The sequence below is a fragment of the Pyrus communis genome, chromosome 1 (assembly GCF_963583255.1).
Source record: "Pyrus communis chromosome 1, drPyrComm1.1, whole genome shotgun sequence".
Classification (NCBI taxonomy): domain Eukaryota; kingdom Viridiplantae; phylum Streptophyta; class Magnoliopsida; order Rosales; family Rosaceae; genus Pyrus; species Pyrus communis.
The window spans coordinates 11,895,263-12,035,733 of record NC_084803.1 but is presented as its reverse complement, the minus strand read 5'-3'; the positions used below and the strand labels follow the sequence as shown (position 1 = coordinate 12,035,733).

The following is a 140,471-nucleotide window of genomic DNA, read 5'->3' as shown; positions in this document are numbered from 1 at the left end:
AAAAAAAAAAAAAAAAAGAAAAAAGGAAAACAATTGGACAAGGCAGAGGGGCGTGGGGCTGTAACGAGCAGCATCGGCATGCATGTCATTAGTTTTCAAAATTTGGATGGTGAATTGGTGATTATGAATTAATGATTATTTTGAATTGGTAATTTGGAGTTTTGTGAAATATGATTAGTGTTTTTTAATTGTAATTTTGTATTTCAAAGAGTATTGGTAATGTTTAAGATGATTAATCTGAATTTGTTAATTAATTGATATGCAAAAGTTTTTAGCTAAGAAACCGATTCTCATGAATGGTTTGACTAATCCACTTGCTTTGGTAACGAAACGATAATGCAATATTTTCATGAGATAAAAACCTGTTGAGAACAATTGTAATTTGGTACACCGTCTAATCAAAACATCTTTTTTTTTTTTTTTAATACAATAATTTTAGAGAAGTGAGACTCAGACTTAGGATGTAGGGTTATAATATTTTAAGCCAACTCAAGGATTTTGTAACATGTTGAAGTTGGTTACCTTGACGGGCCTGCATCGGCCGATGAACATGTTATTTTAATTTTTTGGTCAACATCAACATGCTATATGATAACGAATCCCACTTAAACTTTTCTTGTCAAACAAAGACCATGACTTGTAAAAGGAAATGAGTGAGCAATACGAATGGGTAAGATGTACAATGTGGGAAATGTCAAATATTCTGTCTAACTTTTTTAGAAAAATGTTATTGGCACTTCAAAAATTTCATTTTATACTCCTCACAAATGTTTTTTTTTTCGTAATATTGAAAATTTAAAATGAAGAATGAGATTTTTAGAATGTTAATATCAATTCCTCCTTTTTTTATTGCAAAAGTGAGTCAACAACAAGATGTAACTTTTGACAAGTAAAAGTCCTTATGGTACAATTTATTTATTAAAGAAAAGAAAGAAAGAGAGACGGATGTGAAAGGAGAGATTAATCCAACAGAAGCCTCTTTAGATTTTTTTGGTAAGGATTCTAATGATTCGTAAATCGTGTTCATTCATCGTACATTATACGGTTAGTTTTTGTTAAGTATTATTTGTATTTAATTTTAAATAAAAATATTTAAAATGATTTTTGACCACATGATGTACGATGAACGAATATAATTTATGGATCTCCAAAATCTTCACAAAGAGAATCCAACGAGGATCCCAATTCGAGATTGACGGCAATTGACGAATTACATTGCAAATTAAGTGACACGTAATATAGAAAGTATTTGTCATTCAACTTATCATGCACCAAAGAAATTTGTCTAAAGTGTTTTCTACCTCGAAAATGAAAGGTTAAAACTTCTAGGCCTTGTTTGGCAGTTTGGACTGTACTGATTATTTCTCTCGGATAGGATAAATAGCCACCGGATAATCAATTAGTCAGGCGTTTGGTGCAATATCAGATTAATAACCGTATTATTTATACTATGTTTGGTACTGAACCGGATAGGACAAGAGAAAAAAAAAAAATTTAACAAATCTTTCTTTGTTTGTTGAACTTTTCTCATATTTATACCTATTGAAAACCACATAAATTTTCAAATAACAAAGAAAAATGGTAAATTTCATACATCAAATTCAAAATATTTTCCAATAACATAAAAGAAGGTTCACAAAAAACAACTACAATCGTTACGATATATAATCCAACCACATATCCAAGTTCATAAAATATACAAATTCAAGGTGGTTTCAGTAAGAAATAGTTTGTCCAGATAGCCAAAATATATGCATGCTACTTTTAACAAAATATATGCATGCTACAGCTTTTAACAAAATATATTGTTGTTGGTTTGAAATGTCAATTGGGTTACTTTGTCCAAGTAACATGAGTATAAAGGCTTTTTTCATTGCACCATCCAAAGACCAGAATGTCCTCTCATTATGTGGTTTTTCAAAAAGGATATTTAGTGCCTTGATTTGATCATCAATAGACAAATCCATCTTTGACAATTCTGAAACAATCTCAGGTTTTTGATCCACTCCTTTCCCAAAAGCAACTTGTAAAACTTCACCCAACTCATCAACTAATTCAGAAAGCATTTCTTTAAATGCCACAGCAAGATCATTATCATTAGTAGCTCTCTTCCTTTTCCGGGTACTTGAACTACTAGACCGTCAAGCAACAGAGGGAGAACTAGTCTCCGCCTCATCTTCATCTTCATTAATGTGCTCAGGCTCATTCATCATCTCAGTAAGAGTTGCAGCTCCTACTCCGGTTGCTCGGTCTTTCCCAAAAATAACATTCAATCTGTCATACAATGGAAACGATTTTCCTAGCCAGCCTTCTGCTTCTTTGTTAACCTGCAATGCGAAAACAAATCACACTATCCATAAAATACAAACAATCTTATTTTGTTCCCTTCAACCTGTCTTGATATAATCAAGCATCCATTAATTTAATTAAGCTGTTATAATGAATGGGGCTAAAGGATATGGTTTGGTAGACACAATCATACTATTAAATTGTATGTAAAGGAACATGTTAAGTAATCAAATATGTAAAGTTAAATTCTAGTATTATGTTAGAGAATTACCTTTACATAGGATTGCCATACTTCAGTGTTATCAACCTCAATACACTTTCGTACATCATTCCATGCAAAACCAGTTTTATTAACCATGTCATAAACTATTGCATAATATTTTTTCCACCTCCTCATTTTGGACTCAATATGTGGAACTGCCTTTATATTGGCATTAGGACATTTCAAATTAATAGTTGTTTCAAACTGAGCCATTGTTCCAGGTTTGAAACAACCGTTATCACTTCGCAAATTCTTAACAACTGCCTCCTCAAGTATGGAGAGCAATGCATCTTCTTCATGTTGTTTCCAAACCCTTCTACTTCTTTTTGGTTGACTACTTTGTTCACTTTCCATTCCTACAATTACATACACAACATGTGGAACTGCCTTTATATTGGCATTAGGACATATAATCAATAATGCATATAATTAATAGTAAGTGATAAAAACCATAAGCAAATCATCACACTTTTTAAATAAATACATAACCAGGTCGCACTTTGTTCGAATAAAGTATCATAACCGAATACATAAGAAATCACTATTTGTTCAAATAACAAACCATAACCAAATCACAACATGCATATGTAAAAAAATTTAATCAAATCACACTTGTGCACGCCGCTCATTGTACATATTCATAGCCAAAGTGTTTCTCCATGCAGTCCATTCTTGTGTAGGTTGAACACTGTCAATCATATCTTCATCATCATCACTACTTTCAGATTCGTCCAAGTTTAGGATTTCATTTTCTATTGGATCAGCTGACATATGCCTTCTAATAAGATTATGTAATAGGCAGCAGGCTGTCATAATCCTAAATTGTGTTTTAATTGGGAAAAATGATGGACCTCTTAAGATGCTCCAACGCATCTTAAGTAGTACAAAACATCTCTCAATGACATTTCTAGCTTGAGCATGTTTCATATTGAAATACTCCTCATGATTAATCGGGAGTCTTCTATTTCTCCACTCCGAGAGATGGTAACGCACTCCCTTATACGGTGCAAGGTATCCTGGACCATTTGTGTACCCATCATCCACAAGGTAGTAACACCCTAACACACACAAAAATGTATATTACTATATATAAGAAAAATGAGGATTCAAATTACTAATATAAACAAATAATCTATTGTTACTTATCGCATCTCGGAGTACTCTAGAATCAGATGCCGACCTTTCCCAACCTGGGTACACAAATATAAAATTCATGTCCACATTACAAACTCCCAAAATATTGGTCGCAATCTCTCCCTTCCTTGATCGGTATCTTGGTTTATCTCGCTCAGGGACATGAACGTTAATGTAAGTCCCATCCAATGCCCCAAGCAATTCTAAAAAAAATCATTAACATTAGTATGCTCAATATATTTAATTACATTAATTTTAGAAGTAATTTTTATAAAATATGAAGAATGCCTCAAACCAACTCCATTTAGGATCTGGGTAGGCATTAGGAATGGGTTCTGGCACTTTCAAAAGTTTACCTTGTAGCCTTAACACTCCATGTAGAATGGAATTGAAATACCTACTTATGGTCTCCCTTGATCGACAAAACCTACTCCCAATTGTACGATTCTTGACATGATGTGCAAGTATATGCAAAAACATGCAAACTTGTTCTTCCATTGTCACTACACCATCCAATTTTACTTTACCGTGGTCACGAAGCATTTGACATAAATAATGGAACGTTCTTCTAACCATTCTAAATTGGTTCACACACTGAACATCATCATATCCTATTATGCTATCTAAATAGGTTGACCCTACCATTCTCCTAACAAATGTGCGATTTCTAAGTGCAAGTTGCCAATTTCGCCTTCTAGCTGAATTATGATTCTTGATGAACCACATCATCAACCAAGTCACAATATTCAAGTACCACACGTTAACAATGAAGCATGCCACAATCTTTCTTTTATCCATGTCTAGTGAAAATATAAAATAACATTATTAGATAGTGGCAAAAAATTAAGTAACTGGAGCATGAATGCATAATAACACTGAAAACGGAATGAAGCATGTTAATAAGTCGTACCAAAAAATGTCATAGGCAGATAATAAATCCTACAAACTGTTGCGGTGATCATAAGGAAAAATTACAATGAAATCAGAAAGATGTCTTGACATTCATCAGTCAAGGAAGCATGTTACAAATCGAATTCAAAAACACACACTCTAAGGTAATTACTTTACAAACAGGAATAAATGCCAATCAACAATTCAACAACCCTAGTTCGAAATTTTTCACACACACACACACACACACATGAATAAGGATTTCGTGCCCCACGGTATAATATCCGTGTCCAATCTAGCAAACCCAGGGAGCCCTAAGCAGCTTGCCTATTCTTTTCGCACACCTTTGAATGAAATAAGTTGCGCACACTGCCCTTGGTTTTCTCTTGCATTTCAAGCGCGCGCGCACACACACACACTCACAGACAGAGAGACAGAGTGAGAGAGAGAGAGAGAGAGAGACACACACACACACACACACATAGAGACACAGACACAGACACACACACAAATATATATATATATAAAGTAAATTTCACATAAAAATTTAAAAAATTTGGAACGAGATTTGTAGTTCAGGTGTGGTTAAGAGTTGTCACCGTCGTACCCAAGGTCAATTTTCCGTATGGTTGCGTTGCGGCTGCGAGACAATGAGTGAAACGGGAGGTGCTCCAGAGACAAAGTTTTGTTTAGGTAAGTGAACCTGCACACTCCCACTCTACCCAATCATTAAAATTGTAAGTTCAACACCAACAACAAACCCTAAATTCGACCCCAATAGCAAACCCTAAAATTCAAAAATTCTAATTAAAACACAAAATTACATAATCAATTGCATAATTAGAGAGAAAATAATAACTAGATTCAATCAATTGAAAGAAAATTGCAAGAAGGGGAAGAATAGAGGGAGGGGCAGAATCCTAGAAGAAGAAATCTGAAAAGACGAACTGTGATTCAAACGAAGAAGAAGAAGTTGAGAAGACGAACCTGGGATGAGAGGAAGAGAGAGCACCTGAAGAGGAAGAGAGAGCGCCTGGAGAGGAAGAGAGGGCGCGGAAGACTGGTCTTTCAGAGAGCCCGACTAAATTATACCGTGCATTTGCACGGTATTAGTAAGCGGGTAAGCGTTGTGTAAAAAAGGTGGGCCCAGATTATTTAATCCGGTGCCTATTTAATCCAAACGGTCACCAAACACAGTACACCGTATTATTAGTCCTATCCGGTGCCTTATACGGTGTGCCAAACAGGGCCATAATGTATGAAATGTAAAACCTTTGAGAAAAATTAAATGACTAAGAGGGCAATTTTGGTTTGAAGGGATATTAAAAAAAAAGTTTATTGCCACTTAGTATTACGTTCTAGTGGTAGTTCTCTTCACTTATAAGTGAGATGACTTAGGTTCGATTCTCGCCAAATGCGGATTTGAACCACATTATTGTTAGCCCATTGTGAGGCTAAACCAACCCTCTCTCCCCAATGTAGATAAAATTGTTTGTTAAAAAAAAAGTTCATTGCCTCCCCCTAGGGCGGCAATTATGTATGCTTCAATTAACTATGATAACTGTCATCAATGGCTAAGCTTAGTGAGGGTGATGAGTGGCAGCCGCCCCTCCCATCGTCAGAAAACACGATTAGGAGCGTTGGTTCAGCCCCTCCGCTAACGCTGAAAATGAGAATTCCCGCTTTGGTGATTTGGTTTCTGCAGCAGAGTTGGGTTTTTTTATTTTATTTTATTTTTTTAAGATTTTGGAGAACGAAATTGGAAAAATAAGAAGTTGTAAAGCGGCGGAACTTGCGAAGAGATGGCAGCTTATCAGGTTGATATTCCCTATACCAAGCGGTGACAACTGAAGAAAATTAAAGCCAACATAAAACTCGCTGCGCCGATTCATCTCCACCATAAATTTGATGCTCATCATATTTCATATCTTATGCAAACACACAATTTGATTCATGCATGTGCGATAGGCAATAACATCAATTGATATAGGATAAGAATGATTAAAACTATAAAATTAAAAAAAAATCCCAAATTATTGACCATGGACAAGTTGAGCAGTAGAATGAAGAGGTCGTCGGTGGTGGCTTGCTTTGACGGCAAGAGTTGGATGGATGCCTTTGCTTCTAGCGACGATGGTGGAGGTTATTGGCATTGGGGTCGCCAGAGAAGGAAGGAATTGGGTGGGGTGTAGTCAGGGGCGACAGAGAAAATGTGATATTTGAAGTGTTTGGTTGCTAGAATAGTAGATCTATTGTTGTTTGGTTAGAGAGTTAAGAATGACAGTTGTCGTAATTTTATTAGGCCACAAAATATAATGAGTAAAATTGGTTCTGAGGTATTGTCCTTTCCCCCGCCTCTTTTAAGACCCCACCATATTTATCTTAACCTCTCACATTATCTATAAACATTATATTACTTTTTTAAAAATAATGTAAATATTGTTTAATGCTTATTTTACGATAAAAGAAATTCATTCAAATCCATCTAGGCACCTAGTTATTAGGCCTCAGTCCTTTGTTTGACTAGTGCCTAACGTTTTTTAGAATCTAATCCTAGCCAATTTGAGCTTCTTATATTGGCTTTAATATTATCGCTTACAACCGCTTTGGTGGAGATACTATTTTCTGCTATGAATGTTGACTCAAAACTTTGCACTCTCTAATATGAAAGCAATCGCGTTGATTGAACTTTGCACTCTTATAAATTTTGTTCTTCCCCTCGACAAATTATGACTTCATCACTATCTGTCATCATGTTATTTTCTCAGTAGACATGCACTAATTCGTACTCGAGTACGTCTTTGCCTTGTAGAGTATAATATAACTAGCATTCCCGTCTGCCGTTCTTTAGTCATTGCACACGTCAATGTTCAACTTTAATGCCTGGACGTTTTGTCACTGTTGAACTTTAAGCCAAAAAAATCTTACGATCCAGTTTCCTTAACAAACCCAAAACCAATGAAAACCTCAACCGCATCGTTTGATTTTTTAGCAGATAAAAAGCGGCTAGTAGTACCTGGTGGTTGAATTAGTGCTGCTAAAATAGACGCATATTAGAGGGAAATGGAATGTCTGCATTTTAAATTTCTAAATTAAGACAACGGACAAAAGAGGGTAACACAATGCTTTTCTTTTTCTGCCTAACTTATGAGTTTGACAACATGTGGCACTGCACAATGAAACGACCCAAACGCGACATAAATACGGGATATAAATCGTACACGATTGAAATACAATTGACATTTTTTTATGAATAGTACGTGGTGGTTGTATCATGTTAGTTCATACCATTTGAGCAACTTCTATGACATTTTTCTTGATGTTGGCGGCTTGAGTTATAAGGTAAAGTTGGAGGTTTTGCGTGTGGTTGGAGATGATGGTCTGATGGGGGTAGTGGTGACCATTGGTGGAACCTATGTTCCATGACCTTATACTGATTTTGGAGAAAAGTAAGCCCTAATTAATTTAACAGATTTTTAACTAGGGTACTTCTTGGATACTTGTTAACAAATGAAACATTGTCAATAGGTTGGGTACATGTTGGAATGTTTAAAAACGTTGAGACCAACCACTTAGTACAACAATCTATTGGTATTCCTCTTCATTTTGAGTGAGATGTCTTAGGTTCGGTTCTTGCCAATGGCGAATTTGAACCACATTATTGCTAGCTCATTGTGAGGCTAAGTCCACCACCTCCCCGTTAATGTAGATAGTATCGTTTAAAAAAAAAGACACAAAAAAGGTTGAAGAGTTTTGAATACTCAATCCTTATTATTTTTATTTCATTTTATGTGTAGATAAATTTGTTAGTAACACGAAATAAATGAGTCAATCTAAATACGAGTCATTGCTACTATCCAAAAGTCAGCCTTCGTGCCTTACCATAGCCGGCGTCCTTGATCTTTTCCATTGATTTTATCATTCAAATTCGTTGTTGACTGAAATCATGTTACAAGACTTGAATCACAAAACAACAACCCACCATGAAAAGTTGTAGTAACATGAAAGATCAAACAAAGAAAACATAGTAGTTTATTTTAATTTAATTTGACAACCACCTCTACTCCGCTACTAGTCTAAAGGGAAGAGACAAACTAAGTAGATGCCAAGAAAGGCAGTAGACAAAACACCAATGGCAAATTTGCCATGGAGGGATTCATGGAGCATATCCTTCCTTACTAACAACAAGGATGATTTTATTTTATTTCTTTTTGTCCAAGATGGGAATTGATCAAATATTGTGGTCCATAAATCATTAATTTGGAAAAGAAATGGAAAATTATGGCACATAAATGAAAGCATTGTAGCACATTGTATTGGAGTAACAGTGACTGATGAGGAACGGTCGGTTATGTATGGTTCATTGTATTTTGTTTAACCTTTGATTTGGAATAGTTGAGAGAGGCAAAGTACACAAAACAATCCAACTCTCTAAAGTCTAGACTAACAGATGCAAGAGGAGCATTGTACGGTTAGGAGGGATTTGTCTCAAGATTACACACAACTATCATCTAACCTATGTTTGGCTTCTTGCTATTGCGGATACGAGGGAGGCTGGTATGCCGGTGGAGCAACATTCGAGTAATTATATGGGACGTAGTTGGTCTGGCCGCCACCATAAGCACCACTGCTTCCAAACCCGGCAGAACCCATGCTGTCCCCAGGGAGGGAGTAGTGTTGAGGAAGAGCAGCGGGGCTTTGAGCAGAGGGTGCACCATATGAGGATCCATACGATGGTGCCGTTGGACCATCGAACACACTTTGGCTCGGGTAACTGTAAGGACCAGAATATCTTGTTGCGGGGCTATGTTGTGGAAGAGGATTTGGGTTCCTCCTGGTAAAGGAGGGGTATGAATTGGAAAACTTGGCTGCTTTGGCAGGGCGGAATGAAGACTGTCCAACCCCTCGGCCGCCACCCCCACCCCCACCGTAGGCTCGCTTATTATTATGGGGCTTGCTGGAAGATGCTGAGCTCTTCTTCTTTTCTGTCTTGCCTTTCTCCAGATGAGTAGCCCGCTTTCTTAAGCTCTCAAGAGAAAACTCTGATTCAAGCTTGTGGTCTTCTACACATTTGATGATTGCTTTGATGGAATTCAACTCCATTGTGCTCGACTCCTCCTGTAAGATGGACTTCGATTAATAAATCTCCCTCAAGTGTGCAGATTACAGAGTGGAAAACAAAACTACATCGGGAAACTAAAGACAAAAGGAAAGTTACACATACAGTTGCAGCCACACTATTATTGCCGTTCTTCAATATGGTCGTAGCATTCTTTCTGGAGTTTCTGAGATACGATTTGAGCAGAGAAACAGGAGGAAAACTCTCAGTCAAACCAGACTCAGAAGCAAAATATACGGCCTCTATCTCCTTGCCATTCTTCACAAATTCATCAATGACATCTGTAAAAATCAGAATTTTTTTCACCAAATATACACAAGAAGGGAATACTGCCAAGTTGTGAATCTAGGAAATCAGATATTGATGCTGCACCGAAGAGAGAAAAGCCAATGAAAGAAGGATCCTCTCAAAATACACAAATGAGTGTAGCAAACACTTAACCAAGCCACAATCACATTCGTTTCAGAAAATGGGCAACTGACAGATGTACATTGGAATTAACATTTTCATGCCTCAAATGGAAACACAAACATATTTCTAGTATTTAACTTTAAGCAAATGTATGAAGGCTACCAAATTATAGTCGTGAAACTTAACACCTAATACACATCAAATATCTTCTACTGTGCAGCAATTTCTGAAAGATGTAAACTCTCCATAAAAATTTAGTATGTTAACTATCCCAGCTGCAGCTCAAATTCTAAACAAAATAACGTACAAGTGGTAAAAGTTTTTTGCTTTAACACATGCTAAGGATACCCTGATATTAAAATACTTCATAAAGGTTAAGAACCTAAATACCATTGATAACAAATACACAATACATTAGCCAAAAGAAGTGCTGATTTTCTAAATTACAATGCAAATTCAGATTTCATTTTGTGACAAAGCAACAGTGAGACTGAAATCAGTCCTACTGGCTTAATAAGTGTCTACATTAACTTGATTTTGGCTTTGCTAGGCTCAAAATTTTTTTAAAACCCGAAGCACATGCCCACTAAATCACTTATGGGATCTGGTTCGATTGGTTATGCCTCGTTATGCAGGCAGAAAGACCATTCGAAATACAAGTTTCTCAACAAGTGGTAGCATAAGTTTCTTTGGAACTGTCACAATGTATGTACCAGGGTTCTATCCCTATCATATATGTATATATTCGTGAGCAATTGAAAGTTCTATAACAAGAAGTTACCATAAAGAACATGGTTTGTAAAACCATTTGAGTTTTGATTAAACAAAACCATACCTCCCATTTTTTCTCCGAATTCTAAAGCCCCTGCGAGCTTTGCCATATCCCTCCTCGCTGCGTGCTCCATTACCAACTTCCGAAAGAACTCCTCACCGAACTTCTCTTTCAATCGAAACCCAACGAGCATTTGCACAAACATCACCGCCTCCGCAGCCCCCAACGTACAGCCACCACCGTTTGAATCTCCACCCATATGCGCCTTCCACGTATCTACAATCCCCGTCGCTCTCTCCAACATGCTCCTGGAAAACTCCGGCCCTTTTGGGCCGGCTTTACCCTCCGGAAACAGAGCTTGAACTAACAGCCCGCACGCCCACCGCTTATCGGTAACCCCCAATTTCTTGGCTTTAGAATCCAAAAACTCTTCCAATGCATCAAGCACCAATCTTGGCGGGTCCACCGCCTCCGCAATTGCCTGCACAATCTCCGCCCTGAGCGATATAGACTCCTTCCGCTTCGAAACGATGAACTTCACCAACCCCTGCGAGTCCATTTTCCTGCAAAACGATTTCAGGGTCTCCGGCAAATCCAAATCCCCGGATGCTTTCTTCTCCACCTCTGCCAAGGCCGCGGATTTCTGCTCCTCGATTCTGGCGGCGGCGGAGGACCCCCGCTCCGGGATGGAAGCCTCCCGGTGGTCGAGAGAGTGTGAGTTTTCGCGGGTACGGGATTCGAGGGATTGGATTTTGGATTCGAGGGAATGGGATTTCTCGGAGATGGATTTCTGGAGGGAATCGAAGTGGTCGGAGAGGGTTGTGAAAAGCTTGGTGGAGGTGGAGAGTATCGCCTTCTGCTCGTCTAGGTCGCCAAAGAACTTCTGGACTCTGTCCGTTGTGACCATCAGTTCGGTCCCCATTGGCGTGAATGTGGTGATGAAACGACGCTGTTTTGAAGTCACTGAATTGGGGATTTTCCGTAAACGAAAACCCTAAACCCTATTTTCAGAAGACGAAGAAGAAGAAAGATCAGTCTCTCTGTAATATTTTCCAGTTCTGTACCTTCTGCTGGTGAAAGCGGATTTTCTTTTATTCCAGTTTATGGGGAAAACGGTGCCGTTTACGTGAGGAACCCGTACTGAATGCGCAACTCTATCTGCGGAACCCCCATGCCCCTTTTGTTTCTCTTTTGGTCCAATACCAATATTTAGTTCCACAAGTGATTAATATAAATTATCAAATTTGATTTGTACACACTTAACCATAACACTAGTAGTTTATCATCTTATACACGTAACACAAGTTACGTGGTGCACTATTTCACGTGTTATAATTTAAATAGAATAATAACGTTACGTGACTGTGTTCTGAATACATCGAAAAACTGCTCACTTACTGCGTGTAAACTTATGATGTAAGTGTAGACAATAAGGCTTTTCACATATAAAACTTTAGCAAGTCACCCTTCATACTTTGCGATGGGAAAATGATTGTTGCAACTAAGAATCGTTTAAAACATAAAAAGCGAATAGTTAAGGGTTTTTTTTTTTTTTGTTTTTTTGTTTTTTTTTTTTCTGTTCTTCAATTGAGCCCTTGTAGTGTTTTTTCATTTTATAAATCTTATAATTGTTAGGGTGTTTTTTTCTCTAATTTACTATAGACGACACCAAAATAATGTAGGAACTTGGAGAAATCTTGTGCTAAGATACATCCAGACCTCATGAACTGATGAACATTACTGCATATGTGTACATGGCAACAAAGAACTACACAAACAAGTTCATTTCTACTCTTAAATCATCGATTCGTTCTTCGAAAAGATCTTCGAAGGATCTGCGAAACGCATGGAGAAGGAGCGAGATACGTCACCGGGTTCATCCCATTCTGCACATCCTCCGTGATCAAAATTCTGAGAGTACGTGTAAGGATCATATGACACCTGAACAGGTGATGGAGAGTCAAAAATCTTCCTCTTTTCTTTCTTCAACTTCACCCACAAAACTTTCCACCTCAACTTATTGCCGTTTGATCTGCTTGCAGTGTGATCATCGTCTTGTAATCTAGTGTGATCGATCTCGTCGTAGTACATCCGCCCGCCCAATCGGATGGTTCTGCTGCCTGAGCTGCACCAGTATTTTCTCACATCCATTGCAGCAACCTGCAATACAAGGTACCGTGTTTTGAAAGTTGACCTAATTGATGAGAGTGCATGTGCGCATATATATATATATATATATATATATATATAAAGCGGTAGTTGGCTGGCTATTTGCGACTCAAATGGTCCAACCTGGATGGCTAAGAGAAAAGCTCATAGCTCAGTTAGCTTAGAAGTACAGGACTAAAAGCTTCATCTAGAAGAATAATGTGATTAACATGTGTTTATTAAATTGTAATCCGGATTAGGTGATCCTAAACATCCTATTGTGTCACGTGATGCATGTGACGAAATTGAAGGGTGCATGCAAGTCTATTATACTTAAATAAAACTGGATCATACTATATAAATAAGGGGTGTTTTTGGGTTACGTGGAAAGGTACGAAATCCTGAACCTAGAATACCTTCACCGTTAGAAAAGGGGGTTAAGAGTTGCATCGGCCTGCGTCACGATATAAACTTATCTACAATGGCATACCACTACAATGGTCACCTAATTTGGATTACGTGGACCCTAATCATTTAATAAAAGTTTAAACATGATAGTGCGTGATTAGCTTAAAAGTCACCAATGACATCCTCTTTGCACGAAAGCCCCTTCTCGTATCAGTTTCTTTCTACAAATAAGTCTCTTTATAATAAATTTACCTCGCCAAACCTGAAGTTTTTGGTGCATATAAGTATTTTTGTTGGAACGTTGATATATAACTAATGGAATGCTTAGAGTAGCCCAATTTCCCAATAAAATGATCTTGTTAGTATCAGTATAAATGACCTCTCCCTCATGTTCAGCTATAGCAGTAACTCTAGAATCTAAAGCCACTTGGCGTTCCACTCTAGTTCCAACAATGTACTTTTTAGACCAAGAAAACGAAACCGCTTAACATTGCATATTAGGACTCATTAAAGCCCGATTCACATCATTATGCTCGATAAAAGGAATTAGGTAAGCTCCAATAGAAAAATATAGAAAATCCTTTCTTCGCAACATCGTCCACGCAAGGAAGATAACGTGGACTAATCTACACCCTACAGAGACGTATGAGAAGGTAGCGCACACGTTCAGTGAGGAATCAATGAAACATGCAGCCACATGAGGAATCCCACTGGAAATTGGTAAAACAAAATCTCAGGCAATGGATCAGTAAACTTTTTATTTTTTTTGTTTTATAATAAATATTACAATTAACAATACCGGTACAATTCCTTTACACACGATTACTATTGGGGGGGCGACTTTTTCTTAAACCTGAACTCTCCCCCAAGGGCTTATGTTTTCTTTTCTTCAAATTGGAGCATTGCATCCCTGCTACAACCAAAATACAACACACCAAGAGGACAAACTTCTCCGCGTTTGAACTACCTCCGATAAGCACGAATGCCGGTACATTTTAGTGCCCCTCTACTGATACGTTGTCAATGAAAGCACTTTTCCCTTCTCTACATAGTACAGAACCTTCTGTATCGTCGGGCAGGCTAGACAAAAGGTGCAGTCAACCGTCCGCCAAGAAGTACATAATGCCGCCTTAGTGCCACTGTAAAATGCCATTTTAAAAAAATGTTAAGAGCTTAAGGTTTAGGTATATTGTTTATTTAAATAATGCTTAATACTGGACGGAGGAGGCTTAAGTCCGAGGTTCAAGCACACTTCTTAGAAGTTTAACGAATCAAAGTCAAACTCTTAAAAATCCATATTATACCTGCATTTAACATCACGCTGCAGCTTTTTAACCGGACCTGATCCTCAAGACACTGTTCTCCCATAGCAGATAGATGCAATATAGAGATTCTTCAACCATTTTTCCTGCCATGGGCAAGATAAAACACTATAACTTATTGAATAATCAAGAAATCCACCAAACGTTGAATTTATCAAGCTAGTACCGGTGCATCTAAATTTTAATTCTATTGGTCTCCCTGATTAATGTTATCTCAGCAATCAAAATGTACCTTCACTTGGTATGTTGGAAAAATTGATGTCCGTAGAGTTTCTTGAGCAATATCTGGTGATTTCTTTTTGGGTACACTAAGTATGAATGCAGCTTGATCCTCTGTAGCAGCAGTTGAGGTAATCCGATATCCATCCTCCCATCTTCTATGGATGCCTTCACTAGGATATAGGAAATCAAGTTCAACAACCTAGCAAGACAAAACATACGACACGATCAATTTTCTGCAGTGTTCCACCTGAAACAGAACGTTACGGGGTTCTAGACTGGTCTACCTGACTAGAATAACCTGCATTGCGGGACATAACAATACCCCATCTGCTACCTGCAGTAGTCATGGAGGTAACAGAGAAACCTTCTTTCCACTTCTTATGAATCCATTTGAAGGGGAACACATCGCTGACTTTGTAGGATTGTTGAGTATAAGGTACACCTTCAATGACGAGAGCGGAAAAATTAGCTACTAGAAAAGAGTAGCTCAGCCAAGTCAGAATGATACTTTGATGAGATATATCCTGCTGATTAAAGCTGGAGGTTGAGGAAAAAGAAAAGTGACACCAGTGCAGAAACAAAGTCCCAAGTAGTCCTTATCTAATACTTATTAACTGTGACATTCATTACCATCAGGGACCAGACCCCTATGGCTACATCGCCACGGACAACAGGAAGCTGTAGCCAGACAACAGGAAGCTCTTTAAACTAGTATCACTTACCTTGGGACATTACCACCAGGGCACTGCCGTTGAATGCACCAGCAAGTGAAGTGATGTAGTAGTTCTTGTCCCACTGTTCCATTATCCATTCCTGGCAAATAATCAGAAATAATTAGCTTTCTGGCAGAAGATAATTAAATGCAAAAATGAAACTTGATGGGAAGTAATTTCAAGAATAGCTACCTTGTGCAAGAAAATAGATGACCGTTCATAAACCTGGGATGTGAAGCCAGTCCCTGCATCCATGACAATAGCCCACATATTTGCAGACGAAGCAACGCAACTAATAAACAAACCATCTTCCTTTCCTTTATCAATGTGCTGGTCCAGTCTTTGATCCAAAACATTGTAGTGATACCTGCAGAGAAGCCTTCTTGTTACTTGCTGATACAGGAACAAGAATGTAAAGCCAAGAATAGAGTAAAAACAAAACGAAATTTAGATTAAAGGTAAACCAGGGAAGGAGGATTTAGGACGGGTGATTGGTGAGACATTGTCAAGGCTTTTCTACCTTGCAGGTGTTAAATAAAGTAAGATAACCTAAAAGGGATTTTATGAACCCTTTAACAGAAGCTACCTTTGCTTCATTGATGATCTGGTATTATAGACCGAGATCCACTGAGTAGCTGGACTACCTTGGCGAACTTTTTTCTTAGGTTGCTCATCATCTACTGAGTCAACAGGCAATCTTCCCCTTTTTTGACCCGCCTATATTGCATAAAAACCAATAAATAATTGAACTGGCCAGAAACTTAAAATTTTTCAACAAATCAAAACACGAGCAACCACCTTTGCAGCTCCATCAGTTCTAATAGGTCGCAGAGAGGCAATTGCACCAATGCTACTATCAAAAAGGGAAATAAGCTTTAAGTAATTTGGTTCTTCATCGAATTTCATATTGGTCACCATCTCAAGAAACTGTTGAAAAGGGGGAGGGCATAAGCAGCATAGCGTCTCAGCAGAAGTTGCCATCTTCTTCTTACAAACAAGAAATCCTTTGTTCTCTCCCTGCTGCCCAAAATTCCAGCTTAGCATTTATAAACAGAAATAGGCCATCCAGGGTGGAATGGTAGTGCATGGTGAAATACCAAATGAACTTACATTGTAGCCTTGCCAGGGAAGTTTTCCTCTAAGGAGAAATATTAGGGTATAAGCTAACGATTCAAGGTCATCCCTTCGGCTCCCTGTCCTGCCTAAATGAGCATGTACACTTGCATAACGTACAGTTCCCCTTTTAAAGATATCAGATGTATTAGGTCACTTCAGATCATGAGTAAATTTCATGTAAGGAAAATTCTTCTAATGGACTTGTAATTTAATGATCAGATTGAACTAATGCTCGTTGCTACAATTAAGTGACACAAGAAATTGGTCAACTGAACTATTTTCTGAAATGCTATTAAAGCAGTTGTTTTTCCCATGATACTTAAAAGATAACAAATTTTTTTCTCTCCTCAATCCCTCGTAACCATCTTGTAACCTGACCATCGAACCCACACACCATAGCCAAGGTTGTAGTTACCTGAAAACATCGGGTTTTTGGTCATAAACAACATGACGTCCAGAAGACCCATCCCTCCATCTGGAAGCTGAGGAAGAAAAGAAAGGTCACAAGTTGTTTCAAAATTTCGAAGACATGAAAACACAGAAGCACATTCAACTGTGGTTTAAGAGTTTTCCCTTTCCGAATACTTGTCTAATAAAGAACACATACCCAAACCAAGATCAACAAGGTATAACTTCTTCTCATTAGATGTTCCAGGTAGACCAAGTAAAAAGTTTTCTGGCTTAACATCTCCATGCACAAAACTGCAGTGAAAATCAATAACCATGAACAACGTATGCGAAAGAAAAAATTAAAAGAAAAAGAAAGATGGAGAAATTAATTAATAGTAAGGTACCCTCTAGTGTGAAGCTGCTGCAGAATAGATATTGCCTCCACCGCTATACAAGCAACCATCTCTTCAGGCAGCCTTTCAAGAAAACAATAACAGAAGGACACAAGACCAAAGTATTTAATATAGCCATAAACTTGGAAGGGCAAAATTTTCAGAAGTATTGACTCTGAAACTTGGAGCATAAAATAAGAAGAGAACAATATAGTTTCTTACAACTGATTGCGAGAATTCCAAACATCCCATAAACTTGGGCCTAGCATATCCATGATCTGTATTCACATTGAGGAATAATTATTCAAGAATGGAAAGTATTAACAATATTTACAACATTTGGAAAACCTTCCAAGAAGACAAATAAGGTAGACAGGATACTCACTAGGATATAATACTCTCCCTGTTGACCTTTGTAATGGACGAGCGGAAGCCCATAGCATCCATTAAGAGTACTGTTTACCGTAAAACACAGGTCAGGATACACAGGTCGGAGTTTAACTAAAACAAGGATGAAACATTGCATTACCTGTATACTTGCCACTCATAAGGAGGGCCATGACTGCAACCCTTACCATTTTTACTTTCAAGCTTCAGAGCAACCTACAATGAACAGGAAACAACCATTAGTATCGCAATCAACTTCCTCTGAGAATTTATGCAGATATACTAGAGATGCACTGCAAATATGAAACCTCATAGGCATCAGCTCCAGAGCACCCTATGCCGCCAGTCATCCTTCTTCCCACAAAAACTTGTCCAAAACCCCCTTTCCCCAACTTTCTGTCTAGCTTGTACATGGGAGATTTGCCAACTTGTACCTGGAAATAAAAAAATTATAGAAATCATATACTATATTAAATGAACGCTTCAGTAAATAACCTACAGATAGCTAATAAAAAAGCTGATAAAAATTACTCTGTCCGGAAGTGGATTAGTGCTTCCTTCATCCTCCATAGCAGCGAATTTCTGTGCACCTTTCTGATCTACCAATTCGTCGTGAACCGGCACTAATTCCCTCTCTGGAAAACCCAAACCTCTATGCCCTTGGCCACCAACTCCAGCACCAAATAGCTTGGAATTCTTACCTTGATTCGGGGCTCTAGACCCTCTACCCCTACCTTTACCAGTCAGAACTGCACTTAAACAAACAAACCACAGTGTTAAACGGATTTCAGAAGATATCAAGGGTAGAATGTTGAAGCTATTACCTTTTCCAGCACCAGGCCGCACAGCTGGAACTAGAACAGCAGGATCTTCCTGAACATAATTGATCCTCTTTGAACGTCGAACCCCACTTCTTAAATCTGGCATTCTATATTCATGCAAATAATTGCTACTTTCCTTCTCCAGCCCCAAAAGAATGTTGAACAATTAAAGCCTTAGATTCAACCTAAAAAACAAAAAAATCAGATTTTCACTTGACTTCAGATACTCACCGTACAAAAATTAAATTGACACATAATCATATTAGTCACGTCATTCAACAACATACAAATGTATACAAGATCTATAACTCATAAATGCATAATGATTCCATTGACATATGAATTTTCATAGCAACCACACGTTTTAACTGAACCATTATATATCACATAATCACAGAAACAAAATTTGGTTTTAAAAGTGCTGCATTGCAAGTTGATGTCCATCAGAAACATAATAAACATTCGAAACTTTACTCAATACCTCTACAGTTACATTAGCATCCACGCACAACAACATTAATTTCCAAACGCTACAACATCATTGATCTTCATCCAGCCAAAATCCCGGCTATCCACGAGTTCAAAGTTCAACCAAACAGTCTTAAATCCCAAACATTAATTCAAACAGAATGACATATACATCTATCACCACAAAGTAAAATCATCACTGAAATCCAAAACATCTCATCCATAAACCACAAACATCACACAAAAGCCCAAACTTTTAACCCCAAAAACCCCCTACTGGGAATGATTTCAGCTCAAATAAATCAACCCATCTCAGTTTTTCCACCCATCAGTCAGATAAATCCAAAGACTTGTGCAAACATAGCAAGCACAAAAATCCCATAAAATAAAAATACAAAAACAAGAACACCCACATACAGATTCACACCAATCGATACACTGCAATCGCAAAAACATCAAAACAATCAGTATCAAAAACAAATTTACGGCATACCCAAATGGCAATACATTATAAAGTAATGAACTTTATCGAACAAACACGTAGCCTTCGATAAAAAGCTCATGAATTCGAGAACCCAATTGGATTCTTCCGCTGAATAATACAGAAAAATTGAAGAAAAATGGGGGATTTAACTAAATGGGGTTTGTTTCATGGAAGAGAGGCTACCAAAAAACTTGACGGTGGGTGACTTAGGTGGGTCTGAATGTGTAGAGAGAGAGGAGAGGTAGAGAGAGAGAGGTATCCGCATGGGAAAGAAGGGGTAAGCGAAGAGTTCTGGTGTGTACGATATCAGAACGGGTGACGTGGAGTGAACTTATTGGTGGAGCAGAGGCCTTATCGTGGACTTTGAGTATTGTATCGTAGCTTTCTTCAAAGTATAAAAGAAATATTTTATTGTGATGGAAACAGGATGTTATGTAAATGTTGTGAAATTTTATTTTTTAAATTATTAACTTTTTAACATACGTATTTCATCATTTATATAGTTATATGTGATATACTATCTCATGTGTTGATCACAATGAAAAGTCTCTCCAAGGTACACTGTGTTTCTAGATTTTGTCGCAGATGCCAGGTCAGCAAAAATGGAAATATAATGAACTCTTATTTCTTTTCTTTTTTGGCAAAAGTTATAATGAACTGTATATCATCTCGTTTTTTTTTTTTTCTTACATAATATTTTATGAAGGAGAAGAAAGATCGTGGTGAAGCACAACCTTATTATGTTCGCGTTGGATGTTGGAGTGAGTTTCGTAAAAGAACGATCCTCGATGAAGGTTATCTAGTTGTATTGGTTATTTGTTTGGACGAAAATACCCATAGGAGTTATATTTATGTTTTTCTCAAAGGTGCAGTGTTTATTTTTTTGAGGGGTTTTTTAGTCTTATTATTTTTGGTGAAGCCTTGAGACATCAAATGTAATTTTGGCATTCCATTAGTAGAGATAATGTTAGCACGAGAATTGTAATAAAGTAATAGAAATTACATCAAAATCCAACTTTTGAGGGAGTTCTCTTAACATTTATCATTTTCTTATAACAGTAAAGTGTGTAAAGTCATGATGATGTTAAACATCTTATTGATTGTTGCTAAATGAGTTTAGTTTAATCTATTTATAACAAACATCTCGAAATTTAAATAATTTAGAGATGACTAATAGTGTGTAAGCAAAAATACATCCAACAAAAATGAGCAATGATCACTCAGTATTAAGGTCTGACGGTATTTCTCTTCACTTGAAAATTAAAGGTTTTAGGTTCGAATTTCGTGAATGGTAAATTTATAACAAATTAAGTTACTAATTGTGTGTCTTAACCGAACTCTTTCTCTCATTAATGTAAAAATATATTGATATATTGATTACTAAAATATTTTTTGGGTTAAGCATATTTATTCGTAATTATCGGAAAGATTTTTTAATAGACTCCCAATTTTTAACTAGTTTATTTTAACAAACCAAAAAAAGTCATGCGGATTTCTCTTCGATAAATGGGATGTTTCTTCATCCTTGATTCTTTAATAGTCTCGTTTTGTTGAAAGATAACTCGGCTAGGGTTTAGAAATATGAAGTCTGGGAATTAACTTTGAATACTTTCTTATTAATTCACAGTTGAATACAAGACTTATATAATACAAGACTTATATAATACAAAGAAGTCTATTCTAGGAAGGAAACAAAGATGATTTACATTGATTCATACGGATCAATTCTACTCCTAATATCAAGGGGACGATATTGTCGTCCAATACTCCCCCTCAAGGTGGAGTGTGAATGTCAAGAACACCCATCTTGCCAAGTAGAGAACGGAATGCTGACTGTCCAAGTGGCTTGGTGAATATGTCGGCAAGCTGCTGTCCAGTAGGTACATAGGCTGTCGAAATAATCCCAGAACGCAGTCGTTCTCGAACAACATGGTAGTCGATCTCTATGTGTTTGGTGCGTTCGTGAAAAACGGGATTGGCAGCTATGTGAAGTGCAGCTTGGTTGTCACAGTGTAACCTTGTCGGACCCTTGTGATCAATTTGCAGATCAGCCAATAGGTACTTCATCCACGTGAGCTCACATGTAGCTGAACCCATGGCACGATACTCCGCTTCAGCTGAGGATCTCGAAACGGTAGATTGTTTCTTGGTTTTCCAAGAAACTAGTGCACCTCCAAGAAATATACAATAGCCTGTGACAGATCTTCTTGTAAGTGGACAGCGAGCCCAATCGGCGTCGCAATATCCTTTCAATGTCAAACTCCCATTTGAAGGAAAAAGAAGCCCTTGTCCAGGTGATCCCTTTAAGTATCGTAGAAGACGATGCACTGCATCTAGATGAGGCTTTCTTGGTTGTTGCATAAATTGGCTGAGTATATGGACTGAGTATGAAATCTCTGGCCTCGTGATTGTGAGATAAATAAGTTTCCCAACAAGCCTCCTGTATTGCGAGGCATTATGGAGAAGTTGCCCTTCCGTTGGAGATAATCTCAAGTTTTCTTCCATTGGGAACTTTGCAGGCTTTGCACCAAGTAAGCCGGCCTCATCAATAATGTCAAGTGTATATTTACGTTGTGAGATGGCGATTCCTTGAGAAGACCGAGCCACCTCCACACCGAGGAAATACTTTAAGTGTCCAAGGTCCTTAATGCGAAAATGGGATTGAAGAAATTGCTTGAGGTCACGGATGGCAGCCTCATCGTTGCCTGTGATAATCATGTCGTCAACATAAAGCAAGACGGCTGTAAACGAATCTCCACGCACCTTAGTGAATAGGGAGTAGTCAGCCATTGACTGCTGGTAGCCGGCTTGACTTATGGCAGTGGAAAATTTATGGAACCAGCTGCGAGAGGCTTGCTTAAGGCCATAAAGGGACTTGTTGAGTCGGCATACATTATTCTCCCCCTGCCGATGAAGTCCAGGAGGCAGCTGCATATAAACTTCCTCACAAAGGTCACCATGAAGGAAGGCATTATGGACATCCATTTGATGTAAGGACCAATGACGAACTGAAACAACGGCTAATAAACAACGGACGGTGATGAGTTTGGCAACAGGAGCAAAAGTTTCCTTGTAATCGATACCTTCGCGTTGAGTAAAACCTTTGGCCACAAGACGAGCTTTATAACGCTCGACGGTACCATCGGAGTGGTACTTGATTTTGTATACCCATTTGCAACCGATGGCGCGATGACCAGGAGGTAAGGTAGTGAGAGTCCATGTGTTGTTTTGTTCAAGGGCCAGAAGCTCAGAGTCCATGGCAGCACGCCATTGAGGATCACCGTTAGCCTGTGCAAATGTAGTGGGTTCGACAAGAGTCGAAATAGCACAAGCAAAAGAGCGATGCGATGGTGAAAGATGAGCATAAGATACATAGTGAGATAAAGGATAGCGAGTACCTGACATGGAGGAGGACGTGGCGCTTGGAGCAAGAGATTGCACATGATATAAATGGTATCCCTGAAGCCTGACGGAGGGCTTGAGGGCACGGCCAGATTGGCGAGGGGCAGGGGGGGCAGGTGGGGTAGGAAGTGGTGGAGAGACTAAGTGAGGGTCGGTTGGTGTGGGAAGAGAGGGTGATATGGGAGTGAGAGGAGCAGTTTCTGTCGGTGTGGGTAAAAGGATGTCGGTCGGTGTGGGTACAGGAGGTGCAGTCGGTGGCGGTGTGGGATTAGGATGAGATGGAGAGTCGGTGGGGATAGGTAGGATAGGTGTAGCAGGGTGATGGTCAAGTGGTTGAGAGGAAAAAGGGAACGTGGCTTCATGGAAGATCACGTCACGAGTGGAAAAAATTTTGTGTGTCTTAAGGTCATAAACACGATAGCCCTTCTGACCTAATGGATACCCAATAAAAATACATCTTTGAGCACGTTGGTCAAACTTATGGTGAGGATGGAGGTTGGTAGCATAACACAAACAACCGAAAACCCGAAGATGCGAAAAATCGGGAGTGTGACGATGCAAAAGCTCATAAGGAGTTTTATGACCAAGAAGAGGTGTAGGTAAACGATTAATTAAATAACATGCTGTTTGTATGCTTTCCCCCCAAAAATGTTGTGGTAAATTGGCTTGAAACCGTAGAGCTCGACCAACATTGAGGAGATGACGGTGTTTCTGTTCAACAACCCCATTTTGTTGGGGCGTGGACGGACAAGAAGTTTGGAATATGATACCCTTGTTATCAAAGAAAGGACGTAAAGAGGTAAATTCACCACCATTATCAGCCCTAAGTGTTTTAAGCATGCAATGAAATTGTGTTTGGACCCAAGCAATAAAGGAACGTAACAATCCTTGTGTTTCGGATTTAAAACGCATGAGATGTATCCAAGTATAGCGAGAATAATCATCAACAATCGTTAAAAAATACCGAGCCCCCGAATGGGAATTGACTCGGTGAGGTCCCCAAATATCACAATGTATCAAATCAAAAGGTGCTTTAGAAGAAATAAAACTGGACGGAAAAGATAACCGGGTTTGTTTAGCAAGAGGACAAATGTCACATGTATGACTGGAATCAAATACTATTGATGGAACTTGTTTGGTTAAAGTTTGCAGAGGACCGGTAGAAGGGTGCCCTAATCGTTGGTGCCAGAGGGTGAAGTTGCGGCTAATGTGATGAGCGAGGCGAAGGTTGTGTTCTGGCGCCAAGTAGTAAAGCCCATTATATCGCTTGCCCAGGCCAATCGTCCTCCTCGTATCCATGTCCTGTATCACACAGAAATCAGGGAAGAAAATCACTATGCATCGTAATGCTTCAGTAAGTTTGCTAACAGATAATAAGTGAACTCGGAAGTTGGGCACATGGAGCACTCCATCAAGTTTAATGTGTGGGGTAACTTGTATAGAACCAATCGAGTCTATTAAGGCATGTCCTCCATTCGGCAATTGAACAGAATCCAACATGGATAATGACTTCTTTTCTAGCAAATGAGGAGAAGGAGATACATGGTCTGTTGCCCCACTATCAATGATCCAATATAAAGTTTTCTCTGACAAGTCAGAAGAAGGTGTGATTGTACCTGTTGCATTTGCAAAATGCTGCGGATTACCATCAATGTTGCTCTTCTTGAGCATTGCCATAAGTTGATTATATTCTTCTGTGGTGAACTTTGGACCGTCACTGGACGTCGCCTTGTGTCGTGAGTCTACACCCTTGGTGGTCTCGGTCTCCACCGTGACTTGGTTCGCCGCAGGTTTTCTTTTATTTGGTGGCTTGACTGATTTGCCATGATACTTATGGCCAGGCGGGAAACCATACAGGTAAAAGCATCGATCCACGGTGTGGTATTTTTGATCACAATATGAGCATTGAATGGTGTTTCCTTTTGATGCAGCAGTTTCCCTGTTACGGGTTATATTCATAGCATGCATATTTATATTGTTACGATTTAGAGATACCTCTACTTGCTTCTCTTGTTGAAGAACAAGGGAATATGCCCTCCGAGTGTCTGGTAGTGGCTGCATCAATAGTATCTGTCCACGTACTGCTGCATAAGTGTCGTTTAAACCCATCAGGAACTGCATCACCTTTTCTTTCTCATCTCGATCATTCATCTTCTTCAATCCCCCACAGGTGCAAGTCGGAGTTTCATTGTAGGATGCCAGTTCATCCCACAACGCTTTCAGTTTCGTGTAGTAAACCTGGATCGATTGTTGTTCCTGTCTGTGTTCAACGATCTCTCTCCTGATTTGATAAATGCGTGAGTCGTTTCCTTGTGAGAAACGATCTCGCAGGTCTGCCCAAACATCGGCTGCTGTTGTGTAATAAGAAACGCTGCTCGCAATATCGTCGTGGACTGAGTTGAGAATCTAGGCAAGGACCATATCATTGCATCTTTGCCATGATGCAAATTGTTTGTCAGTCTCTGATGGAGGGTCAATGGTGCCATCAACCATGCCAAGTTTATTTTTCGCGCTCAAGCTGATTCGCATAGCACGACTCCAGGTATTGTAGTTGTCTCCTTGAAGTGTTTTGGAGACCAAGATATTCCCAGGTTGATCTGAGGGATGTATGATAAAAGGGTTCGAGACATCTGTGAATGTCTCCATAGGTTTTTGGGTGTCAATGGACGTCTTAGGTATTGGATCGCCCATGGTGGTTTAGGTGATGTTGTGTTTGTTAGGATTTGCGGAAGCTGTGTGAGTATTCAGAGTCACCAGAAACGGTGCTCTGATACCATGTTGAAAGATAACTCGGCTAGGGTTTAGAAATATGAAGTCTGGGAATTAACTTTGAATACTTTCTTATTAATTCACAGTTGAATACAAGACTTATATAATACAAAGAAGTCTATTCTAGGAAGGAAACAAAGATGATTTACATTGATTCATACGGATCAATTCTACTCCTAATATCAAGGGGACGATATTGTCGTCCAATACGTTTTTTGTTTGGAAGGTGATTTTATACGGATGAGATTCTCGCCGGATCAAGTCGGCGAGAATCCTGAAGATTATTTCATTATGTCTGTTCTTTGTACATCATGTAATTAGTTTTTGTCAGATATTATTTATGTTTACTTTAAAACAATATATTTTAAAATAATTTATAATCACACAATAGATGAAAAGATAAGATTAAAAAATCCTCAAAATCCTTACAAAGATAATCCAGAGAGGATTTTATCTGGATTTTATACTCCCTTATTAGGGCATCTTTATTTATATATTTGAAAATGTGTGATATAAAATAATAAAGAATTATATCTAAATAGTTCCTTTATAAGATAAATATATCCTACACTGTTAATGATATTTTTTTTTTTTTTTTGAACACCAGAACCCAATTCATTAAAGGCCTACACAGAGGCAAACACAACAACAACAAGAGAAGAGCCAAGGGAAGAAACACAAGGACCCCTCCACCTAGAAGAGGCGTCACCCCCAGCACCCCCACACCCACTTTAATGAGGACAAGGAAGTCCGTCATTATTCAACACAAAGACCAACGAAGATGGGGGCCTATCGACCCACACAACATCACACATCTCCGTGAAACCAAACGACGTTAATGATATTTTGTTAATATGGGATACACTTCTTTATTCGTTTATGATGAACACGACATTTTTATTCAATTGATTATGGTATGGTTCAATTCAAATCCTAACTTAGAGTTCGTGTCTCTTGTATAAAAAAAAAAATTAAAAAAAATAAAAAACGCACGTTTTCTAAGTGCAAAAAAAATTCTGAATGCAAGTGGATAGTCATTATAGTCTGGTGATATTTCTCTTTAATTAAAGGTGAGAGATCTTATGTTCGAATCTCGTGATGGCGAATTTAATATCAAATTGGGTTGCCCATTATGTATCTTAACCGAACTACCGCGTGAATCAATCCAATTTTTTTTTTTTTTTTTTTTTTTTTTTTTAACAAAAGGAAATGTCAATACCATTTTTGTTAGGGTATATAAAAAACAACGTTATTTTAAGATTTAGTGTATAAGATTTATATTAAAAAAACTACGAAACGAAAGTCCTAATGATGTTCGTATAAAACAAAAAGTTTTAGCACTTAATTTTATACTTTTTTCTGACAGAGTACGGTATACGGATAAAAGAAGAACAAGTGCATACCCGGTTTAATAAAAACTTTATCAGGATTTCAACTCGTTCTAAGAAAAAACGACATCCCGCACCATACAATTTACAAGTCTAAACTTTCTTCAAATATAAGATCAATGATAATATCAAAGATTCCCTCGAACTATTTGTCCATCCATAAAAAGACCCTACCGAGCCCAGCGGTGTGCCAACCCTGTTAGCCTCCCGTTTGGTGAAAAGACAGTCACGAGTGGGCGATTGAGTGCAGAAAATGTCTAGCATCCTCAAAATTAGATAGTGCGTTTTCAACTTTTCAATTGTAAATTAAAAAGTTGCACAGTTTCGTTATGATTTTGGTTTAATGTGGTTTGGGATTGTGCAAATGTTTGTTCAGTTTATCGTATTATTCGACCAACAATTGACATGTCGTTTTCTTTGTTACTGTTAATCAAATTAAGAGAATGAGGTTAAACCTGGAATTGGATCCGCTCAGGACCTTAATGTTCGGAGTCTAAGGATTAAATCATCTGGGCTGCCGATTGGTGTTTAAAAGAAATCAAAGCCATTGATTTTGTGTGGTGAGCGAAGAAAATAAGTTAATAGGGACTGTTGGATTCAATTTGTGCAGCCTAGATGAATTGATCCCTATACTCTGGACGTTAAGGTCCGGAGCGGATCCAATTCCGTTAAACCTTGACATGGGTTTGTCTTCACTTGTGAGTTTTTGACATGTGCACTTATTTGTAATTGCAATAAAAATAAAGATTTAAATCTTGATAACAGATTATTTTTGTGCTTACTAATCATTTGGGAATGAAACAAAAATAAGACGCAATATGTGTTAGTAAACGTAGAATATGTTGATAACGGATTCTTTTCCAAATATTATTGATAACGGGTTCTTTTCCAAATATTATGTGTTAGTAAACGTAGAATACATAAAAATGAGAATTAAACTCTAATTTGAAGTATCGTTCATTGTAAGTAAACATGAATAATTCAGATTTTGACTCCTCAATCCAACTCCCTTACCAAATTACGAATTAGTAACTAATGCCATTACATGAAGCAGGTCACCGATTTGCCTTCAGTTGGATTATTCCTTGCTCAATAACGGATTAGTAAACAATGCCACAAACAGAAGGAGGTCTCTAATCCGACTTACAAAAATACAAAAGCAGTACATGCATGCGATGAGTTATGTACCTAATTGTGGCTAGCTTATTATTAGCTTATGTTTGTTCAAAAAAAAAAAAAAAAAAAAAAAAACCACCGAGACCTGCAACAAAGGATGATGTGGCACAAAGAAGCCCACTTTATGTGATCAGCTTAATTTAAAAAAAGTAAAACTAATGAAAAGAGTTTGAAAATTTTAAATTTTAAACATAAAAACAAAATAAAAAATAAATTAAATTGTATCAAGAGTAACCTTTTAATGTTAAAATATAATTTTACGTTATAAACAGTAACAAAAACTTTTCGTCTTTTGAAAAATACATAAATTGACTGAGATAATGTGAAAGGGCAGGTTGGCAGCCGCAGGAATCTCTGCCTTTTTTTTTTTTTTTTTCTATTGCTTTATTTTACACTCTCTTATTATGTCTTTTTCTTACGATAAAAAATTAATATATGATGTTAACCTAAAAAAAAAAAAAAAAGGACAAAATCTTACTCCGATTCCCAAAACCTCCAAGCGAATGAGACATAATTCAGAAATATTGAGCTAATAATAATAAATTAATTTATATTAATATTTGAACTACAAAGCAAATTTCTCCATCTGAATAAGAGGAGAAAAATACACACAAAAAATTTATAAAAAAAATAGAATTTAATATATCACCAGATGTACAACAATAATGCTCAATGTGATTTCTGAATCGGTTTTTCTGCCCCAAGAAAATTTCAGAAAATCAATCTCTTAATGCATAAGGTACGTAATTGCAAGCGCCACCATCATAAGCGTGTAAGCGATTCCCTGATCGATCGCCATGCCTGCAACAATTCGAACCCAGAAAAATTAGACAAAATTATCAGAAAAAAACCCATAAAGTTATCAAAATTTTGGACCGACCCAACAAAATAAAAATTGAAAAATTGATTTTTTTTAGGAAGAAATTGATGGACTTACCGTCGCTGGTGGGAGCAGGAGCTGGCGCCTGCTGGCCGTAGCCGAGGCTGAGGAGCGCCATGAACATGAACCCGATGATTGGGAGAGCGCAGGATCTGATTGAGTTCATTTTTTGACCGCTAAATATGAATTAAGAGAAAATTAGGTGAAAATAAAGGGAAATTAAGAGGGATTAGGCAAAGATCTGTGAGAAGGTGGGGTGAGGTTTTGAGAGGGGAAGGAGGCTGCGGAAACAATTGGCGGTGCTATATTTATATGCGGGGGAAAGTAAGGAGGGGTGGGTTTTTCGGAACATGGGAACATGGGAACATGGTGGGCCGGCCAACATGTGCGGTTTCTCTGGAAAGCGGATGAAAAGGGAAAATGAGTGCAAATTGCACGTGTTTGTGCGAGACTTCTACTAATTAAGCTCTTAATTTTATGAAAATTGTTATTAACATTTCAAAATTTTTATTTTAAATTATTTACAAATGTTTTTTCTTTTTAAAATGTAAAAAGTTTAAAAGGTATAATGAAAATTTTAAAATACTAATAACAATTTTTAATTTTATCATCGAGATTTTTAGCTCCTAAATGTCAATTATTGAATTTAATGACTTCAAATTATACTGTATTCTGTGTATTAAATATACAACAAAGAGGGCCGTTTGAATTTCTTTTGTATACTGTATTTTTTGCTTGTAGAAGTGTTTCTGTAAAAAAGAACTTGATAAGTGTTTATCTAGAAAATACGTCTATGACCACAAACACTTTTAAATGTATGTGTCAGATGTCGTTAGAAGTACATTATTGTCCAAATATATTTTTAACCCTTCCAGTTACAATTTTAAACATATAAAGATTTACTAGCATATGGGCACACACAAAGTGTGTGAGAATTTTTTTTTATTTTTGTTTTTGAAATAGAAGGAGAGAGGAAGAGAGTGATAGCGAATGTGAGAGTGAGAAGTTTTATTTATTTATTTATTTATTTTACTTTAATTAGAGATATGTTAGGATTACATGTAGGTGAGGTTTTAAAAAAAAAAAGTAAAATTTGATTGTGTGAAATTACATTTCTGCCTCATATTTTTTATTCATGTTCTGTTTTAATTAGAGGGTTAAACTGATAATTTTATAGAATTTTGGTTGATAATGACTGTTATTAATTAGTAGAGATATGCATGCTGATATAATAGTGACGCACTAATACGTTATTATGTCATTGAATATGCCATGATGACATCTCATATAAATAATATGACGCCAACATTCATTCGGGCAAATAATATAATATTAGCTTTAATATCTGCACCAAGGTGTAAGAATCTCTGTGTTGTTGGTGTGCGAAAGGGATCATCTCCGGATCCCTTCCCCCTAATCTACCAAATCAGAAGATATGTGTCGTTGAAAATTGATCTAACGACTGAAGTTATTATAATTTATAAAATGAACCCCTATTTGTAACTGTTGGATCAAATTTCAACAGTCTGGATCCCTTAATTTGATGGATTAGAAGGAAGGGAAGGGATAAGAGAAGGGATCCCTTTCCGTTGGTGTGAGGTTTTGTTTTGGTTTGGAAGGAAAAAGTCATACTTTGACTCCGAGTTGGCGGCGTGTTGACTCGGACCCTCATCACTCCAAAATGCAGGTATCAAGAGAGAGAAGAAAATCCCGTTTCAAAGCAATGGATTTGCGTTTTTGGTCAGAAGCCTGTAGCCCGCCACACAAGGGTCCCATGCGTAGGAAACTCCAGAGCAAACGCATACAAGTCCAACGTGACCAAATTGGAAGGTCAGAGCCCAACAGAAGGATTCTATGAATTAGAAATTTGGAATAGTCTTAAAACAGATGTCAGCCACTAATTACAAGTTTTCTTCTAACACAATACAATTACGTATTTACGTGTCATGGAAAAGTTGTTCTTTGCGTTGAAACCATGGCTCCCACTCACACCAGCTGTACACTCGACTCAGATATACCCATCTGTGGCTGTAGGTAGAGTCCATTGGGACCCCTGAATTCTTTGAGTGAAGGAAAATCGTGCAAAATTGGGCAATATATCTACACTTCTAGGGTGCACAAATAAGATCCTTTTCTGTCAGGATTACATGCCCATTTGGAAATGCTTTTCTCGAAAGTACTTGATAAGTACTTTTTCGAGTTTCTGATATACGAAATCTCAGTCAAACCAGACTCAGAAGCAAAATATACAGCCTCTATCTCCTTTTCATTCTTCATTAACTCATCAATTACATGGGCACGAATCAGTAATTACCTGAATCAAATATACACAACCGAGGCAGTACTAACAAAAAGAAAATCTAGCAAGCGAGTAATGATGCGGAACAAAATAAGAGAGGAAGAAAAAGAAAGATCTTAAGATAAACAAATGAGTGGAACAAAAACCTAACCAAGAAATAATCAAATTTCTTTTCATGAATTGGGCGGGTGACAGATGCGCACTGGCATCAAATTGAAACACATTGTTATACCATGTAAAAGAAGAGGTGGGGGGAACAAGTCTCTTGGGTAAGATTAAATTTACTATCAGTCATTACCAGTTTTGAAGAGGGAGAGACAAAACTAAGGCACATATTTCTAATTTATTCAAGCAAATGTATGAAGGCAAAGAATTGCCTTCTAAATTTTATATTCTTCTAAGTTAATTGCTTTCTAAATTTAAAATTCTTCTAAGTTATATACCTGCTAAGTCTCAGAGCTGCATCGATATAAGCTGTGGCACCTATTTGCTTTCTCAAATCCTCTCCCATCTTCTCATTTTTTTTAATGGAGGGAAAGAATTGCTTTGATCAACTACTTCAGCTTATGCTTCTGTCTACATCTCCTTTTCATGGCTTACCACTCATTCTCTTTTCTTGCTTCTGCTGGGTCAAAACATACTAAGACTCTGCGAGCCAACTATCTGAATTTAATGTCTCCATTGCATCTCCAACTATGAAAGCATGCGCCTGGTCCCGAACCTGAACCCAACTGATAGCACAGTCCTTCTTCACTTTCCTTGATTTCATCAGTTCCCTCACCCTGTTTACCTCTTCCCATCTCCCAGCTTCTGCATACATGTTTGAAAGAAGTATATAGTACCCAGAATGATCGGGCTTCAACTCAAACAGATGCTCTGCTGCCCAACTCGCCAACTCTAAATTCCCATGGATTCGGCATGCCCCAAGCAAAGCTCCCCAAATGTTGGCATCGGGTACAATTGGCATGGCTTTAATAAGTTCTGCTGCTTCTTCCATAAGGCCAGCTCGCCCAAGGAGGTCAACCATGCAAGCATAGTGCTTTTCTGTTGGCTCAATATTTTGCGTGCACATCTCCTCAAAGTATTTTTTCCCTTTCTCAACTAGCCCTCCATGGCTACAAGATGATAAAACTGCAATGTATGAAACTGAATCGTATTCTACAACTTCTTCCCTCATTTTTTCAAAAAGATGGATTGCAATGTTAAGCTCACCTAGCATTCCATATCCCAAAATCATTGTATTCCATGAAGCTACATCCTTGCTTGGCATGCAGTTGAAGACCTTAGCAGCAAGATCAATTCGTCCACATTTGGTATAAAAATCCAAAAGCGAGTTAGCAACAAAGAGATGAGTATCTGAAATCTTTCTTACTAAAAATCCATGAATCTCTTTACCCTGCTTGATTGCAGTTAGATTTGCGCAAGCTGATATAACTCCCATAAAGGAAACAGCGTCATGCATCATTCCCTTAAGCTTCATTTCAGAAAACAAACTCAGAGATTCTAAGCAATCAGTAGTTTGAGAATAACCTACTATAAGTATATTATAAGAAATCTCATCTCTGACGGAGATGTTAAACACATTTCGAGCAAGACCTAGACAGCCACACTTTGCGTACATGTCTGTCAAAGCATTAGAGACAAACAAATCTGAGGCAGATCCCATGCGAACTGTCATTGCATGGATTTCTTTTCCAAGACGGCGGGAACCCAAACGAGCACAAGCTGGAAGAAGATTTGTGAAGGTTACAGAGTTGGGAATTTCATCATGAGCTTGCATTTGCTTCACAAGTCCAATGGCTTCCAACTCAAGCCTGTTTTGAGAAAAATTAGCAATCATGGCATTCCAAGAAACAATATTCCTTTTATCCATCTCTTGGAACACATTCGATGCCTCATTTGGACAGCCTGATTTTGCATACATATCAATTAATGAGTTGGCAATGAAGATATCTGTTTCAATACCTGTTCTGACACTGAAACCATGGAGTTCTTTGCCAACTCCAAAGAATTCTAGTTCAACTAACACTGGTAGCATGCTAGAAATGGTGACAGAGTTTGGTTTAACCCCTACATCAATCATCAACCTAAATGTATTTAAGGCTTCCAAATTATGCCCCATGTAAGAGAGACTGGTAATAGATGCATTCCATGAAACCTCATTCTTCTGAATTATCTCAGCAAAAATTTGTTTTGAAGCCTTCACATTCCCACATTTCCCATACACGTCAACCAATGCATTTCCAGTAGTCACCAAAAGATCCAAACCAACTTTCACAACATAGCTGTGAATCTGGATCGCCATCAACTCATCTTTGAGCTCTGCACAAACTGGCAGCACACTGATAACAGTAACAACATTTGGCTTAAACCCATTTGCCGAATTCATCTCTCTATAATAATCAAGTGCCTCCATGTAGCACTCATTGACCGAAAGCACCCCAATAACTGTATTCCATGAGACAACATCCCTTTCACGCATTTCACTAAATATCCTCTTTGCATCTCTCAGATCCCCACAATTACCATAAAACAACATAAGGGTATTTCCAACAAAAACGTCATAATCAAACCCCACTTTAAAAACAACCCCATGAACCTCCATCCCTTTTTTTACCTCCAAAAGGTCTGCACATGCCTTGAGAACAAAAGGAAAAGTATAGTCATCGGGTCCAACACCGCTCCGAACCATTTGATTATAAGTCTGAAAATTATCATTAACTTGAGCAATGGAGCAAGCCCGTATGAGGGTGTTCCACAAGAAAGCAGTGTGACAATGCTGGACGGTTTGTTGGAAGAGATGGTGAAAGGTTTCTGGGGATCTGAAAGTGGCGTATCTGAGCATGAGGGAGGCACATAGAGAGACACTGTGGGGCAGTACTCCACTGAGAAGAGCAGAGGCGTGAACTTGCTTGGTTTGGTAAAGGGTTTGGACATCGGAGCTGAGCGTGAGGAGATCAGAACGAGGGTAAGTTGGTGAGGCATGTGTACAAGGCGTTGTGGTGGTAGAGAGATACAAGGTTCGGGTGGGATTTGGTTTGTAATTATATTTGCGGCATGAGAGTAGCAGAGCCAAGTGAAACTGCCTTAATGCATGGTGAAGGTGGTTTAACATCGAAAGAAGAAAGGCGTTGATGTCTTCAAAGTACGATGTTATATGATTCCATAAGAAGAATTGTAGACTAAGTAGTTTCTCTATGATTTGGCAATGAGCAATCTTTCTCTCACTATTCTCCGTTACACTGAAATGTCAGATAACAATGTGTAAGCTACAAGCTTAGTAAGCAACTGCAGCTTCCAGTAAAGATAGGTTTACTTTTCATAAAAAAAATCAGAATCTGATGGGAGAAATTAAAGCCTAAGGTTCAACCTAACAAACAAAAGACAACAAACTTTAAAATTTATCATGTCATAACCATCTTAATTCAATTTTTTCAAATTGTCTTCAGATACTCACCGTACAAAAGTGAACTTGACGTAAAGTCATATTAGTCATGTCATTTGACTAGATACAAATGGAAACATGATATATTAATTATAAATGCACAAAGATTTCATGACAAGTGAATTATGATAGCAACCTCACATTCTTATTAACCACTATATATCACTGAATCAAAATCTGATCACACGTGCTGCATTGCAATTTCAAGTCCATTACAAACATGATAGACAAACAAAACTATACTCAATCGAACCGCAGCTATGCAAGCAACTATGCACAAACTGCATTAATTTCCCAAAGGTCCGACATTATTGATTATCATCAGTTGGACAGAATCCCAGTTACCCACATTACAACCGAATAGTCTTAAATCCAAATTATTGATTCGAACAGAATGACATAAACATAAATCACCACAAAATTTCATCACTGAAATCCAAAAAGTCATGAACATCACACAAAAAGTACAGATTTTCAACCTGAAAACCCACCTACTCCACAAAAAAAAAAAACCCACAAACAGATGCACTGCAATCGCATCCAAACATCGAAAGAAAAAGGAAATTTACGGGCATACTAAAATGGCAATATACAAGAAAGTGAGGAACTTTATCGAACAAACACGTACCCTTTGATGAAAATGCATATAATTCGAGAACCCATTTGGATTCATCAACCCATCAAAGGCGGCGGAGGGCTTCGATTTCTCGTAACGCCGACTGGTAGCCGCGGAACTCACGGTAAGGTTGACGAAGATTCGGAGGGCTCTGTACACGTCGTGAGTAGGATCCGGATCCGAACATACTGTAACTTCCGATGATTTTGGGTCGGATGTGGATGCTCCAGCTCTCTACCGGTGGAAGAAGAAGAAAGGCGCGCTAGGGTTTAGCGCGAAACGGTGTGGATTTCAGACACGTGCGAATTAAACCACAAGTGACTAAGTGAGGAAGAAAGAAACGATGAAATTGACAGTAATGCCCTTAATGAAGGCTTAGATGCTGCCACGTGTTACTCAGAGTTTTGATCACCTCCTTCGTCATCTTATTTAGAAATTCGAATCCTACCACCAACATGGACAGAACTAACTTCGGCTTAGAAGTATTTTGTATTCCTATCACCTAGGGTACTACTTTGTGTTTCGGTTATACTAAAAAAATTTCTTCTTAAATGGTTCTCTTTTACTTCTTTAACCAAAAATTATTTTGTGCAGTGTAAAAAGCATGCATGAAGCACATTCAGATTTATTCTTTTTCTGTTTCCTTTTAATACAACCTTTTTGCACTTCCTAACTTTCAATTGAATCGTCCTTCTGTAAAGTTTTCAACAGAGGCAAATGATCAATTTGTAGAAAATAAAATGATAAATTATGGAGGGATACACATGAACTGGATATTTAGAAAAAAAATGAGCAATATGGACATTAAACTAATTGATTGTGTCACACTTGGCGTTTCAGGTCAGATTCGACCCTAATAAAAAGAGTTAATAGCCTTCATGTACACGCTTACACGCGTGCAAAATGCATTTTTTGAATCACGGCGTGCTACAAGCGACTTACACGTTTTAAATACATTTATATGTGTAAATTGACAAAAGGAAAGTCAAATATTTGAAGTAAACGAATAATTTTAGATCATGATAGAATAAACCTCTCATAAACCAATTAAAACAGTTGAATTCACATAATAAAATCAGTTTCTATAGAATTTATATTAAGAATAGATAAAATAATATTTAATAAACAATTGATTGAATCACATTATTGCTAGCCCATTGTGAGGCTAAGTCACTAAGCTCACTCCCCTCCCCCTTAGTGTAGATAATATCGTTTGTTAAAAAAAAAATCATTTGACAATTAATTTAATCATATTATTATCCGCGTGCGAAATACCTTTTTTTATAAAGAAAATAATATTTGGGAATTGTTATTAGCACTCCAAAAATCTTATTTGGCACTCCAAACTTTCTATAATTAGAAAGAAAAATACACTTTTGAGGATTGTAGAATGAGATTTTTGGAGTGCTAATAATAGTTCCCTAATATTTAATAAACAACTGATTGTATCACATTATTGCTAGTCCATTTTGAAGCTAAGCCCACCCCCTTTTTCCTTAGTGTAGATAATATCGTTTGTTTAAAAAATAATAATAATTTAACAACTTATTTAATCACATTATTATCCGTGTGCGAAAAAACCTTTTTTATAACCGACATTATATGCTTCTTAAGATGTTTTGAACACAATATTCATGATTTTCTTTATTTTTCATTATATTTTTCTTTCTCCTTCACGTGAGCACCATCAACTTTCACTCATCCTTCAATTTTTTTAGGGTAAATTACACTTTCATACCTGATGTTTAGGGTCTATTTCAATTCCTTACAACATCTTTAAAACATTTCACTTTTATACCTTAAGTACTATTTTATTTCAAAATAATACCTCCGTTACATTTTTCATCCATTGATCCTTTAAATACTGACGTGGTTGCCACATATATGCCACGTGGCTGCCAAATGTCTGCCACGTGGCAAATAAAATAATTTTTAATAAAAAAAACCTGAATTTTTTCAAAAAAAAAAAAAAAAAAAAACAAAAAACAAGAGAAACTCGCAAGAAGAAGAGGGAGGAAGAGAGATGGGTCAGGGTGGGTAAGGGGACGGGAGGAGGGTCGCCGGGCGGGGGGTTGGGGGGGAGGCGGAAGGAGGGTCGCGGGGTGGGAGGTGGGTTATGGTAATTTGAAACCCATTTCTTTTTTTTCTTCTTCTTCTGGGTTGCCTGAGGGGAGGGGGTGGGGGATGGACAATTTTTTTTTTTTTTTTTTTTTGAGAAATTTAAAAAAAATTATTTTATTTGCCACATGGCAGACATTTGGCAGCCACGTCAGCATTTAACAGATCAATAGATGGAAAATGTAACGGAAGTATTATTTTGAAATAAAATAGTACTTAAGGTATTAAAGTGAAATGTTTTGAAGATGTTGTAAAGAATTGAAATATACCCCAAACCTGAGGTATGAAAGTGTAATTTACCCATTTTTTTATTCTTTTCTCTATTCCCACTTATATTTATATTATATTTTATGATGGAAAATTACCAAACTACCCCTGCATTATTTGATATATTATATTGGGCTGCTTTTGAATTTTTTTTGGTTCAGAGGCAATTTTGTCCTAATATTTTTGTCGAAGCTGTGTGTTGACCATAAAAACTACCAAGCCTACGTAGCGCACATGCTGAGTAATTAATAAGCTAACTACGTCATTCGGTTGTATGCGAGGCGTGCTAACTCATCGGCCGAGCTCGGTTGGGGAGTAAAATATGTTGACGTTGCGTTGAGCGTGCTGTTGACTTATTGATCTTGTGACTGTGGCCGAGGAAGGAACATATATCGGCCTTCGGATTCTAGAGCCTGAAGACAAGGCTACTAGTTCTGCGAAGTTCAGTATCAAATTCGGCTTTCAATGTGCCGAAAATAGTAACCTGTAACACCTCACTTCTCCGAAAAGGCTAAAGAGATGACCTCTACCAATAAGGACGAAAATCCTTCTCGACCGAGACTTAGATAGATAACCAGTCGACTAGTGATAATCCACGTGCATGGCAAGCATGTAGGTCTTTGGCTAATCCCAAAAGCCATTATGACAACATTACCATTTCAATTTCATCTTTATCCCATGCATAGATTAATTGCATGAAATTAATCTAGTGGTAGATGCATTGTCATATGCCGAATATCTCCAATTAATTTGAATTGTAGGTTAGAGATATTATTTGCATCACGTTTATCTAGAACAAGAGAAAAACCAAGATAATTCACTATTAAGAAATAATCATCATGATTAAAAATCATAATATTATCTCTTAACAATAAAATTATCTTAATTTCTTCATATGACAGTGTGAAGTTATGCTCATTCAACGACCTTGATTGCACAAGTCGATAATATAAATTTGGATCCAAACACTGTGATACTAAAAGTGGCCTCCGACTTTATATATATAGATAGAGATAATATCATTATATTAAATTTATGATTATAGAAAAATTTTGACAAGACAACTTAATCAACTGATTGATCACGTGGCATTCACAATTGACGGACCATACAGCTGAATTCTACTGTGTATAATAACGAATCTGTTCCTTGTTGAGAGCGTCTTACCATGTAAATATCAGGTTACTCGTACCCAAACGCCTAGCTCTAGATTGATCACGAAGAAAAACTTGGTGCCAAGAAAAGGACAAGTGTATCCCACGTGGCAGAATTCAAAAGGGAACGTAAGTACTAGTATCATCTAATCTATGTGGAAGTTGGAACGAGAATACTTTTCAGATTCTCTTTGAGGATTTCGAATATCTTTATATTATATTCGTTTATTATATATTGTGCGGTCAGAAATTATTATAAATTTTTTTATTTAAATTTAATATAAACAGTACATAATGAAAATTGATTGCACATACGATAAATGAACACGATTAGAAAATTTTAAGGATCCTCGCAAGCAAACAGGATCAAGAGAGGACACCATGTCTGTAGAAAAAGGTATGTAGGCTAAAAAATATATTTGTTATTGATACGTGAATGTGGAAAAATGGAAGAGAATGTTTTTTTCTCATTATGTTTCTCTACAAGATTACAAGGATATATATACATGATACAAATGTGTAGGTAGGACAAGGTAGGACGGCTGTAGGACGGCTTATTCTTCCAATAATAATATTATATACAATTACACAAGGACTCCAACCATATTCCTTATTTGTCTAACACTCCCCCTCAAGTTGGAGAGTGGATGTCAAGAACTCCCAACTTGCGTAACATACCCGAAAACTTTTCTTTCCCAAGAGGTTTGGTAAACAAGTCTGCCAACTGTTGTGCCGTACCCACATGCTTGGTCTCTATTGTGCCATCTACAATCTTATCTCGTATAAAGTGACAATCCATCTCAATGTGACGAGTTCGTTCATGAAAAACAGGATTGGCAACTATATGTAACACTGCTTGATTATCACAAAATAAAATGGAAGGACCATCCAAAGGAATGTTCAAATCCTTCAACAAAAAACGAAGCCAAACTATCTCGCAACAAGCACCTGCCATGACCCTATATTCCGCCTCTGCTGAAGAGAGCGAAACGGTTTTCTGTCGTTTCGTCCGCCAAGAAATCAAAGAACCGCCCAAGAATACACAATACCCAGTAGTCGAACGGCGAGTGATAGGGCAATCTGCTCAATCAGAATCACAAAACGCAGTTAACTTGGTCTGGTTGTCAGAACGAAATAATAAACCTTGACCTGGAGTAGCCTTCAAATAACGAACAATACGAAGCGCAGCATCCATATGAGATATCCTTGGCTCGTGCATAAAACGGCTTAGAACATGTACAGAATAGGTGATATCCGGGCGAGTGATAGTGAGATATATTAACCGACCTACTAATCGTCGATACTTTTCAGGATCCTTGAGAAGTTCTCCTTTATCAGATAATTTTGTGTCATCCATAGGAAAAGCAATGGGTCGTGCTCCCAAAAAACCATAGTCCTTGAGAATCTCTAATGCATACTTGCGTTGAGAAATATAAATCCCTTGTTTGGAACGAGAAACCTCAATACCCAAAAAATATTTTAAATCACCAAGGTCTTTTATCCGAAAATGATCACGGAGGAAAGACTTCAGAGAATTAATGGCACTAGCATCATTGCCTGTAATCACAATATCATCCACATAAATGAGCAAACTTGTGAAAGAAATACCAGACTTTTTAGTGAACAATGAATAGTCAGCTTTGGATTGTTGAAAACCGGCAGAAATGATGGCACTAGTGAATTTGGCAAACCATTGGCGAAAAGCCTGCTTAAGACCATAAAGTGACTTGTGAAGGCGACACACAAGATTCTCCCCCTGTCGCCGAAGACCAGGAGGAGGAGACATATAGATTTCTTCATGTAAGTCACCATGTAAGAAAGCATTATTAACATTAAGCTGATGAAGAGACCAAGACTGACTAGCAGCAAGAGCAAGAAGACAACGCACCGTAATCATCTTAGCAGTAGGAGAAAAAGTGTCATGATAATCAATACCTTCAGCCTGAGTGAAGCCTTTAGCAACCAAACGAGCTTTGTAGCGGTCAATAGAGCCGTCGGAATTGTGCTTGAGTTTGTACACCCACTTACAACCAATGAGAATTTTGCCAGGGGGCAAGGAAGTTAAAGTCCAAATACCATTAGCATGTAAAGCTTGAAGCTCCTCAGTCATAGCACGTTGCCAATTGGGGTCAGTGGCAGCCTCGGCAAAGGAGGAAGGCTCCACAGTCCGACTGACAGAGTTAATGTAAGAAAAATGCCTGGGAGAGTAACGGTGATAAGAGAGAAAATTACAAAGTGGATATCGCGTACCTTGTGTAGAACCGGGTTGCGAAGTCGAAGATGGGTGGGATGGCAGAATCACCTGCGAGCAAACGTAGTCTTTTAAATAGGATGGAGGTTTATGGGCACAGGAAGAGGTGCGGGGAAGGGGAGGATTGGTAGGTAGTGGGGGGGTAGGGATGTCCGTGGGTAAAAGGGTGAAAGGTAAGGAAGTAGGGGGGGGAAGGAGGGGATGCCGAGAGGGCAGGGGCATGGGGAGGAACGGGTAATGGGCAGCAAGGGAATCTGTGGGAGGCGTGGAAGGGGAAGAAGGTGGAGGAGGATGAGGCGTCGGGGCAGGAAGGGGTGGGTTATATGTAAAGTCCAGAGAGGGTGGGATGGGTAGGGTAGGCGAAGAGGATGGGATAGGAGGGTGAGAAACGGCATAAGGGAAAGTAGTTTCGTGAAAGATGACGTCTCGACTAGTGAAAATGCGGTGATTGTCGAGATCGTAAAGGGTATAGGCCTTTTGTCCCAGAGGATAACCGAGAAAAATGCAACGATGAGCCCGAGGGGAAAATTTGGTGGTGGGAGTGACAGAGGTGGCATATGCCAGACAACCAAAGACGTGGAAGTGGTCATAAGATGGGGTTTTCGAAAAGAGAACCTCAAATGGGGATTTATGATGGAGAAGACGGGTAGGGAAACGATTGATGAGATAAGTAGCGGTAAAAACACATTCCCCCCCAAAACTTGATAGGAAGATGGGATTGAAAACGAAGGGCGCGAGCGGTTTCAAGAAGATGACGATGTTTTCTTTCAACAATGCCATTTTGTTGGGGGGTATAAACACAAGAAGTTTGTAAAAGCACCCCATGATCAGAGAAAAAACTACGAAGAGATAAAAATTCACCACCATTGTCAGTACGAATGCATTGGATGGTAGTGCGGAATTGGGTAGTGACATAAGCAAAAAAATCCTTAATTAATTGTTGAGTGTCGGATTTATGTTTCATGAGGAAGACCCACGTAAAGCGAGAAAAATCATCCACAATGGTTAAGAAATAATGAGCACCAGAAAGAGAAGATTGACGATTCGGGCCCCAAATATCACAATGAATTAAAGCAAAAGGGAAAGTTGAGGAAATTGAACTCAAAAGAAAAGGTTGACGAGTTTGTTTTGCCAACGGACAAACATCACAAATATGACTAGAATCAAAAGTACAATTAAGAGAGCTAGATGCTAAAGCTTGCAAACGAGTGGAGGAGGGGTGACCAAGACGCCTATGCCAGAGGGAGGAGGGGATGGTAATGATGTTGCAGAGAGGTTGACGGGTGGGGAGATAAGAGGTAAGGGCCACAAGGTAATACAGATCGCCACGTCGCTTACCCACACCAATCGTCGCCTTCGAAACCAAATCCTGCAAAACACACCAAGAAGGAAAGAAGGTTATGGAACACGATAATCCATCTGTAAGTTTACCAACCGATAAAAGGTCCACTCGGAAATTAGGGACACATAAAACATCCTTCAAAGTAACTGATGAATTTAAAGGAAAAGTGCCGGTAAAAGTAATGGGAGCGGAAACACCACTAGGCAAAGAAACAGGCGGCAAATGTGAAGGAGAACGATTAACCAAACATGAAGCGGAAGAAGTAATATGATCCGTAGCACCACTGTCAAGAATCCATTGATCATGACGAGAGGTGACATGTAACAAACCTTGGGCAAAATCAGTAGTGAGCACGGCATTGGCCTGAGGAGGGGTGGTGGTGTCACGTAGAGCAGCTAGAACACGGGAGTGCTGCTCGGCAAAGAGGTCAGGCATCGCAAGCTGCAACTTCTTGGATACAAGGACAAGATTCGGGTGGTCGGAATGATGAAGGGAAAAAACACCATCGGAAGAAGAAGAGTCAGCCATGGGAACGGCAGAGAAAGCTGAACCTGCTCTGATACCATGTAGAAAAAGGTATGTAGGCTAAAAAATATATTTGTTATTGATACGTGAATGTGGAAAAATGGAAGAGAATGTTTTTTTCTCATTATGTTTCTCTACAAGATTACAAGGATATATACATGATACAAATGTGTAGGTAGGACAAGGTAGGACGGCTGTAGGACGGCTTATTCTTCCAATAATAATATTATATACAATTACACAAGGACTCCAACCATATTCCTTATTTGTCTAACAATGTCTCTCTCTGGTGGGCCAGTTGGAACATATAATATAAAAGTTGTTTCAGCCTTGGTGCATATCTATCGAAAACAATTTACACGTTATATACAAGTCTATCGATAACAGGCAACGACTCAAAGAGTGCAGCCGTGGCTTGCCTGGGCTCTGACACAACCTCTCATACCTTGACCATCACAAACTCCTCCTCAAGAATTAAAGCATCGTTTAAAAGCAAAAATTGTAGCTTTTTCTTTCACGGGAATCATATCGAAAATCTACCTTCTTTTCATGCCAAATTAACTTGGCTTAGCCATCTTCCCCTCTTATAAATATTTTCTTATTCCTCCGTATAATTCTGTAGTCCCTTCCCACATTCCTTTGCTCTCAATTTCTCAATCTGCTCTGAATTTTCAAAATTACCATTTTGTTTTGTAATTCAGTTTTCCGGAATTGGAGGCTAGAAATTATGTGTCACCCTTCAGGCGTGCCTAATTCGGTGAGACGGAGAGTGAGAGACTTGGCCGTGCTACAGCAGCATCGCAGGTGGCTTCTTCTGGAGGCGTATGTGGCGGTAGAGACGGCAGTGAACCTGCATGCGGCTGCAGCTGCGGCCAGAAGGGTTGGAGAGGCTGCTGCTGGAGGTGGCAGCGGTGGCGGCAATACAAGGCGGTGCTTGTGCTCGCCGACGCGGCATCCGGGGTCGTTCCGGTGTAGGCAACACCATGCTGAGTACGCCTGGGGCGGTGGTCGGAAGTTGAGAGGAAATATGTCGAGTAATTAATTAGTTCTATTATAGTAGTGCAAATCGTGTGTACAAATTAAGGAGAAAAGATTATCATATATATGGGTGATCTGTTTTTCTCTCAACTTATGCATCAAGTAATTTGTGCATAATAATAATTGTCTTTTTTATTTCCCATTTCTAACGGTTTATTTTTTATTGCATTCGATTGTCCTGCCATCGATGATAAAACAAATTTATATAGCGCCGATTTAAACTCAGGTGCATAAAAAAAAACTCTAATCGCCAATGTGACTACACTTCTATTATCAAATTGGATAGAGCAGTGTATCATTCTGTCTGCGAGTTTTAAATTCTCATCTCTCAAAAGAAAATTTATATTATAGTTTCGTAATACTTTGCATCGAGATTAAGCATTACCTAATCACCGAATTAGCGTTTTCCCCAAACCAATTTCTACCCCAACGTTGACAGTCTACATTATTGCATTTGTTGGTCCATACTCCACAGTGTGCATATGAAAATGACATTGATAATTCGAGATTTTATAGCATCCACCGACGTTGGATCCTTAGTTAAAATTGACACGTTTCGACCGCAAAGTTGATTGAGGAACCAAATGTTACAGAGTACAGTGAAACAAGTAAAAGCCTTCCCCACTGGGATTTTCATCTAATGATTTTGTTTTGCTATTCAAGCTTCGTTGATTGCATAATCAAGCACACCCTGTTCACATTCTACATGCTGTCCGTGATCAATTCGAACTCGATAAGTATGCACACGGACTGCAACTGTCGGTTTTCGCCTTTAGCATCCAATTTACAGGTTATACAGCAGTAAAACTCCATTGATTTCACTGCAAGAATCAAATAAGGTAGTTAATCACCAGTAAATTAAACACTCTCATGGCTATTACGACACAACATTTTCGGTTTAGAATTTTTTCTGTAGAAACAAGACCGGCTATTCAACTTCTTACTAGAGCCAAACTGTACGAGTTACACATCTTCTCAAACACGGGGTATCAAACCCCGCCAGGGATGTGTCTTGTCCGTTGATCGAGATGGTCATGCGGAAGACAATGTAACTCAAGGACATTGAGGCAGCAAAGTCTTGCAGGTGAAAATTCATGGACATTGAGGCAGAAAATTCTTGCATGTAAAAAATTCTCATATGCAGGTCAAGAACACATCCACAGACACTAATATTTGAAAACTTCTTTCGTTAAATAGTATAAAGCAACTTTAGCCACCAGACGGCACAACTCTATCGTTGAGTTGATTGAATTTAATTTCATTATTTTCTAAAGATGCACAAGGAATTTGGCACAAAATGTAAGAGGACTCTGGCCCAAAGAAAGCAAATTCATGTCAACGTATCACCGATTCTTTGTTGATAAGGAGGGTGAACCTCAAGACCAAAAGAAACGACACATTATTATGAGGAACTGGTGTAAACCCGGCTTCTAGATGAACTATGCCTCTAAACATATTGGGTAGAGCCAAAGGATAAGCCTCTTCAAGAAATTAAGACATTATTTGTGGGGGTAGTGCTATCCACACACCCATTTTTACTTTTCACACACCCTTCAATTTTCGGCCGTTGGATCATGAACTAAAGAATATCAATGGCCAAAACTTAACAAGGGTCTATGGGAGGTAAAAATGGGTGTGTGAATAGCACTTTCCTATTTGTGCTTACAGAGCAAGAAGAATGAATTTTATTAATCTGTCAGGACTAACTATAGCACAGGAGGACGGAGCTTCCAAATATATGAAATTGACGTGAAAATAGGAAATGAATATGTCACATGGACTATAGAGATTTTTGCAGAGTTTGAGATTAGTTAAAGAAAGCAAAGAAAATCCTAACCTTAGAGTAGCAGTCTTCACGAACAACTGTTTGATTGTTTGTACCAACATATACTTCACATGACGCTCTCGCCTGATTACCATTAAAGATCACAATTAGAATATTAGAATGAAAGATTTAACATCTAATATAACATGCACGATAGAGTGGTTAAATGTGAAGTGAAGCACAACAAAATCAATGTCCACCTCAACCATCTCACCCTTATTCAATTGCAGGATTTCACACGTATCTTTTCTAAAGTGATAAATCTGTTAGCAGATATCAATAGTCACTCTATCCTTATGTGCCTATTCTTTCACCTACCAAATCTCGGCTTCCTGCAACTCTACGGTTTGGATCAGAATCTTATTTCTACTAGCAGCGGCACTATATTACATACTATGCATCAATGAAAAGTACACACAATTGTTCCTCTTTCTTTTCCAACACAAAATAAATTGGGGGTAAACAAGTAGCCCTCTGCACCAATCATGAGTGCATATATGAGAACTTATCGGCACCTTTCCTCTCAACTCATTTCCTAAATGATTGATCAAACTAGACGTCAATCAAATTTCAACAATGCTGGATGTCTCGACCTGCTCTGACCTTGAAAATTTGATCCTATGTGTGAAGTACTAATTACATAAAGAAGAAAACTTTACGAACCTCAAGAACAGTAAAGGCGAAATCAGTAAATCAAATGAGAAGTGAAAACAGGCACATTATGTGAACTAGTTATAAAACTTCTTACACAATTTCCCAACTCTGATAGCAAAACTCAGCATACCGAATTTCTTATAAATACGAAAAATCGAAGACTACAGAAACGGAGTGTTTGCAACTTTCTTTAAAAATTTCCCAAATAGATACAGATTCTAATGCAAAATTTAATCTTTACCTCTCAATGTTTAAAACAAATATCAGACAGAACCAATTCCAGATAAAAGCTTCTACATTGAATCAGTTCGAAGTAATAGACTCTACATTGCATCAAGAGCAAGTTTACCTTGATCGGAATCTTGAAGAACAAAAGCCCCAAACTTCCATCCACCTCCGTATCAGTATCAAAGGGAATTACCCCCTTGGCCAAATCTTCAAGCAAGTAGAACACGTCGTGGAGGACCTGGAGCCCGTCGATCACGAGCGTGGCGTTCACGTACGACGATGCTCTGGCCCTCACTCGCCCTCCGTCGGAGCTCACAACCCCTAGCTCCCTCGCGCGGTACCCCACCGTAACTTTGAGCGAGTCGTAATTCAGAGAGAAGAAGTCACGATTTCGAACTCTGATGGTGAGAGAGAAGGAGAGGTCGAGAGTGGGCTTGGGGGCCGCGTTGATTCGGACGTGGTTGAGGTTAATTCGGGCGATTTGGAGGGTGGGGTCGGAGGGGTAGAGGAAGAAGACGGCGGCGGAGAGGAGGAGGAGGGAGGTGGTGATTGAGATGTAGAGGCGGAGAGAGCGTCGGCAGCAGTAGTCGGGAGCGGGGCGGTAATGAGTTAGAACGACGACGTTTTGCTGAGGTTGGGGGTTGTAGGGGCCTGACGGGATCGGCGCGTAGAAGACGTACTCGCTCTTGGAGGAGGCCATGTTTGCTGGAACAGCTTAAAGACGCGACGACGACTTAACAGAGTTTCTTTGGCTTTTTCCCCGTTTATTTTCTACGCAAAGTATTAGGTTGTTGATTTGGTGGGCCATAGATTACGTGGCACGATCGACGCCGTCAAAGTGGACCTTAACCAATCATGAACCCTGGACCCCTCAATATTAGGCCAATTTGCACATGCGGCCCAGGACATTTCTCACTTTGGTACAATTTCCCCTCGTATAGAGAAAAATGCTACACTGCCAATTTGCCATTTGAACTATCACTTAACTTTTGATTTTCCTTATGAACTTTTTAATTAGAAAATTAAGGATTTAAACTAATTTTATTGGCCAATTTCCCTTCTACCGTTAGTTTTTCATAAATTTCATCCAAATTAACGTTAACTCTTATCACATACACATCACATAACTTTCTTTTGTGGACACAAGCGTCACTTCGCTAAATTTTCAAACATAAAAGCTATAGAATCACACATATTTTCATATTTTGTATTTTAGAAATTTAAGATTTTCAATTATTTAAAAAAATGAAGCGACCGAACTACCCTAACATGTTGTGCACATGGTTCCATTTAACAGAAATTTGGATGGAATGAATGAAAAATTAACAACAAGGGGCAAATCAGCAAAAAAAATTAGTTTAAGCCCTTAATTTTTCAATTAAAAAGCTCAAAGGAAGAATCGAAAATTAAGTGATAATTCGGGAGACAAATCGTTAGTTTACGCTAGAGAAAGATAACAAATAACACAAACTTATTTATTTATTTTTTATTTTTTATCAAACACAAACTTATTTCTATGTGTAACTCCATTATGGTTTTTTTTTTTTTTTTTCCTATTGAAAGAGCAGAAATATTAAACAGAATAGCCTCTAGGCAACCCGTACATAAGTTATCGAGGTCTAGTGCATGCATTCGTTGTAGAATAAAATTCAACCAAATACAATCTTGAAAAATGAGGGGCCTAAACTAGCTAGATTATTGACATCAAAATTAATTTTTATAAACACAGGAAAAAGAAATACAATAAAACTACTGTGACAGGACTTTAATATCCTCCAATAAAACCCGCAATCACCAAGGAGCAAAGCATGCCCCTTTGATTAGAGATTTACACAAAAAATTGCAAGTATAATAAAAATGAAAAAATAAGACGAAACACTCTTATGGGAGAAGAAAGAGATAACATCTAATATCTGCAACTGAGTTGAAAATTGACGAAACCTGTTACGAAGGAGTGTGTCTTGGTATTCTTTTGTGTTTAAATTAACTTCAAAAATCAGCTCATATAAGTCACATAATGATATTAAATAGAATTTTTCCAATTGCTAAGTGTTACCTTATCGTTTTTTGTGATAATTTCTAGGCAAAAAAAAAAAAAAAAAAAAAAAAGAAGTTTAAGTGGTAAATGCACAAAAATGGAAAAACTGGGTGATATTTTTGCAATATTTCTAGAACTTATTTTAGATTGCAGGTCGTAAAGTAAGATGCGGCAATAGCGTATCCCTTACTAATACAAAAGGCCTAGAAAATCAGACTTCCAGAAGGCAAAACCAAACGGCGGTTGCCTGAAGAATTTGGCGGGTGAGAGTGAGAGAGTCGAGAGAGGGTTGGAGAAATCAATGGATAACTGAGAAGCAGATCAGAAATTGCCAGTTTTCAAGGACATAAGGCGATATTACTGTGAATTCTGCGGGATCTGCGGCTCCAAAAAGACTCTGATCGCTTCTCACATCCTCGATCACCACAAGGTTTCCAATCCCGTCTTTTTGATCAAATTATGAATTTTTCCGATTTGGTTTTTTGAATTCGAGGGATTTACTGTTGTGGGTCGATTTGGTTTTTGTATTTTCATCGAAATTTGAAGTTTTGGGTTTTATTCAGATTGATTGTGTTTATTTTTATTTAGTTTTTCTCTATTTTCTTATATGCTGTAGCAGATGGATATGGCAAAAGAGGCTGGTGGGGAAGGGGAAGGAGAGAAGGAAAAATGTAATACTTGCGAAGATTGTGGTGCTACTTTAAAAAAACCTGCACATTTGAAGCAACGCATGCAAAGCCACTCCCTTGAGGTATTTGATTGGTGTTGAATTCAAAGTTTCTTAGCTTTTACATGTTTTTGTATAGGAAAAGTATGTAATTGGCTTATTATATTTGCACTGAATCCAGTTGATGATGCTCACACAGCTTAGTTTGTGATAGTTTCATATGAGTTGATTGTGTCTGTAGCTTTCCGTACTTTTTCGATGAAGTTTACGTCATGTTTGCAACAATTGAAGATTGAAGTTTTGCAGGAATCGATATTTTTAAGAACTATCTTTTGGATAGCGTGAAGCATTGGATCCCACACAAAGCACTCCAAAATGCGAGAGGTTTTTGACTTGAATGGACCAGTATCAGGTGGGAGACCTCCTGTGAAGCTCCATCAAGCGAGCCTCAGTCACATACCTTTCAGTTTGAGGTTTGAATGCTTGAACACGTGTAGTTTGTTTGTGAATTCGCTTTAACTTATTCTCTTTACTTTTGTATGAAGTTTTCGTTATGTTTGCATCGGTTGAAGTTAGAAATTTTGCAGGAATCAACATTTTAATGAAGTATCCATTGGACAACGTGAAGCATTGGATCCCAATCAAGAACTCCAAAATGCGAGAGCGTTTGACTTGAATGGACCAGTAACAGGTGGGAGACCTCCTGTGAAGCTCCATCAAGAGAGCCTCAATCACGTAATATGTGATTTGAATTCGTGTTCATGTGGGTTTTGGAATTGTGTTTATTGGTTCATTATTTATGTTAGCTTATTCTGTACAGAGGCCATATGTTTGTTCGGTGGATGATTGCCGTTCCAGCTTCAGAAGAAAAGACCACTTAAATCGCCACCTTCTTCAGCACCAAGGGAAACTCTTTAAGTGTCCAATTGAGAACTGTAATCGTGGATTTGTTTGCCAAGGTAACATGAGCAGGCATGTTAAAGAACTTCATAGTGAGGATGGCACCTATGTTGGAAGAGGTCAGAAGCAGCATGTGTGCCAGGAAGTTGGTTGTGGAAAGGTGTTTTTATTTGCTTCAAAGTTGCAGAAGCATGAGAGTTCTCATGGTAGCTTTCATTTCTAAATCCTTATTTATGTTTTCAGCACTATGTTAATTGCAAACTAAAAACAATATCCTTCATTTCTGTAGTTCATATGGATTCAGTGGAGGCATTCTGCTCTGAAGCAGGTTGTATGAAATATTTTACCAATGGCCAATGCCTCAAGGACCATATCCTGTCCTGCCACCAACATGTTACGTGTGAGATATGTGGTTCCAAAAAGTTAAAAAGGAACATCAAAAGGCATCTACTCACCCATAAAGGAGGAGCGCCTTCAGTTGAGAGAATTAGATGCAGTTACAAGGGTTGTCTTCACACATTTTCAACTGTAAGTTGCGGCCTTGGATTGGTTGCATTATTTTGGTACAGAAAATTTATTGTTTGTTATTCTGTGTTGCCATGGTTATTTTTGACTCCTTTTCTGGTTTTGGCTGGACATTTGCAGAAATCAAATCTCACTCAACATGTCAAGGCTGTACACCTTGAAGATAAACCTTTTGCCTGTAGCTTTTCGGGGTGTGGCATGAGATTTGCATACAAGCATGTGAGAGATAACCATGAGAAGACTCGACGCCATGTTTATGCCTATGTGAGTTTTGTTCTTGGAGCATTCAATACCCTTTCTATGCATGGATTTTCAGATAAGCATCTTTCTGGGAAAATGCCACATTACAAATTCATATTTGGAACATTATTTTGATTTGCAGGGGGATTTCATAGAGGCTGACGAACAATTCCAGTCAAGGCCAAGGGGCGGCCTTAAGAGGAAGTGTCCGACCATAGAAATGCTCTTACGAAAACGGGTGACTCCACCGGATCAGTTGGGCCTAGAGCCTGAGTACCTCTCCTGGTTGCTCTTACAAGACGCGGAGGATGAGAATTGAGTCGTAGCGTTCTTGTTAAAATTACCGGACACGCATAGTAACCTATGAGAGTGAAAGCTTTAGGAATTAGGAATTTCTCAAACTGGATTTGGATGTTGGATGGTGTAATGAATCTCAACAATAAATATATATAGCATTTTTGTATTTAACAAAGTCTTTGGTAAACATTCATGGTGAGGATTGCACTACGTTTCGCACTTTTTAGATTATTCACCACTGCTGTTACTGTTTGAATTCGTTCGAACAAGCGATGTATCAGAGTAGAACCTCGACATCTGAGGTTCCCTCTCCAGGGCACCAATCACATCCTTTACAGATACACTACGTCGTGCCGCCCTTGGTTTGGGCGCGATAACTCGATCCTTTTTGTCGCCCCTTTTCTCTGCTTGTTGATTGTCCTCCATACTTCCTCCGGCTGTTGATGTAGGATTGCGGTTTACGTTGGCCGAATCATGTTGCGCATACATCAATAGATATCGTTATTTTTTGAAGCAATTTGATTGGTGTTATCAAGAGTATTTGTCGAGTGTTACCGACGCAACCAGTCAAGTAGTGTTGAGATATGTTTAGCAGTCATTACAACAAACACTAGGTGAGCACAAAAGAGACTACCAAACATTCGGAGGGTCCCCCGAGAACTTTCACATGCTTGTTTCCTGGTTTGCGGGTGATCCTGGTCCTAGGACCACCTTGGTCCCAATGTGCATCCGCCCTTATTTGCAAAGTTTTTCTTTCTTAATCACAAAAAAAAAAGGTTCAAAGTTGAGTTAGGATTATAATAGATGTTCGGTTCCTTTCAATGTAATGAAAATTTGATCCCATTACGTTTTTGACCTGTCTAACATAAAATGGTATAAAATTTGGAAAATATTATTCGCACTTCAAAAATCTCATTATACACTCATCACAAGTGTATTTTTCTTTCCAAATATAGAAAGTTTGGAGTATGGAATGAGATTTTTGGAGTGCCAATAACAACTCCCTCAAATTTGGCATCAACTATTAATGTTTAATATGTCACATTCAGTATTTAGTTGTGTAATTATAATTATGGTCGAGTGATTCTTGACCACCATTTAGATCAAAAGACCCCTTTAAAATATTATATTGTATTTACCTGGATATGATAATGAGAAGATCATCAAGGAGATTGACATAATTGTTTTTCACATTGTTTTTAAGATTTTCGAGTGAAATAATGTGTTATGCCAGCTAATATGAAATGACTGTTTTTATTACCATGTTCTATTCAAGTTTGAATTTTCTCTGTATGGAATGAGTGTTTTCATTACCACTCCTCTTGCTTCTACAGTAATTAGAAGAAAAAAAAAATGCATGGATTGGATTAAATTATTTTGGAACCTTGATAATCATGTGAATCCAAGAAAATTTGACAACGGAGCAAGGAGGATGTGACGGCACGCAACCATCCAATACCATGCGATAAGATATCGTATGAAAAATCAGTTCCCATTATTGCATATGAATCTATGATATACATAAACTGACTAAAATCACAGCCTTACAAAACTCATCTCAGTCAGATATCCATATCATGGTCTAGAAAAAAAGAATAAAAATGAAAGGCGGCAGTATACATGGAAAAATTTTCAATGCCTTAGGAACACGGTTAGGCACACTCAATGTCATAATACAAATTGTTGGAAATTTTTTTTTAAAGTATCTAACCACTTGTATTATAATATTTGATGTATCGAATCGTATTTCTGGCACTACCACATTGAATATTTTTTTCCATATAATAGCCAATACACTTCATATATAAAAAGAATAATTATTTGCAATGAACGATTACAATTTTGTGTGACACAAATATACACCTAAAATAAATTAAAAAAATCAAGAGCTTTGTACGGTGACACCACCTGCACATGTCAAGGCCAATCCTAACTATACGTATTTCTCAAGTAATTTTACCGTAGAGTACTTAGTACTATTTTGATGAAAAATTGGATACTTAGTAATCCTAAACCCTATATATATATATATATATATATATATATATATATATATATATATAACACACACACACATATATATATATATATATAATATGTGTGTGTGCTCTGATTGTTCAAGAAGAAGAGAAGTACTAATTAATAAAGATAAAAGTATAACACTTGTATATATCCATCATATATTCATATAAAAACATTTACACCTGAATTAAGCAAGCAGAGACAAGATTTTCATTATACCTATTTGTATATATACGTACAACTTCTATAAATAGTTGGATTAATGAAAAGGATGCAACACCAAACTGTTTTGCGGACTTGGTTAACTAAGTAGACTGATCAAGTACTGATGTGGGAGAGAAAGAAGCCGCTGAGTTACTATTGGTAGGCATGGACTTTGATCGCTTCATCCAAACCGAGGACGTGGACCGGTGAAACCGGCACCGGAATGAGCCTTGATGTGTCGTTGGTGAGCAGAGACATTGACCCTTTTGTGAAGTAATTGATGCAGCTTCTGCGTTGCCACCATTTTCTGGAGTTGTTGAGACTTTCAGGCCACCGCCATGTGAGGCCATGTTTTGATAGAGAATAGTGATACCAATTGAAGGAAAAGCTTTTATAAACTTATTGCCAGATTGCCTTTATATATAGGAGGAAAGTTAGAAGGGAAAAAAAAGGGATTTTATCCTCGAATAGTGTGAGGTCAGAAGTGATCAAGTAAGGCAATCAAGCTGTACCCTTGATTCCTACCCTCATTTGTCTCTTTAGTAACCAAATTATAAGAGATTTTTCAATGTGACCGTCATCCGAGATGGTACATCACGTATTACTATATAAATAGTGGGATATGTGTGTTAAAAGGTTAATAACTTAAAAATTAAAAATTTCCACCACTTACATAAAAATATTTGATGTGTATCATCCGTATTCCCGTCACAGCTAAAAATTTCTTCCAAATTAGGAATTTGTGGCAAAAGTGATTTTTGTACTATCATGTAATTCATTTATAATATTATATATCTATAAAGTGCAGTTAGTTTTTGTCATGTACAATTTATATTTAACTTTAAATTAAAAATTAACCATGATTTTTGACCGCATAATGTACGATAAACAGACATGATTGGAAGATTCACAGAGGATCCTCATTCATTATTATTATCAGATATGTGTATGGAATATTAGTTATATCATTCTTTATATTCCATTCCTATAATTAATAATATAACGTAACAGTGTAATTGTTTTACAAAAAAAATTATTCGTAGATAAGTTAATTTTGTTTTTTGTTTGTTGTTTCTAACCTACATCTGTGCTTTTCACGAAATTGATAGACTCTAAACCCTTGGTTTTATGCTAATCTGATCTAAAGGTTGAAAAGGGTGACTAAAAACAGATGAGGAGTCATTATCTCAACTTCTAAATAAATTAATCATTTTTACCAATAAATAAATAAAATAATCATGTGTTAGAGAAGAGAATAGGACAAGATCATGAAATGGATTCCATAATCCACCGACTTAAGAGTTTTGAGCTTATTCAAACTCCTCATATAATAACATTTAACCAGTATGAAAGGCAATACTGTTTTAAAAGAAAAAGTGAAAGGCAAATCATGAAATGTTTACTATTTTTGTTTGTAATGGGAATTAGAATATTTTGATTCTCGAATTTTTTTTATGTTTCTTAATACATAGTGACTAAAATTATTTTGATTTTTTTTCCCTTAATTGTACTAACACATGCGTAATAAAAAAGAAAACATAGATGACCCTCCCTACCTTGTAAATTGTAATGTACTTGAAAATTCAGGATTAAATTTAGTTATGGGGAAAATAATTGATCTTATCTCAACTCCTCCTCTTTCTTATTTCAAACTTGTCGATTCATGACTTCTGTCATTAGGAAAAAAAAAGTTGATTTGGAAGGAGACTTGAAGATAAAAAAAAGGTGATATGTTGAGGTCGGTAAGGTGAGTGGGTATAGCTGGTGGTTGCATGAAGATGAGGTTTCCCTGTGGGAGGGATTATTAAGTATACGCAATGTATGTGGCTGATTGTACACGTAGTATACATTCTGATTAATTTGCTATTTTACACCAGATCATGCATGGTCCGTATTTGTGCTCTCCCTACCCTAAGTAAAAAAGATTTGGCATCTCCCATTGTTGCTAAAGAGCAAGAGCTTTTATTGTCATCTTCCGACGACATCAAATTTTAACGATCTAAACTGTCTATTTTTCAAGTTGCTCTTCATAAATCACCTTGCAAAATATTAGCCAAATCAAAAATATTTGAGGCATTTAATTGAGTTCAAAAAAATTGACGAATACTTTGGTCTAAAGAAAACATTGAAATTTTATCGTGATAATTAAAAAGCAAATAGTTTCGGATTGAATTGATTTTTTGCAAAGATGATCTATAATATTGAGACTTACAAAGTAGACAGTTCGGATAATTGAAGTTCGATATGAAGTGGTCCTACAATTAATTCCCATTTTTGATAAAAAATGAAAATCTCTTCCTTTAAATGTCCTGTTTATATATATTGTCTTAGCCATGCATGATTTGAGCCCATATTGAAGATATGGGTTGTTCATGACTACTTGATATGTGTTCTTGTTGTTTCCGAATTAGCTAGGTTAACTTCCTCATCCATACAAATTACACGACTATTGCATCGTTTTTAATGTGTAGAAATTGAAATTGGCAATTTGTTTGTTGCGAGCTTGTTTGATTTTCACAAGCTAATGAAATTGGCAAATTTTTTTTTTCTTTTTGTTTTTAAAAGAAACGATGATAATGGATTAGGCAAGTCGAACTACTCATAAGGCTTGTTCATTAGTCTACCAAAATAATCTTATTCTCTAAACCCGCGCAAGACAGTCAGAAAGAACCAAGACTCTGGAATTAACCATCAATTACAAAGTAGACAAAATAAAAATGTGGTATAGTTTTTAAAGCAAAGAATGCTTGTAAGTAATAGTTTGGTTCTGCAAGACGATGAATGTTCATACAATTTATTTCTTCTTAGAAGAAACCATTTTTCTATGTACGTAATGTTAATTTCAAATACATCTTTGAAATCAAACACAAACATACCAGGCTATGCATGCGCTGTCTCATACTACAGCAATTTCAACTTGAATTACACGGTTATATATATCCTTGTATTATGTTATCTTATCTTTATAAATTATATCCTTGTAGGAATATGTATGAAATGATACCCCACCAACCTTTTTTAGTTTTTTTATTTTCTTTTGGCGTGGTGCCTAACACCTTCCCCAATCCAATCCCTTCAAGTTTCGTTTTCGTTCGATGATAGCGATGACCTTTTTAAGTTATCAAGATGGCATATATATATATATATATATATATTAAATTCAACAATGCAAGTCGGCTGGCTTGTTACGATTCTTCTTTTATCTATTGCTCATTACTCATCTGAACTTAATTTAAGCTCCAAGAATTGTACTTTGGTTTGATTAATCTACCTTGGGATGTATCCATTTATGTCTATATCACTTATCGTAAATCTATCTTGAACTGTGAATATGTCTTTGTACATCTAAACACACTCAACAAAATAGACACAAGTAAATGTACCACCAGTTTCATAACGGATTTTCTCGCCTACTGCACTCTAAATTGGCAATAAAATGACTTACTAATTGGTTATCCTTTAATAATACTAGCTCTTTTAAAAAATTGAGACTTTTTTTAGTGACTTGCAGTTCAAATGGTTAAGAGAACATTACTTCTCATTCGAGTTTTCCCTTAATAATGTTTGCATACATATATATAAAAGAATTGATTATTTGATTTCGGGTTTATATGTGAGAATCCAATGATCGAAAGATCCATTTGCTAACCATTTAATTTGTTTTTACATTTTCACTTTAATATAGCTTACACATATGGCAAACACAAAAAGTAAAAACTAAAAACAAAAGTTATTTTTTCGACAAAAAAAAAAAGTTATTTCTTTGACCAAAAAAAAAAGAAATTATTTATCTTAAAAAACGAAGTAGTTATTAACAGATCTAAATCGTAAAAACAGACCTAAATGCGATTATCGGTGTATGAACGCACGGCATGTCATACGGGGTAAGAAAAATTGGATAAGTTCAGAAAAATAAAATGTCAATGATGCCCGAGTGTTCCTTCTTCATCTGACCGGATCCACTATGCATTGAAAGTAACAAGCTAAATAAAAATGGAAAAGAAAAAAAAAATAATTAACAGACAAAAATACAAAAAAAGAAAATGAAAAAAAAAAGGCAGCTAGAAAACAACTACCAGTCAAGGAACAAACTACCAGTCAGTTTGATCTTTTGGTTTTCTTCTCTCTGTGGGGGCTCATAAGTGCCCTTGCTAAGTTATCACTTTCAAACGAAGAAATCTTGTCTCTGTTGTTCCTGAATTTCTGTGAATTTTCGAGAAAAAAGTTGGAAGTAATTTTAATCGAGAAAGATCCATGGCGAGACCTGGCAATAAGAATATACAAGCCAAGCTGGTGGGTATGTCTTCCTTTTTATTTTTACTTTTTTCTTTCATTCGCTTAATTCGTTGTATGCATGATCTATTGAGTTATTGCTAATTACTATTTTGCGAGGTTAATTGAGTTTTGATATGATTTTGATTAACTTGATGAGCACCATCCACGATGATATATGATATGACTTTTAGGCTTGATTATAGCGATGGTTCCTGAATTAGGATTCTCGCAGATTGCAATTAACTCAACGAGCAGTGTTTTATATATATATATATATATATATGAAGGAGTCAAATGCTTTTTCTATTCACTTAGCTGTTAGATTGTTAAAATTGTCACATTTTATCAATAAATATAATTTCGCATTGAAATTTTTGTAAATTGGTTAACTTCGTTATTATGATTGCTTCCAGGTACTTCTTGGGGACATGGGAACTGGGAAAACAAGTTTGGTATTGAGATTTGTGACTGGAAAATTTTTGGAGTACCAGGTTTCACTTTGGATCAAATTTTAATTTCTTTGTACAAAATGTAGAATGCTAGAATATTTGTTCATGGCTTTTAATTAATATGAGTAGTGTATAAATTGCAGGAGTCAACAATTGGAGCAGCTTTCTTCACTCAGGTTCTGTCACTAAATGAAGCTACTATCAAATTCGATATATGGGACACCGCCGGCCAGGAACGGTACCACAGCCTGGCTCCAATGTACTACCGCGGTGCTGCTGCAGCTGTTGTGGTGTACGATATCACAAGCATGGTATGGAGACTGGTCCAGAACGGTTTCTATCGTTACGTTTGTTGCTAGGTCTTCTCATGTTCATGTTTGTCACATAATGCCTTGAACATTTGTTGATAATCCAAAATGGCTGCAGCAGCTTAATATGCTCACTGATTGGCAACAGAAAGATTTCTATTAAGAAGCTTCAACCTCTAGAACTTCGGATAATACTTTTATGGCTCGCTTGGCACCTAGGATTGGATTGGATTGTTATTTGTCGAATGATTGAATAACGCTTTACTAATGATATTTCTTATGTTCAATATGTGGTGTGTTTTGCTGCAGGATTCATTCCTTCGGGCGAAAAAATGGGTTCTAGAAGTGCAACGACAAGGTGGAAGCATGCCAGTTTTTGTACTTAAAAGTTTCATTTTCAATTAGTTTTCGCATCAATTCGAATGAAGTTTGATATTTGTTCAAGATAACTGAAATTTGTTCAATATTTTTCATATCAGCAAATCCAACCTTAATAATGTTCTTGGCTGGTAACAAGGCTGATTTGGAAGATAAGAGAAAAGTAGGGTCTGAGGTATTCACTCTTCACCAGGACACATTTCGTACATGTAATTTATTGATTCTTCAAGTTTCTCTCATGAAATTTATTTTTGGCTGCAGGAAGGTGAGCAATATGCCAAGGAAAATGGTTTGGTTTTCATTGAAACATCTGCAAAAACTGCACAGAATGTAAATGAGCTCTTCTATGAAATAGGTACATACTTATCAGCCTTTCATAATGTTTTTCTTTTCTGATACCAGTGATATTCTACTTTAAACTAATCTAAATTGCGGGGAAGAGGATTCAAACTTGGGTGTATAGAGGGAGCATATCTCCTCTAATTGACTAATGTGGCTACGCCCATGTCTCCCACCCTATATAATGTTTGGAATAATATGTATTCCAAGTTTTCCGCTTGATCTGAAATATTTGGGCAGTATTCGAGTTGTATGATCCCATTCCATCAGTCCATCAGCAAATATTCTTGAAAAACGCTTATGAAAACAAGTCTTTTTTGCAGCAAAAAAACTGGCCAAAGCTAGCCCTTCTCGTCAAAGTGGGATAAAATTGCATAGCAGATCACCGCAAAACAGCAGGAGAATGTTCTGTTGCTCTTGAGTCTTGATGATTTCGGTATGCATTTTCTTTCGCTGTATCTTGCCTCGTTATCAATTTTGGTCACCGTGTCTTATTTTCTGTTAAATTCGACGATTACAAAGCTACTAAACTTCTTTTAACAGGATTGTGAACAATTTCAAGGACATGGTTCAACAAGATGGAGAAACTAACTAAAACTGCGGCTGTATCAGAAATGAATATCCATCTGCAAGCTCTGCCGACCTGCTACAAGATATGAATTTCCTTAGTTTATGTTGTACAAATTATAAGAATTATTTCATTATGTTAATTGATGTTAAAGAGTGATTGTGGAACATAATTATAATGAGAAGCAAAATTTCACTCATAAAAACGTGTCATGGCAGTGAGTAAAACAATCTACGCTTTCTTGGTGTAGCTTGAAAGATCAATAAAGTTTTGCCCGCAAAGGTTGAAAAATAACCTACCTATATATCCCCGTCCCATGAGATATACTCATGTGCGCTCGAGTAGTGGGGCAGTTGTTCCTAACACTCTCATCAACACATGAAGAGTGGTGTCGGAACAATTGTCCAAAAACTTGATTGCAGTATGTTTTTCTTTCTTGCGGAGGAGAGAGAGGTACACTACGACGGGGATGGGGAAGTTCCTCTTGTTAGCTTGTTCACCAGTGCACAACGGAAAGATATTATTGGTTGTAACCGTTCTACTATTTCGCTCTACACATCTCTCTCGTTACATGATTGGTCACGTGATAAAATAACCAAATACACACACTCTCTCATTCTTACCGAAGTGGACAAAAACCTCCAGCAGGTTTCAGTTGGATTGTTTATCTCAAATCGATGTCCCTAAAAAACAGACTTTTCTTTTATTTTTTTTTATTTTTAAATTTGTATCTTTTGTTTATTTGTTGAATTTTTGTTAGTCCACCATTTCCCGTTCACGTGCACACTCATCCAATTTCTCACGATCCCGAACGGAAAATAAACGTGTAATATGTAGAAAAATGAAATGAAACCGCTTCTCCATAAACTAGTACAAAAGCAGGTGAAAACAAGAAAAGTACTTCTGGCTCTCTGCTTCTGCAGTTTGGGAGGGAAGGAAAAGAGAGAGAAGCATGGCATGGCTTGGATGGACGAGCCATGGCCAACGCATGCAGTGAAATGCTGATCGGAGCACCGTCTTCCCATTTACCAAAAACTTACCATCATGGATATTACTGTGACGGTGTCTTATGTCAATCACAAATTATCACTCATTTCATTTGTCGCACTTAATATTGAGTGATTAGTTTGATATTCCGCCGTGATGAAAACAACCCTCAAAATGTCACAGAGACATTTGAAGCTAGTAACATAGTGCCATGTGTTATTAATGTTGCAAAAAGCATTGTATTATTAGTTAGGGATGCAAAAGTAACGTTCGAATGATGCATGTAAGTGTCTCAATACAGAAGAATAACTTACGTAAGAATATCGGCCACGTCATTTGTACATCTCAAAAATGAGGCCTCTAGAGAATTGCCCTAACAGGGCAACTCTATCAAAAATAGATCTATGCATTTGATCATACCTAACCCATGTGAACCTGGTCAATATGAGAATTGCTCCAGTAGGGCAACTCTATCAAAACATTGGCACCGTTTTAGGAAAGTCATTCTTTCCCACTGTAGATCACAAAAAACCCATTTGTGACAAGATAATATCCTAAACTACGAGGAGAATTACAAAGAGAGAGTTGAACTTGGATGCACAAAACCAGATACAAATATAATACATTAACCAACCTACCTAATTCGCATTTGCTACGAAAAAAAGAATATAACTAAAATTTAAAAAAAAAAATTGAAAAAACGAAGAAATACAAAAGCTCTAATTAATCACCATGAAGGAGAAGTGGAAGGAGAACCAGAGGAGGAGGAAGAGTGGCCATTGTTACTATTGGAATCACTACCCGAAGTGCCTAGAGACCTTGCATCCCTGAGAGAAACAGAGCAAGCCTCCGCAGGGTGCTTCTTCAACGGAGTCAAAGGAGGCGTGGTAATTGGGTTTGACGGACCTGAGGGGGTTGGTTGCGCAACCTCTTCGTCCCCGGAGCTTGAAGAAGAAGAACCCCCCATTTCCATCCTTGATGGCGACATGTCCGGCGTTTGGAAAGGAGTGTTTGTTCCGCTTGCCCTGCCGATCGTTTCGTTGTCGTAAATGGGGCTGGAAATGTACACAAAATGCTCTGCAGCTCCACCCCCGCAACCGCTGCTGCCGCCACCAGCTTTTTCGTTATAATTAGCACCGTGACTGGGACTAATTTTGTCATCTGGGGTTGGTTGCGGGGAAGTTACAAAAGAAATTGATGGGGGAGCGGATTGACATAATTATCCCTATATGGCAGGGAGATGTGTTTGTTAACATTTCTTGGTTTTGGACCGGGATGTCGAAAACTTGGAGGAGGCTGAGAGTGCTGCTTCTTCGTAACCGCACAGTATTCTTCACTGGAAGAAACCGGTAGGGAAAGGAAGCTTGTCGGAGCGCAAAGAATGCCTAAGAAGCTGCCGAGAGAAGGGCCGGTTAGGTGGTCTTGAGACTGCTGTGCTGAGGGCAGATGAGGAGCGGCTGCAGAGTCAGCGACGATGTTGGCGTAGCTGTTGGTTTTGTGCTGGCGTCGGCGGAGGAGGAGTGAGCAGTAGAGCTCGGCCAGCAGCACCAAGATCAAGCCTAAGACTATGGTGAGGGTCACCACCATCACCAGTGTGTCCCCCATTATCACCTTCGACGTGCCCTTCATTTCTTTCCCCCCCCCCCCCCCACTTTCTCTCTCTAGACTGTGGTGGACTGAGGGACGAGAAGAGTGTCCTGGTGTTATATTGGAGGCTGAGCACCGAGCAGATTTATTATTTTGGCGGGAAACAGTACGTTACCTATGACAAGGGAAGGGAACGTAGAGGGGCGAATGGTCCTGGGGAATGTGGAAGGGCAAATGGTCCTGGGGAATGTAAAGGCTTTCCATTCTGACAATCAAGGCCAAATTAGTCATTTGGCACTGACACTAAACCACAAATTTACCTCTCTATCCTTGATTGAAGACAAAATTTCCGAAAGTGTGTAGCCGTTATTTATGATGAACACCACTCAACAAGAAGCATTCTCAATTCTCAAACTCAATTATCCATTGAAACTCAAGACATTATAACAAATTCTACAATGATGACTCCAATGATTTGAAATTTCGGTAATATATGATTTATTAGACGCAGTGTGAGGTAAAAAAGACCAACCGTCGGAAGCCACTGTGCCACTCAACTACCGGAAACAATGGTCGCCATCGAGCTCATACAGTTAAGATTCTTGCTTTTACCCTTTACATTCCTCTTAGGGCTGCAAATTGGGCGGCCAAATCTTCGTAGTCTGGGAGCTTGGGATGCACATGCTTAGCTGGATTGGACCTGTAGGGTTGAAACGAAGCCGCACGAGCAAATACTTTGGGTGCCTCTGATGGACCGCTATGTTCATGAGGAAGGGAAACTGATCTTACTGCTGTTGGAACCATTTCCGACTCATCTCTGCTTGCGTGTCTTGGGGATTCACCAACACCAGTGCCTGCATGCTGTGCGTGATGACTTCTCGGCTTTCTTCTTGACAATTCTGAGTCCAAGTTAGATGGCTTTTTACTGTAATGAATCAGAAGCTCGTCCATTCTCCTCTCTTCTTCATCCTTCTTATAGTGCTCGTCATCAAACAACAGTTGTAGACCTCGTCGTGACTCATCCGTTCTCCTGCTTCTTGTTTTTCTGATTGCAACTTCTGTATCTTCACTGTTTCCAGCATCATTGTGAGAGGACCGTGATCTTGAGTGTCTCCTCCTAGAAGATCTTGGTTTTGGTATGTGGTTGCTAGATGCATCATCCCGATGAGCACGATCCTTCTCATGATCATGACTATTAACTTTTGTAGCAGCAGGCTTCTCATCCTCATCATCAGATCCTACGCTTACCCCTCTGAGTATATTGTCAACAAAGGCTATGTTATACGCTACAGGATCCTTAGTGATGCTCTTGCTGCCAGAACCATCCTTGACTTCATGTTTTCTATCTTTTGCTTTGGCATTTGGTTTCACATACGGAGGAGGGACCCCATAATTGTAGGGGGGCTTCAACTTAGGTGTCTCTTCTTCTTTAATTCCTAATTTTGAGTCATTTTGTTTGCCACCATAATTGTCACCAGCAAATAAGCCTTGACCGTTGCTTTTCACATGAGGTCCAGCAACACTTGGCTGTACACGAGGTAAAGCTTCATGGAAGTCTCTTTTAGGAACATTGTTCCCCCTCTCGTGATGCCTTTCCTGTCCTTTTCCTTGAGATGAACTGTCTGATCTAACTGACTTTGGGGGAGCATCCTCCCTTCTATTCCAAGCTTCATATTTGTGAGAAGCCAATTCTTGCCTTTCCCGGAACAAAATTCCATGGCCATCTTTTTCCATGACAGTATCTTCCCTGGCACCGAGAGACTTATGTTCTATCCCAAAGGGTCTATGCCTCGTTTGAGGAACGTGATCATCTTTTTTCAATACAGTACCGAGCTTCTCCTTGTGTAATTTCTGAGCATCATTAAGATCAAATCTCCTTTCTGTGGGTAAAAGATTATGTTCTTTTGGGACTGCAGATTTCCCAGTAGACAATTTGCTTTTATCGTCACTAACATGGGAAGGCCCGTAAGTTTTTGGCTTGTCCTGCAAGGTCCAGTCCACAAGTGACGTTTAATTTGAGAGAGCAATGCTTTTGACCATGAATTCCTCATTCTATCTGATATAGGTGTTATGGCAACAACAGAGTAGGACATACCTGTGTAAACGCAGGAGGAGGTTTTGCCATCCTCTGTTCAAAGGCCTTGGAGTCCCAATTTATTGAGAACTCTACTGCTATGTCTTTCAATAACTGAACCTTCTTCTCCAGTGTAGGAGGCTTTGAAGCTATGTTCTCAACAAACTATCAATTAATAATGCAGTAGGTTAGCTTAAAGCAGTTACGGATGCATAAAGTTCTATATGAGCATGTCGATAAAGAATTACCTTTTGATTCACAAAATACTCCAGAGAATTCGCGTATCTCTCTTGAAAAAGTTGCCTAAGGTCACGCAATTCTGGTAAATCAGAGAACCTTGCAGCAGCAATCATCAGCGATGACACAGGTTCCTTACATTCCTCAGGGCAATCACTACAGAGAAAATAGCATAGCAAAGGGAACGTTATCTTGAGTTTCACTACAGGACTGTCATTTCCTTTAGCAGGAAACTGAACAAATTGTTCGGATTATTTCCTAATGTGCATAATATTAGAGAAATAACATCAGATTAACAGACAAAATGGAGCAATGACATAGAATCAGCTGAAAATATCTGGGGCAGAACCATAGACAAGTTGTGTTTATGAGAATTGCAATCACGTGACAATATGTCCACACTTCTTTACGCATTTTTACTGAAACCAATATTTTCCCAACAGGTATTTCCCCTAGTCGAAACAAATTACCTCACTTGATGTCTCCTTTCTCATCAACAGGGGTAACCGTATCTTATCAAGCCACTTAACGAGAAAATGTCAACTAAATCTACACCCATTTTTGCGACTTCTAACACAATCAGCCACAAATTATACAAATGTACATATCATATAACACAATAATTCACAAAATTGACCATAACATGTAGAGAAGAAACATATTAAAATAGCATAAAATTGGTATAAAGTGTTCCAATCCAATATCAAAAGAGCGGTTGCACACTAAATAGGTAAAGAAAATTGAGTGATCGGTTTTGGCAGCAAAGAATCTCTAAATTCCCACGACAACTCAAGAATGTACCTTTCTTTCTGCATAACTGAAAGATTCTTGAGCACCAAATCACAGCATCGCTCAACGAAGTCATAACACGAAGAAAGGATCAACTCCGCTGTGAGTCCATCAGCCTGCATTTACCAAATATAGCATGCTCTTGCTTTAGGTGCACAAGTAGGCAAAACAAAACTTAGTCCACATCACCAACATATTTTGTCTGATTTCCGATTAATTAAAAACCTTGCACATTTTATTTAATTTAATCCAACGATTCTTATCCTTTTCAAAGAGCAAATATCGTAAAATACAAAAAGGCAGAAAAACAAATTTTCTCGGCGACCAAACAGATTACAGAAAATTCAAAATTGCACCCAAAAAATGAAATTAAAGAATCAAAATCGAAGAGCAGAGTAATCAATCAATCTCACCCTTCCGAAAGCATTGATATCAAGGCCATTGGTGAGCAGATCAGCGATATCCTTCTTCAGAAACTTCTGCGTTGCGTTCCTCTTCCTCCGTATCACATCGATCCGAGTCTTCGTCGATTTAATCAGCGATTTGCTGCAAATCAAAACATGCAGAATATATATATAAGCACATACATATTTCTATTCTGATATACATACAGAGGTAGATGCAAATCATGCAACTATATACGGAGAGAGATCTGAGGGCAAACGCAAACCATTTGGAGGCAAATCCACGGCCCAGCAGCCCGTCCAACATTTTTCAATAACTCGGTGAACGATTCGACTCAGCGACTCAGCATGTATGAGCACGCTTGACAGAAGCTCGCAGTGCAATAGAACAAGAACAATAACAGCAAGAAAGGTAGAAGAAAAAGAAGTCTCTCTCTCTCCTCTCTCGCTCTCGCTTTTCTGAAGCCACTTCAGGACATTTTTCGAACTCACTCGGCCACTAAGCTGATGGGAGAGAGAACTTTTGTGACAAGGTCCTTGCGCTTTCACCTTTCACCTTTCACAACGACGTTGACGCGGGTAACGACTGGTTTTTATAACGTTACTGAGGGTGTTTTGGGGAAATAAGCGCGGATTTGGTGGGTTTGGAGATCGTGGCCGTTGGAAGAGGAGGGTGTGCGGTGGGAGGTAGAGTCATCAAGTCAAGGTGAGCAAATGACGAGTCAGCCCTCCAGGAGTTGATAGAATCTGCTGAGCTGGACCCAGACCGTCAAGTGCTTTATTTTTGGGTCACATTCCTTAATTTTTTCATTAACCTTTTTAATAATAATAATTATTTATAATTATATATTGCTTTCATGGGACAATGAAATGATCATTTTCGGTCTGACAGAAATAAAGGAAGACCGTTGATAACGGCCAATTAACCGATTTATCAGAAATTGGTCTGAAAAAAATGATTTTCTTTTTTGGATGGTACACAGATTAGCCAATCTACGAAAGAAAAAATGGCAGTTTCTCGACAATGGATGACGTCCTCAGCTCGGTCATGACATCGATGGGTCTTTGGTTGGCAAGATCTCTCTCTGTCGGCAGCCTATCCCTTGAGCTTAAATTATTATTTATTTTTTGAGTAAACTGCTAATTTGCCTTCTGAACTATCATTGAACTTTCGATTTTCCCCTGAACTTTTTAATTGAAAATTTAAGGATTTAAACTAATTTTTTTGTCTAATTTCCTCTTAACCGTTAGTTTTTTATAGATTTTATCCAAATTATCGTGAACTTTTATCATGCACAAACCACGTAACTCTCCTTTGTGAACAAAAGCGTCACTTCACTAGACCTTCATACACAAAAGCTATAGAATCACACATATTTGCATAGGTTTGTATTTTAGAAATCCAAGGTTTTCTATTATTTTAAATGATGAAGCGACCAACTACCCACACATGTTGTGCATATGCTTCTATTTAACAGAAATTTAGATGGAATGAACGAAAAATTAACAGCAGGGGCAAATCGGCCAAAAAAATTAGTTTAAGTCCTTAATTTTCCAATTAAAAAGTTAAGGGGGAAATCAAAAGTTAGGTGATAATTCAGGGGAAAATCGAAAGTTTACTCTTTATTTTTTAACTTAATTTTAATGCTTTTAATTAATTTTTATTTGATTTTAAAAAATTTCACATGATAATATTTAATTAGAATTGTGGGTCTCATATATTTATCACATCATCTACTAATAGAAGTTTGACGAAATTGATTTGTGTCACTCATATTCAAATATTACATTGATCGAATAACTCCATGTCTCCTTTCTTCAACAAAGATATTATATTTTATTCAAAGAGTAATGTTAAGGAGATTAAATATTTAGACAAAATTTGTTAAATCATATGACGTGTTTGTTGATGATTGAATTGTTGATTAACGTTTTTATTTTTTATTGATGACACATCACATGTTTTACAAATTTAGTCTAGAAATATTGTTTACCAAGCATTACTCTTATTCAAAATATAATGGATAGAATATGTCAATTATTTTGAGATTTTCTAGTAGTCTCCGCAATATTCTTTATTTTAATATTTTTGTTCATTGAATACTTAATCAAGAAGGTGATAATTAAAATTTGGGTAAATTATATATAACTATCTCAACTATTGGGTCATTAACGGTTTCATACCTCGTCTTTAAAAAGTTTCAATGTCATACCGTATCTTCGAATTTGTTGCAATGTCATACCTTCTGTCAGTTGTCTGTCAATTATTCTGTTAAATGCTGACGTGGCTTGAGGCGAAACCCGCTTTCTATTAAAAAATTAATTAGATATTTAAAAAATTAAAATACAATTATTTTAATATTTTTATAAAAAGAAGGTGGGATCCGCCCACCTTCTTCCCTCCCACCTGTCTCCCCCCTGCACCCTTCCTCCCTTCACTCCAGAAACAACCCCCCCCCCCCTCCCTCGCGCCCTCTCTTCCTCAATCTCCTCATCCCTCCCCCTCCACCTCCTCCTCCTCCTGCTTCACTAACCTCCCCACACCTCTCCCCCTTTCTCTCTCTGTCTTCCTTGAAACCAAACCCAGACCTTATTCGAGGCATTCATCTTCAACAGCGGCTTCAACCTCTCGTCGGTGCGACACGCGCCCATAACCTGCATAACAAGCGCTTCTAGCCAGTGCAAAACGCGGTCCTCCCTAATGTTCTGCTGGAGCAACAGATCTCCATCTTCTTCGTTAACAAGTACCCCCGTCAACCGCTCCTCGAGCCCAATCTCACTCCTCGACGCTGGTTCAGCGTCGGATCTCCCCACACCGTTCAAAGGCGACGAGTTCTCTAATTCCCCACCGTTCGATTGATCCCCAACGCGATCGATCTCGTTGTTCGTTTGTAAATCTCACTCTCCATAGTTAGTCATCGCAAATAATTGGGGAAATTTCCTAGAAATCTCAAATCGCCTTGATAGATTTGAAACCCTAATCGAATTCAATTCTTTTTGTTAAATTAAATTAAATTTTTTAATTTGGTTTCCAAATCTGAATCGGAAGCCCTGGAGCCGATTGAGATTGAATCCGGAAAGGAAGATTGAATTGTCGGTTGCGTGGGTGAGGAGAGAGAGGGAGATAATGAGGTTTTTTTAGAGCGAGAAGAAAATAACTCTGCTGCAAAAATATTTTTTTATAAAAATATTTAAGTAATTGTATTTTAATTTTTTTAATAGAAAGTGTGTCACGTCACAAGCCACGTCAACATTTAACAGAATAATTGACAGACAACTGACGGAATGTATGACATTGCAACAAATTTGAAGATACGGTATGACATTGAAACTTTTTAAAGACGAGGTATGGAACTGTTAATGACCCAATAGTTGAGGTAGTTCTGTGTAATTTACCTTTAAAATTTAACTACAAATTTTTTTATTGTTTTTTTTATTTTGAGGAAAAAGGCAATATTTCATTTCATTTCCAAAGTTGACAAATTAAGAATTACATGACAAAGAGAGGTCCTCCTCAAGTGTATCACAAATGATAATTGCAGGTTCATCAAACCAAGTATTCACACCCCCGAGTGGAGGGAGAACCTAGCGAGTCTATGGGCAACTAAATTTGCTTGGCGATCAATATGGAAAACAAAAACTTCAGCGATCAAACGCATCAGGAATATCGCATCCTCAATGATTGGTCCAATGAAAAACAAATCCATCGAAGGTACGCCTAATGCAGAAATGATCTGAAGTGCATCACTCTCTAAATTAACATTTTGATATCCCCTTTCAGTCGCCAACTCAAGCCCAGTTCGAACAGCGAGGGCTTCAATTTGTGCCAGGGAGTGCTGCTACTTACACCTTCCAGGACAACTACACAAAGTTATACAATATAAGATATTTCGAAACAAAATAAAGTTTTCAGTTAACTCGAACAGATCCATCTGCAGAGTCAGAAAGCACACAGCACTGTCACATTCCACGTCTGCAAGCTTCCGCTGCTCTGCATGCCCCATTCATAGAAAGTTAGAAACCTACGTGGATGGATTAGGCTTTACGGCTTTGCATCACCGCCCCACCGCTTACGGAATCGACCAAAGCCATCCAATTAGTCACATGATTAATTAAATTAATCCACTTTTTAGTTGTGTGTTTGGGGATAAATTAAGCAATCCACATGTTACTTCCACTAATTAAAAGGGAAATGACTATCGTATTACCACCAACCCCTTCAGCTATCTAACATTCATGCAGAAGCAAGGCATAGATGCCAACCATTTCCAATTTTGTTTTTTTGGTCAAAGGGTATTATTTATTACCAACAACAAACTTTACAAACACAATGGTTCAAATACAAAGTATGCACAAAATTGACCATAAAACAAAAAAGGGCCCAAAGATAGTTTGCAGCCCAAATACACAAAAACAACAAACAGGAAAACCCTAGAGAAACTAAAGCCCCTGTAGCAAAAGTCCAACACACAGTAAACAACAAACAGCAAACTAGAACCGTGTTGCAGCCGTTTCCGCCATGGGCGGAGCCACCTTAGGCCCAGAGGGGGCGGATTTGTGTGGAAAAAAAAAATGTACTCTTTCAATTGTTTGTAGCATTAGTATTAATTCTTTCATATGTTATTTTTATTGTTGAAAGAGCATTTTCGGTCATAAAATTTATGAAGATCGATTGTGAAATTGTATGAGAGACTAATGGATAAATGATAACATGGTTATTTTTGTAGAGAGAGATGTTTGATGGTATTGGTAATGAGGTTGTCATGCATCGTTTTCAAAACATAAAAACGCATCGATGGATATTGTGATATGTTATATGAAAAACAATATGGACTAATATATAAGTGTTTTGTTTAGTATATTTTTGTGCTTTTTAATTTGTGATTTTGTTGTTTAAAGATGCCCCATCCATGCATATCTCTGGCTTCATCCCTGGTTTCCACACCAGCAAATCCTGTACAACTCGATTCCACGCTCCTGACAAAGCATCCCCACTTTGATCGCCCCCACCAGCTGAAAACAGTTCATCAATCGCAACCACAAACTGGAAAAAACCAGCCATGAAGCATGTGGAAGTCCACATGCAACGCTGCCATAGGCAGAGGGAGAGAGAAGGTGGTGGCGTTGATAACACCTGAGAACATTGGACTTCGATACACCAACTCAATAGATCGCAATGAATCACGATGAAAAGTGGCTACATATTGAATTGGAGATGACCCATAAAGAGGGTTGCCAAAAGATTGTGGAGAACTAACTAGAACAAGATTGAGGGGAAAGGGAAAATGCAACAGGAGAACACAACATGAAAAACATAACAAAATGGCGGGAAAGTCTCTTAAGCACGCTGATTAGAGACTTTTAGCATAACTAATTACAATCAGACAATGTAGTGGACTCTTAAAGTGGAGTGAATCTTCGGTATAGCTAATCTACTAGGGTAGCTCTCATGAAAGGGAAACAAACGTGGGGTCGAATAAGATTTAAATAAAAAATTCCATGTGTTTTATAAGAAATATTATACGGATAACACGGTCGGAGTGTCCCTTCTAAATTTTTTTTCCTTAAAATGATGCTAAACGACTTAATGAAATCACATGCTTCATTAAATGATTCATAATATTAGTATTTCTAAGTCTTGGTGTTCCATACGTTAATCGTCTTCAAATGGTGTTACTACTTACTGCTATTATGCTACGTGCAATTTTGTGCAAGTAAGAAGGATTCTAGAAAATGCCTGCTAAAGAAAACTAGAAAAGTGATTCATGGACGAGGGATATAACCTAAAATACCCTTTTCCAAAATGGGCCAGCGGCCCAAAATCTAACAACACATTAATCTGTGTTGGCCCAGGAGTAATTTTTTCTCTGGTGCACATGCCTATTTTCACATCCTGTATACACACGCGAATAACAAACCTTGGATTTAAATGGAGTTGCAATCGGCTCAAAGAACTGTGAAACATATCTCATTCTATGATCTGAACTCACATATTACAACTCGAACGCTCGCCAGTCGGTCACCAATAAATAATGGTTTACCAAAATGCAAAAAACAAAAAAAAAAAAAGCAACTTGCTTGGTATTGTGCGTCCATCTGCATCCAAGTTTGAATCTCCGCCTCATAGTTTAGCTTGAATTAGAGTATAGAATGATAATTTGTTAGTTCCTACCAAAAACATCTCAAAAAGTTGATGAGGAAATGGAACAGGTAATTTTCTCCATCGAGCAGTTCGTGCCGAACCAATCTTTGGAGGATGATGTTCTGCGGAAGCAACTCGCTGTAATAGAGCAAAGTCGAAACTGAGGCAGCAGGATCTCCGATTAAGGATGTTAGCAGCCTCAGCAGTGTCCTAAACATCAATGGTGTAAGAGACTGCACCACCAAAAATGCAACCGCAAAAAAATGTCACAAAAAGTAAATAAATTGAACAATAGATTGCACATAAAAAAATAAATTTGATCGTACATACCATGGATTTCGGTGAGGGAGAAGGAAATTGGAGATGAAATTCTGAACTGGATTTGGAAGAGAATGTGGGGTTTTTTGATTTGGGGTGATTTATTTGTAAGATTATCTGTCAATCTTTCAGCAAACATTCAAACCTACCCGTCTGGAAAAAAAAAAAACTGACGTGAAAAAAATTAGGTACGTAGTGCTCAAACCACCAGGAAGGATAGGTGGAGTCCATTATTCAAGTAAAAGTTTTCACTATTGGCCGAAAAGGCAAAACCCAACTCTTTCTGTGTCTCTTTAGTATTGAGAATTCAAACAAATATGAGTAGTTTTCTTGGGCCACCGGTCTGCGATCCTGAGTACCATGTGTCGTACCTAAAATGCCATGTTTACATTTTAAACCAATCACACACTAAACCTTAATGAATTAAATATTTAAAATGCCATGTTTACATTTCAAACCAATAACACATAATAGGATGTAGAGTTTTCAATTGCCATCCATTTAATCTACCAATAAATAAGTAGCAACTAGCAAAACGTAGGGTTTTTAAAGAAATGAACAAGTCAACAAATAAACCATAAGTCAGCAGTCCCCAAATGTCAACAATTTTTTGTCACACCAAGTTAGTAGCACTGGTCAATATTATCCTGAAAAAACCAAGATTTCGTACACAAAACATGAGATGCAATATTGTCCTAATTCTGAGCATTTTCTCATGCATGTACTGCGTGCAATCTGTTTTTTCTTATTGTCATGCACAAACCCTAGTTATCTTGTACTACTCAAGCAAGGTCAGCAGATAGTAGATCAAAATCAGGATCGTCTTGCTTCGGAAAATGGCAGTTTCTTTAAGTTAAGCTTCTTGAGTCCTGGTACTTCAAGCGCTTCTGGCGATACCAGCGATCGTTACGTGGGACTCAAAGCTTCCAATAAGTCATCCAGATGCAGCGTGGGTGGCTAATTCGAAAACTCCGCCCAGTGATTCAAGGTGTTTTTACTTCGGAGAGTGGTGGAAAATTGAAGATTGTGTATGGTGGAGGGCAGATACCCGTATTAGATACCAATCAAACAGTTTGAGGTTGTGTGACTGCTACTTTTCTAGGTACCGGAAATCTTGTGTTACAAGAAATTGCTTCCAGTGGAGCATTAGGAAGCGTTTTATGGGACTGTTTTGATCATCCAACACACACATTTTTGCCACTGCACATTGGTACCTGCATTTAATAACGATGTAGGGTGTGTTAGCCGATGGCCAACAGATAGCAGTTAAGAGACTTGCAAGAAATTCGGGACAGGGACTAGAAGAATTCACAAACGAGATTACACTTAATAGCTGAACTTCAACACAGCAATCTTGTTCGGATTCTTGGTTGTTGCATTCAAGGAGAAGAGAAGATTCTGCTCTATGAGTTCCTGACGAATACAAGCTTGGATGGCCTTCCTTTTCGGTTTGTCCACAACTCCTTTCAAATCCAAAGACTCCCTTGTTCCATCTTCCCCTGCATCTGTAATTTGCTAAGCATGCTATGTATGAGTTTCAATAAACTGCAGATTCGACTAAAGGGAAGCGTTTAGATTGCCAATAACGCATGAACATCATCGAAGGGATTGCACAATGAATTCTCTATCTTCACAAGTATTCTACAGTTGGAATCATACACAGAGATTTCAAGCTAGCAACATTTTACTTTACTAAAATATGAATCCTAAACACGAAGCGTAAACGATTGCAGGCTTCTTTCCTATATATTCCACCCTCGTATGCCACTGAGACAAGGACTTGTATGGCACGGGTTACAGTGATATTTTGTACCAATAACATAAAAATATGTGTTAGTTTCTCTCCACGTGTTCTTATATCATTAGCACGGAACGCCAATGTGACAGTATACCCGTGCCATAAAAAATGCTCTCAGTCACAAAATGCTAGTGCATTATCCTTACATTCTTGGTCGTATGTTTGATTTCTCCTTCTTATTATCTTAATTGCCACTTAGTACTACGATCTAGTGATATTTCTCTTCACTTGTAAGTGAGAAGTCTTAGATTCGATTCTCGCCAAAGACGAATTTGAATCACACTATTATTAGCTAATTTTGAAGTCTAGACCACACTTCAATCTTTTAATGTAGATAATATCATATGTAAAAATAAAAAATAAAAAAATTAGTGTTATCCGCGTAATAGTTTAAAAAAGTCAACGGGAAATGAAATATGTCAAAATAAACTGCGCTTTGGCTTGTACTACTTGTTGTTAGCTCTTTTATTGTGCTAGTGTATTAGCTTTGGCCGTATCTTAGAATCTTCCACCAATGAATTCATAAGGGTTGTGATTTTCACACACCCTTAACTACTTTTTCTCACATTTCTTCTTATTTTTTAATACTTAATTAGTAACCTATTATTTAATCTTCCATATATACATTTTCCTACTTTTTGATGGTAATTAATGAAAGATTAAATAGAGGAGAGGTATATATGGAAGATTAAATAGTAGGATACAAATTAAGTATTAAAAAATATGAAAAGGTGTGGGAAAAGTAGTTAAGAATGTGAAAATCACAACCCTATTCACAATTGTGTTTCGTTTATAAATATTGATATTATATCTTAAAATTATAAACATGTCGTCCACACGTGTGCTCAAGCGAGAAGAAATAGGCCATTTGACCTATAAAGCTTGCCTATGAACGCGAATTTGAAATATAAAATGACACCACCTTCATTGGAGATCTTTAGATTTTCCAGCAGTCAAGAATAAATTCAAAAACAATCAATTAATTAATTAATAGTATGAATTTAAAACGAGTAATGGGTAGGGCCTAGTTCATGACTTTGAGAACCTTCAGCTGCGATCATGACTGGCTAATAATTTTAATAATTTATTCTAATTAAAAATGAAATTGAAGAACAAGTCAATAAAATCCTTTCAAATTTTCAACGAATTGCCGGACACAAGTATGCCCACATATCAAACTTGTACAGCTAAGTTCAAAAGATTGGACAAATTAGGAAAAGTCAGAGATTCAATTTGCAGGCCATTCAAGTTACAAAAGCTGATCTGCAAAAAAATCGTAGAGAGAAACAGAATATTGTAGTAGGCGATGGCTGCACAGGGAAGCAGGAGGCTTCTGCTTTTCTCGTGTTTCTTCCTGCGGTATCTTCTCTCTTGTTATGCGGAAGTAGTGGTGTACACGCTCAAGCAAGGCGACCAGCTACGGGACCAGGACGCCGATCATCTCGTTTCTCCGCACGGTTACTTCAAGCTGGGGTTCTTCAGTCCCGGTGCTTCGAGTGACCTGGGGCCTACGAGCAATCGGTTCTTGGGAATATGGTACAGCAAACTACCAAATCACCCCGATGCGGTGTGGGTGGCAAACCCTGAAACTCCGGTCGTAGATTCGTCTGGAGTGTTTATGTTGGATAGTGATGGGAAAATGAAGATCAAACATGGTGGAGGGGAGATTATTCTGTGGGATCACAATCGGACAGTTTCCGGTAATGTGACTGGCTATATGATGGATACCGGAAACTTTATGTTAAGGGAAGTAGCATCGGATGGAACTCCCGGAAAGATTTTGTGGGAAAGTTTTGATTATCCATCAAACACATTGTTACCTGGAATGAAGTTAGGCTTGGACTTTAGGACTGGGCGTAATCGAACAGTTTCTTCATGGTTCAGCGGTCAGGTGCCTACGCCAGGTGCATTCCGGCTTGGTGTGGATCCCAATCGCACCAACCGGTTAATCATCTGGCGGCGAGACGTTGTATACTGGACCAGTGGGATCTGGGAAAGTGGAAGTTTTCAGATGGCCCCTCAACTGACAAGCAGGGCTGATTTGTTCGAGTTCACTTTTGTTTCAAATGCAGAGGAGAAGTACTTCACTTATTCTGTCAAAGACAACTCTACTCTTTCGAGATGGGAACTCAATACTTGGGGCCAACTCTTGCAGTCGATTTTAGCCTCAGACGGTACAACATGGGACACCACAGCTACAGGTCCATGTACGTTCAACCCAGATTATCCGGATGCAGTGTGCATAAAGCAGACGACCTCTGAATGCAGGAATGGTTCCGAGCTATTCCTACCGATAAAAGGCTACTTAATTGATGCTCAGTTGACATATAATGATAGTAACCCTAACTTGGATCTTAGCGACTGTCACGCAATTTGCTGGAGGGATTGCGCCTGTATCGGCTACGGACCTTTCCATCCCAATGGGTCTGGATGTCTGTATATGAGAGAAGGAGCACATTTTGTCAAGAATAATTACTTTGGAGTTAATTACCTCGTTACCAAAGCAAATAATAGCAGGGGTATGTATACCCTAATTACTGGTTTAGCATGACTAATACTGAGTTTATCTAATCCACCTATGCATCTTGTCATTCTTCCATCCTTTAGTTCATGCTATTCGGGACACAGACATGAACCTCGTAACAATAATGTCTTTCGTATCTATGTATTGGCTATAGCTCTCAACCACTTCAAGTAATTAATGCTAATTTGGTGGTTCGGTACAGATGGAACACCTACCGAAGGAAGTAAAAAGAGCAAATGGTGGATATGGTGTATCGTGGGGATTATACTTGCAGCGGCAGTGCTACCTTTGGGGTACTTCCTCTATACAAGGAAAAGAAAGTCTCAACACGTGCAACAAACTGGTGAGAAGAAACTGTAGGATTTTGTGGCTGTTAATTTATGAATTGCAAGTACAAGTACCTTATAAACTATTGCAATCACTGGCTTGCAGACAATGCGGAAACAATCCAAGAGCAAGGGTTACTTGACTTGGGATCTCAAATCAGCGGAATGGGTGACATATTCAAACTCAAATTCGGCAAAAGCCGGCGGCAGGAATTTAAGATGTTCACTTTTCCTGAATTAGTGGCTGCAACAGATGACTTCTCATTTGCCAGAAGGCTAGGAGAGGGTGGTTTTGGACCGGTTTACAAGGTAAAATCTAAATTTATCAACTAATGGCTATCTGGGAAGTTGATATCTGACATTTGAAATTTTTGTAGGGTGTATTACCAGACGGGCAACAGGTAGCAGTAAAGAGACTCGCAAGACATTCAGGACAAGGACTAGAAGAATTCATGAATGAGATAACACTCATAGCTGAACTTCAACATAGTAATCTTGTTCGGCTTTTGGGTTGTTGCATTCAAGGAGAAGAGAAGATTCTGATCTATGAATACTTGACAAATACAAGCTTGGATGCCTTCCTCTTTGGTTTGTCCATAATTCCTTTCAAATTCAAAGACTCCCATCTTCCCCGAAATCTGTAACCCTACTAAGCATCCTATGAATTTCACATTAACTGCAGATTCCACTAGAGTGTATCTCTTAGATTGGCAGAGGCGCATCAACATCATTGAAGGGATTGCACAAGGACTTCTTTATCTTCATAAGTACTCTAGAGTTAGAGTCATACACAGAGATCTGAAAGCTAGCAACATTTTACTAGACGAAAGCATGAAACCTAAGATATCAGATTTTGGAATGGCCAGAATCTTCACACAGAATGAGTCCAGAGCAAATACGAATAGAGTTGTAGGAACATAGTAAGTTTAGAAAGCATAAATATTTCATAGTAATGTCACCTAAAATTTATGTACTTTCTTATATGAAATATGAACGGTTTCCTAATTTTGTATGATGATTTTATGCAGTGGCTATATGTCTCCAGAGTATGCCATGAATGGCATTTTCTCTGAGAAGTCTGATGTATACAGCTTTGGAGTTTTACTGCTGGAGATCGTGAGTGGCAGAAAGAACACTGTTTTCGTTTCATCTACTAATCTCAGCCTTATTGAACTTGTAAGTGTTATAAAGATAGATCGAAATTAGCATTCAATTTCAATTAGAGCAGAAACACTCACATGGTGCATCAAAATTTAATTGACTGCAGGCCTGGGGTTTATGGCAACAAGGTGACTGTCTAGAGATAAGGGACCCATCAATGGACTCATGTCCAAAAGACGAAATTTCGAAATATGTTCATGTTGGTCTGCTATGTGTGCAAGAACATGCAGTGGATAGACCTACTATGTCGGAAGTAATATCCATGCTCACAAGTGATGTCATGTTTTTACCAGATCCAAAACAGCCCGCATTCTATGTCTCAAGAAGTGAATACGGATCATCCCAAGCTGCAATAAGGTCGGATATGGGTTCTTCAAATTGTGTATCTATAACTGTAATGGAACCTAGATAACAACACTAACTTCACGTTCCATTAGATAGTATTCATCATTCAAATATGAATTTTACAAATGTATTGCGCGGGGGAAATCCCGTCGAGTTTAGGAAGTTTTCGGATACATTCTTGCCACAAAAGGCTATTTCTTTATTTCTTAATGAATATATATAAATTCGTGAAACTTTATGTGAGCTTTGGAGTAAACTAAAGGGTACACATTTCATCGAAAAACAATCAAAATTCGATATCAAACAACTCGATTAAGATTAAGCATAATCCGTTTAACTCATACAGTGGGGTGGGAAAGCACTTAAACTTAAACCTACAGGCAACACTACAAACATAAAGACCGTAAAATTGAATGCAGAGACGCATAGATTAAATATTGTTCTTATCTGGGTCAATCTTCTCAGGAGATTCCTCCTCCTGCTCTTGCTCCTCTTCTTCTTCCTCCTTCTTCTCCTCCTCGTCTTCGTCTTCTTCCGGCGGGTCATACGGCATAGGAGGCGGCAGAGGCGTCTTCATAGGACTGAACTGCGGAAAAATGTCAGGCCTCCGCCCCGGCTTCGGTCTCTCCCACTCCTGCAACACAATTCCGCAAAACCAAAAACTAATTAGCAACCAAGTTCCAAACCCAAAAACACGGCAGAAATCGAGAGGAGGCGGAGGAGCACGCTTACAATCGGGAAATCGAGAGGGTTGCGGCGGGTGAGCTTCTCCTCATCCGGCGCCATACACACCACGTGACTCCTCCGATGCTGACGAGACTCGAACGACAACGCGGAGGACGGAGACGACGAGCTTACTAGGGATAAAGAAGAGTGCTTTCGTCTCCAATTCGACCAACTGCAACTAGGAGATACGCAACTCAGTGTTGAGAGGCAGCTCGTCGCCATAGCCATCACTTCTCTTCTGTTTTCAGCTGCTTCTTCTTCCTTGGGTTTTTGCGATTGGACTTCCGGTTTTTCAAGTTGCAGACGGCTCCAAGGCTATAGCAGTAATTTCAGTAGTCTAGGACAGGCCAGGCCGCGGCGCAACCGCCTTACCCACACGCTCTCAGCCGCTACCTCTTCCTCTGCCTCTCTTTTATTTCTCCGTAACAACCATTGATTTTCTCACCCTTTTTGATCAATTTATTATCCTTAGCCCGACTAGAACAAATTCCACAGCCCAATAGTTTTAAATGAAAGGCCCAACAACCTATTGGCCCATTAGGGTTGGTTTTTCTTTTGATACAAGCCGAGTTGCGGAACAGAAATTTGCTCACATGCTGTTTCCTTCAAAGATAAACATTCTTAATCACTTTTAACTACAAAGCGCTTTGCTTTAATTACGACTGTGGCCTACGCCCTCAATTAATCGAGGTGCTATCTAATTCTCTCTCTCAATGACCGCTTGTGTGCCCTGGAAAAGATAAGTTTTTTTTTCCTTTTTCGTATGAATTTTTATCAATGACACAAAATTTACTAAAAACGAAAAGATGTTTTTGTCTACAAACAAGGGAACTTTTGCCGAGTTTGTGGGTAAAATGTCCAGCTGTTTTCAGGTGAATTGGAACAATTAGCATTCTGAGTAGCAAGTAAGAGCACAAAATTTGGTAAGGACAATCATACGGCTTGATTGATTTGGAGTCCAAAGACTGTCAAGTTCTTACTCTCCACTTTCCCATGCGCTTTCTTGCTAGCACTGATATAGTCATCGCAGGTCTACTCCTTTCCTCATCACTACTTTCACTATCCAGCACAATCACTGCCTCAGCCTCACACATTGCCAATTTTTTCCCTTCTTCTTGCTTATTAATCCCTGCAGCAATCCCACTATTGTAATCTTCATCAGATTGTTGCTTCTCATCCCGCTTCAAATTCTGTTGCTTAGGAAGGGCCTTGGATGGATATGAAGAGAGACTCCGGGGCTGCAGAAGAATGTTATTATTGTTGTTCTCTTGCAAATGAGCCATCTCACATTTTGTATGATTCTCAGTCACCTTTGGCGCCCCATTCTCCTTGTTAGCCTTTCCATGTGCCTCTGATGAGCCTCTGGATCCCAACGAAAGCTTCTTGCCAGCTAAGCAAAGCTTCTTGCAACTTATTCCAACGGAGCCATTTCCCATTCCATCAATCAAATCTTTATGTGGTTGTGAGTAGATGCTGTCAAGAGCTGGTGCCGCTGACAAAGGCTCAGACAACGCATCAGAATGGGACACTGAGGGCAGCAGTTGAGGGGTAATGAACTTTTTATCGTTGGTTTCATCAAATATTTGGGATGTGTTTAAAGAAGCCAATGACTGCTTGTTTTCAGATAGACGCAGCCTCTTTGATCTCACGACTGTGCTGTCATCTATCAATTTACCATCTTGACCCTGATGAAGTCCTTGCTTGTAACTGTTTCCTGATTGCAGCACGACCGATCCTGAAGATGGCACGGGAAGGTTTTGCAGTTTAAGTGATGAACGGTGATTTGTTGGCACCACATTCTCCATACCATCACTTTTCTTCTCAGGTTGGCTGAGGGCTTCTAGTGACAATTTTTGTCTGCTCCCACATATCTTCTCCTGACTCTGACTGCACTTATGTTCCAGCAACTTTTCTGTTCCTTTGACTTCCATCTTGTTTCCGAAATCAGAGGCAAAGAGTTGCACTTTTGGCACTTCATTTCCTTTCCCGCAAACATTCCTTTTCTGGGTTTGGCCTGAAGACTCCAGTGACAGCTTCCTGCTACCCCCAATTACCTTCTTATGACTACTCACAGCAGACTCTGCTTCATGTTTTGACTCATGGATTGAAGCTTTAACCTCCAGCAGCACCTGAGGAGGGAAAAACAAACCAGAAAAAGGTTACGGTTCTAATGGATCCTATCCAAACAGTAAACTTTTCAACCAAATAAGTCTTAAGATAAATTGATAATACCGTGAGTGGATTTGCGCTGCTTTGAGGTTGAGATTGAGAGTCACAAACACTCCCAGAAGCAGACACCTGGGCATATTTCTGAGTCATAGATCGAGCTTTCTGGTCGAAAGCTTGCCTGTTGTACTTGAATTCCCTACTCTGCACATGCAAAAAACCAAGAAGAAACGAGTTGAGCAATAATGTTGGTACCCCCCAATGTCCCAACTCCCAGGGATCCCAACCATATATGTTCATCTAGAAATTATAATAGCAGGACTTGTTGGAAATGTATCGAAAACATGTTTTGGTTTGTTGTAAATGATATCAACACATTACCGATGCATTTGACAGTCCGACTACATACACTTGACAGCATATAACATAATCATCACTTTAGATACTCACCGCTTCACACATGAGGCCATCATCTGGATTGGGTTCACTCAATAACAACCCAATGCTTGTAAGCACAGTTGAAATGTTCAATGATGGTTGCCATGCCCCCTGCTTAAAACGATATTAATTATGGTTTCGCAAATAAGCTTCTCAAATCTCCATTTCATAGTTAACAACACTTAAATCATTGTGTTAAAGAAAAAAAAAACCCTTTTGCATCCAACTGTGATTGCAACCGATCGTTGTTCCACCGACATTAACAGTTGATAAACGAGCGGTATGTTTCTATAGTTCAATCATTGAAGTGTTCCTTGCTAACATTGTCGGGACTATGCTAATTGAGTATCGTAACTAACCCCTAAGCTTCATTATAAATTGATGGATGAACAAGACAGAAATTTTCACTTGACAACCTAAAAATTGACCGCTAAAAATTTCCCAATTAGCAGCATACATGAACATTTTCATTGGGGTTACTCAAGTATTCACTCACCTTCGGAGGAAGATTGAGAATGTCGAGGCAAATCCGGCCTCCGGTGTCGATATTCGGGTGGTAAATTGGCGTCGCAAATGTCACACTCGGAGGCTGAAACGGGTACCTGAAAATCATAAAATTTTGTAAGACGCCAAAAAAAATTCATAAAATTCCCAAATTTTGTAACAAAAAAAAAAAAATTGGCAATTTTGAACCGACCTCTCGGGTATCTGAATCTTAATGTTGAAGAATCCTTCGGCGTACACGGTTCCTTCTGGACCTTTGATCTCTGTAAAAAAAAAAAAAAAAAAAAAAAAAACGTTTTCGTTATTGAATCCCTTTTTTTTTCCTCGGAAACCAAACGCGGCGTTAGAAAAATCCGAAAAGGGGAGGAACTCGGAAGCTTTACGGGCGTCGATGGTGGTGAGGGAGGAGGAGGAAGCGAGGAGAGGGAAAGAGGCGCCCGGCGGAGGATCAGTGAGGAGGAGCTTGAGCTCCTTCTGCAGTCGGAGGTTAAGCCGCGCGGCTTGAGCCATTGCTGCGGTTGCTTTGGCTTCTCTGCGAATTTTGGGTACGATGGAAAATGGAGGGATACGGGGGAAAGCGCGGGCAGGGGAAAATTTGGGGAGGAGATATTTGATCCGGACCGTTCAGATTTCCGTTTTTGAAAATGTATATATGGACGGCTATGACTCGGCCATCTCAACTTGAACCTAGCATTTTTTCACAGAAAGTTAATTTATACACAATATTCCACCACCGGTATGTGCTTTGGAATTTGGTGTTTGAAATTTGAACTTGCAGAAGGAAGGGAGAGGAATAAATTAGATCAACAGGTTACAAAGTAAGTATAATTTAAGCAAGCTTTCTAAAAAAGCTACACAGAAATATAAAATAAAAAAAACGATATTATAAGTCTACAAACATTTGACATAGTGAATTTGATAGTGAATCGTGAGATTTTTGCCTTACTTTAGAACTTGAAAATGGCTCCACGTTGAAGAGAAATGCGACCTGTATAGAATAAGTATAATGGCACAACATTTATGTAGGCGTCCACTTTTATATGTCCCCAAATTTCAAATAAAAGACCAATTTATGATCATGGTGTATTATAACATATAATGTTGGGTGATTAGGATTGGATTGATTTTGGATTGAAAATTAGAGTTTGATTGAAGGAATAACATTGATTATTTGAGCATCTCCAAAGGAGATATCAAATTTTAAACATCAAAATAATAGTTGATAGCTTATGTGGCAATTTGACATTTTGTACAATATTTTGCTCCACCCGATATGTTAAACAATAATGTCATTTAATAAACTTTTTTATCTTTTTGTGGAGTCCAATAATTAAGCCAACCAATCAAATATTTCAAAAACATAACAACATTTATTATATATTATATTAATCTATTAAAAAATAATTTAATGAATTTGACATCTACTGTCAAATTTGACAGCAAAAGGTTTTGCTTCAAATGACTCAGAGCCACATAAGAAATTGAAGGCTCGGTTAGAAAGAGTTTGCTGCCATTTTTTTTTACTGTTGTATGCCTACGTGTCAATTTTGAAATCTACTCTAAAGATGCTTTTTGTAGTTTAATTCTCACGTTAACGATTCAATAATCAAAATTTAACTTTTTATTATTCATAAAATACACCATAACATAATAAATTTCATCCAAAATGCAAGTAAGCAATCCTGATTTATCTTTTACTGCCAAGCCAAGGATTGAATCAAGCTAATCCTGACCGTCAAACGAGGCCATAAAGCATAGACCCGCGATGTAGTGGATCGGACCATGCATCAATGACGTGAAGACAACCAAACCCCGCCCGAGGCAACCGACCACGTGTCCCCGCCACTCATCATCCTCTTCCTCCTTCCCCCCTGCCCCTTCTCGATAGCTGCCCGTTCATTGGAGTCGATACAATTACAGGCCTAGAGTCGACGAAGATAAATGCGGTGGGGAGACAGACGTCGAGATCTGGTTCGTCAATGCACCACCACCACCGCCAGTACTCGGACCACTTCACGGACTCGCCGTCCAAGTGGCTGCAGTCCCCTTGTCTCTCACACTCACAGGTCCTCTATTAATTTGATTATCTTTTCAAACTCGCCCCTCGTCAACTCGAAATTTCATGCCGGGTCCCTGATAATGCGAAGCTCTCTGTTTTGAATATTTTGCAGGACTTCGAGCTGTACGCGACGAGAATGAGCAGGCAGAGTCATAGAAACGGCAAATGAACGATCGCCACCGGAGTCTTCGACTCTGCCGCCGATTGCGTCGCGATCGTCGGGCATGAGAAGGAACGGCGACGATCGAGTTTCGCCTAGTGAGCTCAGCCCTGGATTGTTACCTGAGGTTTGTCAAATTACTTAGGGCTGGTTTAGGCCTGGTTTGGTAGGTGATTCCGAAAAAAATTGCTATAAAAAAAAGCTAGAAGCTATTTTTGTGTTTGTTAAACACTCAGCTTCAGTTTTTTTTTCACAGTTTTGGATGAAAAAAGCCAAAAACAAGAAGCTGCAAAATCCAGCTTTGAAAAATCAGTTTTTTTTCACATCTGTTTTACATAAAATTTTACCAAACTATGTAATACTGTTTTTTTTTTCAAAAGTACTTTTACAAAAAAGTTTACCAAACAGTCTGCTGCTTTATTTCACAGCTGCTTCTGCTGTTGTGCTGGGAGAATAAGGAGCTGTGAAATGAAGCAGCAGAGTGTTTGGTAAACTTTTTTGTAAAAGTACTTTTGAAAAAAAAGCAGTATTATAGTGTTTGGTAAATTTTTATGTAAAACAGATGTGAAAAAAGCCAATTTTTCAAAGCTGGATTTTGCAGCTTCTTGTTTTTTGCTTTTTTTCATCCAAAACTGTGAAAAAAAGTTGAAGCTGAATGTTTACCAAACACAAGAATAGCTCCCAGCTTTTTTCAGAATCACCTCAGTACCAAACTATGCCTTATACATATTTCCGTTTCATTCGTTTTTTTTTTTACTGATGAGAAAAATTTGCTTTGTTTTTGGTAGCCCTTACATTTCTCTGCTTTCCTTCAATAATTATCAAATATTTAGAATACAAATTAATACCGCGCTAACAAATAATTTGGTCCACTCCACAATTTAATCTCACGAAACGAGTACTAAAGAAAATGAATAGTTTGGATTGCGAGATAAACAAGTGGTTCATGCGGATGTAAATTTCTGCTCCTTCTTCTTGGACAAAATTACACCTACAAAACAATTAACACCTTAGAGTCAAGGTTACGAGCCTCACGGACCCACGATGAATGGAGGGCTTTGGCCGAAGAACCTCCGATGCCAAAGTTAGAATTCAGAGAGAAAAGTATTTAGAGAGTTTTTGAAGTTTTGCAAGAGTGTGGATCTAACTTTTTAGAGAAAAATGGGGTTCAACATATATAGCATGGCCGGTCGGAGAAAAGGTGGTTGGCCCTTTGGGCTATTTTTGGTGTGTAATGGGTGATTTAATTGATGATTAATGGATTAATTAGGAAATAAATCCATTAATTAGCCAATTAACCTAATTTTTATGGAATGTTTGGAAGGTTATGGAATGATTGCTTTGTAGAGAATATGGAATGAGTAAGGATGAAATAATTTTGAATTTGTTACCTTCTTTGGGCACTTTTGACTTAGTTGATGGATGATTGCCCATTGCTCGCGTGTAGGAATCCCAATATACCTCAAGGATATTTTTGTCCTCTTATATCCAAAAATCCACGTGTCGCCTTGTGATTATTTTTGGCTTCACAGTTCACTCGAAAAAAGGAATAGTTCGGATCATGAGATTAAATTGTGGAGTTAGCACAAACTAGGTGTTGCTAAGAGCAAAGTTGTGGTATGTCTCATTTGGTAGATTTAAAAGTTTTCTCTTTTTTCTTTACCTTGCAGCAAATGGTAGAACTTGGTTTTTCGAAAAATGATTCTGCAGGTATGCAAGAGACCGCTAAATAAAAAGGAATTCGCGAAGAAAGAGGAAGACATTATCGCAATTGAACCACATTCTAATGCACTCACAGTTCATGACACCAAACTTCAGGTTAGCAATTGTCAAGAGTCATATGTCAATGCGCTTGCCACCTCCCACATGCCTTCATTTGAAGTGAAGGCATGCGAGGTGCGAGAAGGATAATTGTAACTGAACTTGTCTTTAGGAAGAGGAACTGGAAAGTGATGTAGAGTTTCTGAATTTCTAGGTTATATAAAATGACTGGTTTAGCTTTGCACCACTAGCAGACCATTATATGACATGTGGTTACTTTGTGATTTATCAGAAAGTTTTCTCTTTTCTCTGCAGGTTGACTTAACCGAATATGTTGAGACTTGAGAGACAATTTTTTTTATGCTGTGCTTAACGAAGGTGTTTCAAATGATGAGGTGTGAGTTTATCCGAAGCTGGTTTCGCTTTGCCACTTTCAATCAATTGATGTTACAATATCTTTCATTTTGTTGTTTTAGGTTTACTTTGAAAAGGTGGAGCCAATAGTTCCATTGATTTTCAACCAAACAAAAGCGACTTGCTTTGCATACGGGCAAACCGGTAAGTATTATACCCTTAATAACAACTTAGCTTCTTCATTATATTGTAAGAAATTAAGAATTTATGTTGCGTTTCTCATTTGTTTTAAATTCGCTGTTCAGGTAGCGGGAAGACTTATACTATGCAACCCCTGCCCCTTAAAGCATCCCAAGATATTCTAAGATTAATGCTTGATACATACCGAAACCAAGGTTTTCAGTTATTTGTGAGTTTCTTCAAGATATATGGAGGGAAACTTTTTGATCTCCTAATGACCGAAAGTAAGTTATTTCAGCCTTTAGGAAAGAAAAGATTTTCTGGCTCATTATCCTGAAAGAAGTCCACTTCTGCAGAAAGCTTTGCATGAGGGAGGATGGTAAGCAGCAAGTGTGCATCGTTGGTCTGCAAGAGTACAGGGTTTCAAATGTTGAGATGGTCAGGGAGTTTATTGAGAAAGGAAATTCCACCAGAAGTACCGGTACAACTGGTGCGGATGAGGAATCTTCCCGATCACATTCTGTACTTCAGCTTTGTGTAAAGAGACCAGCTTATAAAACTGAAACAATGCCCTGCCCGGCTTGTAGGCAAGCTATCTTTCATAGACCTTGCTGGAAGTGCACACAGTGCAGATACTACAGATAGTTATAAACAGACAAGGTGGGGATTTTGTTGTGTGGAATTATGAGCAATTAGCATAACCTTATTCCTTTCGGATTCATGTTGACTATCTTCTTGCAGAATGGAAGGTGCTGAAATTAATAAAAGCTTCCTTGCTTTGAAAGAAGGCATCAGAGCTCTTGACAGTGACCAAGGCCACATTCCTTTCAGAGGGAGTAAGTTGACAGAAGTTCTTAGAGATTCATTTGTCGGTGATTCATGCGCCGTTATGATATCATGCATTTCACCAAGCTCAGGATCATGTGAGCAGACTCTCAACACGCTAAGATATGCTGACAGGTACGTAGTTAAGTACAGAAAAAAGAAGTGGGGAAGTGGATTTTATGATTGCTTTTGCATTTATCATGAATTTTATGCTTCCAGGGTGAAGAGTTTATCAAAAGGGAGCGGCTTCAAAAGGTATCAATTTTCTTCGTTGTCAAACCTTCGAGACTCAACCACAATGCCCTTGTCTTTCGTCTTTGCCAAATGACACAACCTTTGAAGATGACATTACTTTTGTCCCTAACGAACAGAGCAGCTCTGGTTGGTCCAAACAGATTGAGAGAGAACCCTCTCCAAATATTAACGCGGATCGTATGCCTAGCGGGAGCGCAGAAGGAATTTTGCAACATCTGTATCAAATTATTACAAGGCTCCAATAGGAGGTAGAAATGGCATAGGCAAAGATGCTTTTGACTACCCTGAGCAGACCTATGAACAAGAAAAACCATCAAGGGGGAGTACTAAAAACGTAGAAACCTAGCATCAGTCAGCCCTCGAAAAAAAGAGAAAAATTGGTAGTCAGATGAAATGGAAAGATATGCCTGATTTTAAGGTTATGAACTTTCATTTGGAGGATGATCCTAATGCCGTCTTACAGGTAAAGGTATTCTAGATTTTCAGTTCTATATTTCATATCAGCCATTCAGTTATCATACTCTCATTTGCTTGGTTTGAGGAGGAGGAAGACCTCGGAACTGCTCACCGAAGACAAGAACAGCATATGATAGACATTGTTTGGGAGGTCAGTATAACTTTATAATCTACTTTGACCTCAGTTCTATTTTAAGCTGTATATGTTTGGACATGGCTTAACCGTGTTTACTGGTGCAGGAGATGAATCTGCTGGTTCAAGCTGATCAACCAGGCAACCCGATTGACGACTATATATGCAAATTGAATGCTATACTTTCTCAGAAGGCTTCAGGAATTCTTCAACTGCAGACTCAGTTGGCTAAATTCCTGTGGCATCTGAATCATCACAGCGTTTTAGTATCTTCTTCTTCAAGTAACTGATCCAATTTGGGAGTGAGAACTGATCATAGCAGTAAGATATGATGATTCTTTCTCTGCTTGCTTGAGGTTTGCTTTCGGCCCTTGTTTCTTGATTTATTTGTTCTGCATGTCTAGCGTTGTTGGCTCTTCATAACACTTCGAGCAGTGTGTGATTATCGATAAAGCTTTTGTTTGAGTTGCTAAAATTTCTACAAATATATGAAAACCATGTACCAAAAACAGCTTGTTTAGGGTAAATGGTTAGTTCTTGCTTTTTTTTCGTCTTAACAGTTATTCATATCGTTTCAAATTGTGATCATTGAGGAATGAGAGAGATACATGCAATTATATGCATGTTTTATAAAGATTTATGGCAGTGCAATTTATCAAAGTAAATATGCATGCTTGATAAAGATTTATGGCAGTGTAATTTATCAAAGTAAATTATGAAAACCCTTATTCTGATTTGCTCTATATATTTTACTTATAACTTCATTTCTACTGGATAATTGAAGAGTATAGGGAACGCAACCTCCTCCTCCTCTAGGGAATCTGTTTCCCAACCGGTGCACAGTGGGTGTTAGCTATGTGTTAATGCGGGTGGTGAGTAGTGTAAGTTGTGGTGGCGACGGTGATGATGAAAGTATACATGGTTACTTATTCACCATCCCTATGCGCATGGATGGGGATGGGAAATTTTTGTGGGGGCGGAGATGGCGAGGGCAAACTCAACGTCACTCCGCCTCATTTCCAATTTTACCATCCCTATGTGTTGTAGAACATTATAGATGGTATATCGGTCGATGTTTCATGTAGCAGAGTTGGGTTGGCGAAATTAGAGCCGTTTGAAAGAGATTCCAAATTAAAATATTTTCAGATTGCCTCTCGCATCTTCTTCTAAGTCGGCTTAAGACTGAAAGGACATCATAGTCATTACATTTGCTTGACTAGAGATTGCAATCTTTGTGATAAAATCTTGTCTTACCTGAAGTCACTATCATCTATTTTCTGCTCAAAATCTTTGATCCTTTTTGTACCCTTTTCCCTCCCTTTCCTTCTTTTTCAGACTTTCGTGACACTTCCTTTCCTTTACTACTAAGATCAACTCTAATGGTGGGCTAAAAGTCAAATTACTTTCCAGAATTTCCCTCCAAACCCACTCCAACCCAAGGAGAAATTTTGGGCTAAATGCTAAATGCTAAACCAATGCCAAATTCTCCTCAAAATTTAGCCCAGAAATCGGAGTGGACTCTACCTAATATTTATTGAAGTTTAAATTTTTTTAAATTAAAATGTTTATAAAATTAATTTACGATGGTCTACATATATATATTTTTTAATTTAATTTAACATAAAAAATAGCCTAAGTTCATTCTTTAATAATCCCGGGCTAAAATTTTAGGCTAAAACAGTTGGAGCAGAAAAACTGTTTTTGGGCTAAAAGCTAAATTTTTCGAGCTAAAAAATTTGGTTTTTAGCTCAATCATTGGAGATTGTCTAAAGAGAGGTAGAAGAATTTAAACCCGGATGAAGCGACTGGAAGAAGAACGTCCTGTACCAAAGCAATCCATCACTTGGGATTAAGTGATTGGAAAAAGAACGTTCAGCACTAAAGCAATCCATCACTTGTGCGTTGGTTGTCAAATAATATGAAAATAGTTTAATAAAATTATTTCTATGGTGGTGGTTGTTTTCATTCATGAATCAATCACATCCATAAAACTGTTTTTTTCAAAAGCGATCATTTTCAGACTTGGAGGACAAACAAGAAAATGAAATTATTGGTGGGCTTTCTAGGGGTTTTCTGGTTTTCTGGTTTTTTTTTTTTTTTTTTTCTTCTTAAGAATTCCTTAAGTTGTTTTGGAGTTGTTTATCAAACTTCATTACCTAAAAAATATGCATTAATCAACCCTACAATATATTCATATACACAGTTTCGTTTTCTTAAAAAATTGTAAAAATTATTACCCGTCAAGTGAAATGAAAAATAAAAAATATTACGTTTTATTTGAAACAATTGCTTGCTTGCGCGTGAATACTTTTAAATATTTAATGCAAATGTCGTCTAGTGCCACTTGAAAATCATCGTTGCGAAAGTGGGCAACTGTCCAACCACTCCTTGTATAAGTTTTCAATAAGTCGTGTGATTAGCTCAAGTCTGCTACAATTTGCAGAACTGATTGGATACTAATCTCTATAAATTGATTGGCTACAAAAACCAGCTTAAGTAAACACACGAATTACTTTGAATATGTTATAACAGCTGCCGTGGGGTCTAGGGTTCTTGATGCCACACTCTTAATTAATGATATATTCAACAAATCAAACACAAATAATATTAAAAACTATGATTAGCACCCATCTCAGGCATTTCTGCTTTGGGCAAGCTAAGGATCTATCTTTGCTTAACGGGAAATTAAAACTAAATAAAAAATAAAAACTTAATATATGATAATCATCCTCCTTGTAATTTTTTATTTGAGTTTTTTTTTTTTTTTCAAAATTTTTAATCCCATTATTATTATTTTTTGTTTTAAACAAAAGTTTGGAGGGAGATCGGTTACTTTCACCATCAGCGGCAGAACATATCCACAACCTCAAGTTGAAAGAGCTACGCGTGGCATCTATTACCAACTATTGCCTATATGAATTTACTTAATGTTTTACAAATCGAGGCACGAACGAAGATTACTGGCAACGAGACTCAACTGGATAGGAGCCATTGGCGAATCACCACCATCATGATATATAATGGATTTTATATTTAATTTATATTTTTGTAAGTGCAATAATGCACTCATTTAACAAACAATTACAGGCCCAACAATGATGGATAGGAAAGCTATAGTCACATTACATTAATTCACAATCATTATTTAATATAAAGCACCAAATATTTTGATTGACTCGCCACCTGACATGCTTGACAATGTTTTATTTTAAAATCTATTTCCAAAGCTATTTAGTACTACAATTTACTGATATTTTTTTTCACATTTGTTAATGAGAAGTTTTAAATTTGATTCTCGTTAATGGAGAACTTAAACCATATTATTGTTAGTCCATTGTAAGACTTAACCCAACCCTTTCCTCTATATCATTTATTATAAATAAATAAATAAAATTCAATTCCCAAAAAATTAGAGGAAACTGTTTCCCATTAACTTTAATTATTGTACTAAACAAATAAGTTTCTTGTACTTTTAATAAAACAAATAAGTTTCTCGTACTTTTAATAAAACAAATAAGTTTCTTGTACCAAAAATCCAATTCCCAAAAAATTAGCCCACTCCCTTCCTCTATATCATTTATTGAAAAAAAAAATCAATTCCCAAAAAATTAGAGGAAATTGTTTCCCATTAACTTTAAATTATTGTACTAAACAAATAAGTTTCTTGTACTTTCAATTAAACAAATAAGTTTCTTATACTTTTAATAAAACAAATACGTGGTTCCTTATGGATCAATCATAATTTAACACATGTACATACACTTTATGTTGTTTTGGAATTGGATCCCATCCGAATTCATTTTGTAAGAATCTTAGGAATTCTCACATAATAGTCATTTATCGCGTATCATCGATCAGAAATCATTTTAATTTTTTATTTAAAATTAAACACAAATAGTATCTGACAAAAACTAATCGGACGATGTACAATAAACCCTTATAATGTGAGAATTCATAAGATCCCACAAAATGGATTCGAAGAGAATCCTCTTCCTGTTGTTTTTACCTTCAACTCTCTCACTCTAATTGTACCTCCACCACCTTCGACACTCTCTCTTCAACCAATGTCATCTTCGTTTGAGATAAAAAATAACTCATGGGACACATAACCCGTCGAACGTCCAGCTTTGCACGGGACAAAGAACCTAATGGACAAGCTGCATTCACATCGAGCTTCCTCAGAAGCTTCAGCACCACTTCCCAAACTAATGGTAAGACAATGGTTAGAGAGAAGAAGTAGTGGAAATAGACATTTATATCTCTGTATCTAACGGAATTTTGACGGAACTTTTACTTTTGGATTAAATTTGCTAATTGGTTTGATTACAAGGTTCAAACTCTTTTTTTTTTTTTTTTTTCTCATAAGCTATCTTCCGAATATCTTATGAGCATAAAAATCATTAATCTAATTTAATCTTCTTTAATATATGTGTTAGTTTTTTATTCTCGATTAATGATATGTTAATCAGTTATCTAATGCTTAAGCAATTAAGAATCACATCAATTGAAGGGTCTAATCTAATACTATCTATTCCAAATACTTGTGAGCAGGCATGTAGATTAACCTCTATTAATTGACTATTAATCCAAATTAACCCAATATTAATTTATGAAAAAAAAAAAAAACACAATTTCATTTCATAAAATGAACCGACAAGGTGGCAATAGGATGGAGACACGCAACAGGATGTGCTCCCCATGGCCCTAACACTAACATCACTCCAAAAGTAAAATTTAAAATTAAATATAAATAATATCTAACAAAAATGGACTATGTACAATGAACGGTTACAGAATTATTTTCTTATTTTGAAGATCTTGGACCTTGGAACCCTAAACGTGGTCAAGTAGGAACTAGACACGTGCGCACCACCCTTTATGCGCCAACGCACGAGGCAGCAGCAAATTCTAATTAGCTGCCCAAAAGCTAAATGCAAAAGCAGATCGGATTCCTAGCGACCGAATCTAATAAGCCCACTACTTTTGCGTTTGGCTTTTCGCTTCACATTTTCCATCCTCCTATTGGCTAATAGCCTCTTACGTTTCCTCTTTTTTGCAATAAAAATTTGAGAGATGTTGGAGCACCGCACTCTCCCCAAATAAGCGCGTGCTTGTTTGATTGGATCTTCATAAACGCACAGTCCCACTTCCTTGGCATCCCACGATGATCTGTGGTTTGATTTGATGGGTTTTTCTATTCATATTCAATGTCTATCGTCATGATTACTCGAAACAGGAGAAGTTATAAACAGCAATAATGTTTGGTCGTTCAATTATACTTTATGATCTCATACCTGGTTAAACAAGTATATCATACCTAATTTTAATGTAGGACTCATCTACTTCTATATTTTCTAGTTAGTAGTAATACACAATATGACAAATTCATTCTTGATAAGTAAACATGTTTTAGACCTGGTTTGGTACTGAGGTGATTCTGAAAAAAGCTGCTACCAAAAAAAGCTGGGAGCTGTTTTTGTGTTTGATAAACACTCAGCTTCAGCTTTTTTTCACAGTTTTGGATGAAAAAAAAGCCAAAAACAAGAAGATGCAAAACCTAGCTTTGAAAAACCGGATTTTTTTCACATCTGTTTTACATAAAAGTTTACCAAACACTCTAATACTGCTTTTTTTTTTTTTCAAAAGCACTTTTACAAAAAAGTTCACTAAACACTCTGCTTCTTTATTTCACAGCTGCTTATTCTCACAGCACAGCAGAATCAGTTTTTTTTCAAAGCACAGTAAGACCAAACCAGCCCTTATAGTATTAGCTTGAGTGTAAAAAGTTCTTATCAACATTCAAAAGAAGTCGTACACTTATAACTTGTAAAAGTGTAAGCGAGAAACTGCACATGAAATAGTGCTTGCACGACAAATTATTAGGAAAATTAATGAAAAGTATAAAAAAAAACTTCAGTTTTAATGAAAAATGACAAATAAATGTGTAGTGAATAGTACTAGGACAAGGTAAAAGTATGATTTTTCGTTAAAAGTGAATAATACTGGAAGTGTTTCGTTAAAACTCCTGAAATTATTTCGCGTGATGATACAACTGATTAGTAATATACGTGGACCTTTTAAATTTATTTGATATGAATTGGTGAGTTTGTATTGGATGTGAAAAATCTCAAATATCGTCATATTCTATGATCTAGATTGAACAAGTGCTTAAATTTTTATTTTTATTTCGTACCAATCTTTGTATGAGTGTAAGAGTTCTTAATTTCACTCTGACTTTCTCAGCATGCAGTCATGAATCATCGTGGAAACCAAGTTATGGACCAAAATTAATCACCGCATGATACACTCTCTTTTTTAACAGTCTTTGTAGGAGTGTAAGAGTTCTTAATTTGACTATGACTTTCCCATCATATGGTCATGGATCGCTGTTAAAACTAAGTTACAGACAAAAATTAAGCACCACATAATACTTTCTCTTTTTGGGTAAGCATCATTTTTCATTGGGTCACTTGTTCCTATCAAAGCTAGCTAATACAATATTTATATCTTTCCATTCAACCTTGATGATGTACTTCACGTGTGGGTTTTCTTTTTACTAACTCAATCTGCCCACTAAGATTAGGACAGAAATAGATCGAATTCTATGCTCACCCATCGTTTGACATTAGTTGAATTGTGCATTAAAAATTCGAGAATTCTTGTTTATGTACAACATATTTCGCTGTTTAGTAGTAAGAATAGTAAGGAGACAGGCTTACTTACATTAAAAAATGCTGCGATAATGATATTTTAAACTAAGAAGGAATTATCGTGTGAGGGTTAAAGCACGTAACTTTATGTTATTATTTTGATATATGTCATAGTGTGTCAAAGTTGCATAGAGATGAACCGATGTCTCCATATTAACAATGTGTAGCCAAAAAATTGTCGTGTGTAATCTTGAAAGATATTGGTGTAATTAGAAATAGAATAATTATACATAAATAATTATTTATTTTGTCAAATTTCCAAGGTGAGATTTTCAACAGTCTCATATATATACACGAATAAGAACCACCACCTCCTTTTGAATTAGGTCCAAGAAATAAGCCACATGCTGCCTTTACCTTCTCAATTGTTTATGAACTGCAATTCCATCCAGAGCTCTCTGAGTTCATAGTTTTTTCAAAGGCTTAAATGTTATAATGGTCTATGTGTTTTACTCATTAGGTCAATTTAGTCTATGTGTTTTCAATTTGGTCAATTTGATCCTTGTGTTTATCTCCGTTATCAAATTAAGGACATTTTCATCTAATTTCTATAAATAATTTATAAATTACTATAAAACTTATTTGTTAAATTATAATTTATTTGATTTAAAATATTTAAAATGAAATAAAATTAAAAATTAAAAAAAATATTACCCCCTCTCTTTTCTAAGTCACAACCTTATTCATTTTTTCAGATTGGAAGTTTTATTTCTTATATGTGTTATTTCTCATTGATTTTTATTTTTCTATAAAGATAAAGGGTAATTATTTCTCATATGATTTTTCTTATGAATTTTTTAAAAGAGATTGAATAAAATGTCCTTCATTGGCTAACAGAGACAAACACGAGGACTAACCCTAAATTAGCCAATTCAAAAACATGAGGACTAAATTTGTCATACGGCTATAACACCGGGGCCATTTTGACATTTAAGCCTTTTTCAAAAGAAAAGATGTGGACGACGAATTGTTGGCCAGTAATTAATTAATAAAAAAAAATTATAGCCTAAGAAGGCTAAGAGCATCTCTAAAGAATATGTCAAATATAGTATGTCAAAATTTTATTTGATGGTTGATGTGGCCAATTGAATACAAGTGCTAAATCTTCTTCTTTTTCAATGGATGTGTCAAATATTTATTTTATTATTTTATTGGGCCTAGATTTACATTAACTATTAAAAAATAATCAAAATTAGTTTTAGTTTGTATTCTATTGGTTGTTAATGGGATCCATGCATCAAAAAATTAAATTAAATGACTCACATGACTCACATGCCACATCATATATGGCATATCCATTAGAGAACACTTGAATGTCTTTTAATCTTATTTGGCATATTTGACATCTCCTTTGGAGATGGTCTAAGATCTATTACCCGTTTAGCCTATTGTAATTAGCCTTAACGCCATGAAACTAATAATTAATTCCTCTAATTATCATGTGACCACTATTTAAATACATGCACGAAATTATCAATATTTTCATTGAAATATTCGAAAAATCAAGATCGGTATGGGAAGAGAGGTGAAATGCAAACTTCACACTATATAGGCAAAATATAACAAAATCAATTAATATTGATGATATTTACCGATTCACTATATAAGTTTTACCGGAGCCCATTGCAGATTGAACTTTTGATTTTTTGTTTTTTTTTTTTTAAAGGAGATTTTTCTTTAATTTCGACTAATTTTATACTCATCTCTTTATAAATTTTCACAATTATCATCAAAGGCAACTAACATCAATATTGATATATACACCGATCTTTTAATAAATTTGCATATGTTACAGATACTCTTAGATTGTGATTGTGTAAATGCTAAGTAGATTTGGTTACTAATTTTTCTTTCCCTATAGGATTGTATTTACTTGGAGGACAAGTTAATCCTCTCCTTCTTCTCTACTATAAATACAGACATTGTCTAGAATAGATAACAGACACATAAGAAATCCCTACACTTTCTCCATACTTTCTCTTGTCATACTTCTTATTCTCTTTCAGTTAAATAAGCCACAACATATTATCAGCATGCTCATCCGCTACGCTAAGGAATCTGACAGGGAATTTTTTTATTAAAAACTAGTTCATCAATATCATCACACAATCAGGTTTTTCCAAAACAATGGCTTTATACGCGATATTTTTTAGCCATATTTGCATGAACCTTCACCATAATGCATAGTCCAACTTTACGTTTTACAAATTTTAGATTCTACATAAATTGTTTATGCATTATATTCATAATTGTTGAATTATTGTGGATTGATATTGTGAATATGCATTTAAATATATTTGAATTGAGAAAAACGAAATTAGGGTTATTGAAAACCCTACACGCGACTTGTGACTTCGAGCTGCACTGCCGAGCAAGCCACCAACACTAGGTGAGTAGTTTGGATCTACTGAAAGAACTGAACCGTGAGAAAACCCAAGCCACGAAGCCAACAGCTCTAAGCATGCAACCCAAAAAAAAACTCTATGCCAAGATGGCATTGCCATTATTGAACCACCGCAAGGCTTGGCCTGCAGCCACGCCACGCCACGTAGGTCATCGTCCTTGATGACTAGAAGTTCATCCCTGACGAGTTTTAACCGAGATTCCTTCCAATCTCATTGAAATTTTCATAAGCCCAATTCAAATTTCTAGGGTTTTGGTTCTGACCATTGAGATTCTCACCCTTTTTTGCTAATCATGGTCGTTGTCGAACCATGAACTCACCCCAAGGTTTCCCGACTAAGACATGGTTGCCAAAAGTAGCGGTGCCGGTCACCCTCTCCATTGCGCACATAGAGCGACGCTAGGGCTTCTCTCTGTCGCTCCTTCTCGAATTCAAAGCTCAACAACCACCTACCCTTTCATAATCTAACTCCGACGAACTCTCTTTGCTCCGGCCACCACTACACCTCACGACTTCATCCCCCAACACCGATTCTTTCCAGTTTTTGTGCATGTAGGGTTTCGAATTAAGGTTAGGGTTTCAAATTTAGGCTTAAGGTTTCGAATTGGGGGCTGAGTCTGGAGGAAGACACGGGTCTGTCTGACTATCTTTTCACTTTATCTCTCTCTCGACCACCGATTCATTGTCACTCTCTGATTTCAATTTAGGTTTTTAATGTAGGTTCAGGTGATTTGAATTTTGATGCAGGTTCAGTTTTCGGGAAATCTTGAAATACCGAAATTTCAATTCGGAGATCAATCGTCAAATTCTCATAGCAAAAATTTTCAGTTTGGAATTTGGTATACCATTTTCGGTTCGATATCCCATATCCAACCAGCCCAACTCAATCTCATCTACTCTCGACTGATGCCCACCCTGTCGTCTAGGTATAACTACAGTTGTCAACTACCTAGGGGGACCACGTCACTAAATAATCAAACAAAAAACCTGCATTCAATTCCACGCCCCTTTTTCGAGCGTGGAACATCACTCTCCTGGAAAATATCTCACGAGTCACAATGACGTGTGCAAAAAGCGGGAGAAAGGCAGGTCCCACATCGCTCCCGCCAATGAAATATCAGATACCTATCGCCGTGTGACACGTTAGCTCGGTGCTACTGTGCGCGCGTCTGTTATATATTTACGGTGCTCCTTCACCATTATTCGAAAAAAAAGGCAGCGAAAGATAAGGCTCTGGGAAGACAAACAAAAAACAGAGAGTTGCAGAGAATAGTTATATGGGATGATGATGGAGGAGAGCAACAACGTCATCGCACCGTTCGTTTTGAAGACTTACCAGATGGTTAACGATCCAACGACGGACAATCTAATCACATGGGGAAGAGCCAACAACAGCTTCATCGTCGTTGACCCTCTGGTCTTCTCCCAGAGACTGTTACCCGCTTACTTCAAGCACAACAATTTCTCCAGCTTCGTCCGCCAGCTCAACACCTATGTGAGCAATTAATCTTGAAATTAGTAAATTAATGGGTTTTGTTAATTAAGTAGGGAATTGAAAAACCCAGTTCGTAATTTTGATTGATTTTGCAGGGATTTCGAAAGGTCGATCCAGATAAGTGGGAGTTCGCGAACGAGTGGTTTCTACGAGGACAGACGCATTTGCTGAGAAACGTGGCGAGGAGAAAACAAATGGACAAGAGTTCTAACTCGAAATCGCTTTTTTGTAATTCGAACTCGAATTTCTTACCAACGAAGCACGAGGAGCTCAACGACGAAGATATATTTATGGAGATTTCGCGGTTGAAGCAGGAGCAGAAGGCGCTGGAGGAAGAAATCGGGCATATGAACCGGCGGCTGGAGACGACGGAGCGACGGCCGCAGCAAATGATGGCGTTTCTACACAAAGTGGCGGAGGACCCGGAGATTCTGCCACGTATGATGCTCGAGAAGGACCGCGCGACGACGGCGCAGTTGGGGGAGAAGAAACGGCGGGTTATGATGATAGCATTGACGTCGTCGTCGTCATCGGGGATGGGGGCCACCACTTCCGTTAGAACTGAGGACGAAGATGATGGAACCGTAGGGGTAATTTCGTCATCTCCTGAAGCAGGTTTTGAGATGGAGAGTTTTAATCGGTATTCCACGTCACCGGAGGTCCAGACGGCGTCTGACTGGTTAAGGCAGAGGCGGTTCGTGGATCAAGTTCGCGCTGTACAAAACCCGAATAATATGAATCCGACGGCGTCGGGTCATGGGGTGGAGAATATCCGGAATAGTAGTAGTTCCGGGTACGGGTATGGGAATGGGAATGGTGGCGGCCCTGGCGGGGAAGTGGGATACTTTACGGAGGTGGAAGCTAGTCCGCCACCGCCTTATCCATTTTCGCTACTGGAGGGAGGCTTTTAGATGTAGGTGTTTTTGGTGCTTTAACAATTTATATGTTTCATTTTTCGGTCGAATTTAACAAGATTTTTCTTGGATTCTATATTTGTGTTATTTTCTTTTTATTCTAATTGATGTGCCTTTATCAAACTCACTTCGTACGCAAAAAATACAATTATGTGTTAGCATTTAGTAATACTTGTTTATGTGTAAGTAACAGATTTCCACAAGTTTGTAGCAACATGAAATTAGTTTTCGTTATTAAATGAAAACTTATAGGCGATTTTAGCTATAATCGTCAATCATTTTTTATTCAGTTATATATTCGACCTTCAATGGTTGCAATGCTACATTAAAAATATCATTTTAATTAGATTAAAAAAGAACATTATTGATGAATCATTCTATCACCATTCCTAATTTAAAAATTGAAACGTTCTAAACTACATCTCAAAAGATTCTCTCGCTAAATGAATGTGAGCTAAGTTGTTCTTCACCTGGTCTTGACATAGCTTCGTAACTACATTTATTGAATTATTAAGTTCGCAATAATAAGCCGTAATTTTAAACCATATATCATTGAAGATGTAGTCCGTTCATTTATGTGAAATGAGAATCCTCTTTGGATTCTTTTGTGAGGATCTTAGGGATCCTTAAATTGCGCGGTTAAAAATTATTTTAAATATTTTTATTTAAAATTAAATATAAATAGTATCTGATGAAAATTAACTGCATGATATACGATGAACGATCATGATTTAAGGATCCTCGTGTTAAGACAATCCAAAAAGGATCCTCCTGAATTTATGTGTACGTTTCACCTCTATTACACGTGTGGTAAAACTTGATATGATTATTTAGCTAATAAAGTTGGTAAGATTTGAATAAATATTAAAAAGTTACACAGACACAAGAGGAATATGGATACTTTGTCCATAAAAAAGTGCTTTAGGAAGGAGGATGAAAAGCGGAACCAAGTCGTCAAGTCAATGACCATTTTATTATTTTTATTTTTATTGTATTTTATTCATCGAGGCACTAATTCTCAATGACTTTTAGTAATTTGATTCACATTCAACCTAATTTCACATGATTTATGAGAAGTAACACATTTTTAATATACTCTGGACCCATTACGAATTGCCAGGCAGACCCTACCGCCATTGGCATACTACAATACTGTTAGGAAGTGTTCACATTCAAAAGAGTATTCAACTGAGTACTACATTATAGTAGTATTACTCTTCACATATAATTAAAAGATTCTAAGTTTGATTCTTGTTAAAAATAAATTTGAATCATATTATTACTAATTTATTATGAAACTTAATCTATCATCCTAAATAATATTGTTTATTCAAAAAGAAAATATTCAATTTATGGAGAAAATGTTGGGTGGTGTTGATTCATGAGACAACACACTCGTAAATGGGAATCTGGATTCTTACCGTATTTTTTTTGTGAGGATTTCGGGAATCTGTGAATCGAGTTTGTTTATCGTAAATCGTACGGTAATAAATTATTTTAAATATTTTTATTTAAAATTAAATACAAATAGTACTTAATAAAAACTGATCATACGATATACGATAAACAAATATGATTATAAATTCTCAGGATCTCCCTCAAAAAGATCTAAAGGGGATCCTGTTAGCGTAAATGGTCCATCAAAATGCGGATTGACGCATAAGATGTCTCCACCCAACATTTGCGATCGACAACCCCCGAGGGGCACAGTAAACTTACAAGAGGCACGAGGGGTGCCCTTCGTTTATAAGGTAGGGCCTGTAGGCCATCACCTCTATGCAAACATGCCCTGCCCTTATGTGCCACATTTGCACGCTCGTGACATGGACATGCCAAGTACACAGTGTAGTGTAAGCATAATTTTTAGAGTAAATTAAAGTAATGGTATATTAACTAAATATTCATTACTATTGGTATCTCAATTCATCAAAACGTGTAGTTATGATTATTTTCGTCAAGTTCGTTAGAATTTTATCAAAATAAGTTATGCTGAAAGGACCATTGTTATAATTGGGCTCCCTCAACTCAATAAAACGTGTAGATAAGGTCATTTTCGTCAACTTCGTTAGAATTTTGTCAAAATGAGTTAGGTTGGAATGATCATTGCTACAATTGGGTTAAAGTTGAGGGATCATTGCTCCAATTTGGTTAAAGTCAAGGGATCATTTCTCCAGTTGAATTAAAGTTGAGGGACCAATGGTAATGAATTTTTAGTTGAGAGACCATAGTTGCGGGTTTTGACAAGTTGAGAGAGACCAATGGTAATGAATTTTTAGTTGAGAGACCATGGTTGCACATTTTGATGAATTGATGGACTAATGGTAATGAATTTTTAATTAAGGGACTATTACTCCAATTGAGTTAAAGTTAAGGATCATTGCTACAATTTACTCTAATTATTATAAACTTAATCAAGTAATTGAGATCATGACGTTCACGAAGGTTGTTTACTTACTTAGTGCTTGCACTAAGGGCTAAGGTTGCTTTCTCTGTTGGTTGAATTGGCCACTAGGTGGAATCAGACCTTCGACTCTTGATTGTTGCTGGATGATGTTATTTTGCTACCACCCTAAACTACAGTGTATGCTTACTATATATTTAATCATCTGTCATGTGTTTTTTCACTTTCACTTAAGCTTAGTTATTTTTTTTTTTTTTCAAATTGAAAAAAAAGTAACATTTAATGTGAAAGATAAATGTCAGTTGGTACTACGGTCTAATAATATTTCTCTTCAGTTAGAAGAGAGAGATATTTAGTTCAATTATCGTCAAAGACATATTTGAAACATAGTATTGCTACTCTTTGTAAGACTAAGTTTATTCTCCTCCCTTTGTAAGAGAGGAAAAGATATGAGAATAAATTGAGAGAGAATACTCGAAGCAAAAATGTTCCCATTGAGATTAGTCTTAAGTCAAACAAGATGGCCAATGATGTGCCAAAGATCCATGTCAAAGTCAGACTCGTGCTTAATTACGTTTCCATCTATGTGGGGCCAGGCTCCGAAGTTGACGTAGGGATTTGCCCTCAGAGGCTCACCTTATGGGGTCCACCCGAGATTGAAGCGTTATTGGGCCATTGAGACTCGTGTCCTGCTCTGAGAGAAACCAAACTGCATGATGAATTGGCCCACGGACCTTTGCAACAGGAGAGCGAAGAAATTTTTAGTATTCATCTTTCACGTGATATTTTTAATTTATTTGTATGAACTTCATGCGAGACGTAACTTTAAATTTGTAACTGTTTACGCATCAATGATTATTCAAATAGTAAAGTAACCATATTTTTTAGTTAAATATTAAATTATAAAAATTAATATTAAACGATAAACAAATATTAGTTTAGTTAATTTTTCGTAAATGAAATTTTAATGAGGGTTCTTAAAAATAGACTGTTTTCATCATCGAACTACTATGCATGCTCGCAAGAAAGTTAAAAAGATAGGACTGTTTTGTAACTCCATGAGACATTGAAAAATCAAAGGAAAACTAATAAAAATGACTTAAAAACTTTGAGTTTTAACGAAAATGATAAAAATGTGTTGTAATTGAATAGTACTAAAATTAACTTTTTAGAATAAAAATGTGATTTTTCGTAAAAATAAACAATACTCAGAATTTTTCGTTAAAACTTTCAAAAATCAATAAAAAAAAAGTCTGTGGGCCCCGAGGGTCGTAGGACAAGGGGGGTCTCTGTTCTCTCAACCAAGTATTTCCTTCGGCTTAAGGGGGCAAGGGAGCAAGCCCATCGACTCCTGAAACCACGTGGGGACAGTAGAAGGGAAGAAACACGTGTTTGCTTCCCAGTGCTTCACTTTTGATCCTCCTCCTCACGCGTTCAAATGAGAGTCGAGGGTCGAGACGCCAGGAGAGCGCAATGTGGTGGTGCTCTGGCGCACACTATCTTGGTGGACGTTGAACCCATGACTAAGTAGGGTTCCCCACGTGTTTATATCCAGGTTCACCAACTATACAGCATGGGTGTATTTTCTACCAATAGCAATTTTTAACCTTTTCATTTTTTTCTCAAATAAATGATACTATATCGTTTGTTAGTAATCAAGGAGATGTCAAATGTAAATATCAAAATAATATTTTATAATTTATGTGACAAATTGATATTTTGCATAATTTTTTACTAAATTGATATGTTAAATAGAAATATCATTTTATAACTTCTTTCATCTCTTTGTTGGGTTCAGTTATTAGGAAAACCTATCAAATACTTACCGCACAAAACAACATTTATTATGAATTGCATCACACTTATTAATAAAGCATAAACTAATTTGACGGTAGAAGGTTTTGTCTTCAATTGACTCAGGTCCATGTAAGAAATGGAAAGATTGGTTAGAGAGAGTTTGTTGTCATTTTTTACTATTATATGTTTAACATCTCTTTTGGAGATGCCCTTGGTATTACAATTTTTCTTACTTGCTAGTGAGCTTTATTTTTTATATTTGAATGTAAATGTCGTTGTATTGATAAAAAAATAAAATAAAAAATTTGCATGTGATGAATTGTTCAGTATATAGAACATTTCTCTTTAATTATTACGCCACGATAATGAAAGACATTGCCACTAACTAGATGCTATGATGGGTTCAAATATGGAAATATACTTATTGTCCAAGGTTTTGATTAGTTTTAGTGGACAAAGTGTAATGGTGGGGGGGGGGGGGGGGGCGCTTTGTATGGGCTAGGGCATGAAAAAGAGGGTGACACCTGTCCCTTGGAGGCTAGGTTAATATGTCCATTTCTTGATTAATTTTAAATCAAAACCTGGTGTGTATAAACACAACAAAAAATGCACAAAGACCGACGTGGCATCTGCCATTAGCTTAATCTAGAGCTCAATAATAACAAGGCATTGGGGATAATTAAGCAAGTGATATATATGAATCAAAATGTTCCTTCTCTCTTCTTTAAAAAAAAAATGTAAATTGTCATTTTAAGCAAAGTATTACACTTAACATTTTTTTTTCTTTTAAAAAAGTAATAACTGGTAATAAGTCACGATTAACCATTTTTTTTGGGCTTGAAGAGGCTATGAGAAATTTCACCTTGCTCGTGACCAGAATTAAACAAATTAACCAGCTCGGAGCATCGAACATTCAATATTTTTTTGTTTATTGGAGAGCCGCAATCTAGGCTCTTATAGATGGGCCACTTGCTGTGGTTGTATTATACTTATCATTTATTTGTATCATTTTTATAATAGAGATAGGATTCACAACACACGTGGACTTCATTTCTATTAGATATCTAATACAAATCATGCTATAAATAAATAGTAAGAATAGGATTTTCATTTTAAGCAAAGTAATCTTGTCACTTTTTCACAAGGAAGGGTTGGTAACTCAAATAATTAAGCATTGTGATATTAATTACATAACGTTTGAAATGCAGCTGAAATTAAAACAAAACACAAAATGTGACAAATCTAGTAGGTAAAAAAGAAGAAATTAAAATTCAACATAAGAATAGTATTGTCCATTGTTTTGGATCCTTTTGTTTGTTTGCCAATCAAACATGAATAGTAACTCAACAAGCTTTGAGCATCCTAACATTAATTACGACCACATTTCACTTGGAAAGAATTGCATGATGTAAAACAGTATGAGAGAAACAAAAACAAACAAATGATTTAAACCCTCTAGTACTATGAAGCCATTCTGGATACATCCATTGGAGATAGGTTCCAGGAGGATAGGTTAATTTGGCCGGCTACCAGGAATGGGGTGTACTCGGTGAGATCTGGATATCATTGGAAGCATGCTAGCTCAAGCTCTATGATTGGTAGAGCCTCCTCGTCTTCCCCTATAATCCCGAACAAAGTTTGGAGAAGTATTTGGCAGCTGAGGACTCCTCCGAAGGTCCGGAACTTTATATGGAGGGCTCTGAATCGTGCGTTGGCAACGATGGAGAATTTGTTCAAACGTCGTTGTTCTCCATCACCGTGTTGCCCAATTTGCTTCGAACAGGATGAATCTGTAGAACACATGCTCCTTCTGTGCCCGTGGGTTGAGCCGATTTGGTTTGGTGGCCCGCTGAATTACAGGGTGAATAGAGCAAATATATCGACTCTTCATGCCTGGGTTTTGTCTTTATTAGGGTCTAACTTGGGTTCAAAGGAAGAAATTGCTAGGATTTTGATGTTTGTGGCTGTTACTTGCTGGCACATATGGAAATCCCGGTGTAGCTTTGTTTTTTATCACATGGGTATTTATCCTAATCGAGTCATCTTGGCTATTTTGACATCGGTGAATGGGTTTTTGGAGGCGACTGATGGTTCTGCTAGTCGCCATCAGCGGGATCTAACTCGCTCTAGTCCTCCTGCCTGCTGGGGTCCTCCGTGCAGTCCTTTTATGAAGGTGAATGTGGATGCGAGCTGGGAGGCTAATTCTAAATGCGGGTTTACGGGAGTGGTGATTAGGGATCACGAGGGGAAGTTTGTGGCAGCTAATCGTGGTCAGGTTGGGGTGCCTAGTGCGGCTGCTGCCGAGGCTGCTGCGATTTTGCGTGGGTGTGAGTTGGCAAAAGCGTTGGAGTTGGAATGCATCATTGTGGAGTCCGATTCTAAGGAGAATATCCTTAGTTTATCTCAGGGTTATTCACGGGGCAGCTGGGAGGCTTTCCCCAATATTTCTAAGGCTTTGCGTCTTGGGGGGAACTTTCAGGATTGTCGCTGGTCTTGGGTTCCGAGATCGGCCAATTTGGCGGCGCATGTGTTGGCGTCGAGAAATAATCCGGAGATGTGCGATGTAAATTGGGTAAATCTCCCTCCATCTTCGCTGGTCCGTGTTCTTAACAAGGATGGGTTACCCTGCCCCCATTAATTTTTGTTTTGGCTGGGGAGGGGGAGGCCGTGCCTTTGGTCTGGGTCAGTTGTATCGATCCTCCTCCTTTGCTTGTGGTTGTGGTTGCCTTTGTGGCTTGCTCTCGTTGAGCTTCTGTTGTATTGTGGCTTCGGCCTTGGTTTTAATGGAAGCCAGTTCTCCAAAAAAAAAAAAAAAAAACCCTCTAGTATTTTCTTCTGCACTTATTCTCTTATTTTCATTGGAAAACTAATGAAGATGGTTTAAAAACTTTGAATTTTAACGATAAAGACAAAATAAAGGGTAAAGTAAATAATACTAGAATTGATTTTTTAGTGTAAAAATATGATTTTTCGTTAAAGTGAACAGTACCGGGAGTTTTTCGTTAAAGTTGCCTATTTTTATTTGCTGATTGTAATTTTATTATTACAATCCAATAATTAGAAGGATTCTAAATGACAAAACAAGTGCGCAAATTATTTCTCAAAAAGTAGTATGGGAGAGTATGTATTGTTTGGTGACTCTCCATGCGTCCCGGTTTCGAAACTTCCTTCTCCTAAATTATATATAATGGTTTGGTGATCACTCCATATCATTATGTTGGTTTATTATTAGTTTAATTTGCATCAAAAGGACTCAACCATTATATATAAAGAGTAAACTGTTGATCCCCCCTGAACTTTCACCTAACTTTTGATTTACCCCTAAACTTTTAAATTGGAAAATCAAGGACTTAAACGAATTTTTTTGGCCGATTTTCCCTGCTATTAGTTTTTCATTCATTCCATCCAAATTTTTATTAAATGAAAACATGTGCACAACGTGGTAGTTCGGTCGCGTGAAAACCCTAGATTATAAAATGTTAACATATGGAATTCTGTGTGATTATATAGTTTTTGTGTCTAAAGGTCTAGCGAAGTGACGTTTTTGTTCTCAAATGAGAGTCATGTGATAATAGATAAAGTTAATTTAAATGGAATCAATGAAAAACTAGTGGTAGGGAAAAATTGGCTAAAAAAATTAGTTTAAGTCCTTGATTTTTCAATTTCAAAATTTATGAAATAAATTGAAAGTTAAATGAAAATTCAAGAGGAAAATCTATCATTTACTCTATATATAAATATTTCTCATGTTGTATAAGCCCATGACAATCACATGCCGAACCAATGCTCTGAATTCCAAAGAATTTGAACCGTACATGAGTCATGATGCAAACAGCAACAGCAACATCATGGGTCTCTGCATAATTGTTGGTTTCCTTTTTGGAACCAGCTAGTGCAATGGGAATGTTCAATAAACCATGCATTGCATTTAACTGAAAGTTCGTTCGACTGTTTTATTCTGTACAAATCATTTCCCACATCTAGTTCAAATAAAACACAATACATTGACAAAAGATTTTGTAGATCAAGGCGTTAAAAAAAACTTCTCGTGCATAATCGAGGTTCTAGTTTCGGTTTTCTTCCACCCGCTATCGCTCATATATAAAAAGCACATAGACAACACATTAACTAATAGATGTTGTTCGAGGCAAGGATTTCCCCTCGCACAGCTTCCCAGGGGTGTTGGCATTTGGTTGGTTGTCAGGCAAGCTTTTACTGCTGGCTGTGCTGCAAGATGGGTCAGTGGTTAGTTTGAAAGGTGCCTTTGTGGGGTCTTAGGTATAGGTCTTGAGGCTCTTAATCAAAACTAACAAGGATCTCGGCATGCCACTGTTATCTCAGTATAACAGATGCTAGATAGATGTAATTTAAGTCGATTACTTGTGCCCCAAGTTACTTAAACTTCTCGTTATCAAAGAATTGTCGCAGATGGATTAAGTTTGCATTAAGTTCTTTTTCTTACCTTGTAAATAAGGACTTTTAGTCCATAATCTTATGTCCAAAACAAAGGGAGTTCAAGTCCCTTTAAACCATTTTCTCAATCCAAGTTTACTTTAATGAGAACAGGTTCATTAACTTACCAGATATGAGTATAAATGAATCTCTTAAGTAGAAAACAGTTAGAAATAACTGGAATACATGCTGAAAAGTACATTACGCGATAGATTTACTAATTGAAAGTACAAGCAAAGAGACTCGAGCAAAATTTCACCTTGTCGGATAAGGTCAAACGTCTTGCAGCCACTTCTCTTTGAGTTTACAGAGGTTGTGTGCTAAAATGGATAAATGACAAATAGGTTTTACACGAGGGAATCGATACTATACCACTAAGGGAAGGTAACAGAGCTTGTACACTAGACAAAAGATAGATTTTATAAGGGAACTGTAGCTAAAATAACTAAATCTGGACGAGTTTCAACTTTCTGGGTGCAAATCTAGCTTGAGAGCAGAGCTCGTATGTTGTTTGTTTGATTGGTTGAGTGTCCTTGTCTCTTGTGCTTATCTTGGCTTTTATAGGCAATTTGACCCGACTGCTTTGGCTTCATTCTTGGCCGATGGCTCTCGGAGGGCAGTGAGTCATCCTCTATTTACTTGTAATGCCATTAGAAAATACTTTTTGGTTGATAGTGGGTTAGTCTCTGTCATTTATCACTTCACTCATAGGCACATGGCCCATGCCCTTGCTGAAAAGGCTTTAATTTGCTTTAGGCTTCATTGCTGGGCTTCGGGCAAATTGGACTTGTTTTGGTGCCTTTGGGCTTCCCCTAATACTTAAGCCCAATGTTTAAATATTAATCCAAACATATGTCATTAGCTTGATTTTGTTAGATGTTTTCTTGATGCAATATGACAAACATTTTTAAAATATGGGTAGTGATTTTCAGACTCACACTCACTTCTTATTCATTTATTTATCTCTCTCTCTCTCTCTGGATTAACCTTGAATTATGTTAAGTAAATTCAAAGATAAAAAAACAAGACTAAAGATAAGGAGAGTCCAAAAATCACTAACTTAAAATATTACAGGCTTAATTCTGAACTAGATGTCACATATAGGAGGGCATCTAGTTAGCTTTTCCCTAGCTACTCCTACTCTATATATGTAATTGGGCTTTTATATAATTTGCAGGAGAGATTAGTGTTTATAATCATTCAACACTAGTAAGGTTTGGGATTTAGGGGTGTTGCTAGAATTATTAGGGGAATTGGCAGTCTTTTGGGGACATGGTACCACAAGAAAATAATCGAGAAAGGATAATAAGTTGAGTTAATTACATTTTAACGTAATATAATTATAAATTGGGGCTAATGAGCTTTCTTTCCTAGTCTATTTGGGGAATATAAAGTGGCCAACTAGTTAGGACTGTAGGATCTTCTATATACATAGAAGCGGTTCAGATTATTAAAGTTTGATGTGGTATGAACTTCATAATTAATTCCCATTTAAAAAAAAAAATTTTGATACCTTCCCTTAAAGGCTATATGTATATATAAACTTTGCTATATATTGAATTTGTTGCTGACAACAACAACGTCAATGGATTATATATCCATGAGTGTTTTATTCTAGCAGGACTCAAAGTAAGATTAAATGGGTTTGGGCTTTTTAAAATCCATATCTAATAGGTCCATTTTTTAATGGGGTGGATATAGACATATCCATGGACACCCTCTTTTCTTTTTCTCGGGCTAAGAAAGCCTCAGATGCTTTGATACTAATTAGGGTTTTCTGGTGTAGTCCGTTTACAGGTAGGACTTTATTAGATTGAAGCCTATAAAACTTGAGGTCCCTGCTCAATGTGTAATCATCACAAACCCTGAACTCCCATATAGTTCTTGTGATTAAGGTGCAATAGCGAGGAGAAGATTTCTGAGTTCCTTACGTGCAGATCATCATCTCATTCATCATGTCGAGCGTGTGTCTTAATGGTATGAGACAATAAGGACTAACAATTACCTCAACTTTCTTCAGATCCCATGTATTCTCCACTTGTTGGCATGTTATCTTTTGATCTACAACTCGGTGACAATGGTTATGACCCAACATTTAAAATTTACTTGGTGAAGCGCAAGCATATAAGTAAATCAATTGATGGATATAATTGAGCTGCACATCTTTAGACAGATTCCATACAATTGTAAGATTATTAGGGTTCAGGGTTTTGAACCGTAGACACGGCCTACTTTGTTTTAATTATTACAATTGGGGTGGAAAAGAAAATTAAAGCTTGAACTTAATAATGATTGATGTAAAATTGTGATTAAGGGAATGTTTTAAAGATGTCTTAATAAACCAATATTATTGTTGTCCACTGAGATAATTTTTTCATTAAAATATATGTGATCTATATATGTTTAATGGAGAAATTTTTCAATGTGTTGGGACATGGTGGATGAATTTTTTTTTTCAAGTATCCAACTATTTATATTATGACACTAGTTATGTGTGTCAAGCCGCACCCCTGACACGCTGAAAAATCTTCGTGTCAGACCGTGTTTCTGATACACTTAAAAATCTCTCTATCTGATGCCCTAATCCCTCGTTTTGAAATAATATTATACATTTTCTGGTGATCAGAATTCAGCACCAAGGGCCAAGCTGCCATCTTATTATTTTGTGTCAAGTCATGCTTTAATTTCTCATGATGGTATCTTATTCAATATATATTCTTACAATCGAGTTGTATATGAAAAGATAGGCTCCTGGAAACAATTATTGGGAAAGGAAAGAGAATGGTATTGATCCTTTTCCTTTCCCAGAAAATTAATAAAATTGGCTGTTCACATTGACAAATATTCATTCTTGAAGAAGCAAAGAACATATATACAAGTACAACTGAACCTTCCAAATTGCAAACTTTATTAACCTACTTTAGCTATATAACTAGCGACTAAGATCGCACTTGACCCATTATTACTACTAATCAATCTTTAATTATTTAAGAACCACGAGTAATGCTATGTAAACCAAATTTTTATACCACACTTGCAAATCATGTGATGTGTCACCAATAGAAAATAAGTACGTTAATCAACACTTTAGTAATAATTAAACCATCACTCACTACGTCACATGGCTTACAAAATATGGTTTATCGATGATCTCCCTAGCTAGCATTACCCTTAAGGCCCCCACATACTTTACTCACCCTAGAATTAATTATTCAGTTTTATAGTCTCATAATTTTGTAAAGGTTAGCAAGAGAGAAGCTAACATGAGATGTAGGGAATTAAGGACATAATTTGTCATGACCGGTACCATTGTTTGTAGGTTATTTAATCATAAACTTGAGCTTAACGACAGTTAATGAATGTCTGTTTATAGTTTATATACCACATGAGGAAATTGTTTAATATACAAGAAAATACTCATTAATTACTAAATTGCAATTAGTTTATAATAAACAAGCTTCTGAAGTTGTTTTAATTAAAGCTTTTATTCCAGAAGGTCACATTCGGTTTCTGCACTAAATCTTTATGGGAATAAGAGAAGAAAAAACATGATTCTGACAAACCCAATAATACCCGAGGTATATGAGATTGGTCATATTTAGTGTATATATGGTGCCTTTATATACAAAGTAAGGAATTTTAGTGTTGACTTTTGTAAGTGAGTAGGCCTAGTATTAAAGGTCACTAAGAATTTAGAATTTTGTTAAAATTTTCATTAGGCAGTTGGTAATGGAATATCATTGTACATCTTAATTATTCATTATACTAATACCACTATCGACCTCGCTTTACTACTGTCAGCTCAAGCTATATGGAGGGTTTCGAACCCTACACCTAACCTGATCGTATCCATCACCTACCTGCCCCTCAGACTTAACCTAACGCGTGCAAGTGTATAGCATTCATATTAAGTTATTAACAATGGCGGAGCTAGTTTCCATTGTTTGGGGTCTGCAGCAACTTCATACGAACTGTGGCTCCGCCCTGTGTATATGAATGGAGACCACTGTACGGTTATACCAGATGAATTTGAAAGAATCCTTGTACGATTAGAATCATGGTTCACGGGTTACCTAAAATAGCGTCATTGATTCTGCAGGCATAAATTCATAGTTCGTCTCCCAAAATCTGTCAGACTCAATTATGATGGTGGCCACAAACGATGGCCAGAAATGTTTGTAGATGGTACATATTCATATAGGCTTGCTGCATGAGTGGTTTTTTATCAATGAAAAATTGACAATTCAATGTACTTTGGTATATTTTATGAGTTGACCCAGTAACATTCCCTCGTCGAGCCATCCAATCGCATATACAATCACATAAATTAAATCATTAGGTCAAGCAGGGACTCATCAGTGACCTTAAAGGCAGGTTGCTGGCAACAATTTATGCAGAGTGATATTTTCTTTAAAAAAGAAAAAGAAAAAGCACAGTGACCTTAGCCCCTCCACACCCTTGCTGTTTATAGACAAATTTTGTGTTCCTCAATTTAGGTTTATTGCATCAATTAGTTGTTGCTGGCATTTATTTCTTGTGGTGGCCGTGTAGTGTTTAATTCTCTTTGTTGGTTGTGTGAACTTATTTTCAAATAGAAGAATTAGTCGCTAAAGTAAATGTACCGACTCATAGAATGCGACTGATTCTAGTCTGCCCATTTTATTTAAGACGCGAAATTTTTATCCTTTTTGAAATTGAGGTTACACAAAATAGGGTCCAAAAAGGATATACTTTTACATTAATCTTAAAATAAAAGTATTCTATACACAGTAAATATGTTCAATTTATTTTATATTGTACAAATTCCATTTATGTTTGTACTCCCGGAAAACATACAATACTCTACTCTATTTCATATTTCACAGATCGGGAGTAATTGAAAAAGCCAGACCTGTATAGTACGGTATCCTATGGAATCCTGAATTTGATGCTAATAATATAATAATTGTACCAATCAACATATGCCTCTCTCCCATCAATCGAATCGGTACTAGTTGAAGAAATGAAAATTCCCCCATTTGGTTGATGATAAATGTGAAACGAAAAAGAAAAAAAGGAGAGGGATCGCTGTTGGGAATGAAGTTATGTTATTTGGACTTCTTTTCACAAAAAATAGTGGTAAAATGAAATGGTTGAATGATTGAAAAATGAGATTATTTAGGAATAACCATTGAATGCTAAGATTACGCATTGAATTTCTGGTAGTAGATCTATAATCAAAAGAATTTTTGTACATTCTCTTCGAGATCAAACATAGTAATTGAAGTTTCATTCATATATATATATATATATATATATATATATATATATATATAGTTATTGGGTGGGCTAAATAAAATAAATACTAAAAAAAAAAAAAAAGAAAGAAAGGATTCGTTGAGATTCTCAAATTTTGAAGATACTTTTTTGAATGAACCGAGCCACTAGGATGAAACTAAAAGAGTTCCGCATTATGAACTATGTACTGCGCACATCCCTTAGATGGGCTACATAAAGTAACATAGGAGGAAATGAAGAAATAAAATATGAAAAAAATATAGAACGGAAATGAAACTCCAACAGTTCTCTGTTCGCCAATAAAATTTCGCAATAATTTCCGTTCAGATATGTGGCTTGTGATGGTGATCTTCACTTGAAAATTCTTACTGGTTTTAGTAGATTGAGCTGCCGAAAGCACATACGTATGGCACTAAGATGTTTACATTTTGATAGAAAGTAAACGTGGAAATTATAATCCAAGAAAAGAGAGAAATTAAGAAGTGGGAATATGTAAATTGTGCTTTTGTGCACGTAAGGCATGCAGCAAACATAACTAAGCGTTTGATTTTATTTTATTTTTAAAAAGGCGGACAACTGATGGCGCTTCATGGTTATCCATCTCTTTTGGGGGCTGGGAAGACTCATAGAGACATTTCAACCTCATTCTGACCACAAGTCTAGCTTTCACACCAACATCGTTTGATTAATGAAGGAAAGAATCTTGGAGGAGAAAGAGAGAGTACTGTTGGGTGACATGTTTGGTTTTAGGTACGTTAAAAGAAAACAAAAAAGAAAGATGGAAAGAGATTCTCCAAAATGATGGGGCATTTGAATTGGGAGCCTAGATGGCATTTTTGGCCTTCCGCCTCTAAATTAGGGCAGCACAGTGGCCATTGCAAACTGTGACAAGGCAATCGGGTTTTTAACTTCAAATAGTCTACTTTGATTCTCACTTAGCATCCCACACATTTCTCCAACCAAAAGTTTGGAGAAACTGTAACACTATTAGAATTATGGCTATAGGACATCAATGTTTGCACACTCTTTGCAATTAGTGACTATAGATAGAAAGATAACACTCTTAAGGTGAAGAATCATCAATTTCCACTTCTAATAAAATAGGTAATTCCATATAAAAATAAATAAATACAGAATATGTTTTGGTATCTATCTCTCCACCTTTGTTTAGATTAAGGTTTTGGTATTTCTTAGTGAAAAAATCGAGTTCATTTTGTAAGTAATCACTCAGCTGCCTCGAGTTGATTATATAGGAGAGGAGTACCAAAAAATTGAGATTATCATACGATCATTGTAAGATCCCACATCGTTCAGGGGAGTGATACTTATATTTATATTCTCATCCCTACCTAGCACGAGGCATTTTGGGAGCTCACTAGCTTCGGGTTTCATGGGAACTCCGAAGTTAAGCAAGTAGCGCACGAGAGCACTCTCATGATGGGTGACCCACTGGGAAGTTCTTGTGTGAGTTCCCAAAAACAAAACCGTGAGAGCATGGTCGAGGCCCAAAGCGGACAATATCGTGCTACGGTGGTGAAGCGGGCCTGGGATGTGGTGGACCCCGGACCGGGATGTGACAATTTGGTATCAAAGCCTAACCTTGGCTGTGGTGTGCCGACGAGGATGTCAGGCCCCTAAGGGGGGTGGATTGTAAGATCTCACATCGCCCAGGGGAGTGATCCTTATATGTATATTCCCATCCCTACCTAGCTAGCACGAGGCCTTTTGGGAGCTCATTGGCTTTGGGTTCCATGAGAACTCCAAAGTTAAGCGAGTAGTGCATGAGAGCACTCCCATGATGGGTGACCCCCTGGGAAGTTCTCGTGTGAGTTCCCTAGAAACAAAACCGTGAGGGCATGGTCGGGGCCCACAACGGACAATATTGTGCTACGGTGGTGAAGCCGGCCAGGATGTGGTGGACCCCAGACCGGAATGTGACAATCATACACTCACCTTTTAAGTTGGGATTGATTAACTACATAAAACTTATACTTTAAGTGAATATAAAATTGTAAATGTTAGAATTATGAGTTAAAGATTGATAACACGACGTATACTTGATGTTCAAGTTTGTTACCATGATGGCGTATTTTTGTGCACTCTTTATATGTGTTAATTTTTTCTTTGTAAATATAAAAATAGGAGTTTTAATGAAACACTCTTGGTACTGTTTACTTTAACGAAAAATAATATTTTTACTCTAAAAAGTCGCACCTAGTACTATTCACTTATAACACCTTTTGTCATTTTGATTAAAACTCAAAGTTTTCAAACTTTTTTCATTAGTTTTCCGTATAAAAATTTGGAGTTCACAGTGATATATTTGGAGTGGTAATATATTCAAGTGAAACTTTAAAGATCAGAGTTTTTGAAGCTATACTTTCAAATGAAACTTTAAAGGTCAAAGTTTTTGAAGCTTTTCTTCTTGTTTGGTTGTTTATGATAACGCTCTTGATTACATAATGAAGGTTATGTTTGTAATTCTTTTTACTTATTGTTTAATGACTTGTACATTTATAGTCAGTGAGTTCTAAAACTTGTTTTGATTTAAGTTATTACTTTATAACATCAATATATATGTTGTCTGACTTAAAAAAAAAAAAAAATTTAAGAGGATTTTGTTTTTATAAATTTCGCACATAGGCCACAAAATATCAAAGATGATCCCATCTTATTGTAATTTTTGAAAAAAAAGTTTCAGTATCAATTAATTTTCAGTAACAGAATAAACCGTCCCCATATTTTTCATCAAGACCGTCAAGTTAATTGACTTCAAATGAAAAGGCACCACAGCATAATATGCATAGAGGTATTTTCCCTAAAACTATATAATGATATTCCAATACGTAAAAGTGAAGATGTCCCATTTTGGGGAGGAGAATTGAGATCAAATTGGAGCAGCACGGTGCCACGTGTTCGTGTTCCAACAACAAAGCATTATTCCAATCATATCCTCATATCATATAAAGTTGACACGTGGCTAAGGGAGGAAACACACCCTGATCCACACCTAGCATTTAGAAGTGCCAATCTTCAAGTAAATTACTTTGGATCACATACATTTAGTCATTTATATACTCCATGAATCCAACATAATCATTTTGTGATGATGATGATGATGATGTGTATATATTAGTGCTAGAGGAGGTGGGGCTGATTATTTTCTCGACCGATATTTTTCGAGCTATATTGGCATGCATTCTATATTCACTAGAACAAAAACAGTTCATCTACCACATCAATTCTATCACGGGTATATATAGTTTGTAGTAAAAACTATTCAATTACCACGATCAAGTTTAACTCGTGGTAGATAACATTAATCCACCACGGTCAGAATTTGACCCGTTGTTCAAAGCAAATAATCTACAATGGACATTTAAATCCGTGATGGAATATCATAATTACCACGAGATATGCTCGTAATAGTTACTTCAAACTACAACATCGTCTTTTCTGAAACCGCAAAAAAACTCGTGGGCTTTATGGCTTCAAACTGCAAAGATGGAAAAGAAAAGGGGAAATCTAACACTACAAAGATGTAGGGCTCGTCAAGAGCTTTCCATGGACACCAAGATCACCCAAAACGGAGCTCGGATGAAGGAGATACAAGCAGGTCAAGTTTGTGGGTTAACGGGTCTAATTCACCCTCAAAACGGGTTAGCAGCAGCCCCCTTTTCCCTTTTTTATTTTTTTATTTTTATTTTTTATTTTTTATTTTTATTTTTTTTCAGAAACCTTCCCCCCTTTTATTTGATTGGTCCTTCTCCTTCTTGCTGAATGGTCCTCTTATTTTTGCTTAAATCTGATAAGGCTTGAAAGTTTAATCGATTTAAAATCTATAGTTTTGTAAGACCACTTCAAATGTCCGTAGCTATACTGTTATAATTCGAACTCGCAAACGGCTTTCGCTTTTACGTTCGTGGTTTCAAGATCTATTCGAAAAATATAAATTGTGACCTCCAAAAATCTACGGATTTTAAGCAATTAATTTTCAAACTTCAAACTTTGTAACTAGTTTAGTTAAAATCTAAATTCAAACAATTTAAAATAAATTCTCGAGAAATAATATAAAATCTTAATAATACAAATACGTAGATTATAACAATGAAATCCAGGAATGGGATTTCACAAATAGCAAGTGTTTTGACTCTATACTGGAGTGGAGATGAACAGGGAATCTAGGCTAAAGTTTGATGCCATTTGTGTCATCACTCTAGAATCTAGGGATTTACTTTGTATATAAGGAAGCTTATAAGGTGGCTTTCTGTAGGTTGTTACAGGGCCAACTGCTATGGGTTACAAATAAGCCAAACTTTTGATTAAATGTTTTTCAATTTTTGAAATTCTTGTTTGCCTCTTTCTTGTTCAAAGTATTTTTCTTGTATTCTTTAAAAGACTTTGATGGAATGTTATCTTTTTGTCAGACAATTGCCACATTCTTTAGCCAAGTCATGGCTGCCATTGGAGGAAAATCTGTTGGTTCAAGTATGTGTAATCATAGTCTCACTTTAACTAGGTTCAACATGCAACTTAATGTATTACATGATTCAGGATCTCATGGGTTTTATCTGAGAGCAATGTGTTTTCTAGTATTTGAACTTGCAGGTGATGGAGTGATGAAAAAGCTATATGGAGTGATGAAGGAACTACATACATTATATGTATAAAAGGGAAGACGCTTTTATTTGCGCGCTAATGACACTTCGTTTTTAGTGAGCCTTCTTACCCCTACGATCATCATTCTTCTTGCAGGAAGGAGAGAGAACCTAAAGTGGTTATCAAATATGCTGCAAGTAATTTGGGGTATGTATAATATGACCACCAAGTGTTTGACGAAATGTCTCAAAGAGTTATGACATTTTGGAACGCGTTTGTAAACTGGGTTATTTGCTTCTCTATAAATTTGGTGTCAATTGAGTGGTCTTCTAGTTGCATTTGGTTACTTCGCGAAATCTTTCTCTCTAAATTTGTTTTTTCTTCTAGGATACAAAACATTCCTTTGTTAATCTCTCTACGAATTTGGTTTCAATTTTTAGGTGTCTAGATTTTGATGGTTTGCTAGACGGTGACGAGATGTACTCAAATGATGATGTGAATGAAGCAAAAAGAGAAAGGGAAGAGGGCCAACAATGTACTACTTGTAATATTTGAATTTGTGATTTTTTTCTGTAGTTATTATATTGTAGTAAATATGGAATTTTGTTGGTTATTCTGTACTGAATATATAAATATATTTGTTAAATAGTTTTATTAATTTTTTTTTTAATTTTGGAAAATAATTTATAATGGGCATTAGTTGTGGTCAATTAGTAATCGACAACGGTCATAGCACGTGGTGTTAGATTCCAATTTACCACAGATACAATCCGTGGTTATATTGCATTTGACAACGAGCATAATTCGTGGTAGAAATTGAGACTTTTTATCACATCCAGAATACTAAAAGGTACAGTGTCCATGGTGGATTGCAATTTACCACTGGCATTAACCGTGGTAGATGGGCTTTTTTCTACTAGTGATTCTCTATGACCAATCACAATTTCACGAATGCTCCAATACATCTAAGAAAGCATTAAAATCAGACGGCTAGGAAGTCTCCATTGGAATATCAGTAGGGTCAATATTAATTTTCACAAAGAGATTCTCCATTATCAAGGGTATATATTTGCTTTACCCTTCAAAAAATATACACCATTCTAAAATTATACATATTGGTTTACCATGTGATTGATGCTAATCATGCAGAACAACATAGACAATAGAATATGTACGTAGTTATTAAAGCGGTTTATATCAATTATATAATATTATGTGGATAAGAACTATACACAAAATGATAATATATTATTAACACAGGATACCAATGTAGCAGCATACCATAGATGCAATGTAAAATTTTTCTCACTCATCATCACCACCATCTACTGTGTGTTTGATTCAGTAAGTATTAGTCCTTGTAACTAGGATGTTTTGCTCTCTCTCTCTCTCTCTCTCTCTCTCTCTCTCTCTCTCTCAAGAGGTGGGTGATGAGGAGGTTGTTGTGGGCTAATGGTAGTTATTAAATGGGATTTTTGAACATTAGTCCTTGCAAAAGATTAAAATTAAAAAAAAACCTGGTGCTAGATTAAATATTCAATTTAATTCCTTGAAGAGTGCTTTTATCAAAATTTACATTCAATTTTTGTTATTTAATGTGTATTTTTATTTAATCTCTCCATATTAAATTTTAATTTTATTAATATGCACATATTTAGTTTTTTAATTATAAATGAACGTAAATGAGAAAATATTAAAAGACATTTGTGATACAAAAATATATAAATATATAAGTGTACATAAATGAGTGTGCCGAAATATATAAAATTGACCTTTTTGTTCCGAAATATTTGAACCTACATGATTGTACCGAAATATATTATAATGAACCTAAATGTATTATATTGAATTAATGTATCTAAATGTCAATACCGAAATGTATGTACTGAAATGTATTATATTGAATTAATGTACCTAAATGTCAATACCAAAATGTATGTACCAAAATGTACGTACCTAATTGTCAATACCGAAATGTATGTACCTAAATATCAATACCGAAATGTATGTACCAAAATGTACGTGCCTAAATGTATATACCAAAATATAATATATTGAATTAATGTACCTAAAAGTCAATACTCAAATATGTGTACCAAAATGTACGTAATGAAATGCATTATATTGAATCAATGTAATTACATGTTTGTACCGATGGATATACCGAAATATTCAAATATATTAATGTACCTAAATAAAGAACACACAAAATTGCTATCGGAATATAAATTATAAAAGAATTAGTAACCTAAATGTAGACATTAAAATATATTATGATGAATGAAATAAAAATTAAATTTAAATGTAATTGATATATTAAAATAAAAATAAAAAGATAAATAAAACATCAAAATATAACTAATAAATGATATGATTAAATGTACTAGGGACTAAAATTGGATTTTAATCTTACACAAGGTTAAAGTCTAAAACTCATATTTTTTTTTAAGGATTAAAATGAAGTTTCCTAATAAATGGTGATGTCCCACTAAAATTATAACTTTTACCACTGTGCCTGCCTACCATTTGTATATATATTGAAGCTCAATTCAATCTCATTGGGAATACTCTCCCTTATTTTAGTCCTCCCACTCATTCACTACCTTTGTGAGCTAAAGTGTTCTCTTTAGCTCCTCAACTCTCCAACTCTTTGCCTCTCCCTACATTTGAACAAAAGAAAACCACCTAACCCTCATTTCCCACATTTGATAAGTACAACCTCTCTCTCTCTACTTCCCATTATTCTCTCTCTGAAATTTCAGCCTAATCTCATTCATTCATGGGTAACCCTAATTAGGTTTTCTTCTTTACTAGTAAAAGTAGTACTACCTGAAGCTTATATATAACTACTGATCATATATGGACTTTCTGAAAGAATTGGAAGGAAAGCGAGTTCATGATCCTTTTGCAGCAAACATGGCAACTAAACCTACAGCAAAGCGCATATGGGTTCCGGGGCCCATCATCGTCGGAGCTGGTCCTTCCGGCTTAGCAGTTGCTGCTTGTCTTAAAGAAAAAGGTATTCCAAGCTTGATCCTTGAAAGGGCTAACTGCATAGCTTCGTTATGGCAGCTCAAGACCTATGACCGTCTCCGGCTTCATCTACCCAAGAAATTCTGTGAGCTCATACTGATGCCATTCCCTTCAGATTTTCCCACTTACCCAACAAAGCAGCAGTTTGTGGGTTACCTAAATGCTTACGCTGAAAATTTTGATTTGAAGCCTGCTTTCAACAGAACAGTGGTGAGTGCAAGGTATGATAGTAGATGTGAGCATTGGTTTGTTAATACTTTGGGATTGAAAAATGAGGAGACTGAGTATGTTTGTCAATGGCTAATTGTTGCCACTGGTGAAAATGCTGAGGAAGTTGTACCACAATTTGAAGGGGTGAGTGAGTTTGGTGGGCCTATCGTCCACACTAGCTCTTACAAGAGTGGTGAGTTGTTTAGGGGAAAGAAGGTTTTGGTGGTTGGATCTGGTAATTCAGGCATGGAGGTTAGTTTGGATCTATGCAACTACAATGCACGCCCTTCCCTAGTCGTAAAAGATTCGGTGAGCATACTCAACTCAGAACCCAATTTTTGTTTTTGTTTTTTTGTTTTTTTTCCCTTGAATATGATCGATTTATTTCATCATTTATGGAGGAATACAGCTATAGTGGTAGAGCAGTTGCCCCACACAAAAGTTACGAGAATCTAATTCGAACTCTCCTCCATTCTTGATATGGTTTCATTTCAATGCTTCTAGTTTTTCCCTAAATACTTTAAAAAGTAATGTTAGAGTCCATTTCATAGTGCCTCCGACTAGATATTTTAGAATAACTAATGAATTTGAGAGCTTACACTTTTGATGAAAAGAAGTTGTTAATTACTATAACAATCGGGAAATGCTAAGGAGACTCTCTAAAAAATGAGACTCTCTCAAAAGTGAGACCCTCCATGGACACTCTGCCACTTCATATATTTGGCACAATATTGTATAATATTGACACGAAAATTAACATTAAATTGTGAGGTGTCAGAGAGTTCACATTCACACTTTGAGAGAGTCTACTTAACATTTCTCCAAGCAATCTATTGATGGAAGTACTTTTTTTTTTTTTTTTTTTTTTAACACACATGCTTAAGTTTTGGAAGATTGGTGGTAGGTGTTCACCAAGCTAGCAATAGCTTAGCATGTACTCTAGAGCCAATTTAGTAAACGAAGACTCTAAACAAAAGTTGCTTCATTCTTCTCTTTACTTTCTTGAAACATAAAATCTTATGCCATATATGTATAAAAAAAAAATCTATGTGCTAGCTGGCTTTCCCATATAAAGAACGGTATTGTTTTGTAGAGAATCGTCTAGTGGTATACACGCTTACTACAGAAACTAAACTAGAATATACTTTGAAGAAGAAAAACTCCACGCACAAGTTGTCATGCATCTTCCGGTCCTTTTTTTTTTAATGCTTTTAGAAAACCCTTTTTTGGCCGAGCTTAATCAAATTAGCTAGAGTACTGTATTTTTCCATTTGCAACTAAGTCCGAATACTTGTTTCTGTAATTTATTGGATGTATAAGGTAACAACCTTTTATTTATTAATTTTCTTTAAACATACAATTCTAAATTTGTTTTGTTTTGCAGGTGCACATCTTGCCGCAAGAGATACTGGGAATATCAACTTTTGGATTGTCCATGTGGTTGCTCAAGTGGCTCCCCATGCCCTTTGTGGATCATCTTTTGCTTCTTGTTGCACGCTTCATGCTCGGAGACACTGCTCGGTTTGGAATCTACCGCCCTGAGCGTGGCCCTCTTGAGCTCAAGAGCATGACTGGCAAGACACCTGTTTTGGACATTGGCGCCCTTGCTAAGATCAAAACTGGCCACATCAAGGTACTTAATAATACAATTAATTAAGTTAATCACGTCGTCGTATCATTACTCACTCTCCATTATGCATAAATTAAAATTAAATATGACTAATTACTTGAATAAATCATGTAGGTTTGCAAGGCAGTAAAGCAACTAAAGCATCAAGCTGTGGAGTTTATAGATGGAAGAGTAGAGAATTTCGATGCCATCATTTATGCAACGGGCTACAGAAGTAATGTACTGTCTTGGTTAAGGGTATGTATCATCATGAGGAATTGGTTCAAGTTATCAAAAATCAAATCATAATTACTGAAGAAAAAATCAAATATCGATGACATTATTAAAAAAACTGATCATTTTAGTAATTCGGATTTCAAAATTGATCAAGTTGGCCAATTTTGTTATGTAGAGACCACTTTGTTTGATTAATTAATTAATTAATCTTATTTATTCATGAATGTAGGTATATGGAAATATATAATTGATGAAAATTTGTTGTGTTGTGATCAGGAAACGAGCATGTTTTCTGAAAAAGATGGGTTGCCTCGGAAGCCATTCCCGAACGGATGGAAGGGGGAATGTGGGTTGTACTCAGTGGGGTTTACACAACGTGGTCTTCTGGGTGCATCTCTTGATGCAAGGAGAATTGCAGAGGATATTGAGCATAGCTGGAAAGCTGAGGCCACGCATTTCATGGCTTTCACTACTTGTGCACTGCCACCACCACCACCACAACCTGCTGTTTCAATTAATTAAGCAAAACTACCTGCGTGCATATTTTATACTACTGATGATGAAGAATATCAAGATTATAAGAAAAGAAACAAGTGAATGATCACTTTATGCAGCTGCCATTGGAGGAGGGAATAGGGTGGGAAAAAGGTTGTGAGATCTTCCAATCTTTCAATTATTATAGTAAAGACGAAGGGATGGCCGATGTAACAAAAGTTTAATGCTTCTTTTGGCCTTAGGGAGGAGGAGAAACTTCACCTATCATGGATGGCGTAGTTCTCATCATCAATTTGTACGTACACATCTTGTAAATTACCACTTTTTACTTTAGTTTGCTAGATAGGATTATATTAGGAGGATTACTGTTTAATTAATTAAGAAAGGGCTTGGGGTTTTTTATATTTGGTTTTCTAGGGTTTATAATTTTTAGTAGCTGATTTTATGATATGGCGGTGTGAAATGTGAAGTATAAGGTATAAAGTGCATTTTAATGTTAATATTTGTGATTGGTGTATATAGAATATATATATGATATTCCATTAAGACTCGTATAATTCTATCTATAATTTTTGGATATGTGTTTGCTTATGTACATAATTAGTGTAGTTCTTTGATGTCACGCTCTCAAACTCAAGGCCAAACTGTTCTTAAATGTGGCACTAGAATTTGTGGTGCGAGGTCTTACACCTGAAAACTGTTAATAAACTTTAGTGATCAAGAGAACCATTTCCACAACGAAGCGATAGAAACAAACCCTCACTTACCAAATGTGCAATAATGTTAGCCGGGAACTATATATATATATATATATATATATGAAGTGCTTTTAACTATGAAATTGAGTTTTGAGGGGCTAATTTATGTTTTTATATAACTTCTATTCACTATATGTTTATAAATATATGTAAAAACAAGAGGACATTCAAAAGAACTTAGACCTAGGGACCATATATATAACAAGTATCTAATGAGAAAGTAAAAAGTGATTGGAAAAGAGAAGAAAAGAAAGGTTCTTTACGCCAAATGAAAAGGTCCCCATAATGTCCATGAAGATGAAAGTGGCCCTCATGCATGAATCATGATCATCATCATCATCAGGTTCCCAAATCTGTATTGTACAGATATAATCTTAGCAAATATTTGATGATCAATCATTAACTGTTATCCTTATTGCCTTATACGGCCCTTATCAGTCAGCCTTTACTTCCTATCAATTTTTCGGACCACCATCACCAGCAGCTTCATGACTCATGAGCATTCGTAGAATATCCACCACAACTATACCTTGTCAATACTTACGGATCGTCTAACATTTATGCCAATTATATATTGTGAATATATATGAAGTCACGTTCATACTTGATTGTTGAAAATTATATATGTGAACCAATAACCGATCGAGGCGGGATGGATCAGTTTCATATCTTAGCAAGTGAATATGACTAACATCTGAATTATTATTCTGTGCGTTGACAAGTTGTATGATTAAGAGACAAAAAAAAGTACCAATTAATTCCTGATAGAACAAAAGTTATAGGCTAAATGAGTCACAAATGATCACCCTTAGATAAGATTTTGAAACTTCATAGTTTGAGAAAACTCTCGACTTTCAATTCATAAAGATAATAAGATGATTGAAATACAATCCTAAAAAATGTTTAATAGTCATAGCAAACCCTAGTTACAGAAAGGAAAAATAAAAAGGAAAGCTAAAAAAATTCCAAAAAGAACGTACAAATTAGTCCCGGCGAAGCGGTGTGAGTTGGAATCGTTTCTTCATTTCCAGTTTCAAAAAGGTATATTAGGCCAAAAACAAACACGTCAAACATAAAGTACACTATTCACACCTAAACTTTGGCAGTCATGGTATATTGACATGGTAAGATTTAGTAACTAAACTATATTGTAAATACTTGAGTTAAATTATAGGGTAAGATATATAATTATTGGAAATGAGAGAAAAATCTGTAGCAGTACGCATGATACTGACAATGACAAATACATTTGCTACAATTGAGGGTGTTAGTTAGGGTTTAAAGATTTGTTGTTGGCGGGTTTTATTCCGACCGATTGGAATTGATGAAGCATGATACAAATTGAATCTTCAAGTTCAGCATGAAGACAATACTAGAAGTAAACTTAGAGAGAGAGAGAGAGAGAGAGAGAGAGAGAGAGAGTATCAACATCTGTGAGGGATTTCAACTTCTAAAACCCTAACAGGACCAGCAAGTGTGCCCTACTAATAATTGCCTGGCGGCCATTTGGCCCATGAGATCCCGTAATACTGTACATATTTGATTAAAGTCCCCTTAATTATATATACAATATATAGTCCTGCTCTCCTATTCCTTTTACTGCCGACTATTTTGCAATCGTATTTTATATCCTTATATTTTATATATACTAAGCATTCCAACACTTCAATTAAAAAAAAAAAAAACTTCCAAGCTGGCTAGGTCAATTTTCAAGAAAAGCTTAATTACTGAGCTATAGAGAAGGAAAGTTTCGATGACCAGATAATGTGACAATTTGCTCTCTTTGCATGAGCTGGAGCATCCATATCCCAAGCAATGCATGCTTGAATTCCCGCCGACTTACCCCTATTGATTTTTTTTTTTCCCTGAAAAAATCTCGAGTGAATCCTTTTTCTTAATAGATAGCAATTTTTTTCCTTTGCTAATTTGGTTGGAATTTTAATTTGATGACAACATTAATTTCATCCGACCAACAAGCTAACGGCCAATCTTGCTCCACTACATTCATGAGATTCTACAGTTTAGGGAGCAATGCAATCATTTTTCATTAAGGATCTTTTCCGGCCCTCTTTCACGAAGTTTCTCACTGTTCGGCCATGTTCAGGATATTTCTTATTACAAAGGTCTTTGGTTCAAGGAAAATCTAGAATTTCTTCTACATGCTTTACTTGGGGATTGTAATCGTATAAATAGTTGATTTTTCTTTATGTTTATATGGGAAGCAGTAGGTTGCATTAGTGACAATCTGGGATATTACGTTTATTCTGGCTCGCCTAATCCATTAAGACATGAGCTAAATTTTGTAATCTTTTTTGTTTTTTTGGAAGATATTATCTACACTACATAAGAGGGGAATGGGCTAGCAATAATGTAGTTAAATTCGTTTTTGACGAGAATCAAACCTACGATCTCTCACTTACATAGTAGAGATGAACACCACTAGACCGTAATACTAAATGACAATCCTGATTTTATTGTTACTTACAATACATCGTTTTACTTAAGCGATTAGATCCTTTTTAATTACGTTTGCAAACTAAAGTTTTCAAGGTCTGGATAGCTGTTGCTGTGTGTTAAACATTGCATGACCGACCCTCAACCACCTTTGAGTTGCCTTGCAAATTACGACGTAAATGGTCCAGATTACACGTGATGGCCAGGCGTATGATATGTGAGGCACCCCTGGCACAGCTTTCCCTCTGTGTACGAACACATGGTGCACATGCTGGTCGATTTAGACCGTCGAATTTTGATGGATTTATTGCCTTTATTGTTCGTGGTCCTTAATATTTATTGGCCAGGGCAAGTAACTCTCTCTCTCTAATAGCGAGTAAACTCTAAAAATTCTTGCAGGACCATTTTTGTCATGTCGTTAGATTAAATGAATGAATGAATGAGTAGTCTTATATTTAAGGAGAAATTAGGTTCTCATCCTTTTTATTCTTACTCTATTGATTAAAATCTTATACCTTTTTAACTTTTGATCAATGTCCTTAGGTTTTAATGAATGTCATTATTTCAATAATAAAATACTAGCATATGGGCACATACAAAATGTGTGAGAATTTTTTTTTTTTTTTTTTTTTTTTTTTTTTGAAATAGAAGGACAGAGGAAGAGATTGTGATAGAGAATGTGGGAGTGGGAATTTTTTTTTTTTAAAGTAGAGATATATTAGGATTACATGTAGGTGAGGCCTTGGAAAAAAAAAACAATAAAATTTGGTTGTCTGAAATTATATTTCTACCCCATATTTCTTATTCATGTTCTGTTTTAATTAAACGGTTAAAATGGTAATTTCATAAGATTTTGATTGACAATGAGTGTTTTATTAATTAGTAGAGATTTACATGTCAAGATAATTAAATTTTATTACTAAATATATTCATTTAATGTTAGAAACGTTACGTTTGGTACATTTATATTTATGACTAAACTTTGTATCTTATATTTCTATTTTTAGTTTGTACACAGTTTTAATTTGCAATCTTTTTTTTTTTTATTTTTTTTTTATTTTTTTATTTTTATTTTTTAATTTGTATCATTTTTCTTTACAGTTTCAAATTGTACCCATATGTTCCCATATTTTTAAAATTTTTATTTGTACTCATAATTTTTTTTCCCATTTTATTTGTGCCTATAATTTATTTATAATGTACCCATGTATCTTTAAAAATGTACCACTTGTTATATGTAAAATGTACGCATTGTTTTCTATATAAAATGTACCAATTTTTTTTAATATAAAACTTTCCCATTTTTTGTATAAAATGAACCCACATTTTTTAAATTTATAACTACATACACCATTGTACTCATATAATTATATAGGTACATTTTTTACTGTAAATCTATTTAATTTTTTTTAATCTAAAATGTATCCATTGTTGTTTATATAAAATGTACACATTGTTTTCTATATAAAATGTACCAATTTTTTTTAATATAAAACTTTCCCAATTTTTGTATAAAATGAACCCACATTTTTTAAATTTATAACTACATACACCATTGTACTCATATAATTATATGGGTACATTTTTTTTAAATATTTTTATGGGTTACATATTAAAACACTTTACTTTTGGAATAATGTTGAAATTGTACCCCATAGATAATTATATATGGCGAATGTACGGGTACATTCTTTTGACATGTGACAACTATTTTATCATTCATAACAATGTTTTCTTTTGGTCAAATTCATAACAATGTTGCATACATTTTTTTGGCACTTTTTAACACTGTTTCCAATTGATTGATACATATATATATATATATATATATATGCAAACATGTACTTAACATCTATTAATATACATTTTCAAAGGGAATTATATTGCTCTATTGATTTTTTATTCAATTAAAATTTTGAAAAAATTTCCATATTATTTGTTTGCCCTTTTTTTTATAGCTCATTAGATGTGAGATTTTAAACACCATAAAATCTCAAGTTTTATTGTTGACATGGAAATATATTAATATTAATATGTTAAGGTGTACAAAATCAAAGAACTTTGATCAAAAATTAAAAATTACTAAGGTTTTAATCAATGAATATATGGTTAGAGACCGCATCTAAAATTTCCTTATATTTAATTAAATTACTAAATTTAGTAAACCCTAAAAAAATATGCGATAAGCAAATCTGGTAAGGCCACCAGAAGTTGGCATGAAAACGGATCTAAATTTGTGAGAGTAGTCACTTTATTACGTAGATGAAAGGGGCAAGACATGCAGGCGCGAGGGCGTGTGAGTAGGAACAGGACGACTTGTCAGAGGCATGAGGGAATTTCGAGATGGACATGACTGCTACTACCCGATCGATCGTCCCTTCTACAATTTCGCACGCTACATATTCATTATATATATATATGTTTGCAATTGCATATATAACTGTACATACCTTATATTTTATGGAGGTGAATTATCTGCCATTTCATGCTTTTCTTATCCTTTTTTGTTTGTGTGATCACGGTTAAATCATATTCATATTTTATATTCCTATTACTTTTTGTTTTATTATTTTTATAAAAAATTAATATAAAATATTGATATGATTTAACCGTGATCACATATCACAAGAAAGTATAAAGAGAGTATGAAAATGGAAAAACAGACAATCCATCCCCATACTTTACTAGCTAAAGTTCTTCTCTTGAACTACCTACCTAGCTATACATACGTCGATTATGGACCACCACTTGCAACTTGTCGTCTTCAATCATTCCACTGAGCCCATCCATCGATCCCCATACATAGCTTTACATGTTCAATGGGATTCCAAAGTTGAAATATCACACTGACCCTCCACTTTCCCCGTCGATGAAAGCTCTCTCTCCAGACCTCTTATCAGGGTCGGTCCAGATCTAGTACGAGCAGGGCGATCGTTAGATGTTCAAAAAAATTGCGATCATCAAAATTATTAAGATGATATATTTATATATATTTTTATAAGAGTATAAATTTATAAAATTTGGTTTAATGACAAAGAAATTTAACTAGAATTGGTTGTTTTGTTGTTTAAAATTATTAAGGAGGTATTGGGTTCAAAACATCATTTGTGCTTATTTATATTCCAATTTTTACAAATTTCTTTTCATAACAATATAAATTTATAAAATTTGGCTAAATGATCAAGAAGTTTAGTTAGAAGCAATGGTTTTTGTTGTTTAAAATTAATAAGAGATCCTAAGTTTGAAATGCTATGTGCATGTTTATTTGTTTGGTTGTTAATTTATTTACTACCTAGTAGCTATATGTGTTGCTATTTTTAAACATCCGTTAAAATTCAAGTCTAATCTTCAACAAAGAGTAACGCGTAGACTAAATTTTTAGACCAAATTTGCAAATAATATTACGTGCCATCAAAAGGTTTAATTTATTGTTCATTCATTACTTATACATATCCTTAAAGACTCGAAAAAATTATTATTTTTTTAGTTTTATATTGACGAAGTTAGTAAATAAGAAAAAATACCTCACGATTTATACAAAAACACTTTAAAAGTTCAAATGTAAAACAAAACTCATAATCTATCTAATTGTAAGCCCGAAGTTTTTTGGTTTTCTTATCTCGATATAAAATAAATTTGTTATTCCGTGTTTCAAAATTATTGAGATTAAAATGTTTTTATAAATATAATTTTATCGATGTCTTACGTGTGAAAATAAATAATCTTTTATATGAAATGAGTGCACATTTTTTAGCATCGCCCTGGGCCTCAAAAATCTTTGAACTGGCCCTACCTCTTTTAACGTCTGCTAAGAAATTCTTACATGCAACAGGTGTATATAATGTTTTTATACGTTGCTTAGGGTTAGTATTATATAATAGCTTATACAATCATAACTGACAGTAACATCATCAACATGCACCGATTCAAAGGCTAATTATACGGTGCTTAGGGTTGGTAGCCCCATGAGAATGACGGTTTGTACACCCTTCACAATTATATATGTGTTGATATCAACCGCATGGGAAGATAGGATCTGAAACAGTGCTACAAGATCATTACCCCATCAACTATAGTTCAAATTGGTTTGAGTAAGCGATACGTTTTCTCAATGTACAACACTTGCTTTCAAAGCCGCCGGCCTTGTACGTAAAACCAATATTGTCATTATCAATTTCTCTCTGTCACTACACATACACAAGATCAAGGTCCGGAAGAGTGTGTGAAAGTGTTTCTGTCAGCTTATGAAAGCTATACAGCCCCACTTAAAATGCCTCCCAATCTATATGTTAAAAGTGAGATAGCACTTTAATAGTGTCATGAAGTTTGTACACTAGGAGAAATTTCTATAGGTATTGTTATATTTTGAGTGGTATAATAATATCATGTAAAAGTGTTTTAGATACTCGGAAAAATTACTCGTATACTTATCAATTGAAAACTGATGATCACACATAAATTTAGACACAACAAGCCCGCAGGTTGAATTCTTTTCTATATTCCTCATGACCCCTAGCTGTAAGAGTTTAGAGAGAGATAGCAGTAAAAAGATGGTTCTTTTTTCTTAATTACTGTGCGTATTTTGTTTCAAAAGAGCATGCATATGACTAAAGAGAGCTGCAGACTTACTTAAAGGAGAGAGTCCATGCTTAACCCACTTCGTTACTTTTTCCAGTGGCACATAGTTTGCCCCCATCTTCTTGGAATCGAAGTGGATCCAAGCGAATCTTCCCTTGGCTTTGAACCAAGAAAGAACAAAATTCCCATGCATTTTGGATTCCATATTGCTAGGGTTCCAACTTGGTTCATTCATGACTCATGAGATAGTTTGGAAAGATGTGATATTTGTTGGGTTCCACCAAAGTTTTAGTGGAGAGATCCAAGATTCTGCCATATCAGTGCACCATTTGGACCTCATTTTTCTAGCACTTTTTTTCTTCATTATAAACAATGCAAAACCCAGACATCAAATCACTTGCTACAAGCCACCATAACATGTTTACATGGTGCTGGACTCGCATTGTTTTAGTACAAGATATGTTTAGTTATAAAGGTTGCCAAGAAGAACAAAACACTGGCAAATGTGGAATGAATAATACTTCATTTTTCTGCTCCTAGACAAAGTGAGGTGTTGGGGAAAATCATAAATGTCATTTTATTTTTAAACTTTCCAATACAAATCATTTTCACACTTCTTTATATATAGAAAGTTTTCTTTTTACAAAAGTAACATTTCATGTGGAAAGATATTAACGGTGGAAAAAAAATGTTTTGTTTTTCTTTTTTGAAGAAAATGTTTTTTTTAGTCTTAATTTTTTAATCTTCTTCGTGTAAATGACGGTTATGCATATAATCAACAATATTAACCTCATGTAAAAGTAAAAAACAATTTATTAGTACATTATTAAGTTTAACGCTAATAAACTAAATCTTAGTCTATCATTTCTTTGCATGATGTAGGAAGAGGTCCTAAATTCGATTTCCACCACCCCAATTTTTAATAGATTGTCAAACACCGAATCATCGTGTACAGCTCAAGTTATTTGGGCTAGTGTTACTGTAACCAACAAAAGTTTTTGGGCTAATGTTTCTGTAACCAACAAAATGAGATGAGATGCCCGGTCCATTAAACAAATTGGGTTGTCATATTAGAACAGAAACACCATACTATGTTAAGCCCATCAATCTTTTTGTTGTCTTGGTCAAATGGCCTATAATCTGAAGTTACAGCTTACAACTCTGAAAATTCAACCCATATTCGTCCCGCCAGATTTCCATGTTTGTATATGTTATCGGGTGGGAAATTCCAAATCAGATCCTTCCAACATTATGGAAGAGAAAAATAGACCAGTACAAAATGACCATTGGTAATGCCTTTATGAATATGAATGATTGCAACCGTGTTCTGCATAAAGAATTAGACCAAAAATAGGTAAATTAGGCTTCACTGAGCGATGTTAACAAGTGCAATATTTATGACATTATTGTGGAGAATATATGTTATTCATTTAGAGCCAGAATCACTGTTAGTCTTATTCCGAATTAAAGGTTAGGGTCTGTTTGAAAATGTTCACCCCAGAAAACATTTCTACTGATAAACTCATGTTATGATAACCTTGTTGATGATTTTCCAAAAGACACTAAACGGTGTTGTTAAAATCCAGTTTTGAGTTACTCATCCAATCGTTGCCATGGCACTTTTAATTATATGAACATGTTCAAGCTCTTCTAACAGCAGTGTCAAACGAGCTTTCGCGGAGTGTTAAAGTCTTTAGTCAAACTAGAAAAGTGGAAAATAATTGCAGAGAAATGGAAGAATAGAGATTCATTGTCAGCATATGTTTTCCCACTACCCTTTGCATTTTCTTTTATAAAGCAACAAGTTAAAATTTGGGTTACCCAAATCAATCCAATTCAGTATGATGCTAAAATACTAAAACATTGAAGAAATATATAATCAGAATTGCAAGTCAAATTCATTAGTATAAATCAAAGAAGAATGAATCAAGAAATCAGATTATTCACAATTTCAGAGAGAGATTGTCACACACACAAACAAATGCCAACCATAAACTAACATAAGAATGTAAAGTGCAAGAACTGATCAGAGGTTCAAACACAAGTGGAATGATTTAATTTCTAGGACTTTGTTTTCCAGCTCTAAAATTTCCAAAAGTTTGTTTAGGACCTCACAGACCTCGGCCTCAGGCTTGAATTGATGCTGCGTGCCGGAGTTGCTGCTGTCGGGGCAAAAAACTCCGAATACATTTCCATGAAAAACTTGTCCACAATTTCTAAATAGGCAGGACAAGTGAGTCTAGAATAATAATGAAGAACCTCTTCGATGTCCAAAACATGATCCACATTGCTCATGTCCAACATCTCCAACTCCTTCAGCTTATGTTCCAGCAAACAACCCGTTCCCACCGCCCTTGATTCCTTCACAAAAGTTTCAATCTTTGCAGGAGGAGTACTTGCAGCTGCAGGGTGTGCATTGAGTGGTCGTGGAGATAAGCTTGCAGGGTTTTGAACATGATCTTTATGAAGATGTTGTGGTTTGGTAGGTGTGGAGAGAAGTGTCTTCTTGTTCGATGATCCCCTGATGTTTTCGATTTTCGCATCCCATTGGTCCGTGAAGTCGGTATACAACTTGTCCAAGTCTTTGTATGCTGTGGCGTGGAGATGATTCATGTTGTCAACCGCAGAAATAGAAGTAGAAGCATAGGGAAAAGGGTTGTTGTAGTGAGTAGGGGATTTTGGGAGCTTTTCGTAGTCTCCTGCGGAGAAGAAGTTCTTCAAGTTCCCAAGGGTTTTCTGGAAGAACTTCTTGGTGTGGGAAATGGAGCTTCTAAGCAACATTGGTGGCAACTTTTGGTGTGCTTCGATGGAAGTGGGAGTTGTTGGTCCTTCTCTATGACAAATTTGAAGAGAGAGAGAGGGAGATTTGTCTTTCAGTACTTTTGGCTTCTTGCAAGTGATGATCTCAGTGAAGAAGGAAGGGTTTCTTCATACAGATAATAGAATCATAGGAGCCATGGAAGTCGTTTAACTTTCTGTGGAGAAAGGGAAGTCCTCCTCTCTTTGGGTTTTCCCTTTATGTTTCTTTGTCTCCACACGCTCCCCCACCCTCTCTCTCTCTCTCTCTCTCTCTCTCTCTCTCTCTCTCTACGTGATCAACGATAATGGTTTATATGATGAGGAAACGACAGATGTATTGAAGCTTAAGGTGGTGACTCTTGTTTTTTGTACAAAAAGATTATTTCTTTGCTTTTACTTTAGAAGTTGGAGTTGGTATGTATCCGCTTTAGGAGAATGAAAGGAGCGGGGTGGTTGTTGGACCAATTCTCTCCTCTAGCTAATTTGATTGGTACTTGATTCTCTTTAACTTTCCTACTTTTGCATACAACGAAATTTTTTGAGGTACCTATAACACTTATATATGATTATCGTAAATACGAACTATAACTACCATTTACCTTAGATAATGACATTGTATCTCCTTTGGTTTCCTATATTTTGTTTCTATAATTGGCTCTTGCAAATGGAAGTTTCCGAATTTATGTACTAGTCAATCTTCACGACCAATTAGGTATGACAGCCACCAATCACTCATCTATCACTCAATTGGAAGGCATTGGATACTTTTCGGTTACTTAGCTGTAATGATGTGGGTTTACCTAGCTTTTATACTTTCGTGGTTGAGTAATGAGTATACTTGTGGTTCTCCAAAAGCACTCTGGAGGTAGGTTTCAATATATAACTATTGATAGACAAAATTCTTAATTTATTTTTTGTAAGCTACGTAATGTGTCAATTAATGGTTGAACTTCTTCTGTAAATCAATAAAAAATGAGTCTAATCATCAACCGTTACATTATGTGGTCTATAAAAGATGATCTAAAATTTGATCTCCTAAGTATTTTCCTTAATTTAGTAGTTGACACACAATAGTCAATTGCACAACACTATTATAGCAATTTTATCAATAACCCCAAACCAAAAGGACTAAAAACTCATCATTAGCTGCATTGGTCAAAATCTCATTGCAAACTGAAGTCCGTTGCCTATATGCACAATGGTCGATTGCACGACACTATTAGTGACCCTTTTTGTTTTTTCGTTGCAGTCTACCACCATTACCTTTGTGCAGATGCAGTCGGCGGTCCAACGCAAAGAGCGTGGAAATGTCTAAAACACATTAGGGTTTGCCATGCAAAAGCAAATTTTGAAAACCCATCAACCCAAAACGCGTTAGGGGTTTGTCATTTTCATATACGAGCAACTTAGACCGAGCAAATGACAAAAGCAATGTAGATCACCCACCGTAGACTGCCATGCCTGCTTGTACGGTTGTTGGTTGAACAGAGAGAGTGAGTACAAAGCGATGCAGCTGGGCGGTGAAAGTGACTGAAGAACGGCTGATCCTCTAGGTCTAGTAGTACAGATGGAGACAGTTACTAGTCTACTGACTTGGTTTGACCATTAACACCATGCCACGTGTCCTAGGGTTGGAACCAGTCTCCCTCAGAACCTAGCCTGCGCTTGCACGGCTCAAGACCCGTGCTGCTTAAGGCTAACCACCACATATGACAAATGACGATACCGAACCCTAAATTTTGTTCCACTTAAACCACTCTCAACCACAAACCCTAAATTCCAAAACGCTAACAACATCTTTCCCTTTTAGATTCTAATTTTTCTGATCATTGCCCAAGTACTGCCAAATTGATTCATTATTTTTTAGGCATATTAGTTGGATAGCACATTATTGCAGGTATGTTATTCTACATTTATATATGCATGTTAAAGCATCCACTTACGTATGTACTTACAATCATATACCCAAAAAAACAAAGATCAAAATCAAGATTGTTGAATTTATCATCAAAATCTGCTTATGACATTTTGATCTTGTAACACCCAATTTTTAATTGTTGGAGCTAGTCATGACTGTTTGTGTTCAAATTTCATGCATGATAGCTTTTGATCCAAAAGTTTTGTTGTATCAAACCTATCTTATTCAACTTCAAAAAGAGATTATTGAGATTGTTTCTACTTTCTATAAGGGCTAAAAGTGTTATTTACAACAACAAAAACAAAAAAACTTGACAATATTTGCTAGAAAAATTCAAAAGTGTTTCTCGGCTATAGAAGTGCTTTTTAGAGAAGTGTCTATCAAATTCAAGTACTTAAAGCTTCTTGAAGGAGTTTCTTCAAGAAACATGTCCGAGCGTTTTTCCTATAAGCACGTCTAAGTGCTATTTTAAGAAATACTTCCAAGTGTTCAATATTAATAACAAAAACGCTTGTAAGTATAAGCCAGCCAGTCTCAAAACGGATAATGTACCCCTTATTCTCATAGTATTTGAAAAACTTCCTCATCGTTGTTAGTCCTTGTGCTCAAACCTGAGTGGGTTATTGACAAAAAACATAACGACATACGGAATTGCAGGGGTTTAAACTGTGGTCCATTCCCTCCTCAAAATCATTCAATTGTCACCTGTCAATTTTGCAGGATGCAGAAATGGTCCAAGTTCTTAATCTCCTTCCACGATCGGTCCAAACCAAAAAGCTCAACTAATTTATCCGAGAATATGTGTGAGACGGAGAGAGGGCACAGGAACCCAAAACATACGATTTCAAAAATCGTTAGCCCAATGGAGAAAATGAGCATGAGGCTCAGTAACCCAAAAAACTGCGACCATTAAAATGCAAATGTAGCCCAATGTAGGAACCACTCAAATGTAAACATCATTGGCATAGTCACACATTCTTTAAAATTGCTTCCAAGTTGGGTGAACAGTAATTGCACACAGGACGGAACCGTTGTTGCAGAGCTCAGCCCTCCAGTCTTATAGGTCATCCAAAAAGTCACGGGAGAAAGAGGAGAAATTTATATGTAACTGGAACACTTGTTACTCGGCGTGTCATCATATATATTATAGTATAAGTAGACGTTAATATTTCTTATATATATGAATTGATAGAAAATATTTTTGAAAATATCATGTTATTCACACATATCATGTTAACTTTCATCTTTTAATTATTTTTAATTTACTCGATATTTAAAAATCAAAATGTGTATAAATCATAATAAAGAGCGTGGAGACAACACCATATTTTCTAAAATAGATCATGAGGTTCGAATTTCCAAGATATCACATTCTACCAAAAGGTCCCCACTTTTGCTTCAAAATCTCTGATCCCTATATTTTCTCCTTCCATTGTGTCTTGTCTTTCGTTTCAATTTTTAGTTCTAGGCAAAACCCATTTGCCCTATTTAGCTTTGAAACGGACGTATCAGTTTTCAAAAGAAAAGCTGCTGCTGCTGCAATTACTGGACATATCAGTTTTTGAGAACCTTTTGGAATGGAATGTGTCCTCACATTCGCTCATGTATCAATTAATTGACAATTCAGTTAACATTATTGCCAAAGTGATACCATTTAGGTAAAGTTCGATCAATTTGAACCACAATAATTTATCTGGTTAATGATTCACATTAACGTACTAGCAACACATACGCGTAATGAGTATTCATTTACTCAAGGTTCTAAAGGATGATAGCCGCTAGGCGGGCGGCGGGTTAGGACTTAGTGGCTAGGTAGGGTCTAGGCAAATTTAAGTAAATCTATTATATTTCGTGTAAATAAATGTTTATATATACCTTAAATATATTTAATTTCATCATAAACTACAAAATAGAATGACATATATATTATAAAGTGTTAGAACATAATGAAAACATGAGGAACAATGATATAATGTGCGTTCATTTAAGTATGCAACAAGTCTCTTACGATTTATTGAAAACAATAAAATGCAAAATGAAAGTTATCTATTTTTTATTTAAGTGAGTCGCCTAGATATTTTTTGTTTAAGTGAGTCGCGATCTAGGCGGGTGGCTAGGCGGTCTAGGCACTTTTTTTTATTTTTCAAACGCTTAGACAATAATCGTGACGGTGGCCAGCCGCCTAGCACTTAGGCAGAGCTATGCAGGAATTTTTAGAACAGTGCATTTACTTAATGCATATAAGAAGACTACTCTTTCGAGTTTTCATGTTTGTTCATAATATAAAGCCATGATTCTAAGTTAGATGCTAACAGCTTAGCAAATTACGGAGATGGGACACTGTTTTGAGTTTTCATGTGTGCTCATATTATGAGTCTGCCAATTGAAACTGATTTAGATCCTCATAACCAAACAACTAACACAAATGAGACACTCTTTCGAGTTTATTTGTTTATTTATTTATTAAGACGCAGACAAATAATTTAAATTTAGATGGTCACAACTTAACAAGTATCGATGTCTTTTGGTATGTTTGAAGCTTAATTTGAATGCTAAAGAATGTTGAAGCTTAATTTGAAAGGAAAGCTAATGAAAAGGGTCTGAAAACTTTGAGTTTTAACGAAAAAGACAAAAATGTGTTGCAAGCGAATAGCACCGAGATTGACTTTTTAAAGTAAAAATATAATTTTTTATTAAAGTAAATAGTACCAGAAACTTTATGTTAAAATTTCTTAATTTAAATGCGGAAGAATGTTGGATAGAATGGGAATGAAGCTATATACTGCAAACCTAAAGCTAGATTTGATGTTAGGGTGGTAGGGTGTGCTATACTGGTTATGTTTTGTCTCTGTTTTCAATATATAATGAAGGAATCAAATTTGATTCTATAAATTAAACAGATGTGGTTTGACAGCACAACAAAAATAGCTTCACCTACTCCCAATAATATATAGTGTCTCTTTGCATAACAAGTTGCAAATATTAAGGGTGTATTTGAAAATAAATTTAAAATGACGAAATGTGCTTTTAAAATTAATTCTTAATAAAAATATAAGTAAATTTTAAAAAAACACATGAAGCATTTCATACAAAAAATACATAACTGGTGATTCTTCTAAAATACGCTTCTAGTGCTTTAAAAACTTAAAAACACTTTTGCTAAAAGCAAAAATGTTTATCTGTGTATGATGAATAAAGTGGTTTAGGGCGTTCAAATGTTATGCTTTTGAATTCTTCTTCGTCGGTATCGCTTTTTCATAAATAATAACAAAAATGTAATTTGCAA

General features: G+C 36.8%; 16 protein-coding genes, 1 long non-coding RNA gene and 1 pseudogene across 22 annotated transcripts; 6 read left to right on the top strand and 12 right to left on the bottom strand.

Moving 5' to 3' along the window:
• Positions 1-2,009: 2,009 nt before the first annotated feature.
• Positions 2,010-5,611, bottom strand: LOC137729458 (uncharacterized). Its single transcript, XM_068468417.1, has 3 exons — positions 5,564-5,611; positions 2,561-2,907; positions 2,010-2,327 (listed from the first exon to the last, which is right to left on the bottom strand). The coding sequence occupies exons 2-3, from the start codon at positions 2,903-2,905 to the stop codon at positions 2,142-2,144; spliced, it is 531 nt and encodes a 176-aa protein (XP_068324518.1). The 5' UTR covers positions 2,906-2,907; positions 5,564-5,611; the 3' UTR covers positions 2,010-2,141.
• On the bottom strand, positions 3,101-4,579 carry LOC137729451 (protein ALP1-like). The gene is made up of 3 exons (XM_068468405.1): positions 3,975-4,579; positions 3,667-3,890; positions 3,101-3,609 (listed from the first exon to the last, which is right to left on the bottom strand). Exons 1-3 carry the CDS (start codon positions 4,481-4,483, stop codon positions 3,158-3,160), a joined length of 1,185 nt encoding a protein of 394 aa, XP_068324506.1. The 5' UTR covers positions 4,484-4,579; the 3' UTR covers positions 3,101-3,157.
• A 3,237-nt stretch (positions 5,612-8,848) lies between the features above and the next one.
• Positions 8,849-12,055, bottom strand: LOC137747607 (FRIGIDA-like protein 4a). Its single transcript, XM_068487749.1, has 3 exons — positions 10,942-12,055; positions 9,801-9,976; positions 8,849-9,694 (listed from the first exon to the last, which is right to left on the bottom strand). The coding sequence occupies exons 1-3, from the start codon at positions 11,798-11,800 to the stop codon at positions 9,110-9,112; spliced, it is 1,620 nt and encodes a 539-aa protein (XP_068343850.1). The 5' UTR covers positions 11,801-12,055; the 3' UTR covers positions 8,849-9,109.
• Positions 12,056-14,167: 2,112 nt separating this feature from the next.
• Positions 14,168-20,004, bottom strand: LOC137744369 (casein kinase 1-like protein HD16). Of its 3 annotated transcripts, none has more exons than XM_068484204.1 (19): positions 19,933-20,004; positions 18,801-18,982; positions 18,508-18,725; positions 18,285-18,410; positions 18,119-18,192; positions 17,975-18,044; positions 17,812-17,867; positions 17,602-17,673; positions 17,415-17,509; positions 17,223-17,289; positions 16,802-16,931; positions 16,490-16,711; positions 16,278-16,408; positions 15,884-16,058; positions 15,701-15,791; positions 15,263-15,420; positions 14,989-15,177; positions 14,739-14,842; positions 14,168-14,573 (listed from the first exon to the last, which is right to left on the bottom strand). In XM_068484204.1, exons 2-18 carry the CDS (start codon positions 18,901-18,903, stop codon positions 14,783-14,785), a joined length of 2,037 nt encoding a protein of 678 aa, XP_068340305.1. In that variant the 5' UTR covers positions 18,904-18,982; positions 19,933-20,004; the 3' UTR covers positions 14,168-14,573; positions 14,739-14,782. The 3 variants fall into 3 exon arrangements, with proteins under 3 accessions (XP_068340305.1, XP_068340302.1, XP_068340309.1); XM_068484201.1 differs by having other exon boundaries at positions 19,759-20,003; XM_068484208.1 differs by having other exon boundaries at positions 16,490-16,708; positions 19,759-20,003.
• An 11,077-nt stretch (positions 20,005-31,081) lies between these two features.
• Positions 31,082-36,011, bottom strand: LOC137747945 (putative pentatricopeptide repeat-containing protein At1g69350, mitochondrial). The gene is made up of 2 exons (XM_068488069.1): positions 35,737-36,011; positions 31,082-34,905 (listed from the first exon to the last, which is right to left on the bottom strand). The coding sequence occupies exons 1-2, from the start codon at positions 35,769-35,771 to the stop codon at positions 32,304-32,306; spliced, it is 2,637 nt and encodes an 878-aa protein (XP_068344170.1). The 5' UTR covers positions 35,772-36,011; the 3' UTR covers positions 31,082-32,303.
• An 8,889-nt stretch (positions 36,012-44,900) lies between these two features.
• Positions 44,901-47,886, bottom strand: LOC137745525 (uncharacterized). Its single transcript, XM_068485490.1, has 3 exons — positions 47,248-47,886; positions 46,257-46,328; positions 44,901-45,240 (listed from the first exon to the last, which is right to left on the bottom strand). Exons 1-3 carry the CDS (start codon positions 47,824-47,826, stop codon positions 45,238-45,240), a joined length of 654 nt encoding a protein of 217 aa, XP_068341591.1. The 5' UTR covers positions 47,827-47,886; the 3' UTR covers positions 44,901-45,237.
• Positions 47,887-49,326: 1,440 nt separating this feature from the next.
• Positions 49,327-52,002, top strand: LOC137742049 (transcription factor IIIA-like). 2 transcript variants are annotated; one of them, XM_068481791.1, is made up of 8 exons: positions 49,327-49,594; positions 49,784-49,915; positions 50,138-50,304; positions 50,419-50,566; positions 50,652-50,937; positions 51,021-51,259; positions 51,377-51,520; positions 51,639-52,002. In XM_068481791.1, the coding sequence occupies exons 3-8, from the start codon at positions 50,207-50,209 to the stop codon at positions 51,813-51,815; spliced, it is 1,092 nt and encodes a 363-aa protein (XP_068337892.1). In that variant the 5' UTR covers positions 49,327-49,594; positions 49,784-49,915; positions 50,138-50,206; the 3' UTR covers positions 51,816-52,002. The 2 variants fall into 2 exon arrangements, with proteins under 2 accessions (XP_068337892.1, XP_068337901.1); XM_068481800.1 differs by lacking the exons at positions 50,138-50,304; positions 50,419-50,566 and having other exon boundaries at positions 49,328-49,594; positions 51,639-52,000.
• Positions 52,003-58,124: 6,122 nt separating this feature from the next.
• On the top strand, positions 58,125-60,634 carry LOC137744442 (ras-related protein RHN1-like). 2 transcript variants are annotated; one of them, XM_068484254.1, is made up of 8 exons: positions 58,125-58,312; positions 58,708-58,785; positions 58,887-59,054; positions 59,361-59,409; positions 59,531-59,604; positions 59,691-59,784; positions 60,092-60,204; positions 60,312-60,632. In XM_068484254.1, exons 1-7 carry the CDS (start codon positions 58,274-58,276, stop codon positions 60,187-60,189), a joined length of 600 nt encoding a protein of 199 aa, XP_068340355.1. In that variant the 5' UTR covers positions 58,125-58,273; the 3' UTR covers positions 60,190-60,204; positions 60,312-60,632. The 2 variants fall into 2 exon arrangements, with proteins under 2 accessions (XP_068340355.1, XP_068340359.1); XM_068484258.1 differs by lacking the exon at positions 58,708-58,785 and having other exon boundaries at positions 60,312-60,634.
• Positions 60,635-62,050: 1,416 nt separating this feature from the next.
• Positions 62,051-62,928, bottom strand: LOC137745654 (probable endo-1,3(4)-beta-glucanase An02g00850). Its single transcript, XM_068485684.1, has 2 exons — positions 62,610-62,928; positions 62,051-62,484 (listed from the first exon to the last, which is right to left on the bottom strand). Exons 1-2 carry the CDS (start codon positions 62,926-62,928, stop codon positions 62,051-62,053), a joined length of 753 nt encoding a protein of 250 aa, XP_068341785.1.
• A 388-nt stretch (positions 62,929-63,316) lies between these two features.
• On the bottom strand, positions 63,317-66,908 carry LOC137747306 (uncharacterized). The gene is made up of 6 exons (XM_068487400.1): positions 66,681-66,908; positions 66,424-66,556; positions 66,023-66,126; positions 65,233-65,377; positions 65,006-65,149; positions 63,317-64,893 (listed from the first exon to the last, which is right to left on the bottom strand). Exons 1-6 carry the CDS (start codon positions 66,719-66,721, stop codon positions 63,526-63,528), a joined length of 1,935 nt encoding a protein of 644 aa, XP_068343501.1. The 5' UTR covers positions 66,722-66,908; the 3' UTR covers positions 63,317-63,525.
• A 5,447-nt stretch (positions 66,909-72,355) lies between these two features.
• On the bottom strand, positions 72,356-72,949 carry LOC137710938 (uncharacterized). The gene is made up of 2 exons (XR_011065047.1): positions 72,887-72,949; positions 72,356-72,789 (listed from the first exon to the last, which is right to left on the bottom strand). It is a non-coding gene; the product is annotated as an uncharacterized lncRNA (long non-coding RNA).
• Positions 72,950-75,850: 2,901 nt separating this feature from the next.
• Positions 75,851-79,271, top strand: LOC137716952 (G-type lectin S-receptor-like serine/threonine-protein kinase At1g11330). Its single transcript, XM_068456292.1, has 7 exons — positions 75,851-77,191; positions 77,399-77,539; positions 77,629-77,831; positions 77,900-78,110; positions 78,205-78,442; positions 78,551-78,698; positions 78,790-79,271. Exons 1-7 carry the CDS (start codon positions 75,979-75,981, stop codon positions 79,093-79,095), a joined length of 2,460 nt encoding a protein of 819 aa, XP_068312393.1. The 5' UTR covers positions 75,851-75,978; the 3' UTR covers positions 79,096-79,271.
• Positions 79,106-80,175, bottom strand: LOC137716958 (uncharacterized). The gene is made up of 2 exons (XM_068456296.1): positions 79,761-80,175; positions 79,106-79,662 (listed from the first exon to the last, which is right to left on the bottom strand). Exons 1-2 carry the CDS (start codon positions 79,980-79,982, stop codon positions 79,459-79,461), a joined length of 426 nt encoding a protein of 141 aa, XP_068312397.1. The 5' UTR covers positions 79,983-80,175; the 3' UTR covers positions 79,106-79,458.
• Positions 80,176-80,580: 405 nt separating this feature from the next.
• Positions 80,581-83,405, bottom strand: LOC137723220 (uncharacterized). 2 transcript variants are annotated; one of them, XM_068463075.1, is made up of 6 exons: positions 83,246-83,405; positions 83,056-83,125; positions 82,855-82,960; positions 82,371-82,469; positions 81,987-82,124; positions 80,581-81,883 (listed from the first exon to the last, which is right to left on the bottom strand). In XM_068463075.1, exons 1-6 carry the CDS (start codon positions 83,370-83,372, stop codon positions 80,723-80,725), a joined length of 1,701 nt encoding a protein of 566 aa, XP_068319176.1. In that variant the 5' UTR covers positions 83,373-83,405; the 3' UTR covers positions 80,581-80,722. The 2 variants fall into 2 exon arrangements, with proteins under 2 accessions (XP_068319176.1, XP_068318820.1); XM_068462719.1 differs by having other exon boundaries at positions 83,056-83,405.
• Positions 83,406-83,600: 195 nt separating this feature from the next.
• On the top strand, positions 83,601-89,633 carry LOC137745564 (kinesin-like protein KIN-13B; annotated as a pseudogene).
• Positions 89,634-99,384: 9,751 nt separating this feature from the next.
• On the top strand, positions 99,385-100,642 carry LOC137718578 (heat stress transcription factor C-1-like). Its single transcript, XM_068458130.1, has 2 exons — positions 99,385-99,654; positions 99,750-100,642. The coding sequence occupies exons 1-2, from the start codon at positions 99,442-99,444 to the stop codon at positions 100,563-100,565; spliced, it is 1,029 nt and encodes a 342-aa protein (XP_068314231.1). The 5' UTR covers positions 99,385-99,441; the 3' UTR covers positions 100,566-100,642.
• Positions 100,643-121,695: 21,053 nt separating this feature from the next.
• Positions 121,696-125,184, top strand: LOC137716031 (indole-3-pyruvate monooxygenase YUCCA2-like). The gene is made up of 4 exons (XM_068455423.1): positions 121,696-122,646; positions 123,722-123,970; positions 124,082-124,204; positions 124,460-125,184. The coding sequence occupies exons 1-4, from the start codon at positions 121,954-121,956 to the stop codon at positions 124,703-124,705; spliced, it is 1,311 nt and encodes a 436-aa protein (XP_068311524.1). The 5' UTR covers positions 121,696-121,953; the 3' UTR covers positions 124,706-125,184.
• A 9,387-nt stretch (positions 125,185-134,571) lies between these two features.
• LOC137745392 (uncharacterized) lies at positions 134,572-135,249 on the bottom strand. The gene has a single exon (XM_068485379.1). It carries the CDS (start codon positions 135,247-135,249, stop codon positions 134,572-134,574), a length of 678 nt encoding a protein of 225 aa, XP_068341480.1.
• Between the last annotated feature and the right edge of the window lie 5,222 nt (positions 135,250-140,471).

Bases quoted from the DNA above. Each gene is read 5' to 3' on its own strand.
- LOC137729458 (XM_068468417.1), bottom strand. From the start codon at position 2,905: ATGGAAAGTGAACAAAGTAGTCAACCAAAAAGAAGTAGAAGGGTTTGG. The intron at 2,328-2,560 runs GTAATTCTCTAA...TTCGCATTGCAG, and splicing joins TATGGCAATCCTATGTAAAG to GTTAACAAAGAAGCAGAAGG.
- LOC137745525 (XM_068485490.1), bottom strand. From the start codon at position 47,826: ATGGCCTCCTCCAAGAGCGAGTACGTCTTCTACGCGCCGATCCCGTCA. The intron at 46,329-47,247 runs GTAAACTTGCTC...AATGGTAATCAG, and splicing joins TCTTCAAGATTCCGATCAAG to GCGAGAGCGTCATGTGAAGT.
- LOC137729451 (XM_068468405.1), bottom strand. From the start codon at position 4,483: ATGGATAAAAGAAAGATTGTGGCATGCTTCATTGTTAACGTGTGGTAC. The intron at 3,891-3,974 runs GGCATTCTTCAT...ATGATTTTTTTT, and splicing joins CCTAAATGGAGTTGGTTTGA to AGAATTGCTTGGGGCATTGG. The intron at 3,610-3,666 runs GTAATTTGAATC...TGTGTGTGTTAG, and splicing joins TAGATTATTTGTTTATATTA to GGTGTTACTACCTTGTGGAT.
- LOC137716031 (XM_068455423.1), top strand. From the start codon at position 121,954: ATGGACTTTCTGAAAGAATTGGAAGGAAAGCGAGTTCATGATCCTTTT. The intron at 123,971-124,081 runs GTACTTAATAAT...TAAATCATGTAG, and splicing joins TCAAAACTGGCCACATCAAG to GTTTGCAAGGCAGTAAAGCA. The intron at 124,205-124,459 runs GTATGTATCATC...TGTTGTGATCAG, and splicing joins ATGTACTGTCTTGGTTAAGG to GAAACGAGCATGTTTTCTGA.
- LOC137742049 (XM_068481791.1), top strand. From the start codon at position 50,207: ATGCGAGAGGTTTTTGACTTGAATGGACCAGTATCAGGTGGGAGACCT. The intron at 50,567-50,651 runs GTAATATGTGAT...TATTCTGTACAG, and splicing joins ATCAAGAGAGCCTCAATCAC to AGGCCATATGTTTGTTCGGT. The intron at 51,260-51,376 runs GTAAGTTGCGGC...GGACATTTGCAG, and splicing joins GTCTTCACACATTTTCAACT to AAATCAAATCTCACTCAACA.
- LOC137716958 (XM_068456296.1), bottom strand. From the start codon at position 79,982: ATGGCTATGGCGACGAGCTGCCTCTCAACACTGAGTTGCGTATCTCCT. The intron at 79,663-79,760 runs GTAAGCGTGCTC...ATTGTGTTGCAG, and splicing joins ACCCTCTCGATTTCCCGATT to GAGTGGGAGAGACCGAAGCC.
- LOC137745654 (XM_068485684.1), bottom strand. From the start codon at position 62,928: ATGGGGGACACACTGGTGATGGTGGTGACCCTCACCATAGTCTTAGGC. The intron at 62,485-62,609 runs GTTTTCGACATC...AACCAACCCCAG, and splicing joins GCACTCTCAGCCTCCTCCAA to ATGACAAAATTAGTCCCAGT.
- LOC137723220 (XM_068462719.1), bottom strand. From the start codon at position 83,372: ATGGCTCAAGCCGCGCGGCTTAACCTCCGACTGCAGAAGGAGCTCAAG. The intron at 82,961-83,055 runs GTCGGTTCAAAA...TATGATTTTCAG, and splicing joins AAGATTCAGATACCCGAGAG to GTACCCGTTTCAGCCTCCGA. The intron at 81,884-81,986 runs GTATTATCAATT...TTCCCTCCTCAG, and splicing joins GCAGCGCAAATCCACTCACG to GTGCTGCTGGAGGTTAAAGC.
- LOC137747607 (XM_068487749.1), bottom strand. From the start codon at position 11,800: ATGGGGACCGAACTGATGGTCACAACGGACAGAGTCCAGAAGTTCTTT. The intron at 9,977-10,941 runs GTATGGTTTTGT...TGATTTTTACAG, and splicing joins ATTCGGAGAAAAAATGGGAG to ATGTCATTGATGAATTTGTG. The intron at 9,695-9,800 runs GTATGTGTAACT...TCCATCTTACAG, and splicing joins ATAATAGTGTGGCTGCAACT to GAGGAGTCGAGCACAATGGA.
- LOC137745392 (XM_068485379.1), bottom strand. From the start codon at position 135,249: ATGTTGCTTAGAAGCTCCATTTCCCACACCAAGAAGTTCTTCCAGAAA.
- LOC137744369 (XM_068484204.1), bottom strand. From the start codon at position 18,903: ATGCCAGATTTAAGAAGTGGGGTTCGACGTTCAAAGAGGATCAATTAT. The intron at 18,726-18,800 runs GTAATAGCTTCA...GTTTAAGTGCAG, and splicing joins GCGGCCTGGTGCTGGAAAAG to TTCTGACTGGTAAAGGTAGG. The intron at 17,510-17,601 runs GTACCTTACTAT...TTTTCACTGCAG, and splicing joins CAGCAGCTTCACACTAGAGG to TTTTGTGCATGGAGATGTTA.
- LOC137747945 (XM_068488069.1), bottom strand. From the start codon at position 35,771: ATGGGTTCTCGAATTATATGCATTTTCATCAAAGG. The intron at 34,906-35,736 runs GTACGTGTTTGT...CTGACATTTCAG, and splicing joins ATATGCATTTTCATCAAAGG to TGTAACGGAGAATAGTGAGA.
- LOC137747306 (XM_068487400.1), bottom strand. From the start codon at position 66,721: ATGTTGGACGGGCTGCTGGGCCGTGGATTTGCCTCCAAATG. The intron at 66,127-66,423 runs GTGAGATTGATT...TGGTAAATGCAG, and splicing joins ATATCAATGCTTTCGGAAGG to GCTGATGGACTCACAGCGGA. The intron at 65,150-65,232 runs GTAATTCTTTAT...ATTAATTGATAG, and splicing joins AGTATTTTGTGAATCAAAAG to TTTGTTGAGAACATAGCTTC.
- LOC137716952 (XM_068456292.1), top strand. From the start codon at position 75,979: ATGGCTGCACAGGGAAGCAGGAGGCTTCTGCTTTTCTCGTGTTTCTTC. The intron at 77,540-77,628 runs GTGAGAAGAAAC...ACTGGCTTGCAG, and splicing joins TCAACACGTGCAACAAACTG to ACAATGCGGAAACAATCCAA. The intron at 78,111-78,204 runs GTTTGTCCATAA...CATTAACTGCAG, and splicing joins CTTGGATGCCTTCCTCTTTG to ATTCCACTAGAGTGTATCTC.
- LOC137744442 (XM_068484254.1), top strand. From the start codon at position 58,274: ATGGCGAGACCTGGCAATAAGAATATACAAGCCAAGCTG. The intron at 58,313-58,707 runs GTGGGTATGTCT...GATTGCTTCCAG, and splicing joins AGAATATACAAGCCAAGCTG to GTACTTCTTGGGGACATGGG. The intron at 59,785-60,091 runs GTACATACTTAT...TCTTTTTTGCAG, and splicing joins TGAGCTCTTCTATGAAATAG to CAAAAAAACTGGCCAAAGCT.
- LOC137718578 (XM_068458130.1), top strand. From the start codon at position 99,442: ATGATGATGGAGGAGAGCAACAACGTCATCGCACCGTTCGTTTTGAAG. The intron at 99,655-99,749 runs GTGAGCAATTAA...TTGATTTTGCAG, and splicing joins TCCGCCAGCTCAACACCTAT to GGATTTCGAAAGGTCGATCC.